At 48.3% G+C, this 143,636-nt stretch overlaps 5 protein-coding genes across 5 annotated transcripts in view; 2 read left to right on the top strand and 3 right to left on the bottom strand.

Moving 5' to 3' along the window:
- Positions 1-26,075, bottom strand: part of LOC144097779 (solute carrier family 22 member 3-like) — a 29,396-nt gene extending 3,321 nt beyond the window's left edge. The window contains exons 1-5 of the mRNA XM_077630412.1: positions 25,904-26,075; positions 23,260-23,428; positions 17,796-18,042; positions 17,455-17,549; positions 1,554-1,756 (exon numbers count right to left, since the gene is read on the bottom strand). Of these exons, the coding sequence (XP_077486538.1) occupies positions 1,554-1,756; positions 17,455-17,549; positions 17,796-18,042; positions 23,260-23,428; positions 25,904-26,075 (886 nt within the window). The remainder of the gene's footprint in view (positions 1-1,553; positions 1,757-17,454; positions 17,550-17,795; positions 18,043-23,259; positions 23,429-25,903) is intronic.
- A 4,006-nt stretch (positions 26,076-30,081) lies between these two features.
- On the bottom strand, positions 30,082-32,740 carry LOC144097201 (uncharacterized). The gene is made up of 2 exons (XM_077629952.1): positions 32,633-32,740; positions 30,082-30,688 (listed from the first exon to the last, which is right to left on the bottom strand). Exon 2 carries the CDS (start codon positions 30,626-30,628, stop codon positions 30,137-30,139), a length of 492 nt encoding a protein of 163 aa, XP_077486078.1. The 5' UTR covers positions 30,629-30,688; positions 32,633-32,740; the 3' UTR covers positions 30,082-30,136.
- Positions 32,741-54,230: 21,490 nt separating this feature from the next.
- Positions 54,231-88,420, top strand: LOC144097199 (putative phosphorylase b kinase regulatory subunit alpha). The gene is made up of 6 exons (XM_077629951.1): positions 54,231-54,304; positions 63,649-64,986; positions 71,938-73,305; positions 73,728-73,977; positions 78,063-78,283; positions 87,955-88,420. The coding sequence occupies exons 2-6, from the start codon at positions 63,670-63,672 to the stop codon at positions 88,309-88,311; spliced, it is 3,513 nt and encodes a 1,170-aa protein (XP_077486077.1). The 5' UTR covers positions 54,231-54,304; positions 63,649-63,669; the 3' UTR covers positions 88,312-88,420.
- Positions 88,421-91,368: 2,948 nt separating this feature from the next.
- On the top strand, positions 91,369-97,951 carry LOC144099298 (putative phosphorylase b kinase regulatory subunit alpha). The gene is given in 4 exon segments (XM_077632488.1): positions 91,369-91,510; positions 92,272-92,895; positions 92,897-95,227; positions 95,603-97,951. Coding segments are annotated over 3 exon segments (3,453 nt in total). The 5' UTR covers positions 91,369-91,510; positions 92,272-92,337; the 3' UTR covers positions 96,167-97,951.
- A 14,423-nt stretch (positions 97,952-112,374) lies between these two features.
- CtsL1 (cathepsin L) lies at positions 112,375-129,500 on the bottom strand. The gene is made up of 8 exons (XM_077632487.1): positions 129,364-129,500; positions 128,293-128,407; positions 127,142-127,284; positions 124,449-124,646; positions 121,052-121,243; positions 116,523-116,688; positions 113,896-114,001; positions 112,375-112,558 (listed from the first exon to the last, which is right to left on the bottom strand). The coding sequence occupies exons 2-8, from the start codon at positions 128,393-128,395 to the stop codon at positions 112,459-112,461; spliced, it is 1,008 nt and encodes a 335-aa protein (XP_077488613.1). The 5' UTR covers positions 128,396-128,407; positions 129,364-129,500; the 3' UTR covers positions 112,375-112,458.
- Between the last annotated feature and the right edge of the window lie 14,136 nt (positions 129,501-143,636).

The following is a 143,636-nucleotide window of genomic DNA, read 5'->3' as shown; positions in this document are numbered from 1 at the left end:
TTCTACACCTTCGATCCACTGCTTGCGAACAAACTAAGTTAACAAAGTGCAGTTGCTCCGAGAAAGCAATGCCCAAAATGAGACGACCTCACTACTCTCGCTTTCCACTTGTACAAACAATTAGGAATCTGTATTCGTATTTAATGCAACGGGTGGGTGATGAATATCATGGCCACGAATTCAAGGACAATGAATGACAAACTTTTCTAGCTTACTTGTTGCCTGCGCGAGCAGTGTGATAGTCGCCGGGTATTGCTTACCAGTAGCGCCAAATGCAGGCATTTGCAGTTCTGGTTTTCTCATTCGCCCGTTGCACAAGAGTCTTCATCGTCGACGTCACTGGCGGATTGCGATCTCCCTACAAAGCGCAAGTCGACTGTCTGCCGTTCCGCTTTCAAACCGCCTGTTTTCAAACGCCAGGCAGTGATTTCTTTCTTATGTTCCGCTTATTCTTTTGTGCCCGCGAGATACAAAAGGCTGTGGTTCACTTGCAAGCACTGAAAAATAGACGCTTGCGGTCTATTTTAAAAACAAGCGCGATACTAACTATTCTGATTCCAAGAGCAGTTCTCTATAACGCTGCCTATTGTCAATTAGGACACTCCTTTTATAGTCGGATACGACTCCAGTATGCAGCGGTGAATTCCCCTCAAAAGAGGCCTTCCAGCCAACGGCGTCGACCCCCTTTATGGTCGGATACGACTCCAGAATGCAGCGGTCAATACCCCTCAAAAGAGGCCTTCCAGCCAACGGCGTCGACCGGTTCTCATGACATCGCTGCTAATCCCCTACATGACATCGTATGAGACTGGTGAGCGCGTCCGTTAAATGAGATTACCATCGACGTCATGACAATTGGACTCCGTTGCGTTCCTGTGTGTATCCTACAGTATGGTCGTGAAAACTACCAATAGTTATTGATTTTGTCTTCAAGGAACAAAGGTGCCTGCATGGTACACTTAATAAAACCCGCCAGTATTTCTTCTCTTCGGGCTAATATTTTTTTTAAAGCGAAATTTATTGCCCCAGGGCATCAATGATGGGTGATGGTGTGATGAATGATGTAGTAAAGATTAAATGAATGGAAAAAGGTTAGCCGATTTGATGAAGTCCAGTAGAGAACGATGGTACGGTCCCTGCGTCCAGGCAATGTATGAAGCAGGGTTGCTTGGTGAAAGACCTGCTACCATCAGGTGCCGGATCCTTGTAGTCTTGAGACTGGGCAGTCCCACAGTAAGTGATGAATGTCGGCTTCAATGTCCTCGTGTTTACATATCGGACACCCTGGCCAAGGAAACAATTCTCGGTATTGAGGCCACTTCCGAGTGATGGCTGGTGTGGGCTAATATTTTTGTTTCGGTTCTCTTATTCGCGTTTCATTTGATACGGATGGTGCAGACACGCGGCCGCATAGACCATTAAAGGAGAGTTACGCGACCAATTGAAATATAGCTATCGTTCTCATTTGTCCGCATTGTACGAAGGCTAAAGGAATTTCGCGATTGGAGCGACTCAAAAACGTTGCACACACTGCCGGCAGCCTCGGACGTTACCGGTGAGCCGGGAGGCGTGAGCGAAACAAATGGCGCCACAGATGATCTGGGTGGCCGCCAGGGTGCGCACCCGACCCAGGTGCTCGATGCCAGCGTAGCCCACGATCGGGGCTGCCAGCACCACGACAGCCACCAGCGCGTTGGAGAGCGCGTTCGAACGGAAGCCCAGCGCCAGCCCGTAGAAGGTCATCGTGCCCACGAACCTGCAAGGCGGAAACGAGCGCCCCCATCCGCGGTGCGTGAAGTTATAGTCACTAGATAAATTATCCAATTACTATGCGTGAAGTCAGAGAACAGTGCCGCTTTCAACTGACAATCAGGCGCACTGTATTCCTTCAGTAAACATCAAGAGGCAGCGAGTGCGACATCTGCCTGCAACAGCAAAACGTTTGAGAAGGTGGGCGTCTCTAAATGCTGTGCGTCAGTATAGGACGTGAATTAAAATGATGTAAAGATGTTTTCGTACTTAACGACTTGAACCGAAACGTCGTGGTTCTCCGAAGGAGGGCCCATGCCCTTCTAACCAGGCTGTCGAACTGGAAGTGGAATTAAATAAATTGGTTTTGAAGGAAAGGAAACGGCGCAGTATCTGTATCACATCTCGGCTGACACCTGACCCGCGCCGTAAGGGACCCGCGCAGGGCTCCATAATAATTTCGACCACCTGGAGATCTTTAACATGCACTGACATCGCACAGCACACGGGCACCTTTGCGCTTCGCCTCCATCGAAACACGGCCGGCGTGGTGGGGTTCTAACCCGGGTACCCCGGACTAGTAGTCGAGCACCCGGGTTCATACCGAAATTGGAATCGAGCGCATATTTTTTTCCCCGTTTTGCCCAACCGCAACGATTACCAAACATCTTGAGCAGGTTCGGGACGTGGTCAAGCCCCTTCTTTTTTTTAGATATCGTAAGAGGTTTTATCGCGCATGTATAGCCACTGAGAGCTGCGCTAGACAGTGCGAAATAGCACTTGATTTACGAGATAATAAACAAATTAACTTCACATTTACGATATTTCGTAATGTTTTTTTTATAGGGCAGCTGCTGTGGGTGATTCCTCGGATTGAACTGAGGGGCTTTGTTTTTATTTATGTATTTGTAATGTAAAATTGAAGCACTAAAGCGGTTCTCACAGCTGGTTCTTCTCGGCACTGCGACTGCCATCTTATACCGAAATCGGGGAGACAGAAAATCATGGGTCTCCATAGTTTGGATATCCATTGGCGCGCACCCGCGGAGACTTCACTTTCACTCCAGCAGCTCGAGCAGCGGAAGCTTGCTTCCGCAGCCGCTTCACTCCAGCTTCGACACCTCGTACAGCTGTGTCTTGGCGGCGCGAGCGCTTAGCTGTCTGGGGAGACCTGTGTGCGGCTCCGTAGAACTGGGAAGAGTTAGCCGGATAGGCGGCAATCACAGTCTCACATACCCGTGGCACGGGCCGGGCCACCTTTAATTTTCATTCTTTTTCGCAGTGCAACTATAGTATTAGTCTCGTATAACTTTGACGATGACGTGACGAACTCCGAGACCTAATAAGAGGCGTCGGAGAGGTCACTTGAGTATGACGTCATGATTCTTAAAACAAATCATTAGGATTTCTCTCGCAGCCCCGGAGAATATGGTCATCATCTGCGTTAAGGTTTTTGTCACAAATTTCTCAAATAACATTAACTTCGCCTTTTTTAATCAAGGCGAATCGATATGAGCTCATAAGACTCTTTGTTTGAGCTCTATTAAGAGCCGTGGCTTGTGCCCCATGGTAAGCTCTGAGTGTGGGCGTGGGTACAGTCGTCTGTTTTCCGTATATCTGTTTGTGCTCCCATTGTATGTGGTGGGTGGCTCCGCCGGCGGCTCATTTGTGCAGACGGCCCGGTTGCTTAGCCCTCGGGCGTATTCGTCCGCCTTCTCGTTTCCTGAGCAGCCGGTGTGGGCCGGCACCCATATAAGGTTAATGGTGGATGGGGGTGCGTAATATTCGAGTTGAAACGTGTTTGTAGGCACCGGTGGGAAGCAGGGGCCCCGCAAGGGCACCAGGCGTAACCTGCATCTCTGTGAGCGCTATCATTACCCAACGCCACCCAGTGCTGATTTTCCACATTGCCAGCTGTGAATAGCCATTTAATATTTAATATTATAAAATTAAAAGCCCAATTAGGAAAAAATGTGTTGGTCATGAAAGTTTCCCATTGGCTGGACGGAAGTGAGGCCATCCGCAAGGAAGTGGCATTGTTTTGAATAAAACCATCACCTTCTAATACTATCACATTGCCAACACATCAGGTAATCAGGTGCTGGCAACAGAGATCACATCATGCACTTGGAAGCTGCGGGGCAGGCGCTTGCGCTGACACCGCTAGTCTGGCGTAATATAGTGTGCGCTCGCTTGCCACCACCTCTTCAGTGTCTGCGGTTCCTATCTCGGCCCTTGCTGGACACCCGTACTGCTTTGCCGGCCTCTACACAGTTTTTGTCGGAATTCCCAAGCTTGTGGTTCCTTCCGCTGCTTGAGAAACGTGCTGACTCGGTGCTTCCTGCCGAGCTCACCTGGTGGCCACGACCTCTGCGCTGACACCCCTGTGCAACTCAAGCAACGCGCAGTCAGTCTAACTCATAAACCATAAGGCCCACAGAGGTACGAGATGCAGAGCTGACACATTTATTGTAAAGCGAGCCCGGCCACGGAATAAGTGTGCGTTACAAGTCTCAGGGCGTAGAGTGATGTCTGACGTGCCAGCGAGGCGCCTGAGGCCTTCTGATGAACCACCTGGGGATCTTTGATCTACATTTCATTTCGCTTTCGGTTCGAGGCTAGGCTTTCAAGCTTTACGGGCATATGTTGGCGAAATCGGTGATTTGGTACCCTAGTCGCCTTCGCCCCTCGGCTGGCCGACGCTACGATTGCCTTGATCCAGGGCGGCGAAGGCGACTAGGGCCTCCCATCGCCGATTTCGCCAGCCTCTGACCTAAAAGCAAGAATACTTGCTAAGCGTCTCAGGCTCGTCCATAGCAGCTCCGCTACACACTTGCGACAGCCGTTCTATATATACCCACACGACCACGTGGCTTTGACGTGGTATCACATGGTGGGCGACTGTACCTCAGTGTGACCCCCATACAGGGGTGACCTCCAAGGCCCAGGTAACAAGCGCTTCTTGTGTTGTCTTCTCCAATTCCAGCAGCAGTTCATTCTAGCTCCCTTCAGAGGGAGGCTTGACCTCACATCCCCATAACAAATTATCTTAGTTTGTCAATTGCTGACATTTTAGGCAGGCGGGGTTATACTCCCCGTTCATAATAAATCATAACCTCTGGGGGCTTATAAATATAGAATGAATCGCGTCTGGGTCCTTCTTAGCATTGTCGCCTGTGCTTTGCTAAGGTCCGCATGCGGGGGCGGAAAAATCCACCTTCTATCCTTATAATGGTTATGTCATTGGTACTGTCGGGCCGGAATGAAGCGCGAACATCGGAACGCGTGGCAACTGGGTAATTTTGGTACAGTGCGTGCCATCTAGCAGCGTCCGCGATAAGCTGCTGACGTGTGCACTGGGTTTGTGGCTCTGTGATAGAGAAACATACTTCGTAAAGAGCGGACACTCAGGCCGTTTCGCGGCCGAGCAAACATGGGTCTGACCACCCGCCCCGCCAGGTGGCCTATGTTTACTTCCGCTCTACTTCAAAGGTCGACAGCTTATCACTCGTCCATCAGGTTGCATCCAAGCATTCCATTTCCATACAGAAGCTGGTGCTGCGCCGGTCTTGTGCCGCCGGTTACGCCCACCTCACCGCGCTTTTCAACGCGTCGCCTCGATTTTCCAGTAAGTTGTTCCCTTTTGCCCGTAGGATTAATTTTGATGTTTCTTCAGCTAAAGACATTGTAGCAAGTAGTTTGTTATGCTGCGTGAACGTATTTTGCACGCGTAGCATATAATATGAGCCGTGAGTCATGCGTTTGATGTCTTCCGGAAGAGCATGTAATTTTGCAAAGCGTAAGCGTAATTTTTCAAAAGTCACTCGCAGCACGTTCAGTTTAAAACACACAATTTATCGATAGCTCACCCGTATCGTAACAAAAACCTTTTATATGGCGTCGGTTGAACAGTGTAATGCACATTTGAAATCGACCACGTGAAAATACCTTTGTCACATGGGAAGCGGGCACTTGTGATCGTGATCGGTCAGATCCTAATCGGGCCTCAATATGCCCCGATCGCGTTTGAGCCGCGTTTAGGAATAGTTTACTGCCGTAGAAGCATCGCAATCGAGCTTCCCGATTGCATTCGAAACCTACTGTGTGCCTTTTAGGTGTCATAGAGTGCTAAGAAACGAACAGCAAAAGAGAGAAGGCTAAAATATAAACAAAAAATGTTGTTTTAGACTGCAGTACAACAAATGCTAATACGTTTGTCATATCTGTGTGAATACCGCCGACTTTATGTATTTCAGAGAATTTCAGGTGATTGGCATTGATAGGTACGTTTTTTAGCCATAATACCAAATTCAAGTATTTTTTTTTTGAACAATTAATATGCAAGGACTCTTTTCTGCCAACTTGGCAAATTTTGTTGGGTGCTTCGGGCCTACTTAGTGACATCTGTTGCACTAGAGCTGTTCTTACTCCCGATACTTGGACCGCTATATCAGCGATCGTTTTCCATCGCGATTGAAAGTCGGATCCCGGTCGAGGGCTCGATCACAATCGAAAGTGCCCACGGGAAGGGGTATAGAAAAATCGTTGCGGATACTGCCATCTACGCAATCATTATGACAGTGTGCGATCACTGTAAAATGAAAGTTTATCACTGGTCCGTACCGCATATATAGGAACTGTCTGGAAGAAAACCAGGGAGACAACGATTGACAACAGTTATTGCTTTACAGACAAAAAAAAAATCAGTTTATGTCAGCTCACTTCCGCAAGAGATTGAAACTAAATATAATTTTTCATGAACGATATGTTAACATGCTTTCCTGCAGACATATTATAAATAACTGTCATCGGCGAGTTGATTTTTCTTTTCTATCTGTTTTTGCTGCGATATATTTCTCTTTGCCGTTTGATGACTGCAACAAACTTTACAGTGTACACAAGCCCACACTAAAATGCCACGGCGCGGATTAAATTACGGGAGCTACTGTTGCGTTTCATGGTGTGGGACCAACGGGCGAAGACAAGGGAAGCCGGGTACGAAGCTCATATGCATTCCTCGTGACAGCAAATGATTGACGCCTGTTCTGTGTACTTTAAAGAAAATAGGAAACAGTGCTGCCAATCTCTTATTAGAACCAGCTACTATGCGCATGTTTTTTTTTAGTCAGCCCATGAAGCGAATAATTACAGGTTATACTGCGCCATAGTTGTTTCACGTCGAAGGATTGGATCGAGTGTGCCAAGAGGGGCGACCTGTTAGAAAAGTCGCCGACCCTGCTGTATACGCCACGTACCGCATCTGCGGGGACCATTTCACCGCAGATGACTTCATGGACCCCGGGTTGACTTCGCTGAAGAAGACTGCTGTTCCTACCAATGCCAATGAAGTTTTGAATTGTCTTTTTCTAGCTACGATTCATGATTACCACAGGACCCACTCGATGTAACCCCAGCGATTGAAACATACATTTTGCAATGAAATATATAGAATTCGCCTTTTCGGGCATGTACGTATCATCAATAGAAATTTAGATAGCATTCGCTTCAAGACATCAGTGTCTGGCAGACAGCTGGACAAATTTAAAGCCTGATGTCTGATTGTTTCTCATCGCTGCCAATAGAACACAGGGTTCGCTTATATGTATCCGTCGCTATGTTCATTATTGCGCTGATAATTCATTACATATTTCCTTCCTTTTGCTAGTTTCGATAATTAGTAAAGATATGGACTTAATTCTGTACATGTAGGACAATGCTTGTAGAAAGTTGTATTTTTTTATTGTTCTCGAAGGCAATTGCAGCCTTTTTCGAAGAGACGATTTACGTTGTTGTTGTTTGCCATTTTTCCATATTTGTCTTGTTTTAGAACAAGAGTGTGCAGCCCAAATGTGGATTTTTCCGCGTGGTGTCTACACCTTGACCAAAAAATCCCAATAATCGCCTTTTACGAAGTGTGCAACCTTACTATTGTGTTACTATGATGTATTGAATAAGCTGTGCTTGTATTTCTCAACAGCCTATGAACCTATGCCTATTGCTCAAAGCTGCTGATGTGCAGGAATCGAGCGCGCTATACATGCCTTTTTAACACGTTACTTGTGTCTTGCTGTTGACAATGCCTGTTCTGTTGTTCGCAGGGATGATGTTTTAATGACAAACCCGCGGAGCGTATGTGCATTTTGTTCATGACATGGTGCCACCCGCTTTACCATAACTTCTTTCCAGTTGCTTTTGTATTATGATGTATTATATAAAATGTTTGTGATCCAGCATTTTTTCTGTGCAGTTCAAATAGTAAACAAGAAAAAATAAACTCTTTGTGTGAAAACACTCCCTTGTATGTCTGGAACTGAAAGAGGCGGCTCAATAACGGCACAAAATTAAAGTAAGAACAGCTCTCATTGCATTATTCCAACCTGCATGAGCTAATTCAGCTTGCGTACTTCGAGAAGCTAGCTATGTGGTATTTCGAGTAAAGGTCTACGATCCTCTGCGATCCGAGAGTTTATTACGTCTATATGTATGCCATGCTTAGAAATGAAATATTAAAGCCCTTGTGGTTCACTTGGACGATGTAGTTGAATATTTTATTAGCCAAAGGTAAAGCAGAATCGAAAGAATTGCTATCGAAACCGAAACTGAAACAGAGCTGAAGCAAAGCCTAAAATCTCGGAGGATGCAATTACCGGTCTGACCACCCGCTCGGAGCGCTGGCGGCAGTGTAGTAGCTCTGCCGCACGGCCCTACGGGAATGTCCGCTCTTTACGAAGTATGTTTCTCTGTGGCTCTGTCCATAGCCGCCCTGTGAGGAGCCATCGCTCGATTTTCCGCCTGGCACCTGTGATGCACAAAATTAGTAACAGACATCACGCCCAAGCCGCCGTCACTTGCACGCCGATAGCCGAGTGCATTTGACAGTCGAAGCTTTGTCATCGGTATCAAAGCGATGCGGCTAGCGCCATGCAGGCGCTAGACGGGGATTTCCATATTGCGGAAAATCGAGCGATGGCTCCACACAGGGCGACTAGGGACAGAGGTACAGTGTACTAGAATAGGGGCAGTGTGTTCAGGCGGCGGAGCGCGCCACGCACCGTCGTGAAGCCGGCAGCGTAGACAGGTCCCGGATGTATGTGGTGGCGCTGCAGTCGCACCGGCTGTACGGACGCGTTCTCCGTGTGTTGCGGCGGGTTGCAGCGTGCTTCTTGAGCTCCACCTTGCTTGTGAAGAAACGGGGTGTTTCGGCCGCACGGGCAGTGCTAGCAGTGTGATGTTTTGCTGCGGTGTTCGCGAGTGAGAGCCAATGCCTAATCGCCGACGGCAACGTCATTGCTTTGCGCCGGGGTGCGACACCGGCTACAAGTGGGCCCAAGGCGAGCAGCCTTCCCTCTTCGCCGTGCCGAAAGATGAAGGAAAAAGAAAGGTTTGGGAACGAAACCTGCATCGAAAAGATAAGGTCCTTGATGAAAGTTGCTCGGTCTGCGAGCGTCATTTCGATCCTTCTTGTATCCTACGGGATTACGTCCACATTATAGAGGGGAAAGAGGTACGCATTCCGCGAGGAAAACCAGAGTTGCTGCCGGATGCCGTACCTACGCTCCTACCAAACACGCCGGGCTATTTATCGAAGAAGACGCCGACGCCTCGGGCGCCAAGAAAGCGGAAGAGCCCTACGGTGTGTTCTGCTGATCCCAAGAGGCCTTGTACTGAACAAAACAGTCACAATGACGCTGTAAAGGAACTCGCTTCACTTGACACGCCATATTTGCAAGGCGACGCACTTGAACCGCAGCTGTTTGAGGCAACCTCTGTGTTAGGCCTTCGCTCTCTCGATGTGCCTTCGGTGTACTGGAGTTCACACAACGTGCCGGGCCATAATGGATTTGTATACTGCAAGCTCATAATGTGCAAGTCCGAAGAAGTTGTCTGTGAAAGGGCGGTTATATTTACAGAGCACGACGGGCCTGAAGTCAAGTACACGGCGCATCTCTACGGCAGCATCGTCGAAAAGGGAACCATTCTGAGTCGTGAACAAGCAGCGGACGTTCTTTTTAGAACTGATTCGCATCGTGTCTGCCTTGGTGCCTTGCCAACGAGCCAGATGCCCAAGTCCAACTTAACAGAAGGCCTAGAGCAGCAGGTCACCATCCGTAATGGGGCATACTACAGCAAAAAATGCGCAGGAAAGGAACAATCTGAAGGTATGATTTTTTGTGTTCTGTGCGTAAAGAATATAAATGCACGCAAGCACATGATAATTTACAAAGTCATTTACTATGGTGTGTGCCATACTTTTTATAAAGTCAGACTAATTTCAATTCCCGGAATAAAGTTTTGTTTCACTTGCTCTTTGCAGGACAAGCATGCATCTCCTGCCGGTACACCAGAAAGGCACTTCAGTCACGAAAATCAAGGCTGAAGGGATTGATAAGAAAGCGCACCCGGACCACTGCTGCTAGACTCCGAGCAGCAGCACAAAAAAATAGGAGACTGTTTTCTCGCTGTGCGCGGTTAAAAGACCGGTTGAAGCAAATGCAGGAGGAGAACTCCCTAAAGCCTGAAGAAGTTTTACAGGAACAGATTGCATCCCTGCCTTTGAAACAGCAAGATTGTGTCCGACAGTGCTTTTCAGCTGCCAAGAAGAACTTCTGGTTACGTTGTAGCGTGGCTCAACAGATTTAACGGCTTTACCCCACTATTTCGGTGTCTCCAAACCCTTTGCTGTCAGGTTTGTTAATAAATCCGTCTAATGAGCGTTGTGATGCGCTAAAGTACACATATAATTAATCTCTTATGTGAACGTCAGTTCCAAGCATGCATCTCCACATCCTCCGAGCATTTGCACGTCTGTTCGAGGCGGAGGATGATTACAACACTTCTAAAAACGCGCAGCGCCAGCGCTGCGCCGTTGGTTCCGTACAGCCCATGCTCCTGTAGCGCCATCTCGTGCTTTCTGCATGAAGCGCCTCAGCGGCAAGCGCTCCTGAACACACTGCCCCTATTCTAGTACACTGTAACAGAGGCACAAACTCAGTGCACACGTCTGCAGTTTATTTCGGACGCTGCTAGACGGCGCGCACTGTACCAAAATTAACCAAAGGCCACACGTCCCTGTGTTCGCGTTACATTCCGGCCCGATAGTACGTGGTCAGTGCTCCACCACGGGAGTGCGAATCTGAGGGGCTCGTCTCCCGGGTCGTCAGACCTCGGGCTATGCAATTTGCCGCGTTCCCCGGATTTCCTGAATGAGCTGGGACCCATACCAAGTATTAAATGTTGTGGAGTGCAACCCCGCGAGGTGCGGACTGCCGTCTTGCCTACCGCGCCTTTACAGAAATTCGTAATGGCCCGCTTGAAGTCACATAAGACGGTGTACGTCGGTGGATCCGTGATAGCTAGCGTGACGGCAGCCTCTTCGGCTTCTACAACTGAGGCTGCTTTAACCACAGCCGTGTTATTAATAGTAATTGGTTTTCGTGAGAGGAAATGGCGCAGTACCTGTCTCATAAATCGTTGGACACCTGAACCGCGCCGTAAGGGAAGGGATAAAGGAGGGAGTGAAAGAAGAAAGGAAGAAAGAGGTGCCTAGTGGAGGGCTCCGGAATAATTTCGACCACCTGGGGATCTTTAACGTGCACTGACATCGCACAGCACACGGGCGCCTTAGTGTTTTGCCGTGTTATTCATTCTTCCTTTCTTGGTCACTGCATATACTGTAAATTTCTGGTATGTTCGCTTAGCTGCATCGACGCATACTGCATGGGGGTTGCAGTCGTACTCGACTTTCAACGCATCAGCTCTCGCTGTTCCTCATCGTGTCTGCCTCGAAGCATAATCTTAGGTGTTGGTTTGACGATTAATTGATTTCGGAAGACGTCCGGAAGCGGCCTTCGGCATTCCGACTCCATTACAGGATTAATGTTGGGTTTGATTAGAATGTCTCTCTCAGCCTCAGCACGAAAGAGCCTTTCAATCCGTGATGTCTTGTGGGCCTCAATTAGTTCATCTTAGGTATTATAGACTCCTAGCCCGAGAAACATTTCACTGCTGGCAAATTTTGGTAGTCCGAGAGAAGCTTTGTACGCCGTACGTATGACACTGTTCAGATTCCTGCTCGTTAAGACGAAGGTGTTGATATGGGAAGGAGTAAAAGATTTGATTAACAATAAAACCGTGCATAAATCAGTCTCTTCCATCCCACGGTGCCTTGTGGCCACTCTCTTAAGGAGTCCGACAATTTGGCGCGCGGTCGTCTGTATTGTCTTGATGGCTTCGTCATTGTACATGTTACGCTGTATTAACATACCTAGCACACTGATAACCGTGAATTCCGGCACCGGATTCCCAGCCACAGTGATGTTTACGCTCTCCATGCTGTACTTTTTTGTTCATTTTTTTGTTCTGACTGGAATAATCAGGAGCTCAGATTTCTTAGGCGAGCAGGTGAGGCAAGACATGGTTTTACGTCACCTCCATCTGATGTCATCACGTGGCTTCACATCACCCTAACGGATGTTCTTAAGGTCAAAGGTCAACCCAAAGGTCAAAAACCAGAGGTCAAGGGTCATTGGTCAAGGTCAGTGGTGAAGGGTTCGACACCATAACTGTACCACATATGGTCAGACACGGCTACCATAGTTGGGCTGAAGGTCGTTCAAGGTACGACTGCTTTGCCTAGCGTAGTGAAGCTTTTCGCTTCAAAAATTAGCTGCGGTTTAGCTTATGTTGAACCTGGTTAGAGAGTGAAAGTTGTGTATCGGGCAAGTAGGCGCGACTTGGCGTCTGTAACGTTGAGTGCGTTCCTCACACTGGATATACAGCGCGCCCACCCTGCCACCCTGGCAGGCGGCATTTAAATTAATGGTTGTTCGCGCGAGGTTGGCCACCCAATGAACGCCGCGGTCTATTGCTGCAGTGCAGCATCTCTGCCACAACGTTGTCAACGCTATTGCATGCAGCCCAAATCTCTCTCTCACCACCGCCGCCTACAGAAGGCAAAACGCTTGTCTAACTCGTTCTGGACGTGTTTCAGGTGAACACGCAATATCTAGCGATAACATTTGGTTTAAAATGGTATGGATTTCATCGTAATTTTTTGCTTTCCTGGTCGCAGCGGCTTTGGGTGTTGAGGAACACACAGTTCGGTCGTTCTAGACATGTGTTTTTGTAGCGAGAGCTACACTTGGCTACCAGTCGAGCATTTCGCCGTGATCCGGAGAGGAAAGTTGTGGGCATGCGCGGCGGCCAAAGAGGAGTAGCAGGTGCGGAGTGCGTGACGTCAGAGCTTCGCCGCGCGTGACGTCACGTGGAAGAACGGTTGTGCGCATGCGCGGAAACAAGAGAGGAGGAGCTGGCCGGCCTTCGCCACTGGGGCCGCGCATGACACACGTGGATACCACGTGCTAGCTATGCGCATAACAGCGCATGCATTGCTGCGTGTATAAAATGCGGAGGTGACACGGCGGCCGTATCACAGTCGTATCGCATGGGTGACGAGAAAGGGAGTCTGGCCGCTATTCAGCTGCCGTCTCGACAGGAGAAGATCAATTTCTCGCTAAGTATAACCTGACATAGCCGAGCTAAGCCACTGCCAATTTTTCCCCTCTTTACCTCAAAGCACGACTTCGGCGTCCACTGACCCAGGAAGTCAGTTATGTTCCCTTCCTTTCCTCAGATCATCGGAGTCAAGGATGTTGTCAACGCCAACGCCAATAAACACAATGAACGCCGACAGCTTTGGCTTTGTATATCCTGGATTAGCTGAGCAAACTCCGTCTATTTTTTTTTTGCAGTGAAGTGTCATATAGAAATAAAATAAAACAAAAAAGCCTTTGAGAGCCCGTAAAAGCCTTTATAGCCGGCGATCATCTCCACTTACGTGTACGTATACCATAATAGCTCCGTATTGAATGTCTTGAGAAGCGCATTTATTGTAAAATCTGTCTTCCAGAATCGCTTCACACCATCGTCATCAGCAGCAGCAGCAGCAGCCTGACTACACCCATTGCTGGGCAAAGGCCTCTCCCATGTCTATCATATTAACCGGTCGTTAGCCAGCTGCGCCAACCCTATGCCTGCGAACTTTTTAAAGTCATTTGCCCAACTAAATTTCTGCTGCCCCCTGCTATGCTTGCCTTCTCTTGTAATCCACTCCGTTACCCTTATGGAACAGTGGTTATCTTTCCTTCGCATTACACGCCCTGTCCAAGCCATTTTCTATCTCTTAATTTCGACTAGGATGTCATTATCCTGCGTTTGTTCTCTCACCCACTCTACCCGCTTCCAGTCTCTTAACGTTGCACCCATTACTTTTCTTTCCGGGGCTCGCTGCCTTGTCCTTAACTTAAGCTGAACCCTTTTCGTTAGCCTTCATGTTTCTGCCACGTAGGTGAGTACCGGTAAGATGCAGCTGTTTTGCACTTTTCTCTTGAGGGATATTGGTAAACTTCCATTCATGATCTGAGAGAACCTGCCATATGCGCTACACCCCATTCTTATCCTTCTAATTATGTCCCCCTCATGATCCGGGTCAGCTGTCACTGTCTGCCTTATGTAGACGGATTCCTTTACCACTTACAGCACCTCGCTTCCAATTGTGAACTGCTGTTCTCTTGCTACACTGTTGAACATCATTTTGGTTTTCTGCATGTTAATTTTGAGATCCACCGTGTTGCACTGCCTGTAACTCATCGATCATGATCTTCAGTTCACCTCATGAGTGACTCAGCAAGGCAATGTCATCAGCGAATCGCAGATTATTTAGGTATTGTCAATTAACTCTTATCCCCAACTGCTCCCAATTCAGGCCACGGAATACCTCCTGTAAACAGGCGGTGATTAGCATTGGCGAGATCGTGTCTCCTTGCCTGGCGGCCTTCCTTATCGGAATATTATAGCTGACTTTATGGAGGAGTATGGTAACTGTGCAGTTGCTACATGTATCTTCCAGTATTTTGACATAAGGCTCTTCTACACCGTGATTCCGCTATTCCTGTATGACTGCGGAAGTTTCCACTGAATGAATGAATGAATGAATGAATGAATGAATGAATGAATGAATGAATGAATGAATGAATGAATGAATGAATGAATGAATGAATGAATGAATGAATGAATGAATGAAAAACTTTGTTGTCAAGGGGGTCTCGCGGCGTAGGCGGTACCCTTCGTCCAGGGCCTCAGTGGCCTTTGCAGTCTTGCGAGCCCTGTCGATCAGCTTGAGCTGTTCTTCAGGCTTCGAGCAGGACAGCGCAGCCTACCACTGCTCCGGTGTTGGTGTGTTGTCTATTGGCGCTGCCTGTGTTTTCTGACAGGCTCATGTAACATGATGAAGTGTTGAGTGTTGCCCGCAGAGCGGGCATTTGCTGTCATATTTTGAAGGATTGATTTTGCTTAGTGAACTGAGATTGGGGGTATGTATTAGTCTGTAGTTGTCTCCAGGCAACCGACTGCTCTCTACTAAGGCTTTTGTGTGGAGGGGGGTAGGTCCACCTGAGGGCTCGTTGGTGTTAAGATGGCTCCATACCGTCTGGTGACTGCGTCTAGTTCCCCTTCGGTGTGCGCCTCCCGGTGGGCGTATGCTCGGGTGTTGGTGTCCGAACGTTAAATCTCTTTGGCAGCCTCAAGGCCTGGTTTCCCCGTGATTAAGTATCTCGTAAAGGTGATTGCTCTCGCCTTGAGTATGCAGGTGGCCGTAGTGAATATGCGTCCACTGCTGTACCTTCTGCACGCCTCCTGTCAGTCTGTAATTATGTGTGCATGGGGCTCCTCGCCCTGATTGGTGTTGGCGAGTGTGATTGCTGCTTCTTCAGCCTCGAGGATGATGTTGGTTGTGATCGAAGCGCAGTTGATTTCCCTAAGCTGGTCAGCCACCACGCTGGCTACCGAGCTGTATCGTTATTTGTATATGGTTGCGTCAACGTATAATACATCTTTTTTCCCGGCTAAGCTTCTTTCATGGGCTTTCTATCTTGCCTTTCTTCTCGTCTTGCGTATATCTGGATGCCTGCTTCTCGGAATCGGGCTGACCTCAATGATCCCCTTGATCTCATTCGGTACGCTCGCTATGCTGTTGATTTCTCTCAAAGCATCTCTTATGGCCCGTAAACGCAGCGTGTGTATGCCTGTTCGGGACAGCCTGAGTCTGGTTTTCTGCGCGAGAAAATGGACCTCCATGTGTTCTTGCACTGTGTTGTTTATGCCCATTTTTAAGGAATTTCTCCGTCGAAGTGTTGACCGGTAGTCCGAGAGCGCACTTATATGCTTTCCTAAGAATTTTTCCTTTTCTTGCTCGAGCGGTGTTTGGTAGGGGACGCTGTACAATATCCTACTGACCACGAGGGCCTTTACTAGTCTACATGTATCCTCCTCCTTCATACCTCTTCTGTTGGAAATTCATGCAATCATCCTTGTGATCTGTGCTGTGGTATTTGCTAGCATTCTGGTTGTGTGATCTATACGGCGGTTACTCTGTATCCACGTGCCAAGGATCTTAACTTTACATACTTCTGGAATCTTCGTTTCTCCTATGTAGACGTCAATGGAGTTTTGCAGATCATACCCTCTTCTGTAGACATTAAGCACCTCGGTTTTTTCAGGGGAGCATGCAAGTCCGTAGTGTTGGGCGCATGCACTGACCGTGTCTGCTGCTCGCTGAAGAAGGTCTTGCTTTTCTCCTAAGGATGACCTTGTTACACAGATTGTGATATCATCTGCGTAGATTGCATGCCCGATTCCTTCAATTCATTCATCACCCCCAAAAGAGGAACACCACAAAGCTCTGTTTCCACTGAGTCGAATGTTTTCTCGTAATCAATGAAGGCTATATGTAGGGGTTGGTTATATTCTGCGCAGTTTTCTATCACCTGGTCAATAGTGTGAATATCATCTATTGGAGAATATTCACTACGAAAGGCTGTCTGATCATTTGGTTGATTAAAGTTTAAGTTTGTGCTGACTTTATTAGCGATAACCTGAGTAAATTACCTTGTAGGCAACGGAAAGTAAGCTGATCGGTCTGTAATTTTTCAAGTCCTTGGCGTCTCTTTTCTTATGAATTAAGATAAAGTTTGCTTTACATACATGAACACAACAGTAACGGAGCTACGCGTAAGCAAGAGGTTGCGGTCGAGGCTTTAGCGGAGTGCGTGTTGAAAAAAGGCAATTGTTAGCCGCCACCGCGGCTCAGTGGTTAGAGCGCTCGGCTACTGATCCGAAGTATACCGGGTTTGAACCCGACCGCTACGGCCGCGTTTCGGGCGAGGTGAAACGCAAAAGGCGCCCGTGTGCTGTCCGATGTCAGTGCACGTTAAAGATCTCCAGGTGGCCGAAATTATTCCGGAGGCGACCACTACGGCCCCTCTTCCTTTCTTCTTTCAGACCATCCTTTCTCTGTTCCCTTACGGCACGGTTAGGGTGTCCATCGATATATGTGAGACAGTTACTACGTCATTTCGTTTCCTTAAAAACTAATTTTCAAACCTGCTATAACTTTCGTTTAGATGTATATCACTCCATTTGACCGTGGAATCTAGAGTGTCAGCTGGGAGACGTTATTAGTGCAATGATTTAATTGGCCTTAATTAATTGAAGTGAAATTACCGCATTGCAGTTCCATTTGTCTTGCCATTGTTCCGCTGCGATTTTCCAGGACGCGAAGAGCAAATAGCTGAGCATCTAATTTTCGAATCTGTACATCCGGATTTTGGGACTTTAACTAAACCAAAGTGAGCAAAGCAGCCCACTCACCATGCGACAATGATCCCTATATTCACAATGCGCAGTTCCTTCGACGTTAGAATGCGCAGTTGGTCTATGGCCCGCAGGTCACGGTGGCCGACGTCCTGCAATGCAAAAAGAACAAGACAAATAAGAGATGACATCATAGGTCTAAGCGCGAAAGCACTACTTTACTAGCAAAGCTGAAAAAACCCCGGTTACTGTGAAGCCTCAGCCTTTGACGGGGTGCCGCCGGCGGAGGCCTTGCGCAACTGCTGAGCAGCAGCTGCGCCTCAGCTGCTGAGGAGCAGTTACTCAGAAGCAGTAGACAGCCTTCTGAGCCGTCAATGGAGCTTTGCTGCGCCACTCACCGATCTCGACTGCTGATCTAGCTGAGCTTCGGAAAATGTGATGGTCTGCCGCTGAGCGGTTCCGCTATCTGGTCCCGCTATGCTGCCGCGCTTCTTAGCCCCACGCCGGGAGCCGCTGCGCCCTCTGCCGCCCACGCCCCTTGCGCTGCGGAACAGGCTGTTGGTGTGGTGGATCTCGGTGATGGCGTGGCGGGCGAGCTTCGCTTTCGAGGTGGCGTGAAGCCACCGTGGAGACTCAACCACCACCCTGCTCGACAGCCGCGGAAGGAGAGCACAGGACGAGAGAAATCGGTAGTGGTGAGAGCCAGCTCACAGAATAACTACTACTCTCCAATCTGGTTCAGTTTTGCACTCGGCAGCTTTGCGCACGTGTTGGCCATTGTCTGGCATTTAATTACCCTTGTGTGAGGAGGGAACGTTCTTTATTATTGTTCGCTTTTTTATTTTAATTTATTTTAATTCTAATGTAGGGTCTGTGGGTGCATTTCGCATTGTGACGGAAGGTGCAAATTGCGCACAAAATAAAGCGCTGCAAGAGAAATCTTAAAGGGGCTCTGGAATAGGCTCTCAATGAAGGTGCGGCATTCATATGATGTTAAAGGACGCCGCTTCATGAATTTCTTCCAGCAAGAAATTTTATTGAGTTTTGTATAAGCTGAGTTACCTCTAGTCAAGATTTGAATTGCAGCGTCTTCACGCCTTTCCCTCGCCACCTGTCACTCTTCGCATGCTCAAAGGTCGATGCTCCTCCACCGGTCTCACCGCCGACGCATGCGTGAATTCCCGGTGGGCGGAGCTTCCTGACCTGCCGAAGCAAAGCTGCTGACTGGCTGCAGCCGTGGTAGCTGCGTGACGCCTTAAAGAATTTAACCAATAGCCATCTCTGAACTGAATACCGCAGGTACGTGCATTGGAGGAGTCACCGGAAAGGACTCGCCAACTTTCGCGCGCGATTGCGAGTTCACTGCTGCGTGTAGATGAGTATCATTTGACTCAGGTGTTCATGAAGAGAGGATGTAGAGATTGTGCGAGTTTATGTACTCTCCTGAGAGTGCGTTTCAGAGTCGCTTCAAAACTTCTGCCTCTCTTAATAAGAGGCCGCAGTTTACGAAGATAATTTATTCGGCCGTCGTGGCCCGAAAACAGAGCATAAAAAAAACGCAGTTGTACTCATTCTGGTGAAACAGTCAATCCTTAGATGTTGCTATGCTTTGTTGAGGATTATTGGGAGACGAAGGAAACTTTTTAAACCCCGGTTCAAAAGCAGCATTTTTGGATTACAGGCGCGAAAACAGACAGACCACAAGGTAGATAAACGGGACGGAGCGCCACTCACAACTGATTTATTCGAAGGCACGACAAACATATATATACCAGCTGACACGCAAGGAATACTATCATGTTCCAATCTGATATGACAGCGAACACGTGAAAAAATCGTTCTCTGCCCTATACAACGATATGGACGTGTCGCTGACGCACATGCTTCTTTTCTTAGCAATAAAGAATGCTTCAATTAATTCCCTGGCTTTTGTGTCTACTTCTTGATAAAATTCGCACACCAGAAAAACATGGCTCACAAGAGCGTGACGGGCAAGACCTTATATGCTTAGGCAAATTTGGCCCTTCCTTATTTTGCTCCACATTTCTTTCATGTTCCCTAATTCGCTCATTAACTCAGCGTTCAGTTTGCCCTATATCAGTGCTTCAAAAGGGGCCCAAGTTTGGACTGGAACCACAAGTGCCGCCTCAAGAACTGATAGCCGTCAATCGTCGAATCGCCAGTAAGGCCAATCCAGAGGAGCATGAAAACTGTCTACTTGAGGGCGTGGACTGCCTGCTTAAATCCTGTAACCGGGTACCTGTTCGTCATAAGGGAACTTCACCCCGAGCTATTGTGTCTTTCTTTAAGAACAATAACCTAAAGCTTTTACAAGCAGGTAAAGAAGGTGGATTTGTAGTTTTATCGGAAATTAATTTCTCGGAAAGAGCAACCCGGGCAATTGATAAGAATTTTTCGCCTGTCAAAGTGAAAGCGACAAAAGTTAAGAACAGAGCTGTTGCAATGTGTGAGACACTCGGTTTAGTCCGGTTGAGCAAACAGATTGCCAAATGCAGGAATAATGCATTAAATGTGTTCTTTTCAGTAAAAACGCACAAGCAAGGTATGCCCTTTAGAACTATCGTTACTGAAAAGGGGCCATGGCAGAGGCTGCTTAGCCGGTTCTTGTTAGATAAGTTGGGTAAGCTTGATATAGAAGACCCCTTTCTTACCAAAAAGTCCGATCAAGTGTGTGAATTTTTTGAATCGCATCGTGATGTTGGACGCGCCTTTTCGGTAGATGTTGTGGATTTATTTTATTCTGTTCCTCACGCAGCCTTGTTTACTGCTGTCAGAGATTGCATTGAAAGTAAAGACCCTATTTCCTTTCAAAATACTGCGTGTGTATCCATCGATGACTTTTTAACCCTTTTACAGTTTTATTTACAGTCTACCTGCGTAACTTTTGACGAGCAGTGTTTTCTGCAAAAAGCTGGCATATGTATAGACTCCTGTGTTGCGCCGGTTTTGTGTAATATTTTTCTTTCCCAAATGGATCAAGTTTTGAACCAGGTTTTACCAGCTAGCAAAGTTTTTAAAGTGTTCAGATATGTGGACGACTTTTTAATCATTCTTACCAAGGACGGAAGTTTAAACTTCGAAGAAAGTGTGCGTGATGTGTTATCCTTATTTAGACAAAATGGAAATGGCTTAAGTTTTACTTGTGAAGTTCCTGAAGGTAATGTTTTACAGTTTTTAGATGTTAGTTTTGATTTTTGTGAGGAACAGGTTTGTTGGGCGTATGCTCCGCGCGCAAAAAAAGGGCTTCTGCCATATGATTCTGCTCACTCCAAGCTAATAAAAAGGGGGATTGCTACACTCTGCCTCGAATCCGCTATTAGAAAATCATGCTCTCATAAGATGCAACTAAGTTTCCAAAACCAATTGGCTAGGCTGTCTTCAGCCGGGTTCCCTGGTTCGCTCGTAACGGCGGTCGCAGAAAGCCTACTACAGAAAATAAAAAGAAGGGCTGTGAGAGCTGGCCAAGATATCCCTCGAGAAGAGGTGGTGCGACCTGTGGTGGTGCCCTATGTGCACAAGTTATCCCACAATTAGAAAAAGGTCGCGAGCAGGCATGGTGTGCCGCTTGTATTTTCAGCCCCAAAAAAGCTCGGAAGCCTTTGTTCTCGCATTGAAAGAGAACGAAATGATGAGAGAGGGTGTGGCACCAAACATGGGCGATCGTTCATGAAGTGCACCGAAGGTGTGGTCTATGAAATCCCCCTCTCGTGCGGCCGCTCCTATATAGGGCAAACTGGACGCTGCGTTAATGAGCGAATTAGGGAACATGAAAGAAATGTGGAGCAAAATAAGGAAGGGCCAAATTTGCCTTAGCATATAAGGTCTTGCCCGTCACGCTCTTGTGAGCCATGTTTTTCTGGTGTGCGAATTTTATCAAAAAGTAAAGACACAAAAGCCAGGGAATTAATTGAAGCATTCTTTATTGCTAAGAAAAGAAGCATGTGCGTCAGCGACACGTCCATATCGTTGTATAGGGCAGAGAACGATTTTTTCACGCGTTCGCTGTCATATCAGATTGGAACATGATAGTATTCCTTGCGTGTCAGCTGGTATATATATGTTTGTCATGCCTTCGAATAAATCAGTTGTGAGTGGCGCTCCGTCCCGTTTATCTACCTTGTGGTCTGTCTGTTTTCGCGCCTGTAATCCAAAGATGTACCAACTTGCCCAGCAAGACGTTCTTTCAAAAGCAGCATTCTTTGAATAACGGTATCTGGGGCTCCTTGGTTCAACCTTTACTGACCCCAATTCGCAGGAGTGCGTGAGCATGTCGGTGCTCTCAATTCAAGCATTTGGTTTGCTGATAAAATAATGCTAATCAAGTCTGGTATTTACGTTCGCAAAGCCAGATGTCTCAACTTGCCCTCACAGGCAAAATATAAAAGAAAATTGGAATTACTCCACAAAAGTGATGCATCAATATTGTAGAATACAGGCCTCGCTTCTAGCAAGATGACATTGCTCCGACAGTGCCGGAGCTGCCTAATGTTTGCGATACCTACTCAGCTGAAGAATTTGCTCAGCTGCGTAGATGACGCAACGTTCGGGTTACTACGTATTCCTCCTATTTCCTACCGAAAGTTCATGCAGACGTGCTCGGTCATTTCTACGCCATCCAGTGTGACCTCAATTAAGTCTTCCCATACGAAAACGGCATCTCATAAACCAGACTTGTTGCTCATGTCTCATAAGGCTTGGGTGTGCTTCTTCTGACACGTTTTGTTTTGTTTTGTTTTTCAACCCGATGAATGTGAGGACACAAGCTGGCCAGCATGCGCAGAGGCAGATAAAAGAAAAGCAGGGATGTTGCACATGTTGGCCAACCAGCTAGTGCGACAATACTTCTGAACCTGGGGGACAGCATGAGTTCAGAATTGTGCTTTTTTGCCAATAAGCCTGTGTGCTTCTTCGCATTCTACTCTTTTTTTTATTTCGCTGGAAACTCTCAGTGCTCGCTACGATTACAGAGTGGAGATAGCCGGCTGCGACAAGCCGCGATAAATATTAATCGACCGAACTCATTCCCTATTAACCTCCTACTGATCTGCCCGGTAGATGATCAGTTCACAACTTGGCCCAAAATGGCAACTTTTGCGACGGCTCCAAAGGTGTTAAGTGCACTTGCACTTCTAAGTCTACCAACGTGCAGTTGAGTCGCAATCGACTAAAATGGCCGCGTTTGCATATAATGTATAATACGTGGTGAAACATCCGACATCACTTCTGAAACGATGGCAGCGGACGGCTGTACAGTTATTACAGTTGTGACCGGACTTAACACTGCCGCTTTTCACAGTCGGTCACAAAACCAATCTGCACTGCCAAATTTGTAAAGTGAAATGCATCAGGAAATGCTGCTTAAATAAATCACCGGTATGATCTACTCCATCATGCTCAAAAGACGAACTAGAACGTCTGCAGTGCACACATGCCTAACATTCGAGCATCATTTCAGCTTTTCTCAAAAATCCGCTGCAAACTTGTCTCTGGTAAATTATATCCGACCACTGAGCAGTATCAGTGTTTCCAGAACGGACTGACGAAGGTTATTCTCGCCGGCGCACAAAGCACGTGTTCAACCTAAGCTCACACGTCACGCTATTAAAAGAAAAACGGGGGCGAGATACACCAACACGTAAATTACCAGCGCGCCGCGGCAGTAAGTCGTCGCAGCATTCCCAGATGTGCCCGTGTAGCGAGGGGTGTGGCGTACACTGTAAACAAAAAAGGAGCCAAAATGGAGTAAGCTGTCCCCCCTTATAAAAAAGCGGGTGCGCTAGAGGACAGCATACTCCCTTTTTACTCCCATACGGGCGTATTCGTGTTCAGAGTGTAGCTTACACGAAGCACGAGAGCAGCAGCGAGGTGGGCAGCATGACGCCCAGCTGCACGAAGCGCCAGGAAGGTCGGAACCGGCCGATGCCGAGCACGACGAGCATGCTGGCCGCGAAGCCGTACTCCACGAACATGCCGCAGAAGCCACGCATGCCCGTGTCCACCGTCTCGATCACTGGGGCGAGGGAAAGAGACGCTGGGGATCCACACAGCCCTGAATGGGATTGCCTTAACACTTTATATGCCCGCGCATTTAAAACGTTGAATAAAAGCTACAAACTTTCGATATTTGATCGCTAATGGCCCCTTTATTGCAGAGATGTCAAAAATTGGAAGGCTCATTTTAATATATATGATTAGAGCTTAATTGAGCTAATTTTGGTTATTTCTGAATGTCTAAGGACGACCAAAGTGCCCATAAATGCTAAGGCGCCTGCTGTAAATCAAGCTCCCTATTCAAAACTGTTCCATTACCGGGTGTATTCGGTATGACGACTAAATAAATGTAACTTTTTCTGCCGTTGCGGTTAGCTTTTGCCAGAATTTGTCTTTGAGTAGGCTTGCTGCACCTGTGGCAGCTGACAATCTGTTGTTGGTATGTGATATTCGTCTGATAAAACTGTCGCAAACCCCATTTCTAAAGCGTTAACAATTTATGTAGCTCTACCAGCAGAAATAGAGGTTCTTAGTCACACCGTTTATGAAAGGGCTAAACTGTACTTTACCTTCCGGTGTCCCGTCGCGCTACAGCGTTTTCTTCTTTTTCAACTACCGACAACTACTCAGTCTTCGGCCCCATTTCAGGCACATTTTCTCGTAATATAGCTGCATCTCGCTGTTTTCGTGACGGCCAGTACCTCAATATTTTTCTAAATGTTTAAACAAACGAACACGCAGCAGCCTCATACGGATCGTAGTCAGGCCTGCCACAAGTTGACTGGCTGCCTAATGAGCGACTTGAACTGCAGTATATCATTTGGCAATAGTTGGAAAATACACTCTAAATAGAAAGTAGTAAAAAAAGAGTAAGCTGTCCTCCAGCAAAATTTCTTTATATAAAAGAGATAACACTAGAGGACAGGTTATTCCCTCTTTAGTCCCATATAGGTGTATTCGTGTTTAGAGTCTAGGAGCGGTAACAAAAGAGGAGAGGAGTGGGGCTGACGTTCTTCTTCAAGCGCTGTGCCCTTATGACTGTACTCGTTCTGACGTTTCGCCATACTCAAGTACTAGGTTGTTGCCTCATTGCCCAAATGCAGCTGACGCGGCGCTGGTTATCTATACAGCCTTGCTGCGCCGCCACAAGTCGCCTTTGTTCTTTGTCATGGGCGGCGATGAATGCAACGTTGTTAATTAGGATCTAAAATTATCTACTTGCTTGCCCTCACTGGCACGTCTGCAATCAAACTGTGCCGACTTAAAGGCTTAGACGTACTTAGGATCCATTTCTCGATAGCAACGTTCACACTGATGCTGCGACAGCTTATGTGAGGGATCTATTAACCTGAAACATGCGCCAATGCGTCGAATGACAGAAGCGTAAGCGTTTATTCGCAGTCTTTTAAACGGAAGCTAAATGAGTCCAACAGAGAAATGTGCATCGTGTCAATAAGGTTCATTTTAGTGTAAAATTATAAGTGTTTTATGGCGTTGCTGGCGTGATTTCCAATATCCTCACCTCATAATTGCCCACTTTCCCAAATACTGAGCGGACGAGGACAGGGAAACTGAGCGGCTCTTTATAAGATACATATGAAGGAACCGAACAGTCACTCAAAACAGAGAAAGCATGGGGGAATATATGAGAAACTAATAGTGCTAGAATTTTTCACCTGGAAGACAGTTCATTAAGAAAGTCGAAGAAAAGATAACCGCAAGCCACCGATGGGATCCGAGCCCACGACCTCTGCATGTCGCGTACGGTGCTCTACCAACTGTGTTATACAGTGGCGGCTATCCAACCTTCTATTTTAGAATGAGTTTATGTTGCGTGTAGCATTAACTTCGGAATCTTCTCCAGCGACACCCTCAACCACAGCTGCAGACGCTATGGGGGATCTCTCACAGCTGGCGCCCTTGATCGCAACCACGGTGACCGAATTTAGATTGAGGCGTAATGTAAACAGGCACATGCGTTGAGATTTAGATGCGTGTTAGAGGACCCCAGTGTTGGTCTTTGACCGAGCCTCAAAAGCGACTTATTAGCTATTATTGCATTTTTATGAAAGGAAATTAGCATTGAATAACACGGAACACCTTGCACAATGATCGACTGAAGAAGGGTGGAAAGTTGGGCGAGTTGGTAACAGTTCATGGTGGGTGGAACAGCGCGAACAGATGAGAGACGAGAAGAGAAAGACACAGACAAGCGCTTGTCTGTGTCTTTCTCTTCTCGTCTCTCGTCTGTTCGCGCTGTTCCACCCACCATGAACAATGATCGACGGTGTGCTGTGTCTCATGTTTTAAATCTTTCAGTGCTGTCAAGAAAGCTGCAGGCGGCAGCAGCAGATCAAGGGTCGGATCACCAAAGATGCTGCAACGTGACATCGACCTTTGACTGGCCAACTGCGTATGCTGGGTAGCAGTGGTTGCCGAGGCAACGGTCGCACCAAAAGAGTCAAAGGCGAGGTACGAGTTCACCACAGCGTACCCAGCACGAAGGCCACGAAGAAGACGGCGGTGACGGAGCACGAGACGACGAAGCGCAGCGCCGTGAACCAGTAGAAGGAGCGCACGCTCTGTACGGCCAGGCCCGAGCCCTCCAGGATCACCGCGGCAACGAAGATCACGGGACGCCGGCCCACCCTGCGGCGAATGCGCATGCGCGTTGCTCGCCGCCGCTCTTTCCACACACCGACCGGATGTTAGAGACGATGCTTCGAACGGCTGGACCGTGCACGCTGTGCGTGGTTACCGCGACAATTTCCCCAGTGCAATACAAGGTACGTGGCCGCCACTTGGCGGGTACTCCAAAATTCACTATCATAAGCACGCTGCGTTCATTCTAGGACAAAGGCTACGAGGCTACACCACCGTTAACTTGGAAACGGTGATGACGGTTTCGTTCTCGGTGCAGATTTCACGAGTTTGAATCGGACCCGCCGCGGTGGCTCAGTGGCTAGGGCGCTCGACTACTGATCCGGAGTTCCCGGGTTTGAACCCGACCGCGGCGGCTGCGTTTTTATGCAGCCATAACGCTAAGGCACCCGTGTGCTGTGCGATGTCAGTGCACGTTGAAGATACCCAGGTGGTCGAAATTATTCCGGAGCCCTCCACTACGGCACCTCTTTCTTCCTTCTCTTAGTTCCTCCTTTATCCCTTCCCTTACGGCGCGGTTCAGGTGTCCAACGATATATGAGACAGATACTGCGCCATTTCCTTTTCCCCAACACCAATTATTATTATTATTAGTTTGAATCGAGCGGCGCGAAATTTTTTCGATGCAATTTTCTCAGCGATAAATAGGAGCTTTGCTGCCGGAGAAACAGTAACATTCCTAGAAAGAACCATAGAGTCAATTTCTAGTAAGAACGATAGTTTTATGGGGTTGCCCTCATTGTCCCTTTAAAGGAAACGGTCATGTGACCAGGTAGGTTGTTTGGGTGTCTCACTGGTGGGGTGTAGTCCAAAGATGCCTCTTTGTCCTTCGACTTAAGAGAAAAAAAAAGAAGGGAGTCAGAGTTTGATTTCTTTGATTTCAGTGCCGAATCAATTTGGCACTCGTTTTTCTTGTATACATTACTGTCATGATGCAGGCGCTCGATTCTACAAGCCGCAAAAGTGTCTGACGAGATCCGGAACCTATTGCGGCTCACATACGTTTTCTGAGCACAAGAATTTGAAGGAAAATTAATTCATTAGGAGAACTGCAGCGCTAACATTGCTTCTGAACATTTGGTGCTTGTAGTTAGGGGCGCATTAAGTAATGGATGTGCCTTTAAGAGGAATAGCTGATTTCCCTCTGTAAACCATGCTTTGTGCACAGACGTGTTCCTATGTCTTCTGGTCTTTCGTAAAAGCTTTCAAGACATCGTTGTATATTTTTAGGGTGAAAATTTAGAATAACAAACTTCCTTCCTGTCCCCTATCCTCAAATTATTCAACCGCATGTTTACATTGTCGAAAGAGGGAATAGAGCACAGTGTCGTTCAGCCTACCTAGAACACGATGCAATTATCTCGTAAGAGCAAACTATAACATGGAGACGTTGCAATAAATTTCCGTCTCAAAAGCTTCCGAATGTTCAATCAGGGCCCACAAAACTTTACCCTACTAGCTTCTACAAAGGGAGTTGACTTGGCGTTTTAGTTCTATGCGTCCTTTGAAGGGTAAATTCTCACCTGTCGGAAAAGAGGCCAGCTATCATGAGGCCGACAAATGAGCCGGACATGTAGGCCGCCAAAGAATAGGTCGTCATCCACCGGTTTTCACACACCAGGCTCCACTGAGATGAGAAACAACGAGAGAATTGTGATAATTTCAGCAGCGCACTCCGACCCGCGGCGCACAATGTCCAGGCTACTGAAAAACGTTGCTATTGGTATGTGGGATGTTTAACGTCTCCAATGATTCACATAGGTTACGACAGATGCTGTAGTGGAACAGCCGGGATTAATTTAGCCTATCTGGAATTCTTTAACGTGCGCCGACAAAGAACAACCTGAGGGCGGTTCCACATTTCGCCCGCCGCGGCAGGGATTAGATCCCGCCACCTTGAGCTCAATGGCCGAATGTCATAGCTAGTATGCCACCGTGGCGGATAAAACCGAGTGATGTGGTGCTATCATTTTTAATTTTTTTGGGAATCTTTACGCGTGTTCATCCCACTCGAAGCAGCCGTCATCTTCCCATACGCACACTTGCTACGCTTTTATCGACGCTAAACGACGATAAAAAATGCGCAGTCGTCCTTGTTTCGTTCCTAGAAAAACGGGGGGCGGCCGAGCACGCCACCTTGCAACAGTGGAATGTGCCTAAAAACAGAGCACGTGACTCATCACACAAGAAAACTCTCGAGACAAAAAGGCGCTCCGTAGCAAATTTTTTTTTAAAGTCAAGCACCTGTGTATATCAAAGAAGGACGCTTGAAACATAAGTCAGATAAAACAAATACGCGCAGTCTTTGCCAAAAGTAACCAGACTGCATGGTTTGCTTCTCCCTCATATAGTGGAGCCCCTACGGCATCCCTAAAAACCAAAAGGTATTGGAAGGTGACGGCGCGGTTCAGGTGTCCAACGATATATGAGACGGATATTGATTGCACCATTTCCTTTCCCTAAAAACCAATTATCATTATTATTATTGGAAGGTGAGGAGAAGGGTTCTCCTTACCTCACAGTCATCTCTAGCTTGATCGGGGAGGTAAGTGCTCCGCTGTACAACTCAGATGCAAATCAGGCAGCCTGGTCTTTTCTGGCAAAGACGGTCCATTCGTTATTTGAGCAAATTTGGAAGTTTGCATGACAGGACTGCAGTATTACATGCAAACGATTGTAGATGGCCGCTGCATTCGGCTTGTGAAATATTCTTATTTTTCATGCTATCGAAATTCATATACAAGCGCTGTTGGCTTGTCAAATAGAACAGTTTGGTAGTAAGCACATGTTTGTTTTCAGTTTCCTCTGCTATGTCAGGTTCCTTGGGGGCTTTTCGAAATATTCGTTACAAACTACCAACTAGCTAAAATGTATACACTGACCCTCGAGGTCGCAGCAAGCCAGGCAATTCTATGTTGCTGTAGGGAGTGAAAAATACGGAGACTACTAATTCTATTATGTGTGTGCAGTGCAACAGCAATCGAAGCTATCGATGCTTTTGCCGGAAGTGAGTGCTGGGGCTCGCCGGACGCGCGTTGCTCTTCCCGAGCTGTTCTGTTACACCAGCTGCCTCTCTCCGTGGTCAAGTGGGGAGACGAACCAGGCCTGCAGACGTCACTGATGATGTCACGACCTGCCAGCGAATCAATTTTTTTCTGAACGACTCTGGAAGGTCACCACCGGCTTTCCGCTTCAGTGATGCTTCATGCTATCGCCTAAAGCTCTGCTCGCGATGGAGCAGAGCACCTCGCAGTTTCATACTAAAGAGTGCAATAGAGACCGCTTGCTAGTCCCAGGGTGCATTAGTGGCAGAAATGTTGTACGTTCTTCCACGCACATGTCAAAAGCGAAGGCATTGCCCGCCGCGCTGCCTTAGCGCCATAAGTGCAGAGCGGGATCCGAGAGCCACATGCAGATCGGGAGAGCTAAGCGACTGCCATGGTAAGCGGAGACAAGATAAGCCGCTGATACAGCTCTGAATGCCAGTGAAGTGCCCTCACAGAAAAGAAATTACTGCCGAAAATGATGAACTGGTATGGTACTGCCAGTTGGGAATACAGCAGGTTCGAACACTGCTGCTGGTTCTTGTTAGCAGAAGACCTCGGCTACTCCTGGAATAAGGTACTGAAGAACTCTGGCTTTACTCTTGGCGCATGGGGTTGCTCCCATGACTGTTGCTCAGTTTAGTTTCTGTGTATACTCTTCCATTCCAGGATGCTGGCCTGTGTGTCGCTCATCGGATGCTATTCGCCTTGCATTCTACACAGTGTAAAATAAGTGTGAATTTGTGACGACATCTCTGTGCAAAAGCAGTGAACACGCTACGGTAAACGTTGCTTTCGGCATAGTTTTATTCGTGAGCCCCGGACGGATGTGAACCGCAAAAAGTACGCCACTGCGCTATCTGGTGCATCTTTCTACAAAGATGGAACAGCGCACAGCTTTTCTCGTCTCCTCTGTCGTGCACTGACTTAGCTTCTCCTCCCTAAACACTTGTAGAGGGCACCGATAGAAGGGGACGCTAAAATTAAAGGTATATTTCTTGTGACACATTTCGTGACACCATTCACAGTAACTCCAAATGCCTTCGAGGCTCCACCGGCGTCCGCCCCGCCTCCTTTCCACTCGCCTCCTCTAGTATGGTTCCCGCACTGGTGGTCTGGTTGAAATCCCAGGCACTGCAAGGGACCACGTTGCGGGCTGAAGTGGGAACCACAGTGGCCGCGCCAGCCCCGAAACTGGCATTGGCGGCTCGGCCGTCGTGCCCGTCCCTGGTGGATTCGTAGACGGTGCAGCGGTCGTACGTGCCGTTGGCGTCGCGCGGGATGTTGGCGCTCTTCCACTGCTCGTCGCTGAGCACGACGGAGGCGGGTCGCTGGCACCAGTAGTCGGCGTCGTTGGGCGCGATCACCACAAAGAGCAAGTTGTGGGCGCCCATGGCGAGCATGGCGAGGCAGTCGTAGGCGAACATGAGGCTCTGGAAGAGACCCCACGGTCCGATCAGCTGCGACAGCTGCTGGTCCAGCGACGAGCTGGACTCGCCCGCGGCCGTCGGCATGGGTGCGCTCGTGTGCTGGTGGGCCCGAGCGAACTGAGGGATGGCAGCTGACGTCACGCTCTGCAAGTGGGTGCATAGTCAGAGCACAGGCAAAGACCGTTCTATACATCGTTCTAGAAGACAGCCGCGCACATTTTCAGCAGGTTTGTATGTGGTTACTATACCCGTTTCTGAACGTAAGAGACTCCCCGTCATTTTCAATTACAGTAGTGGTCAACTTCAGGAATACATTGATGTGGTTAAGTGCATAATTCAGTTATTAAACAACATTTTAAAAACACTGAACGTCAAAAACACCTTCTTAATCCGTGGAGAAAGTGCATTTCGATAAGTGACGGCTTCGCGTTTGCCCCCGGATCAGTTTCCTTCATGAGACAACAGAATGTAGTTAGACGTGTTAAATGTATAGGAACAATTGCCGCTCTCGCACCACTGCTGTAGCTTAGGGTCATGAGAACAGATGGTAGATTATTGCATAGGAAGGCACTCCCAGCACCTTACAAGTATTGCGGGACCATGAGATAAGTGGTTTTCTTCAGTTTCAGGACCAGCAAGTATACGAGCTCTGCTTTTTCGAGGCGCTTTTTCGCAACCCAGCCATTCCCGGTGGAATGTGACGTTGAGATAAGAAGCAGCAGCCTACTGCTGTTGCTTTTGATGCGCACTGTTCGAAAAGAAATTTCGCATTTCGCAAACAGCATTGATTAGAGATCCCAACGAGGCAAGTTGTGGAAACCTTATGATAGTTGATAACTGATAGTGATTGTTTTGGGGAATTTTTTTCGAACCATTTCATTTCAAGAGGGGAGGGGGGGGGCGGAATCATGGAGTGTAGTGCTCGAGTACGTTGCACTGCACGTAATCATCGCCCCCTTCTTTGCCAACAGTGGCTGCGACCCGCTTCTAATGTTTTGTTTGTCTTTTCTACCATTACTCTTGTATTTGCACGCGGTAGCGATACTGGCACAGTTGGTGCCTGTAGGCCAGCCTAAGTGCTTAATAGTTTGCTGCCTGACCTCTAGGAACCGGTGAAGTTTTTGCATTCGGGCGTCCGACACGAAAGCCAGAAAGCATGTCATATACAAGGGCTGTAATTAAATACAGCGTGGAAACATCACGTCCTTTCGGTGTGTTTCGAAACGGTGGAAGTGGTGTATAGAGGCATCTCGTGGATGTTTCGATGTTAAAATGAAGCTGAAGGTTATTATACAAATAACGTTAGAAGCGTTTTGTAACTAACCGTTGAAGGAAGCACAACACCCGTTTTAAATTATATTTAGGAAAAGCATTTTATATCGTCGTGTGTGCTAGGAGATGCGGTCACTGGGTTAGAGGACGCGACTGTACACAGTTGCCGTGCGGCTAGATTCGCGTTTTCGAATCTTAGCGTCTTGTTCTAAACAGAGTGTCAACTGTAACAACGGACAGGACTAACATTCTAGTCATAGTATCCAAAACAGATTAAATCCAAAAAAACTACTGAGCGCTAAGTTTTTTGTTGTTAGATATAACAGGCATCGAAACACAGGCGATCAACCGCATCAGACAGAGCCGGCATGGTTTAATCACTAAAATCGCTGGTTGCACAATTACAGGCTATTTTGCAGGGCAGAGAAATATCCACCGAGAAAGCGAAGCCGCACTACATATAGCGTTTAGTGAAACCAGCTGAACATTAATTTCTATCTCCTTAAAGTCACATGGGAAGATTCGACACCTGTTCGGTTTGGTCCCTTCAGGTGAAACATTGTAATTCGAAATTCTATGACCGAAATGTCATTTTCGTGTTGCTAATATATCTCGCGCACTTCTCTGATATCCGCAGTCACGAAAAAACAGTCACCTCTGTCAACCGAGCAACACAAAGTTTCACAGCCTATTCTCTAACGTGCCTGGGTTTCCTACAAGGTCTTTTCCCCGTCGCCTTCGCCAGGGACACACGTGTCGCCTCTTCGACACGCATAGGTGTCCTGCGCAGAATGCAAGGCCCTGACGTCAACTCACCTCACCAAGTCAGCTGGGCTTCTCCCGAAAGGTGATATCGACGAGGGTAGCCAGTGTAGGACCAGCACAGCTGGAACCGAAGCGCGTGAGTTGAACACGGCACGAGAGCTTCTTCTTCTTCTTCTTCTTCTCCTCAAGTAATATGGCACATACCCACGTGGGGGGGATTGGCCAAGGTATAGGGTAGAATGCCAATGAAGCATTTGCGCGGGGAAGGAAACGTCAGAAGACTGAATCAAGATAAAAAAATTGGGAAAAATAAAATGAATTCAAGCGGTATGAGTCATCCGGAATAGAATCAATCTAGCCTTTTTTGGACATGCGAAAGAATTTTGTGTATAGCTAACAAGATAATCGATTAGTTGCAATTATGTAATCGTGAAGGTAGCCGCATACACTGCTTAACGGGAATCCCTTGGCACTCGCACCGAACGATAGAAGAACTGTAAGAGACAGAGGCAGTCCTAGTCTCGAAAGAGGAACCTCCAGATATTGCTTTCTCTGAACCGCGAACCGCCGGCAAGAGAGGAGAAAATGATCGATTGATTCAACTTGCCCACATGATACACAAAGGTTTGTCGCAGCGAACCCGCACCTGCATAAGTACAAGTTTAAGTGAGGGATTCTACATCGTAGGAGCGTCATGGACACTTCACAAAGCCTTGACTTACACCACCGGATATTCCATGGGTACTTTAGGTGTTGAAAGTCCACGGTATTCAGCAACGGATCACTCAAAGTGGCTGAAATATGTTGGAACCGCTGGAAACGTGAAGCTGCTAACAGAATGAGGTGAGGGACGGGATATATTACAGGTGCGCTGAGAGCTGACCTTGCCAATAAATCAGCCACCTCGTTAAAATAGACGCCTGAATGCCCTGGTACCCAGACCAAACGGATCTCGCGCACTGTGCTCGGAACAAAAAACCTAAGTGAACGAGTCAAGAAAGATTTTTCCGAATTTTGGAGAGAGACAATAACTGAAAGGCAGTCTGTGAGAATAAGAACCCGTGCGACATGTCTGGGAATTTTGAGAAGAGCCAAACCAATGGCCAAAAACTCTGCGAAGAATATAGGAGTATAATCAGGGATACGAACGGAGTAGCTCCAATCTAGATCCTGCGAATATATGCCAATCGCCGCCTTCTCACAGCTGCCGGAGGCATCAGTGGAGAGAACAGTATGATGTGGAAAATTCTGTAGGTGTTCAGAAAGAAGACCATTTAGGGTATGTGCGGGCATATGCTTCGCATGGGACGGGAAAATAAAGTCGTAATAGAAGACGGGATCAGCCTGCGTGTCAGCAACTCGTTGCAAGGAGATCAGATCAACCTGAAGCGGAGCTAACAGATTCTGCGTGAACCTAACTTGCGGAAGCTGATAACGTGGCCAGTGATTAGTCAAAAAAAGGTGTGGTTGGGATACAAAAATTGGAATACTAACGCCTGGGGCCGGGTCAAAAGACTTGAGGAAAGTACGCACTGTTAGAAGTTGGAAGCGGGAATAGAGGTTGGGGATACGCGCTTCCAGATAAAGGACAGCGTTGGAAGCTGATTTTGGGAGCCCGAGGCATAGCCGTAGGGCACGTCTTTCCAGTAAGGCTAATGGCTGCAGCTTGTAGTTCGCGCTACCAGAGAACAAGGGGCAACCAAATTCCAGAATCGGTCTCATATAAGCCTTATAGAGCAACAGTAGCGTGTCACGACGCATGCCAAACTTTTTATTGCCAACTCGGGTCAAACGGCCCAGTGCACGTTCCCCTTTAATAACATTATTCTTAATATGGTGTCGCCAGTCCAAATTTTGGTCATAAGTAACACCTAGGTATTTAACCGACTCCACCTGCGGAATTGGAGTGGAGCGGTAGGCTAGCGAGATGTACATAGGAGCGTCGGGTGGAAATACCAGCACGCCGCATTTGCTGACATTAAGTGATAAATTGATTTGGTCCAACCAGACTTCAAGAGCATTCATATATGCCTGCAAATACCCGTAGAGCACATGAATATCATTTGCTGATGCGAAAAAAGCTATATCATCTGCGTATACATAAACTGTAACGTTAGGATGAATGGGGATGTCCCGAACTAATATGTTGAAAAGCAGCGGAGAAAGAACAGAGCCTTGCGGCACACCTCTTGATTGACCATAGGTATTAGAACAAAAAGATCCGTCTGTACAGAAGAAAAATCTATCTTTTAGAAATTCACAAATCCAGGCGTAGAGGTAATGCGGTGGTTGTAGTTGAGCAAGCTTGTTAATGAGGACTGTGTGCTCCACGCTGTCATAGGCCTTCGCAACGTCAAGCGTCACCAAGGCCGAAACTTCTCTCTGGCGCATTGAGAGTCGTATTCGGCTCTCGAGATCCACATGCGCGGACCATATGGAACAACCGCGACGAAAGCCAATCTGTGCGGGGCTGAGGCCGTTAATATGATGAACATGCTTTGTGAGGCGACTGTGTACTACTCTTTCTATTAGCTTTACTAAATTTGAGGTTAAAGCAATCGGCCGAATATTGTCTAATTGAAATCCATTGTCTGCATTTTTTAAAAGTAAAATTATTTTCGCAATTTTCCAACTGTGAGGAATCCAAGAGGTTTCCAATGACGCATTTACAATATCTAGAAGGTGAGTTGGAAAGTCGTGCGCTAAAATCTTTAACATGCCCACAGTAATCCCGTCAGATCCCGGAGCAGCAGAGTGCATCGAGGAAACAATTTGCAGGACCTCCGACACGTCGACCTCAGGATAGTCCGAGCTGGGGGTGAGAGTGTGCAAAGGTTCTGCTTTCTGTACCTGGAAACGTAAGGCCAGCCCCTGCGCGATGCGTTCAAGGTTTTGCTTAGCCTCCTGCGGAGACATTACCATTGACCTTATGCGATTGGAGGCCGGAGAGCTGTTATTCTGCGCCATGAATCTATAGAGAGCCTTCTTATTCTGGGGTTTTGAGAGATACGTGTTTAAATTTTGATTATAATCCTCCTTTGCCTTTTTAACAGTTCTTTTGAAACATGCAGAGAAGAACTTATAATTTATTCAATTAGCTGGGCTCTGATTATAGGAAAGGCTTTTCCAGGCTGCTTTTCTACGACGATAAGCTTTCTCACACTCCTCCGTCCACCAAGGAGACGGCTGTCTGGCAGGAGCAGTAGTGCACACCGAGAATACAGAACTCTCAGCAGCATCTTGCAGAAAGGTAATTGTTCGCTGAGCTCTTTGTGCTCGACCTGAGCTAACTATGGAGGGTAGTGAGGCAGATATCAATTTTTTGTACATAATGTGGTTTAGAAATTTCATGGTTGCACCACCTTTTCTGATAGGCGAGGATATAATAGAAAAGGTTATTGGAAAGTGGTCACTAGATGTACCTGATTCTTCAGTTGACCATGCAGATACGCCAACCCCACGAGATGCTAATGTTAAATCTATGATGGAACGGGATCCTCCACGCATAAAGGTTACTGCTCCGGAATTACAGCAGCGCACTGCATTCATTGACATCCAGGACCACAGAAGCTGGCCGCAGGAGTCAGAGCGACTATCCCAGGCACTGTGGTGCGAATTAAAATCTCCTGCGATGACTGTGCTGTTTGCGCCGCTCAGTAAGGTGTCCAAACAGTCTGTCCTGTGAACACCGATTGGGAAGTAGACGTTAGCAATAGTGACTTTGGCGTACTGTGGAAGGGAGATTTCAACCGCCAACAACTCACAGTCAGGGCGCATAACTGTCTGCGAGATTGATGCCCGGTGACATATTTTCGTAGAGATCATAGTTATTAACCCACCACCCCTGCCATTAACGCGATCTACCCTGAAAACACGAAATTTTTTAAATGTGAATGATTTAAGTGGAGAGAGCCACGTTTCTTGTAAAATCACAATATCTGGATTATGTTTATGAAGAAGTAATTCAAGATCCGGTAAAGAAGAAAGTACGGAGCGACAATTCCACTGCATAACTTTTAGACCCGCCATGATTATCGACTGGTTAAAGAGGCATCAACAGCCTCCTTCAGCACATCAGTCTGGGGAATTAATTTGGGGGGTCCTTTCTTTGCTTTGACTTGCGGAACAGCTGACTTCGAGGGTGAGGAAGAAGCTCGACGCTTCTGGGAAGTGGTGAGCATTTCAACATCCATGCTACAAGGATCTACGTGAGCGACACTGTCAGGAGCGCTGTTGGCAGGCGGTACTTGGGGCACGGTAGGAGGCGACATGGAATGACTCTTACTAGCAGCACTCGGGAGTGATGCCGGCGTAGCCGCCGAAACATGTGATTCAGTAGGCAGAGATTGGCCAGCAACAAGTTGAGATAGAGCCTCGGTGAAACTGCCCAGCATTCGCTCGACCACCACAGAAAGAGCCTGTTCTACTGAGGACACTATTGAAGTAGTCAAACTTGACGGTATATCAGCAACAGAGCTTCGCGCACGGCTGGCATATGTATTATCCCTCCGGTCCAGAAGTGCATAAGCATCTGCTCTCGAACATCGTTTCGCTTGAATGATATTGAGCAGGCTTTGTTCGTCGGCTCGTTTCGAGCAGTTGACATCATCAGCTGAGTGGTTGCCCTTGCATAGGCAACACTGGGGCTGATCAGAGGCGCAGCTGTCATCTGAATGCCCTTCTCCACAAACCCGGCAGCGGGTCGCCGACTTACACGCTTTACCACTGTGACCGAAACGCCAACAGTTGTTGCACTGAAGAGGACGGGGCTGCAGAGGGTCCACACGATACACTATCGGCCAAACCTTGAGTTCAGAAGGACAGGAGGAACCAGCAAACGTAGTGATAACTGACTCTGTCGCAACACGCACACCATTGAATTCTCTACTGCACCGGTAGACAGAAAGAACCCCCACACCTGCATCCTGAAACTCCTTCAGTATATCCTGCGGGGAAGATGCTGGGTCCACGCCACGAACAATACCTTTGGAACATGCGAGCTGTTCCGGGATGAAGGCTTTAACCGCTAAGGACTGAAATATTTTGCACTGGAGCAGGTCTGTGACACAATCAATGTCAGCGGACCTGCAAACAATGCCTCTCCGGCCGAACGGTCGCACCTCAGAGATCTGGAGGTAGTGGGTAGTGAGAGATCTTAGCTCCTGCTGAAGGACCTTGGGGCTTTTCATCTTGATCGTTCCCTCACCGATCGGCACGAGAGCCACAGGGATGATGTCAATTCCATTTGTACGAAAATTTTCTAGCGGCAAGCTTTGGGTGGGCAAGCTGGCAAACCAGGTTGCCGTCCCTCCACCCGGGGAGGTCAGCGACATACCTGAGCCAAACGCACCCTCAAATGCACATTAACCTGGCCTACAGACCTAACCTGAGACCTGACCAAATCCCCCACACAGAACGGCCTCACCAGAGATGACCACGTAGGCACCACCAGGACACCACAGTTGAGCTCGAAGCCAAGCACCAGCCAGAGCACCAGAAGCAGAGCTTCTTCTTTTCTTCTTCTTCTTCTTCTTCTTCTTCTTCTTCTTCTTCTTCACCCCAAGTATAGCTTCTTCTCCTTCTTCTTCTTCACCCCGGGTATATGGCACATACCCACGCGGGGGGATTGGCCAAGGTATAGTTGAATAAACAAAGAAGTTTCCATGGAAGATGACGGCTTCTCTTTCTTCTTCTTCTTCTTCTTCTTCTTCTTCTTCTTCTTCTTCTTCTTCTTCTTCTTCTTCTTCTTCTTCTTCTTCTTCTTCTTCTTCTTCTTTTCCTTCTTTCTCTTTTTCTTTTCCCTTCTCTTTTCCTTTTTATTCTTCTTTTTCTTTTCTTTCTTTTTCTTTTCCTTTTTCATTTCCTTTTTCATTTCCTTCTTTTTCTTCTTCTTTTTCTTTTTCTTTTCCTTTCTCTTTTCCTTTTCCTTTTCTTTTATTTTTTTTCTTTCTCTTTTTCTTTCCCTTTTCCTTTTCTTTCTCTTTTTCTTTTTTTCCTTTTTCTTTTTCTTTTTCTTTTCCTCCTCCTTCTTCTTCTTCTTCTTCTTCTTCTTCTTCTTTTCCTTCTTTTTCTTCTTTTTCTTTTTTTTCCTTTTTCTTTTCCTTTTTATTCTTCTTTTCTTCCTCTTTTCCTTTTTCTTTTCCTTTTTCATTTTCTTCTTTTTTCTTCTTGTTCTTTTTCTTCCTCTTTTTCTTTTATTTTCCTTTTTCTTTTCCTTTTTCATTTTCTTCTTTTTCTTCTTCTTTCTCTTTTCCTTTCCTTCTCTTTTTCTTTTCCTTTTCCTTTTCTTTTTTTCTTTTTCTTTTTCTTTCCCTTTTTCCTTTCCTTTCTCTTTCTCTTTTTCTTTTCCTTTTTCTTTTTCTTTTTCATTTTCATTTCCTTCTTCTTCTTCTTCTTCTTTTTCTTCTGCATGGCACATACCCACTCAGGGGGATTGGCCAAGGTTCAGTGGATAATCCCAATGAGGTATTTGCGCGGGGCAAAATAGGCGTGAGAAGAATAAATCAATAGACGATTCTCTTTCTTCTTCAAGCAAGCTTTTCTTCCTTAACAACCAGTGAATAACGAGCCGCGTGGTCGTTTTCTTCCCTGTCTGATAGGTCCACTGATCATAGAATAATCAACCGCTGCTTCCCAGAGAGCTGTCACGATGCAGGTACTAATCATCGTTTGCAATGAAGCATGGGATTGCGTATACAATCAACGTCATTTAAAATGGACTGTTGATTGGACAGTGTGTCGTTTTGCCCAGCCATAGGTGCCTCATTTCGTCGAATTCTCGTTAGGGCACATCAGCGTGGCTTTAGTGTGTCCCTGTCGCCAAGCCTTCAGCCGGATCCCACCGTCACACCGACATTGAACTCAGCCCGCAATTCCGAATTCCGCCGCATCGGCGTCCAGTTCTTGCTGGTTGACGTCGTCGGGACAGCATCTTTCATCGCAGCAAGATGCGGCCACGGAAGTCTATTCGCTTGTGCGAGTCATGCAGAGATGGCAGTAATTTTTATTGCGATTCAATTATAATAAATAAATTACATTTCTCAGTAATTTCTAATGCAATTCATCACTTTTCTGGGCTCGTAATTTACTAATAAGTTGAATTACTTTAAAGCAGTGCTTTTAGGCAAAAGTAATTAATTAGTAGTGAAATTACTTTTGCTGAATAAAGCCGCCGCGGTGGCTCAGTGGTGTTGGCGCTCGGCTGCTCGCCTGAAAGACGCGGGTTCGATCCCGGCCGCGACGGTCGAGTTTCGATGGAGGCGACATTCTAGAGGCCGGTGTACTGTTCGATGTCAGTGCAGGTTAACCAACCCCAAGTGGAAGGAATTTCCAGAGCCCTTCACTACAGCGTCCCTCAACCTGAGTCGCTTTGAGACGTTAAACCTCCTTAAGGTAAACTAAACTAAGCGCTTGCGGAATAATGAGTCCGTGCTGCTCCTTGTATCGGCCATGCTTTGGCCTCGCCTTTCAAAGGGTTGAGCGTCTAGAAAGCGAAAAAAACGCGCGGCTAGCAACATCCAGCACTCCAGACTCCAGCGAAGCGGCGCACGCATATTTTTCTGTAAATAGTTTTGGTGTATATTACCTCTCCCTCATCCTCTCTTCCTCTCCCCTCACCATTTTCATTTCATTTCACTATTCTGCCTGCTATACTTTATTTCCGCTGCCGAAGCTCAGGTGCTTCAGTATCGATTGCAGATGCAGGAGCTAGCAAAATTCTTTTCTCTGGAGTTCCCGGGTTCGAACCCGACCGCGGCGGCTGCGTTTTTATGGAGGCAAAACGCTAAGGCGCCCGTGTGCTGTGCGATGTCAGTGCACGTTAAAGATCCCCAGGTCAGGTGGTCGAAATTATTCAGGAGCCCTCCACTACGTGCACCTCTTCCTTTGTTTTTCACTCCCTCATTTATCCCTTCCCTTAAGGCGCGGTTCAGGTGTCCAACTATATATCAGAGATACTGCGCCATTTATTTTCCCCAAAAGCCAATTGTTAGTATTCAATTTAATAATAATAAAATTGGTTTTTTGGGGAAAGGAATTGGCGCAGTATCTGTCTCATATATCGTTGGACACCTGGACCGCGCCGTAAGGGAAGGGATTAAGAAGGAAGTGAAAGAAGAGAGAAGAAAGAGGTGCCGTAGTGGAGGGCTCCGGAATAATTTCGACCAACTGGGGATCTTTAACGAGCACTGACATCGCACAGCACACGGGCGCCTTAGCGTTTTGCCTCCATAAAAACGCAACCGCCGTGGTCGGGTTGGAACCCGGGTAATATTCAATTTCAAACGCACCCGCCACGGTGGCTCAGAGGTTACGGCGCTCGGCTACTGATCCGGAGTTCCCTGGCTCGAACCCGACCGCCGTGGCAGCGTTTTGATGGAGGCGAAACGCATAGGCACCCGTGTGCTGTACGATGTCAGTGGATCCGCAGGTGGTATAAATTGTTGTTGTTGTTGTTGTTGTTGTTGTTGTTGTTGTTGTTGTTGTTGTTGTTGTTGTTGTTGTTGTTGTTGTTGTTGTTGTTGTTGTTGTTGTTGTTGTTGTTGTTGCTGGTGGTGGTGGTGGTGGTGGTGGTGGTGGTGGTGGTGGTGGTGGTGGTGGTGGTGTTGTTGTTCTTGAACAATGCTGGCACATACCCACTGCGGGGGAGTGGCCAAGACACAGGCGGTTAATTGCTGGATACAGGAACGTATTTACAGGAAAAAGGAGTAATAGTATGTAGGCTGATAGATAGGAAGACGCAAGGACAGGGGTCCTGTGAACTAGGAGATCGAAGACGGGACAATGGCTTAATGTGCATAATATTATACAATAGTACACATAAAAGTATGTTTCAATTTCGTACTGACTGAGAGCCGGAAAAAGAAATTAGAATGGGAGTCGTCGCGTTTCTTGAAGAAAATTTTGCACAGCAGAGCTCACACTCTTGTCGCTTCGTCCAAGGAAAGAAGCGCCAAGAACAACTGCAGAGGACACAGGCAAACCCAGTTGATGAAACGGAATTTGCAAAAGACGCTTCCTCAAATGAGAGATCCGGCGGCAGAACAGCAGGAAGTGATCTACTGTCTCAGGTTCAGCACAAAAAGGACACAATCGATGTGGAAACCGCCAGGCCAGATCTGTGAAGGTAGAAATTTAGAAAGGGAACCCGGCAACGGAAACGCGTGAAAGAGACCTAAGCGAGCGCCAGTCTTTGCTACTCCAAGGATGCAGAAGATGCTGATATTCAGGAGACGATGTAAAAGCCGAGGCAGCAAACTCCTGAAATATTCTGTAGCTGCGAAACGTCACCGCAGTTGTATATGCACAAGTTGGCAGGACAGCAATAATTGGGTCGCAGAGAGATGCACTTGCTAAGTAATCTGCAACCTCATTTAAGTGAAAGCCCATGTGCCCCGGTACCAAAAGCAACCTTACCGAATTTAGTTGGCGCGGGATCAGGAACTTAATCATGATTTGTATTATACTCCACCTTTGCGCGGGAGACACTGCACTTAAATGTTGCTGCAACATACTTCTAATCCAACAAATTTTTTGCGCATTGATTTATGAGAAGTTTCTTCAAGCTGCTTTCCGTCGTCTACACGCACGCGTGCACTCTACATTCCACCAATTGTTGGCGATTGCACCTTTGGTTCCCTTGACCAAAAATTCAGAATTTCGCCTTGCATGTTTTGCATGTTCCAGTACTGAACATAGATGTGTAGCCTTGCATTCGGCACTTGTCTCAGTGCATCTGTCTGAAGTTATTTTGAGAGCTGGTTTAAACGTGTCTTTAAAGCAACTGTAATTAACGTGCGCTGATGTCGCGCGGAAAGAGTTAATTGACACGCAAACTTGAAACTAATCGGTAGATGATCACTGTTTATTGCACCGTCAACAGGCGCCTAAACGTAACCGAGACTCCTAGGGAGGAAAAAGTTTAATCTAAGACAGAGCGGCATTAACTCCGAACAAACGTAGGCTATCCGGATATGTTGCAGATCAAGTTGTTTTCAGAAACCCAGTCAAATAATCTAGAACCAAAGCTATCTGTTTTAAATCCCCACATCACATGACGCGAACTGAAGTCACCAAATAATAAAACCTGAGAACGGCTACTAGACATTAATGAGTCAAGGGGCTGAGTATCATGCACACCTGACGGGAAATATGCATTAGCTACCGTAGAGGGATGCTGACCTGGGACACTGAGGTCAATCGCAAGGATTTCGCATTGTCCGCATATTGGAAAGAAATGCAGGCCCTGTGACAAAACTTCGTAAGATTAGCGCTGACAACCCTCCCCCTCGTGATGACCGGTCAAGCCGGAACGGACGGTAAATTTTGAGATGATAATTAAAATTTGTAGTTAGCCATGTTTCCTGTAATTCAATTAAATCTGATAGAAGCTGATTGCATAGGCATTTTAAATCTGTTGAAGCTGAGAATATAGAACGGCAATTCCACTGGAGCACACTTAACCCTATCTTGGCGGGAGTGCCATAGCCGCGACTGCCTTTTCTAGAATTCTGGTCTTAGGATTTTGACTAGCGTTATTTCTCCTTGTCTTCGACTGGGGGCAAGCTGGACCTGCAATATCCCAAGGAGGCCCACTACGTTTCTGGGCACGGATATCTGACTCCATATCCACACAATTCACATAGGATGCGTCCATAACGCTGTTCAGAAAAGAGAGCTCAGAAGTCTTTTGTCGCTCATATTGTTTTTGGCCCTGTGGAGCGCAACTGATGACCACAGAAGGAGGAGGAGGAGGAGCAGCTTCCGAAGCCAATGAAGGCAAGACCAGAGCGGTGGGCACCTGCAGCAGATTGGTCATCTTGGTAGCTATGACCTGAGAAATGCACGAGAATACGGTCTTCATAATGCGATCCATTCCATTTGCCACAGCTTTCTCAACTGCCACTGTGACAGCCTGGGACCAACTGGCGTCCATTACGGGTGGGCATTTTGACGTCCGCGCTAGAGTAGCCTGATGTTCTCTCCTTGACGGCGGCAAAAGCTTCTCTCCGTGTGCATCTGCGTTTATCCATAAGCTCGAGCACCTGAACTTCTTGTGTTCGTGCAGGACAGTCGGACAAATTAGCAGGATGATCACCACTACACAAACAACACTTTTCCAGCTGTTCGGGGCATTCCTCTCTTCCATGACCTTCCCCACATGCACAGCAGCGTTAGGTCGATTTGCAGACTTTGCTGTGGCCAATTCTCCAGCGGTTTTGACACTGAAGGGGCCGAGAGTTAAAGGCGTCTACTCGAAATAGCAATGGCCGCACCTTTATCTCTGACGGGCAGAATATTACTGCAAGTGTGGGAAAGAATAAAAGCGCAATGGAGACCCCACTCGACCTACGAAAGAGCACCTTTGAATGCATTTTGATGAAAATAAAGTTTTTACCACCACCACCACCACAGCAAACGTGGCAATGACGGACTCTAGGAATTTTTACTCCATCGACCATTCTGCTCCATCAATGGACAGCAATCACTCCTGCAGAGGAGAGGTTCTGAAGCGTTTCCATAGGGCTCAATCAAGAGCCGACCCCTCGGGCTAAGCGCTTGGAATACGCTAGATGAGGCGGGATGAATGCGCTCACCGGGTGGTTGGTGAAGGACGTACACTTCAGCAGATCTTCTATGCAGTCCTTATCCGGTGAGCTGCACAAAATACCACCCCTGCTGAACTCCCGGACATTAGTAATGCGCATGAAGTGTTTCGATGTGGATTGAAGAGCCGCCTGTACTGCCTACGGGTTGTTCAGTCTGATAGCGCCTCCATCGGAAGGCAGTAAAGCGACTGGAATGCTGGAAACGCCACTGCCGAAAAAGAGATCAATCGGGAGCTGGCATTGAGGAAGAGACACCGACCAAGGGGAAAACCCGTGGCCGGGAGAAGTAGTAGACTTTAAGCCTTCGTCCCGCGCCCAATCCCCTAAACAGGAGCAGGCACAGACAAGAAGGAAAAATTGAGAAAGCTAGCACAACACCGCCAGGTACTTAGCCGCTACCCCACAGAGACGTCTACTTGAACGCACCCGTAGACTTGAGCCCTCCACTACGGCACCTCTTTCTTCTTTTCTTCTCTCAGTCCCTCCTTTATCCTTACGGCGCGGTTCGGGTGTCGGCCGAGATGTGAGACATACGGCGCCATTTCCCATTCCCCAAAACCAATGTTCATTTTACGCATGCTACGGCATTTCTGGCTGAGGTTCAGTTGAGGTGGAAGGGGCCGTTGGCTACAGGGGAGGTTAAAAATGAAAATTTTGTTTTGATGAAAGGAAATGATCAACTCAGTAAATGTCTCTCATATCTCGGTGGACACTCGAACCGCGCCGTAAGGGAAGGGATAAAGAAAGGAGGGTTTAGTCTTGCGTTAAAAGAGCTGTGAAAGGGGGTCTCAACAAAGATGCGATGTGCCTATATCCTCCAACCCGCCGCGGTGGTTCAGTGGTTAGAACGCTCGGCTACTGATCCGGAGTTCCCGGGTTCGAACCCGACCGCGGCGGCTGCGTTTTTATGGAGGAAAAACGCTAAGGCGCCCGTGTGCTGTGCGATGTCAGGGCACGTTAAAGATCCCCAGGTGGTCGAACTTATTCCGGAGCCCTCCACTACGGCACTTCTTTATTCTTTTCTTCTTTCACTCCCTCCTTCATCCCTATCCTTACGACGCGATTTAGGTGTCCAACGATATATGAGACAGATGTTGCGCCATTTGCTTTCCCTAAAAACCAATTATTATTATTACTATATCCTCCAGCAATATCCTCCAAAACATTGCTGATGGCCTAGCTCTGTTAGGCCAGGATATACGTGGCGAAAGCGCGGAGACTTCCGCATCGGAAGGGTGCATTCACTAGATGCTCCTTTATGCATAATTAAAGCTTGGTCCGTCGTAGGGGAGTGGTAGCGTCTCCGCCTCAAACGCCAAAGGCCTTGGCTCGATTCCGAGCCTCGGCACAGGTTTTTTTTTTATTCAGTGAGTGTACGGGGGCTTCAGTGGCTCCCATAGATGCCGCCACCGAATACGTTGGTTAGTGGTTAAGCGCAGGCTCCTTTAAGGCGCGCTTATACTCCGGCGTAACGCGCGCGCGCGCGCTGCACGTCGACGTGACGTCGACCAAATTGACCACCGACGCGTTCGGCGGCTTCGGCGCACTGTGACCGCACTGGCGGAGGCTTGCAACCGCCGCCAGCCCAGCCAGAGCGGTTCGGCTCCGCGGCGAGGCGCGCGTTGCGACGTGATGTGCCTCCTCGGAGCACCGCCACGGCGAAATCGCAAGTTCGCGGCCAGTAAAGCTTTCGCTGTAATACCGTCCAGCAAGAATTTTTTAGATGCGCTTCGCTTTGTAGAAGCTGAGTTATCTGTAGTAATAATAATAATTGGTTTTGGGGGAAAGGAAATGGCGCAGTATCTGTCTCATATATCGTTGGACACCTGAACCGCGCCGTAGGGGAAGGGATAAAGGAAGGTGTGAAAGACGAAAGGAAGTAATAGGCGCCGTAGTGGAGGGCTCCGGAATAATTTCGACCACCTGGGGAATTTTAACGTGCACTGACATCGCACAGCACACGGGCGCCTTAGCGTTTTTCCTCCATAAAAACGCAGCCGCCGCGGTCGGGTTCGAACCCGGGAACTCCGGATCAGTAGTCGAGCGCCCTAACCACTGAGCCACCGCGGCGGGAAGTTATCTGTATTCAAAATTTGAATTTCCGCGTCTTCGCCCCTTTCCCTCTGTCGTCACTTTTTGCACGCTGAAATCTCGGCGCTCCTCCACCGGCCCCTCGCACTCGCCCCCTCCGCCGGCTGCCGACGCGCGCGAACCAATGCTAGCAGTCCGCTGCTGACGTAACGAGAACCACATGATGTAAAGTGCGCGGATTCTGACGTAACGAGCGCGGATGCTGCCGTAACGAGCGCGGATTCGGGCGAAAGCGCAGCACCGCAGGTCGCCGCCAGGCGGGGAAGCAGGCAGTTTTAAAAATTGTATTGTAAGTTATCGGCTCGCTTTTGAGGTTTTGCAAGCGGCATGAACGCTCGTTGGTCTGTACTCTACATAATGCGAGCATTTTATAGCCAACCTCAAACACCCTTTTCAGGGACCCTTTAAGTCTGATGGCCACCGCTCCGCCGTAGCAACGCATTAAAAAAATTACCAGTGGTTCAACCTGACTGAACATAGTTAGACGAGCGAAAGCGTTGTTAAGCATGGTTAGACATGTTTTAGCTTTGATTAAACTTAATTGCATGTCATTGATTTGGCTTGGACGGCGAAGATACGTTGTCGAAACACTAGTTCCGGCACGTTGCTCATCCGTGGCTTTGTGTGAAGGTAGTTCTTGTTGCGACTGAAGAAAGGATGAAAAATTAGCTGTGGTTTAACTACTGCTGAACCTGGTTAGAGAGCGAAAGCTGTGGTGTGTCGGGCAACTAGACGCGGCTTGGCGTCTGTAACATTGAGTGCGTTCCGCACACTGGATAGGCAGCGCACTCACCCTACCACATTGGCAGGTGGCCGTTAATATTAATTGGATTTTTTTGGGAAAGGAAATGGCGCAATATCTGTCTCATATACCGTTGGACTCCTGAACCGCGCCGTAAGGGAATGGATAAAGGAGGGAGTGAAAGAAGAAAGGAAGAAAGAGGTGCCGTAGTGGAGGGTTCCGGAATAATTTCGACCGCCTGGGGATCTTTAACGTGCACTGACATCGCGCAGCACACGGGCGCCTTAGCGTTTTGCCTCATAAAAACGCAGCCGCCGCGGTCGTGTTCGAACCCGGGAACTCAGGTGGCAGTTAAATGAATGGTTGACCGCGAGAGGTTGGTCATCTAATGAAAGCTATACGTGCGCTCCTCGCCTCATTCCTCCATGGCGTCTAAGTCAAGCACATGGCTCCGGCTTCCCCCCAGACTGACGTCACAACGGCAGTTTCCATCGCACGACATCACGCAATTGTCTCGTGACTATTCTACCGCCATCTATCGGCGAAACGAAAAGTCAAGGGTCATGACCATGAGGTGCGACACCACGATGGTCCACAAGGTTAGGCTGAAGAGCTTAGCTGTGGTGCGACTTTTAGCTATGCATGAGTTCTAACTCGGTGAAAGCCGAATTAGTGCCACACGAAGCGCGGCTCTGCCTAGCGTAGTGAAGCTTTCGCTGAAAAAGGGAATTGGCAAGGCTGCGTTTCTACGGAGGAAAAACGCTAAGGCGCCCGTGTGCTGTGCGATGTCAGTGCACGTTAAAGATCCCCAGGTGGGCGAAATTATTCCGGAGCCCTCCACTACGGCACCTCTTCTTCCTTTCTTCTTTCACTCCCTCCTTTATCCCTTCCCTTACGGCGCGGTTCAGGTGTCCAACGATATATGAGACAGATACTGCGCCATTTCTTTTCCCCTAAAACCAATTATTATTATTATTAAGGCGCGTCACGCGATTTCCGGCAGTTGCGAGAGTTCCGTTGGCTGCGCATACGCACCTTTGGCGAAGCGCAGCGAGTCAAGTGATTCCATAGTTTCGAGGCGAGCGAGCACCGTAGGCTCAACGCGCGCCGCTGTGAGGCGTGGCAAGTCACGTGGCATGACATCCATGCCGGGGGCGGGGAGGAGAGGCGTCTTTTTTCTAATGAAAATTCAAGCTGTTTCAATCAATCCATCCAGTGCTCCTGGTTTGAAGGTCCAATTTCATAGCCACATGACCTTAAGCTCTCTACGGGAGTACTAGAGCTTTCGCTTTAAAGAAGTTGAAATGTATTTCTCGCTCTTATTGGTACAGGTATCACTGGAGAGAGAGGACGCAGGGAAAAAAGCTGCTTGACTGCAGCTTGAGAGGCACCCTACGCCCGCGTAGGCACGTCGGAACAACTGAGGCAACGTATTGCGTCAGTTGTTCACAAGACAGCTGCAGGTGAGGCAGTGGAAAATAACTACAGTATCAACATTAATGAAATATTTACACTAGCATCTCAACACTTAGCATCACAATCGCGACAAAAAGCGATATAAATACTCATAACAAAAGCATCACATCATCCAAGTGTACAACATAATCAGAATTCACCCGCGTTAAAGTTTTATTCACAGTTCAGAGCAGTTCTAGATAAACGTCTTCAAAAAGGTACAAAATAGTTTTTAGACTCTTCAGTGGGATGTCTCTTAGCGATATGTTGTTATTTTCTATAATGTTCAGGTATTTTGGCAGAATAAAAGACTATGATTGCATACCGTATTTGGTATGACAAAGAGGCAATGACCAAGGAAAATGAGAGCGGGTATCACAGACGGCTGAATACCATGGTATTTTCCGAAGCGAGAGAGTGGTTTCATTGTTAGTAACAATCGCAGTTTTGTACATTGATAGCAATCTGAAAGGAAACAAAGAAGTGATGTTTAGAATGCCAAATTTAATGAAATATGGATGTGTATGAGTATGCCACGATACGTTTGTTATTAGTCTAACTGGTCGCTTTTGCGCTGTTATTAGTATAGATATATTGTGCTGGGTCGTCGCTCCCCAAACTTCGGGCAGTGTTCATATTTGTGACCGCAGTAAACGAGGATTTTTATTTGAGACGGGAGTGTTCTATGTTGGCAAATAAGACCATTGAAGTGATTCAGAAAATGTTCAGAAAGAAAAATGAATGTGTATTAGCTCAGCTAATCCAGGATGTACAAACACCTGAACTGTAGCATTCAACGCCTCAACTCAAGGATATACAAAGCGAAAGCTCTTAGCCTTCATTGGCATTGACAACGTTCTAGACGCCGACTGTCACTAGGGGGAAATGGTTTGGTTCTTGAGGAAAGGAAACAATGCAGTAACCGTAAAATATCTCGGTGGACACCCGAACCGCGCCGTAAGGAAACAGATAAAGGAGGTAGTGGAAGAAGAAAGGAAGAAAGAGGTGCCGTGGTGGAGGGCTCCGGTAATTTCGACCACCTGGGACCGATCTTTCACGTGCACCGATATCCTGTTGCGTGAACGCAGTAAGAGCCGGGGAAAGGGTAGGATTTTTGAGGAGAGGAAGCGACGCAGTACCTGTCTCATATATATATCGGTGAACACCCGAAGCGGACCGTACTGCAAGGGATAAAGGAGTGACTAAAAGAGGAAAGGAATAAAGATACCTCCGGAATAATTTCGACCACCTGGGGATCTTTCCCGTGTACTGACATCGTGTTGCGTCAACGCAGTATCAGGAGGGAAAAGAGTTTGGTTCTTGAAGAAAGGAAACGATGCAGTACCTGCCACATATGTGGGTGGACACACGAACCGCAACGTAAGAAAAGGGATAAAAAATTGGAGGACGCGTAATCTTCGCCTTTAAGACTGGAACGCGACAGCGTGTTGCAGCACTGCCAGGGAGTCCACGGGACGCCATCTCCCGTTCGGCGCGACGCCTTGCACGTTACACAAATCGCTCTGCTAGGTACGGTGAAACGGACGCGTGGAGCGGCAAACCACGTAGAAGCGCTGCCAAGCGCCTTGCCGAAATGCGCGGAACTCAAGTTGTAGTCGTAGTTCGTTCTCGACAAACCCGTTGCCACGAATGCCAGCATAGCTTCCGCGCCGAACGAACGTCTGTCTGTCTGTTGCTGCCAGGAAGAAAGAAAGGAAAGTGCACAGGCCTGCTCACTGGCTCAAGCCGAGCCACAATCGCTACCACGTGCAGATAGAAGGAGAGTTGAAAGAGGGGATAGAAAGACAGGATAGTAAAGACGCGCTAAAGACAAGGCCGATCCCGGAGGTAGTGCAATACCGGGCCGACAGGTGGCGGGAGTGAAGCATCCTTCAAACTCTCCGCCACATTTCCAAAAATAAGTCCAATTTGGACCCGTAACAGATACACCACGGGTCCGGACAATCGCTCACACCGTTGCTCAACGCTGATTGATACGAACGGGCAGGAAGCCGCAAGCTTCGTGGTGAACGAGCTTTGGATGTGCGCTGCGTTGTTCCCCGCTAACCGCGTGATTCCTGCGTGCCGGCACAGCCCCACTGCGCCCGAACGAGACGAGCGGGAGGTGCTGCCGTCGCGCGAGTTGTGATTCTTGTTGGGAGTGGAAAGGGGGACACAGTGCGTGCATTTATCGCTCTCTTCTGAGGGAATGGTCGCTGCGGTGTGGGGGGGGGGGGGGGGTGAAGTTGGAGATAAAGGAGGGGAAGTGCTCACCGTGCGCCGCGTCGCGGGTGAGAGGGGGTTAGAGTGAGCGAAGGAGCCACGCTATCTGTTGGAGGAGAAGGAGTGCGAGGAGGAGGATTTTTCGCTCACGTCCAACGCCGCCGACGCCGACACCGGCTTTTCTGCTACACGCGCTCCTTAACGCTGTCGCATTAAAATTGGCAGTGGCTTTGCTCCGCTATGCCAGGATATACGTAGCGGGAGGTACGTTTCCCTGGCTGAGCTTGTTGTTGGCGCAGTATGTTTAGCAATGAGAGACATGTCCGTTTGAAATGTCTGGGTCGCAGATGCGCTTTCGGAAACTCGAATGGTTTGATGAGCCACACGGCGGGCCTTCACATCCTCTTCGGTTGATTGCCGTTGACTGATGCCTTCCATAAGCTCCATCTCGGCGGCTATGCGGCGTCTATTACGCTCGGCAGTCTGGCGTCTCCGTTTGGCAAGGCGTTCCTCTCTCTGTTCGGGCGTCTCCGCTGCCCTCTTCGCCTTCTGACGCTCATTCTCTCTTTGGTGAGTAGCCAACTGCCAGCCGACCACCTCAGGATCGGAAGAGTTAGGGCGCGTTCACACTTGTCCTAAAATCCGGCGAGCGAAGTGGATTCGCTCGCCGGAAAAACTAGGACCTGTTCTCATCTGTTGACGCCCGGGCGAGGCGGAACCGCCGCGCCGCTGCTGTTTCTCGCTTTTCCACACACTTCCCGGCCACCACGTCACCGCTCGCGGCGTACACAGATATGGTTAGAAAAGTGCATAAATCGATGCTGTCTGTGTACCATAGCCGTATGCATGCTTGCGTACGTAAACGCAGGCACATTCCTATTTTTAGTTCAGCGTATGCAAACAGATTCGCAACGAAACGCCCAGCCTAGTGGCGCCATCTGCTTGTCAGGACGGGAACTAGTACTGTCAACAAAACCGGCGCTCCTCTTAGGCCTAGTAGTGGCAGAATCGTCACTCGAAATAAAAAATAAAGCAAATTTATCACTTATACTTTTGCTTATAGGTGAGGTGAGACGAAGCGATGTACCGGTGTCCGATTTATGGCCATTCAACGCACTGAACAAGGCCGCAACAATAATAATAATAATTGTTTTTTTGGGGGAAAGGAAATGGCGCAGTATCTGTCTCATATATCGTTGGACACCTGAACCGCGCCGTATGGGAAGGGATAAGGGAGGGAGTGAAAGAAGAAAGGAAGAAATAGGTGCCGTAGTGGAGGGCTCCGGATTAATTTCGACCACCTGGGGACCTTTAACGTGCACTGACATCGCACAGCACACGGGCGCCATAGCGTTTTTCCTCCATAAAAACGCAGCCGCCGCGGTCGGGTTCGAACCCGGGAACTCCGGCTCAGTAGTCGCAACAACGAGGAATTCATTCCGAAGCGAAGGGTCCTGCGTCGAAGGGCGCCGCCATTTTTTTGGCCATGGCGGCGGCGAACGCGAAAAATTGGGTCCAGGCCGATCGCCCTCGCCGCGCCGCTTTTCGCCTCGCTCGGCGTCAAAAGCGACCGAATCCGCTTCGCTCGCCGGATATTTAAACAAGTGTGAGCGGGCCCTTAATGTTCATTGTTTAGCAGCGGCTGGACTCTCCTTCTGTGCATCCATATCAAGCGTTCCGATACAGCCGCCGATTACATCTCCGCTTTTTATACGCAGTGCTGCGCATGCGACGAGGCGCGGTTCGGGTGATGAGCGCGCCGTGACGTCATACCAAACAGTGGCGGAGGTGAGCCGCTCGGTGTGACGTAATGCCAGATGGCGCCGCGAGCGCGCAAAGCACAGTAACCGTCTGAAATACCTCGGCGGACACCCGAACCGTTGCCCCGCCGCGGTGGCTCAGTGGTTAGGGCGCTCGACTACTGATCCGGAGTTCCCGGGTTCGAACCCGACCGCGGCGGCTGCGTTTTTATGGAGGCAAAACGCTAAGGCGCCCGTGTGCTGTGCGATGTCAGTGCACGTTAAAGATCCCCAGGTGGTCGAAATTATTCCGGAGCCCTCCACTACAGCACCTATTTCTTTTTTTCTTCTTTCACTCCCTCCTTTATCCCTACCCTTATGGCGCGGTTCACGTGTCCAACTATATATGAGAGATACTGCGTCATTTCCTTTCCCCAAAAACCAATTATTATTATTCACCCGAACCGCGCCGTAAAGGAAAGGATAAAGAAGGGAGGAAAACGACGAAGCGCGCGGCGCACCCACTCCTCCTCCTCGTTTGCCATGGTTACGGCGCATGTGCACAACTGGCCTCCCTCATCTAACATGGTAGTGCATGCGCACAACTAGTGTCTCGCCTGCACCGCGAAATGCTCGACTGGTAGACCAGTGTAGCTCCCGCTACAAAAGTCAGTGACAGAAAGAAATAAAGAAAGAAAGAGGTGCCGCATTGGAGGGCGGCGGAATAATTTCGACCACCTGGGGATCTTTTACTTACACTGATATCGTGTTGCGACAACGCAGTGTCAGCCGGGGAAAGGGTTTGGTGTTTGAGGAAAGGAAGCGACGCAGTAACTATCTCACATCTCTCGGTGGACACCCGAACCGCATCGTAAGGCGTAAGGGAAGGGATAACGGTGGAAGTGAAAGAATGGAAAACAGGTTGCAAAATTGGCTGTGGTTTAGCTCTGGTTAACCATAGTTGAATTGCGAAAGCTCTGTTTCCTCGGCACGTCGTCTACGCAGCGTCTCATTCCGACAATCTCGAGAACTCAAACCAGTCTCTTCCGCAGTTGAAGAGACTCCGGGACGTGGCACGATTTCTTCTAGCCGCATCTTCGTTACGACGCCTCTCGAGTCGTGCGGCGCGTTCTTCTGGCGTCTCTTGAGCGCGTTGTCTCTTCGCTTCGTTCTGTCGTTGCGTCTCTTTCGCGCTCTCCATAACGACTACAAAACACTGAGGCGAAGCGCATATATTTATACACGCCCCGCGAGGCGACACCTCCTCTCCCTCTACCCCAGCGGAGCACATCTGAGCGAGCGGCGACGGCATCGGCGTCGACGGCGACGCCATATGTTGGAGCACAGCTGCGGCGTTACTAGGAAACGGCGGCTCAAGGTCGTTCGTCGGCCGCGGCACATGACATGCGACATACGGCATATGGCATACGGCGCGACGAGCCCAAATGGCTCGCTGGCTGGCGTAGTAAAGCTCTCGCTTTAAAAGAAGTGCTGTAGTGGAGGTCTCCGGTATAATTTCGTCCACCTGGGAATCTTGGGCATGCACTGGCATGGCACAACACATGGGCGCCTTTTACGCTCCGCTTCCATCGAAACGCGGCCACCGCGGTCGGGGAAAGGGCGTTCGATGAAAGCAGCCTGCTCCATCGACTAAGCAGCAGTGCACGTAACACACGTGAGGCTCGTGGGGCTGACGTATGGTTCGAACCAAATAAGCACACGAGCAGAACGCAGCGCCCCCCGATCATCGTCATATTGAGCGCGAGGGCGCCCTTAGCTCGAGCTACCACTCCTCACGCCTCAGTTGGAGTGTTCGCCGCACCGTCGTTACTGCTGTTCGGAGTTTCAAACTTGTCATCTCGGCAAGGTGAGAAGGCTTTGTTCTTTTTCGTGTGCTACCTTTTAATGATACCGCGATGCTTTTCTGTCCATACAGTCTCGGGATGTTAGCGTTGTTTCAACTCCATGCGCTTGGCGATCAATAATGAAACGGTGCGCGCAAAAATTTGCATTTCATGAGTGAAGATCTAAGTCTTGGGCCTCATGAGACCTTAAGCTGCCTCATCTTCAGCTACGTACCCTTAAACCTTGCGGACAGCGTTCAATGCACTCCGACTGTAGGGATGGGATGTTCTCTGTCGCTGATGGGCTCTTGCGTTGCGAGGAAGCTGAAACATCTCGGAAGCCAACGCGGGCCTGAGTCATAATGCTCGTTGTCGAAGTCCACCCGCTTGCCACGTGCGGCGCCGCTTAGGCACCGACGCTGCTGCATCGTTGTATGCTGCCATGCAGCGTCCCAAGCAGCGTTGTGCGCTCCAGATCCGTTCGCAGCTTCGACTTGCGCTCGCGACGCATTGAGTTATGGCGCTGTCGAAATGTTAGTACGTAATGCTACATTGCGGGTCTGCCGATCCAAGTTAGGGTTAACGGAAAGCAGTGGTTGTTCGGTACCGCTCGTCATCGCTTATCTGGATGGGCGAGTGTGTGCACTCTGCTCACGGAGCGTGTTTCAGCATGGCTGTGCCGAGGTGCGAAAGGCTGTATGTGAATCAAGTGTGTGTCTCCTTAGCATCTAATCAAACATTTGAACGAAGGCTACAACCCGTTCATTCTGCGCGATGCGGGTCGCTTCAGGACCTGCACCGCTAACCAGTAAGTTGCGAAAGAACTGTGCTTTTGTTTTAATTCGTTTTTGGGGAGAGAAAATGGCGCAGTAATTGGCACATTCCGGTCGACTCTTGAACCGCGCCATAAGTAGTAAACTAGTTGTAATACACACGTCTTTAAGCACAGAAATAAAAATACAAAGATAAGATGTGGTTGGAGTCCTTAGTTCTGGGTTCCGCGGCCGTCCCAGCCGTCCGGGCCTGACAAACCATTTGGCGTTGCTCTTGCAGGTCGGAGCCACACAGATAGGCTTCCCATTGTTCCTTTGTTCTGTGTGTTTGGAGGTGAGGTGGCTTGTGCCCGATGCATCCCCATGTCACATGGTAGGCTGTGGGCTGACCCGCGCACCATGGGCAGGCGGATCAGTATTGTGCTGGGAATATAATGTTGCATTTGTCTATACTGAGGAAGCTGTTGGTCTGGAGTTTCCTCCAGTCCCTAGCTTCCTGCGAAGTCAGTTGTTTGTGAGGTGTTGGCAGGAATCGACGCATGATGCGTTGGTAGTGGAGTCTAGTGTTTACATTATGGACATGGGTTGGATTATCGAATGGTTGGGGAGATCGGGTTAAGGCCCACTCGGTTTGTGTAACCTCGAGCTAGGCAATCTGCGACATCCTTCCCTTCCAAACCTGACTGCGGGGGGTCCAAGTTTTCTGATTTTTGATGGATTTATTTGACTCAGGGAGGCCTGTTACTAGCGGGTGCAATCTTTTTATGTATTTTGCCCGCAAGGAAGAGCTGACAAGCCGCCTGTGAGTCGGTCAATATGTGGTAGAATCTGCTGGTAGCATTCCCGTGGTGTATGGTCAGGGCTATCGTAGCAACTTCTGGCTCCAGTATGGTGTTGTTCGGGATGGAAAGGCTGACGAGTAATTGGTAGCTGGGTCCTACTACGGTAGCTATCGCTGCGTTCTCGTGTGGAGAGGGATATAGGGATCCGTCTACGTAGACTGCCCTACCGCTCCTCCCTGTCGTTCGTCTTATGTAATTCACACTAGCGGTTCTTCGTCCTTCATGGAAGTGGGTGGACATGTTCTTGGGTATTGGAGCCACGTGTATGCGAGCTCTATTTGCTAAGGGAATGTTGGTTGTGGACTGGACTATATGTAAGTCAGCCGGGTATCAGACGCTTCGTATGATTTGTCCGCCCGTTTCTGTTGTGAGCAGGCGTTCTCTTCGGGGTAGGAGAACGGCCTCTTGAATTTCTTCAAAGGTGTTGTGGACGCTTAGCGCGTCGAGCTTGTCGTTGACGGTGTACAGTGGGAGGCCGAGCGCATTCTTAATTGCTGTACGGATGTTGCATCGATTCTGTTGCGTTTAGCTTTCAGAAGCGGTAAGTAGGGGAGGCAGTGTGCAACTGCTGATGAACAGCTCATGTGCGAGTCGCATAGTGTCCTCTTCCTCCATTCCCTTTCATGTTCTTGCTACGCGACGTATCGTTCTCAGTACTTGGGTGGTTGATGAGTTCAGAAGTTTGATGGCGTGGTCCGACGGAACCCAGATTCTGAGGATTCTGGCGATTGTCCCTTCTCTTATTTCTGCCCCTATATATAATTGGTTTTGGAGGGAAAGGAAATGGCGCAGTATCTGTCTCATATATCGTTGGACACCTGAACCGCGCCGCAAGGGTAGGGATAAAGGAAGGAGTAAAAGAAGGAAGGAAGGAAGAGGTGCCGTAGTGGAGGGCTCCGGAATAATTTCGACCCCCTGGGGATCTTTAACGTGCACTGACATCGCACAGCACACGGGCGCCTTAGCGTTTTTCCTCCATAAAAACGCAGCCGCCGCGGTCGGGTTCGAACCCGGGAACTCCGGATCAGTAGTCGAGCGCCCTAACCACTGAGCCACCACGGCGGGGCAAGATTGATTTCTGCCCCTTGGAGTAGAATTTGCATTGATTCTTGAGTGCGGTGGTTGCACCCTTTGATGCGGATCACTTCGGACTTATCCGGAGAACACTATAAGCCGCATTGCCTGGCGATATCTTCTGGGCAGATGGCGGCTTGTTGGATGGATTGTTTTTGTTCCGCTGAGAGCCTGTTCTTGTCCACATCGTAATGTCTGAGGCATACAGGCTCAATCCAATGTTTGGGATAGACTGTGCTGTCTTGAAGACCCTCGTCATGGCGATGTTAAATAGGACGGGTGAGATGATCGAGCCTTGAGGCGTGCCTCTGTTAAGCATGGCTTGTGGATCCGACCTTGTCTCTCCCATTCCTATGGTGGCCGTGTGGTTGGATAAGAACCTTTGGACATATTCGTACGTTCGTTTGCTGCAGTTGATGGTGGAGAGCTCTTCTAATACTGCTTGGGGCGATACATTATCAAAGGCTCCTCTGAGGTCGAGTGCCATAGTTAAGTGCTCCCCGCCTTTTGGGATGTTGGTTAAGACTTCTTGCTTGAGGAGAAGGAAGGCGTCTTCTGTGGACAAGCCCGCTCTGAAGCCAATCATAGATGGCCGGAAGAGGTCCTCCATGTAGCTTTGTAGTCTTGTCTGGATTAATCGTTCGCAGAGTTTCCCCAGACGTAATGTTAAAGAAATGGGGCGTAGTGCTTCAATCGTCGGTTTTTTTTTTTCCTGGTTTGGGTATGACAATGATCTCAGCATGTTTCCACTCTTGTGGCATCGTGTTTTTCAGCCATAGGGAGCCGTTAATCAATTCAGTGAACTGTTTCATTTTCTCGGTACTTAGGTTTCTAATCATGGCGTTGTTGATTTTTGTCAGCGCCGGCTGTCGTGGTCTTGCTACATGTGCGTGCTCCCGCATAGACGTCGGATTCGGTTATTTACCCGCCGCGCTGGTTTAGTGGTTAGGGCGCTCGTCTACTGATCCGGAGTTTCCGGGTTCGAACCCGACCGCGGCGGCTGCATCTTTATGAAGGGAAAACGCTTAGGCGCCCGTGTACTGTGCGCTGTCAGTGCACGTTAAAGATCCCCAGGTGATCGAAATTATTCCGGAGCCCTCCACTACGGCACCTCTTTCTTCCTTCTTTCCCTCTCTCCTTTATCCCTTCTCTTACGGCGCGGTTCAGGTGTCCAACGATATATGAGACAGATACTGCACCATTTCCTTCCCACAAAACCAATTATTATTATTATTATTATTATTATTATTATTATTATTATTATTATTATTATTATTATTATTATTATTGTTATTATGGGGGCGTTCAGTTCATGATTAGTAAAGGGAGGAAGGTCGGAGTGAAAGAAGAAAGAGAGAAAGAGGCGCCGTAGTGGAGGGCTCCGGAATAGTTTCGCCATCTGAGGATCTTTAACGTCCACAGACATCGCACAGCACACGGGCGCCTCCTGCGTTTCTCCTCCATCGAAACGCGGCCGTCGCGGCCGCATTTCGAACCCGGGGTCTTCGGCTCAGTTGTGGATTCGGTTTTTTTTTTCGGCAGTCATATGGGGGAGTATTCTTAAACTTTCACAAAGACCTGTAAACGTGGAGCGATCACGGCGAGCGCGACTTCCAAGGTGGCGTCCTTAACTCGCACCGACCCTGCTCAGTAATGGCGGTGTTCTCGCGATTCTGCAGCACACTTGACTTTGTAGATGCAAACGACAGTTTCGTGTGAAATGATTACGTCCATTCGTATGATCTCATTACGGGAGGTGACTGCATTGCTTAGCCCGGACTACCGACAGTTGCCCTTTTGTAGCCTTCGTTTTCGCCATTGCCGAGGAGTTGAGCTGCTTTCCGAGCCTCTCATAAAACATTGTGCATGTTCTGAATGATTATGTGCCTCTATAAGCGCAGCAGCTCCAGTTTCTTCCAAAATGGTACGGGGTCAACCTTGGTACTGCACTGTGGTGTAGCCAAATGAGCTTCGCGGGAACAATGCTTTCTTTTTACTAATCGAAGAGTTTATCATGAAGATTGGCTTGTTGGTTTATAGGGGTTTAACGTCCCAAAGCAACTCAGGCTGTGAGGGACACCATCGTGAAAGGCTCCGGAAATTTCGACCACCTGGCGTTCTTTAACGTGCACTGACATCGCACAGTACACCGGCCTGTAGATGAAGAGTCTGAAATTTGAACTCCATATTTTCTTGCATAGCAACGCACACAACGCATATTCTAGATTTTATGCGTTGCATATTGCAATCACTAAGTTCAGCCCTTGGGCGCGGCCGGGCAGCCACCAAACCACGTGACGTGACGTCACGACAGCCGGTGGAAAAGCTGGGCTCCAACTCGCGCGGTCGCGCGCGGCCGCAGCCACCACCTGACTCCCGCTCCTCCCGCTAGGGGCGCTGCGCCGGCGCGTGACGTCACGGAGGAAAAGCTGGGCCCCAACTCGCGCGGTCGCGCGCGGCCGCAGCCACCACCTGACTCCCGCTCCTCCCGCTAGGGGCGCTGCGCCGGCACGTGACGTCACGGAGGAAAAGCTGGGCCCCAACTGGCGCGGTCGCGCGCGGCCGCAGCCACCACCTGATTCCCGCTCCTCCCGCTAGGGGCGCTGCGCTATGATTGACGTCACGGCATATGTATAAAAGAGCTGCGCTCCTTCGCCGGGAGAGTCTTATACCCCTGTCACAAGGGCATTTCGAGGGCCCTCGAACCTATACTCTATCGACTCAAAGGCGATCGAGCGCTGCTACTCGGGCAGTTTCAATGGCGATCGAGTCAATAGCCTATCGAGTCAACGGAGCAGCACGGAACTCCATCGAGATATGCAACGCATTCTTGGCTTAACCAAGCTAAGCCTGGCCATTTTTTAATCTGTCTAGCTCAATATATTAATTTTGTATGAGTCCTCAAATTCTGTCAAAGATTTTTATTCCTTCGTCAGCAGTACACATCGTTTTCTTTCTTTTTATTGAAAATAGAGCAGTGTTAGCTATGCTGTGATGTGCTTCAAAAAAGCAGAATTTTCAGTTGTATGGTTGAATATATATTTTTGCGCTCATCACCCTGAAATTGCTTTTTCTGCGGTAAGGAAAAGGCGAGCTGCAGGAACTGTGGCGCCATCTGAGAGCCGTGATTCCACGACGTCACAAATAAAAAGAGGCCATGATGTCATAGGGACGTACATTTGGTGTCGGTTTTAAACATTTTGTTTTGCATATCAACGACAAGACCAACGACGACGACCAAGACAGAACGGTGCTAGGCCAAGTTTGCAAATAATTGATACCGTAACTCCTGAACCGACTTCAAATTTTAAGCAGTGGTGTTGAGCTCGTAATACATAGCCAACTTCTCTAAGCATCGTTTGGCTTTCGTCGTTTGCCTTCCCTTTCGACTCAATTTCTGCCGCGGCTTTTTTCTGTATGCACCTTCTTAAATAAACACAGGGGACCTTAACGTGAATGTAACACAGGATAACTGTGAATCACTCTGTATTAGTGGTTTCACCAAATAAAGAAGAGTGATAAACATGTAATGTGTGTTGTATCGATTCCCGCGTGCTTTGTAGGCTCCTATTTACGCACTCAGACGCGTCGCGACATAGACGAATTCTTGAAATGTATTAATCACCCATCACTCAGATGCCACGGGCTCTTCAAACGTAAGGGGCTACTAGCCGCCGCGGTGGCTCAGTGGTTATGGTGCTCAGCTGCTGACCCTGAAGACGCGGGTTTGATCCCGGCCGCGGTGGTCGACTTTCGATGGGGGCGAAATTCTACAGACCCTGTGCGATTTCAGTGCACGTTAAAAATTCCCAGGTGGTCGAAATTTCCGGAGCCGTTCACTACGGCGTCCATAGTCTGAGTCGCTTTGGGACGTTACACCCAATAAACAAACAAACATACAAGGAGCTACTGAGAATTTCGGCGTCCATCATCAGAGTTGACAGGATCAAAAAATAGGACACGAGAAAACAGCTCTGGTGCGGACCCCATGCCAGGAAGCCGGTGCGGTCTTGCGACGCCTACTGCGGGTGCATGTCTTCAAGTACGAGCGTCCACGCAAGCCATCCGCAGCGCCTGTCTGTGGGGCGGGGAGACGCGCACCAAGAAACGCTATCGATCCTGATACAAGTGGCCAGCGGCGGCAGCTTTCAAGAGAACAGTAAAGCACTAGCATCGTCATCTGAGCCGAGCAGACAGACCTATACAAGAAGTCTTCCCGAGGCGCCGCCATGTTCGTCGCTGGGCTGTTGCATGAGCGTACGGCAAAGCAGAGTACAGCGCGAGATCTTTGAGCGCGTGCCCCCAACGCTACAAAGATCGCTTACACACACGTCTTTCCTGTACAGTGTGCGAACAATGACAAGGTCATGGACCACGTCGGGCTCACCATCATAAGGAATGCAAAGGAGTGTGCAGGGTCTCTTTGATTATGCCTCGTTATCGCCAGCGCTCGCTTGATTGAGCGACCAGAATGTCGCGACACATTTTGTGGCTGCTATCCGCGCAATAATTGTAATTAAATTGTAATTGTAATTAAGTTGCGGCGCATATCGCCGCTGGACGATCCACCGAAGTAGCCGCGAGCGTAATGCCGCACAGTCTTGGCACAACCGCAGTTTTCGGACGTAATTGGTCGACCACAAAAGAAAGGCGGCGAGCGTCGTGAATCCCTGCGGCCTGTCAATGTCGCGACAATCGCTCGCTCAGACTGTTAAGTGTAGGCTTTAGATATAGCCTTCCCCCGTGTTGCACGTGTAGCAGGTTCGGCGTCCTGAACTTGACGGCATCGTGTTCAAACGGTGACGTCAGCCAATGTGTTTTGTGTCACGGTCCTGCGTGGCCCAATGTCAGACGGCCAAGGGCCCAGGATACTTGAGAGGCGGCTGTTCTCTTTGGACTTCAGTTCCAGAGACACTGTATAAGAACGTAAAATGACGAAACAATCAGAATCCCGCTCCTACCAGACATTTCCGCGGAGATATAGACATTGTTTTTTCGCAATTTCCTGCGTGGATTTTGGACGCTTAATGAGCGTGCGCTAGGCCGCACCCTGCTGGCCCAGGTCCTACGCGCTGGCGGACGTGACGTCACACCTACTAGTAGAACCACAGTAGAAAAGCGTGCAGTCTGTGCTTAGCAGACGCTTCGCCGTCTCGTGTTGTGCATTTCGAGCGCTGCAGCATGTAAAGTGTCATTCAGAGCGATGACGCGAGTGAGGGTTACAGACTGAGATGGTTCAGCGACCACCGAACCGAGTGCGCACGATAGAGGCTGCGCGTTTGATAAGCACCTCCTAGATTCAACCCGTAACGAGGCTGGATTGCCTCCCAGCAGCCGCGTCGGGACTCGGCCGGCGTCATGTCGCGTGACAACCAGGCTTGGTGTTCTAGATGTTGGTATGGTACGATCAGCTGCTGTCGACCAACGTTGTGCCCTGGCCATTCACGATCACAAATATGAAGAATGTTTGTTTCCGTCTTGGTGCGCGGCGACCCTAGCTCATAATTTGGTTTGGTTTATGGTTTATGGGAGTTTAACGTCCCAAAACGACTCAGGCTATGAGAGACGCCGTAGTGAAGGGCTCCGGAAATTTCGACCACTTGGGGTTCTTTAACGTGCACTGATATCGCACAGCACACGGGCCTCTAGAATTTCGCCTCCATCGAAATTCGATTACCACAGCCGGGATCGAACTCGCGTCTTTCGAGCCAGTAGCCGAGCGCCATAACCACTGATCCACCGCGGTGGTTAGCTCATAATTTAAACAGTGCTCTAGGTGCGATAACATACGCAGAATGGTTTCTTTCTTACAGCTAATACCGGGTGTTTCAGTGAGCACTTTCCAAAATTTCTCAAAATACGCGCTGGTTAGAGCGGAAACAAAATCTTGTCTGAAACCTACTGTCAGCTGCAGCGGACGCCAGTTACTCAGGAAGCCATAATAATTGAGCAGTTAAATTAACCAAGTCTAGTGGTTAGTGTCGATGATGAATTCGAAGCTGCCGTCAAGCCGATGCCATATCCATTTTTAAAATAAGAAACAAATATTTTCTAAACCTCAGCAGCGCAAGGAAATCCGGTGCATTTTCCCGGGCAAAACCGAGACTGGGAGCTCGAGGCGCGAGCAAAGTTCGGGACCAGCGCAGCGCCAGCTGGTCACGCGTTTGATAACTACGGCGCCAAATTAGAACCGCCTGCTGGTGGTGGTGGTGGTAAAAACATTTATTAATTATAGAGAGAGGTGTTGGGGTCCGTGACCTGAAGGGTCACGCCCTTACAACCACTCCCGCCGTACCACGGCATGCACTTTCTTTCATCACTCCAAAACATAACTACCACATAGTTGGCGATGACTATCCTTCTCCTTGCACCAAAAGGCTAAGCTAAACCATCAATGCTTCAAGCTTTTCTTCTGCAGTATCTTAATAAGGCTAATTACACTGCATTAGCCTATGGAAGTAGCACGCTAGCAAATATTCTCATTAGTTCTTAGGAAAAAAACAGGAGAAAGTTGTTTACTGCGTTCACAGTTGCTTACGGCTAGGACAGTCTGAACCAGGAGAGCAGCGCTTGTAACAAACTAGTCGACAGCTGTGATATCTGCTGTCGAGGCATGCGATGTCTGTCTAATCCATGGCGGTTAATTAATGTCTAACGAATAAACAATTGAAACTGCAGGCTCACTTCAACAGCAGCGCGATGGCGACGCGGTGCCACCCGCGGCTCAGCCACTACCATCACCTGCTGAGGAGGACAATCCTGGACAGACAGGACCCCGTGACAGGACTTATACCCTCGCAGAAGTACGAGAACCACGCCTGGGTGCGCGACAACGTCTACTGCGCGCTCTCCATCTGGGCCGTGTCGCTGGCCTACCGCAAGAACACCGAGCTGGACGAGGACCGAGCCCGCACCTACGAGCTGGAGCAATGCTGCGTCAAACTGATGAGGGGCCTGCTCATAGCCATGATGCAGCAGATGGACAAGATGGAGAGCTTCAAGGAGACGCGCAGTCCCAGCGACTGCTTGCACGCCAAGTACAACGCGGCCACCGGGGGCACCTGCGTCGGTGACGATGAGTGGGGCCACTTGCAGCTGGACGCCACGTCCCTGTACCTCCTCGTCCTGGCCCAGATCACGGCCTCTGGCGTCCAAGTCGTGTTCAACCTCGACGAAGTGGCCTTCTTGCAGAACCTCGTGTTCTACATCGAGGAAGCCTACTGCACCCCGGACTACGGCATGTGGGAGCGTGGGGACAAGACGAACCGCGGCATACGCGAGCTCAACTCGAGCTCCGTGGGCATGGCCAAGGCTGCTCTCGAAGCCATGAACGACCTGGACCTGTTCGGGGGCCGCGGCGGTCCGTCGTCGGTGATCCACGTCCTCTCGGACGAGGCCCAAGAGTGCGACGCCGTGTTGGAGTCCATGCTTCCGCGGGAGTCCAGCTCCAAGGAAGTGGACGCCTCACTCATCTCGATCATCGGATTCCCTGCCTTCGCTGTCACCAAACCGGAAACGATACAGAAAACGCGTGAAGCCATCGTGGCCAAGCTGCAGGGTCAGTACGGCTGCAAGCGCTTCCTGCGCGACGGGTACAAAACCGTTTGCGAGGAAAAAACTCGCCTCTACTACGAGCCCTGGGAGCTGCAAGGCTTCGAGAATATCGAGTGCGAGTGGCCGCTTTTCTTCTGCTACATGATGATCGAGGCCTGCTTCCGCGAAGACCGCAATACCATGGACGAGTACGGTGATCTCCTGGACCGGGTCTGCATCCGCACGGAGGAAGGGCTGCGCCTCGTGCCGCAGATGTACGTCGTGCAAGCTGAGAGGGCCAACAAGGAGCGGGACATGCCGCACACCCAGCCCCGCCTGCCGATCGGCCAGATCCCGTTCCTGTGGGCCCAGTCCCTGTATGTCGTGGCCCACCTCCTGCAGGACGAGTTCATCTCCCCGGGTGAACTGGACCCGCTCAACCGCCGGCTGGGCATGATCGAGCGTCCAAACGTTGTCGTCCAGGTACGCTCAGCAACCTCGTTCTTGGCGAGCATAACTACATAGCCCAGGCATGCGCGACCTGCTTTGCACGCTGAGTATTGGTTCCGCCTTACCAGTTGGTTGGTTTTTGAGGAAAAGAAATGACGCAGGAACTGTCTCACATATCTCGGTGGACACCCGAACCGCGCCGTAAGGGTAGGGATAGAGGGAGTGAAAGACGAAAGGAAGGAAGAAGTGCCGTAGTGGAGGGCTGGGGAATAATTTCGACCAACTGGGGATCCTTAACGTGCACTGACATCACACAGCACACAGGCGCCTTTAGTGTTTCGCCTCCATCGAAACGCGGCCACCGCGGTCGGGTTCGAGCCTGGGTACTCAGCATCAGTTGGCGAGCGTCTTAACCCTTGAGCCACCGCGGCGAGTTCGCCTTACCGGAACACAGCTTTTTTGTACAAGATGAGGCATCCTCTGGCAAGAACGCCAAAAGTCGTCTGCAACATGACAAAAGTTCGCTGTCAACAAATTCACAGGAATATGTAATTCCAATATGTGTTGGTAAGGCTATAGCATTTGAAGCTATTGTTGCGTTACTGGAAATGACGTCACTTCTTTCCAGCAAATCAGCGAATTTTGACTGGCAACACATTTTCCCCCCTATGAGGGTTCTAATGCTATCGTATTAAATTGGCTTAAACTCTAGCTTCACAGTCCGCCAACTGCGCACGCAGAGTGGCAGGTGCACGCTTGCAGCTGCCGCTAGCCCCTGTTTCCAAAATTCACTGCGCATGCGCGGAACAAGATGGTGGTTTTTGTTCGACCAGAGCCTCCTATATTCTTGTTCTACCAGCGGACAGCGGGAGAAAGCTAAAGCGCGCTTGCACAGGACGAACGTGCGAAAAAGCGGAGTGTTTCATCATTCTCAATAAGCTTCCGAGACAAGAACCTCTGTGATCTGTGATTTTTTTACCCCATGGTAAACTTGGATCGGGGGCTTATAAAATTACCACCAGGCGCTTTTTTGTATTCTGCATAGCCCGCGATGACCCATGAAATATGCAGCGCAGCGGGAAAAAGGAAATTGAATCGAAAACGACGGAAGCTCGTACGGTTGATAGTGTCGCGTTACCGTACAGTTGCCTCTGAGGCCATCAACTGATATTACAGCGATTTAAGGATCCCGATCAGCTCAAAAGGCGGCATTGGCGTCGTGGCCACAAACCCACTTCAAGCGAGTCGAAATACCCTCGAATATAAGCATCACGAATAAAAGCCCATTCAGGCACAGTTTCGTACAGAACGAAACAGTACTTGATAAGCTCCACAGGAAAAGCAGTACCATACTTTATAGAGGCACTAATATGCACCAGAACACAGTAAGCACCTCACCAGTTATATAGTAGCCGCGCTCTCGCTCCGGTTCGGTCGAGGCATAATTCGGTAAAGTGGTCACTGCAAAAGTCGGCTGTCTGGTGAAGGTCTAGGATAGGAAAACTTTTAATATCCAACAGAAAGAGGGTAGCCAGAGGGCTACCGGCCTAGACGACGGCCGAAAGGTCTTGACTCTCGGCGGCGGCTTCGGCCAGTCGGACGAGTTGTAACTGAGTCGCCGGGTCGGAGCTCAGTAGTAAGGTCTCCCATTGATCTTTTGTGTTAATACCTCGTCCCTCCCGGGGAGCATGAGGACATTCCCATAGTATGTGGTCCAAGGTGGCCCTAAGTTCGCAGTTCGCGCATTTTTCTGAAAATTGCCCTGGGTACATAAGACTCCAGAGGGCCGGGTTTGGAAATGTGTAAGTTTGTAACCGGCGCCAGTTGATGGCTTGGTATCTGGACAAGGATCTATCCGCTGGAGGAAGTCTAGCTCGTTGCAAACGATAGTGTTGTGTAATTTCTCAGTAGGTCACCATGCGATCCCTGTCTGTAAAGACCACCTCGCTCGGGTCCGCCCGGAAAGAAAAACCTCGGGCGAACTCGTGGGCCGTCTCATTACCAGGCGGGGATGCATGTGCTGGTGTCCAGACTAGCGTAATTTTCCGGTCTATTACATGACGGCTTAGAATTGTATTCGTTAGAGGGGAGACCCGGCCCCTGCTGAAATTTAGTATGGCAACTGGTGAAGGTTTCCACCTATTCTTTCTTAAATTTATCGCCCACTGATAGCATAACTTGGGCTTAGTCATTGGAACGTGCATCGCAACAAAGTGCATAGTTGGCGAAGCTAGCGCAACGGGACGACACAGAGCTGAGCAGACGAGGCTCCGTACGAGCGAAAAGACGAAATGCAAAGGAGAAAACAAAAACTGAAACTGAAAAACCTTGCTGAGGTTCGATTTGGTGCACTACCAAAGGCTGCCTTCTGGGCCGAGTCCGCTTACTTCCGGGGGGCTTCACTTTCGAGCGCCCGATGCGCCATCCAGCTCCCTAGCGGTGATCAGTTGTTCGAACGTGGCCCATACCTAGAAGAGACGAAGCTGTAAGTGTTGACTGCGCTTCCCTTCCATGCGGTTCACGGACAGCGCTGTACCAACCCCCATTTTCCAACAGGACCGCCAGACGCCGCGAGTAGACAAGCAGACGTCTTCAAAACAAGTCAGCCCTCCTGACTGGTTTAGAGGGTCTGCAGCTTCCGCAGCGTGGCGAGATTTACGAGACTGAGCATCAAAATTGGAGAGTGGCTATTCTGCCGGCAGCCGTGAGAATTGCGTTTCCAAAATTCTCACGGCACTCGCCTCTCATTGGCTGTGCATTGTCACGTGACGAGTGCCCACATCTTGCCTCGTCTGCTGTCGCTGTCGTCTGCTTCGCATGTGTTGTTGCCTGCAGCGTTTCGTGCTATCGTGCGCGGTTTAGCAGTGAACCATGGCGAACGTGCCCGATTTCGGGCAGCCGCAAACGCCCAGTGACGGCAACGAAGTCGTTTTCGCAGTCGGCGATCGTTTTTTTTCGTTCTCGGAACTCGAGGAGAAGGCGAAGAAGTTCAGTGTTGCGAACTGCGTGCAGCTGTGGAAGAGAGATACGAGGACAATCGAAGCAGCAAAAAAGCGCGTTGGTCTGATCGCCACCAAGATGCCGGAAGCACTGAAATATTATCAAGTCGGCTACTGCTGCATCCACAGTGGTATGAAATTTGTGAGCAGCACCAAAGGCACGCGGAAGTCATCGTAAGTCCCCTGCTTTTATCCACGTTGTTACTTAAAAGACACCTTGAGAATTTCTTTAAACAAGATTGTTATCGTCATCCGGTTTCTTCGATTTGCTAAGTCACTGTCAGTTCAGGATGTTCAAATGTAACTACAGCCGCAATCAAATAGGCCTATTGTTGTTATCAAGAGTACCATAGGTAGCTCTATTTGAAGACAGTATCTCTGCTGTTTTTACCCCTTCCTCCGTTGTAACAGACAAGTCCTGGTGGTGACTCCTTAGTTCTGATAGCTGAATGTAATCTGTGCCATTCAAGGCCCCTAGTGTTTACAAACATTCTTCTTTGTCAGCTCTCTGGGGTTACAAACAGTATCGTTAAATGGTTGTGGTGCACAGTTCAGGATGATTTTGGCGATTTGTTTCGCCTTCAGCCTCAATTATGCTTTGGCCTGTTTCTTAATTTTATAGCATTGTCACTTATTTTTTTGTTTTTCTTATTATTCCAGAACATTGAATAAGACTGCACATTCAGCATTTATATTGCTGCAAGCAAGGAAGACACTCATCTTGAAGCGCGCTCTCTGAATCTCCAACACAATCACGCCATCACTGAAGAACTGTTCAGGCACCTGCCCCAACAAAGGCTACTTGCGCCCGATTTCCAGGAGAAGGCGCGTAACCTTTTGCAGCTCAAGGCTAATAAGGGGATGGTAAAGGAAGAAATGCAAAATGAAAGTGGGAATTCTGTGCTGCTGAAATCCTTGTCAAATATAGCAGCTAAAGGAAGGGTGGCTAATACAAGGAACGACTTGCCAGAAGTTGTGCGTGTTTTGACTGAAAAATGCAAATCCACTGTACGCCTTCTTACAGATGAGAAGAATGACCTGCAGTGAGTGTTCTTTCAAGACAATCAAATGAAGAAGACCAGAATGGCTTGCTTTTTGGTTATGGTTGGAATTGTCAATGGGGAAAGCGAAATCGTAGCTGTTGTGCGGTTCACAACAGAAGATGGAAAAACCCTTCGATGGTTCTCTGAAACGTTCAAAAAGCCTCAATCCTAGATGGCAAGCAGTGCGAGTCGGCAAGCAGTGCGAGTCAATGTGGCTAAAAAAGATGTAAAAGAAAGAACCATTGTGAAAGAGGTATTCCCGTCACTTGCACTGCATATATGTGCATTTCACACATTACAGGCCTTTCGCAGCGAAGTGAGCGTGCAGAAATGAGGTATTACGAGAGTAGAGCAGAAAACAGCTCTAGATATCCTGCAACGCATGGTGTATGCAAAGAGTGAAGAGGATTATGAGGAGCTTTATGCCATGCTGTAGACATAAACAGCAGCTCCAGTAGTGGAGTACTTTGACTCCAACTGGCATTCCATTCATGCAGATTGGGTAATGGGTTTGTAATGGGAATGTGTCAACTTCTTCAATTCAACAAATAATCGAGCTGAAAGCATGAATGCAAAGCTGAAGCAACTTGTTGAACGTTTCAGCTCTCATGAGATGTTTGTTGAAAAGTTCTTTTCAATCATCTATCCTCAACGAAGTGAAAAAAACACATAAAGTGGCTGTTATGCTACAAAAGAGAAGAGTTGTGGCAAATGAAGATGATGCCAGTGAACTATATTCAAGGTTGTTGACGCCGTACGCCTATGATCGTGTTCAAGCGGAACTTGCTGCATCTATAGCCATAAAGAAGAGTACAGCTGACTGAGGCAAGCAAATTCTGTGCTACGATGGAACACTGCACATGCTTTTTCAGGAAAGCTATGTTGCTGCCTTGTCACCAAACTTTTGCCCTCCGGAAGTCTGCGGCCATTTTAAAATCTGACAGAAACCTATGGGCTGAGCGGTGGTGTTTAGATCACTAGGTGGAAGGTTGTGGTGTGACAGCCACTGATGATTATGGTGGGCAGGCAGTGCAGGTGAGCACTCGCAAAAATTCGAAAAATTATTTCTGTGCATAAGAAATTTAGAAAGGCAGCAGTCCTTGGATCAAATCTGGCAGACCGTGCATCAGAGGGCTCAACAGCAACAATCACAACAAGGCTAAAAGTTCTGGAAACCATTCTGGAATGTTGGAATGCGGGGAATGAAGTTACCATAAGTTAGGTGGTACGGCCGGAGCACTGTAATCAGCAGGACTTCTTTGATAATTGTGGCCAAAGTATGCAGTCTGAACAATTGCAGCAGAAAAATGTTGAGATGCCAATTGCATTGGGCACTAACACCGGACTAGATATAAGTAATGTGCGTCTGCCATATGAAAAGCGTTCAATAGGGAGCTCTGACATTACTTAAGTTGCCTGCCAAGGTCAGCAGGGAAGTGTTGGACAACCCATTTCGTTGTATGCAAGTGGTGAACCAGAAGCAAAGGACGCACGTATGTCACGTGAAGGAGTCCCACACGGCACTGCTGACACCGCTGCGTCTTCAAGGTACCAAAGACGAACCGTCCAAGACGCAGACACACTGAATGTTATTAAATTGCCAGCTCGAATGAGGAAGTGTGGTCGGCCAAAAGGCCAAGTTTTGACCGTCATTGGCCTGTCAAAGAAACGAAAAAGGAGTGACAGGCAACAGCCTTATGGAAAGCTTACTGTCAGGGAGAAAAAACTAAAAGTGTTCACGTGGCTGACTGGTGCAGGAAATGCCGCTGATGCAATGAAAGGGAAGCTTCTCGGCGAAGATTCAGTCGAGCAAAGACCTGAATGTGTCCACAATGGCATTCGGGACGACTGTGTGGACATCAACTTTGTGCGCCGTTATTTTACTGAAGATGGATGGCAAGCTGTGGAGATGGTTGTGAAAAAAAGGAGGAAGAGTGGAAGTGCAGTGAGTATAACAGAAATTTAGAAAATGAAGACTCAGTAAGCTGTGACTGGTGCCTGGCTTGGAGTCATCTGCCCTTTGCTGGACTAAGCAGCCAGCCAAAGACAAAGCTGTGGAAATGTAGAGTCTGCAGCAGTACAGCGGCAAATCAGTAAATATCCTTGTATTTATAATTGGAAATTTTGTGAATAAACAAACAACTGCCGTCATCCATCTAATGCTTCTTTGAAATGTCCATACTTTACTGAAACGCGTTCTTCAGATTCTTGGTTACATGAGAACTTCGCGCAACGGCTAAAAGTGCTAATAATAATAATAATATTTATTAGCGCTTACGTCGGAAGAATATAAATACGTGCGGCAACATGCGTGGCTAGACCGAGAGATGAAAAGTCCGAAGCACTCCTGTTACGGGAAACCATGCCGTGTTTTGCCGTCAGACGACTGCCGTGAGAATAACACAATCTTATTCTACCGGCAGTTAACACGTGATAATGCACAGCCAATGAGAGGCGAGTGCCGTGAGAATAGCCACTCCCTAAAAATTGGGCTAGACGTGGTGCGAGAAGACAACACAATACTGACATACAAGCAACCTTGTGCAACCCAGAGTCATCATGCGCACACGACTGAGTGATCCAATGTTACATTTGCTCGGCAACGTGACACGAGAACAAGCGAGACAAACTCGGCGACAAAACACAGTTCTTTGGGCTCTTTTTCGTGTGAAACCGACAAACCATCAAACATCGCTGTGTTTGTCGTCTTTCGCGCTGTTTTTCATTATGACAGTGTTCTCGTTCGTCAAAAGGCAAACATCGCAAGCTTTTCTGAATTCGACGTGAGACACCGTAGCCATTTATCCGAAATACCCATCGCAACAGTTCCTGCCGAATAACGCCCTCGAGCTAGGTCGGCATGTATGCAAACTTAACACCGCGCAGTAGCGTAAATTGTGGCCAGTTTACCGAGTAAGGATGTGCGTTTCCTTGCTATCCAGGTGGTTCTGCTCGCAGAGAACTCGTTAATGCGGGACAAGCTTTCCGGCATGTGTCCGGGCATCCAGAAGCTGACCGAAGTGCACCACCTTTTCGAAGTGCACCCTGCGAGGGTTCTGGGCAAACTCTACTCACACCTCGGCCAGAACCGAAAGATGGGCCTCACAGGACGTGCGTGCAGTGACGTTGGCCTCCTGGCCACCAGCAAAATCTACAGCCTCGGCGAAAGCATGTTTGTCTTCACGCCCCAAAACCTCGACAGCGAGGAGTTCCATCTCGTCAATGACGTTGACCTGTTCGTCAGCACGTTTCGCTCTGACCTCGCTGTGCTACGCTCACACTGGCAAATCCTGGGCCGGCCCGTAATGGTCGTGATATTGAGGGAGCGGCACCTGGTGTGCGGTGAGCTGCCTCCCTCACTGCGCCAGACCATAAAAAAGCTCAAGCACGGCTACATCAACGGTGCTCGGGTTTGCCTGGGCAGGCTCGACGACTTCCTCAGCACCTCGTGCATCGCCAGTCTCGATTTCCTGGGTAACTGCGAGGACGGCGAACCGGACGTCTTGCCGGCTCCCATCCAGGAGTACCTCGACCATCAGATCCGCCACCCCGCTCTGCTTCGGTCGGGTCTGATGCAGAAGCCGATCCTGTCCGGCGTGTCGAGCGCCGTGGGACGCCGTAAGTCCGTGGCCGCAGGAGTCATCAGGCGCAGCCGTTCCATCGTGGGCCAGGACGCGGGCGGAGCGCAAGAGGGCTCGTTCGCCATCGCTTCCTCTCTGAGCGTATTTTCGGCGGGCCCTTCGACATCCACGTCCCGCCGGACATCCATCGACGAAGAGTCTTACATCATGGCCCCTGAACAACACCTGGACCAGGTGGCCGAGCAAGAGCTGCTCGTCACGCTGCGAGAGACAGCATCGCTCGAGGAGCAAGGGGACATCCTCCACTTCCTGTCGATACGCAAGGGGCTCTCCTGGGACACCGGTCTGGGCCATCCTTACTCCGTGATCACTGTCAAGGACCTCTTCCAGGAGTTCTACGAGCGCGCGTGCGAGGAGCGCAAGTGGGCGCTGGTGCGCCACTTCGCCAGCTCGCTCGGAAAGCGTGTCGCCGATCTGGCCAAGTCCGTCACCGCCCTGCTGGTGCGCCAGAAGCAGGTCACGGTGGGCATGCCGTCGCTCAACGAAGAGATGATCACGCGGCCCCTGACCACCAGGGAGATGCGCACGATGATCGCACGCGTGCACAAGGGCGACCAGAGCACGGCCATGCTGACCCAAGAGCTGCTCACCTACCTGGCCATGTTGATCCGAGAGAATCCGCTCTTCTTTAGCGAGATGCAACGACTGCGCGTCGGACTCGTGATTCAGGTTTGCGGTCCCGTCCACCTGCATGTCCCTTTGGAAGCATGTCCTCCAATGCTCCAGTGCATGTGAGAGCAGCATTTAAAAGTGCCCTGTCAGGCAGTGAGCGCTCGCAGGTCCTTTCGTTGTGATGTAGGGTTTTAGGTATTGTCGGGCCACTTTTAATTCTGCATGCAACTAATATCGCTGTCGCGCGAGCACAACGACCTCGGAACTGGTACAGCGCTCGGCATGCCCTCAGGGCTGATGGTCCATGTGGTCATCGCCCGAGGATTTTACTCTCTGCCAGCGGGTCAGGATCGAGACTGTCTGGAGAATAGTACAGCTTGGCGTATGGCGACCGTAGATTCTTAAATGCTGATAAAGGTTAAACCCAATAAAACCGAATAATCATCTGCCGCCTCAGTAAGCGCCACGTTACCACGCAGGTGATGGTCGCGGAGGTTGCGCGCAGGTCCAGGTGCGGCGTGGACGACGCGGCCGAGCTGCTGCTTGCCCTGAGCCCCTACGACATGCAGTCGCTGCTGATAGATGTCATCAGCGGCAAGGAGCGGCAGGAGGAGCAGAGCATACACACGCTTCCTGGCCCCAGCCCGAGCCTGCCGCCGAACAAGAGGAGGGAGGCCGACGCCTTCGTGCACCAGAGCGAGTTCGAAGAGTCGACGCTCACGACCGATCGCCCGGTATGCCTGTCCTTCTCGTTGTACGACGACGGGACGCGAAGCGGAAGGTCGATGCCTGGTGTTCCGGACAGGCGAGCTATAGTTGGCAGTCTTGGTGGAGGGCGATAAGGCATAGGAGAGGGAGGAAGAGACGAATGCTTTATAAGCTCTATTTTCAGATGTAGATTGGGAGCTGCAGGGTCGCCTTGTAAGATTGTGTTCGATGCAGGTGCAAGTTTGCTGCGCTGTTCCATTAAAGGGGCTCTGAAACGCCTTACGAGGAGAGCACGTTAACTCAATCACTGCACTGTGTTGCCATGAAAACCGGAGCCAAATAATACTCTTCTACACGCAGCAGACGACCCACAATCGCGCGTCAAAGTTGGCGAGCCCTTCTCGGCGACTTTTTCATGCTCGCACGCTCCTCCGTCCCCCGCATCTGCGTAGAGAAGGTTGAGAGGTGGCCATTGGTTAGATTCTTTCAGAGGTCAGGCAGCTACCGTGGCCGCGGCCAATAAGCTGCTTAGCTCCGGCGGGTCGGGAAGCTCCGTTCCCAGAGGGAGGTCGGCGAAGGAGCGCCTACCTTCCAGCGTGCAAAAAGTGACGAGAGGAGAGGGAAAGGCGCGAAGACGCTGAAATTCGAATTTTAACTACAGATAACTCAGCTTCTACAAAACGCATTTAAAAAATCCTTACTGGACGCTATTCGTGAATCGGCGTGCTTCATATCCCAGGCATACCGCAACTTTATTAGAGCTCCCTTCACAGCCACTTTAATGCAGAAATGAGGAACGTACAGTTCAACCTCGTTATAACAAGTCGAATGGGCGCCGGTATGTCTGCATTGTAGTCATTGCTTTGCTGTGGCGTTCGGTCACCTTGGTCACATCTCCTTGGCCACATGGCCTAGCACGAGCTCCTGCCCGCGCCACTGCCCTCTTCGTCGTCTTGTAGTCCGTGACAATATACTTCCCCTCTTGAGAATAGAGAGAGAGAGCATACGCAGGGATATTACCCAGAAGGTGTTCCTGTTGGCTGCCCTGCACCGGGTAGAGGGATTGAGGGGATGTAAACTGGAAAAAGTTAAGTCGGCAGATTAAATTAAGAAGTTTGCGGGCATACGGTGGGCGCAGCTGCCAAAGGACAAGGCTAATTGGATAGACATGGGATAGGCCTTTGCCCTGCAATGGGCGTAATCAGGCTGATGATGATGATGATGATGATGATGATGATGATGATGATGATGATGAAACAGAGAAAAAGAAAACTAAAATTAGTGAACTCATCTCTAGACAGTCTGTGTCAAATATACTCCATCCCATTCTTTTTCTCCATATTATTTCACTCTCCTTGTCTGGATCTACGGTCACTTGCAACGCCTGGCTACTTCTCGTATACTCCGGTTCCCTTCCGAAACCGTTGAACATTGCTTTTTTTTCATGTATATTCATTTTTAGACTCACCGTTCTACCGTTCTACTTCGCATGTTTAGCTCCTTGATGATGCTTTGCTATTCTTTCCCTGGGCTAGTTAGCAAGAAGTTATCGACTAACAGTAGATTAGAAACGTACGTATTCGCCATGAACTTTCCCAGTTCTTGCCGATGATCAAGTTCTCTGTACGCCTCCCGATGTGGTGAATAACAGCGGAGAGATTGCGTCTCCTTGCCTGACACCCTTGCTAATCTGTACTTTATCACTTTCCCTGGAAAGCCATATGGTCAATGTGCAGCCGCTAAAGACAAAAATATTTTCCTGAACGTTTCCATACGCCTCTTCTCCACCTTGGCTACGCAGTGCTTTCCTGGCTGCTGAGGTTTCGACCGAGTCAAACGCTTTCTCGTGCTCTATGAAATCTATATATGGGGGTCATTTACATTCTGTGCACTTCACTGTCTTCTGATGGTGCGCATATAGTCCGTTGTCGAGTAGACTGGTCCTTTGGTTTACTGAAGTGGAAGGTTTATCTAACGCTATTAGCGATACATTAATAAATACCTCGTAAGCTGCGGACGTTAAGCTTATCGGTATGTTATATTTCAAGTTCTTGACGTCCCCTTAATTATGGGCTTAGATGATGTTAGCGTCCTTGCAAGACTCCGGTACGCCGAAACACTTCGTATACACGGTGCTTCATTATTAGCATCCTGTTTATTTCGGCTACTCTGGAGATCTGTGTACTACTCTTCAGCTATTTTAACTGTCATTCTTATCGGTAATGACCTCGCGCTCATTGTTTCTAAGGGTGTACATCTGATTTTTGCCAATGACTATTTTCCTCTTGACCGCTTTTAGGCTGTCTCCCTTCTTTAGAGCATAGTCGATCTTCTTCGTGGTGTACTTCATCATGTCGTTTACGTTACACTTATTGACTAGCTGGGACAGTTCTTCAAACTCTATCCTTAGAGTGGTCAGAGGATTTCATACGCAGGCATCTCTTTATGAATTATTTGGTCAGCTGAGATACCTTGCCAGTGTCCTGCCTAACAGCCATATACTTCTACTTCTATTTCGCACTCCATAATGATATGTGTGAAATTATAATTATTCTCCAGTACACCGCAAGATCATCGTCCTTCATTAAAGCGGAATATCTGTTCCGCACCGATATCTTGAATTCCCTTACTTTCTCTCTTACCACTAGCTCGTTGACGGACTTCTGTCTTGCTAGTTTCCTAAGTTCCGTGTTCAAATCTAAGCTGATTCGAGACCTCATCATTCTATGGTCACTACATCTCACCTTGCCGAACACTTCCAGATACTGCATTATGCCCAGGTGCGCGCAGAATATGAACGCAATTTCATTTCTAGTCTGGCCGCTCGGGCTCTTCCAAGCACACTTGCAGTTTTCCCGCTTACGGAAGAAACAATTTCGTTCTGCGAACTCTACTAATTAGTCATCTCTGCTATTCCTAGAACCTATGCCTAGTCCCACTCTGCCTGGTCGCCCGACTGCTTCTTGCCTACCTTAGCATTGAAGTCACCCATCAGGACAGTGCACTACGTTTTTACTTTGCTCATTGCCGATTTCATAGTTTCGTAGAATATTTCGACATTCTCGCCATGGCTGGATGTAGGAGCGTAGGGCTGTACAAGCTTCAACTTGTATCTCGTGTTTAGTTTTATTTCGACAATGATCGTTAATGCTATATCCTTATTCACCAAGAACCCGTCACCTAGCTCTCGCCAGCTGGCTAAACCTCGATAACGCAGTACGTGCCCGCCCTTCAACACTGTATGTGCTTAATCTGTTCTCCTAACCTCACTAAGCCCTTTGGCAGCCCATTTAAAAGCCGCTAGTTCCACAAACAGCACTGCTAGACTAGCCCCACTGGATAGGGTTCTAACGTCAGACGTTGCCAGGTTCAGTTAACGATGGCGACCTGTCCGCAGCACCCACCGCTGCGTCACAGGTATGACCGCCACCCTGGTCAATTGCTCCGCAGCCGCTCGGGACTGCGGGCCGGTGTTAATTGGTGTATCCATACAGGAGGTGGTGGACAAGTACACCAGGGTGGGCAAATCCTGTCCTGGTGAAAGGGTGCATAGTCGGCTATGGTCGCCGGGATCAGTTAAGCAGCACCCCAGATCATGTTATTCAATTCCATCGACGCTAGGTTTTTTTTATGCTGTGGAGAAATCGCACGCCACCGGGACTCCTGCCGCGGTCTTTTGCAATCGAGGCGGACTTTCTACCTCTAGCCATCGCTGCAACTTCTGTATATCAATGTACTCGGCACGAAATGGCCAGGGGCTCTTTTGTAGTTTGTTATATTCATTTTCAGTAAAATTTTATGGCGTGAAAGCAAGATATCGGATACACTGACTCCTAAGGGCGCTTCCAAGGAAAACAGCTATTGCTATGTTATATCCAATATTTCATTATCGTCCATTTAATTATGGCAAAGTTTCACTGCAGATAGAGATTTTTGTAGAGCTCTAACGTCTGGGCCATTTGATTGCCTTGTTTTTGCGTAGGCCGGCGCGCCGTTTTACGACGCGCCAGACTAAATACGCAACAGAGCGGATAGTGTTAAAGGTTTGGTCGGCGACGGAAGAGGTGTTGCTTTTGGCATGAAGCTTACGCGGCTCAAACTCTGAGCGCGCCTGTCATGTTCTCAGGTCGGACTGTGGTTGCGTCGTCGGAAGCTGGACGGCGCCCTGAACCGGGTGCCCCTGGACTTCTACACGTTTGTCTGGGCCATCCTGGAGCGCTGCCCCGGACTCTGGGTGCGCGGCTACTGCCTGCCTCAGGCGCTCACTAAGGAGATGACCCCCGGCGAGCTCAAGTTTGCGCTGCGCGTCGAGGAAATGCTCAACAGGGTCGGTATACTTGATATACTGCACGCCTGTCTTTCGGAGGTATTTATTTATTTATTTACCCACAGCGCCACATTTGGCATTACAGTTGGGCGAGTTTCATGACTTCCAGATCTTATGAGCAACTGCAAAGTGTCCCGCAACTCTTCCCATCTGACAGGAACGGCGCTAGGATATTCGCAGTCGGATAGTGCAGAAAGGGAGAGGGGGGGGGGGGCGTGTATTAAATTTTTTTTACCCACATAATGCCTCGGTTGCATTACTCATCATGAAGATCGACGCGAGCTTCGCAGATTGGCTTACCGCAGTTAAACGCAGGGGCGGATTTAAAAGAATAGGGGGGTGGGGGGGGGTGGGGGGGGGGGGGCTCCAAGTTGGAAATTTCACATAGACGGCCATGCTGAACCCCATGCATTTTTTTCAACCAGAAAAAGTCAAAGAACTAAGAACTGCATGGTTCAGATGGGACTGGCCCACCAACCCTAAGCGCCCCTATAAGAGCGGCACGTAATCCCAGGAGATTTTTGTTTGCACCTCCGGCTCCCTTTATAGCGGTCACTGCCTTTTCATCTTTTGACTGCGAAGCAAGTATTTATAAACAGTAACGTAAAGTCTTTTTTTTCTTTAGCTCTGTTGACATGCGTTATTTATTATCCTCTTCGATAAATTTCTAAAACGAGCGTGTTACGAACGTTGCATCGTCTTATCCGCTGACTACAGCGCCAGTTGTGCTTATCGGGGTCCTGGGCTGCCTGTTAGGGAACCAATCACCTTCCTTTGTCCTGATGCGTAAGCATGCAGCATCGTTTGTCGTCCGTACGACCATTAACTACAGTAGTTCCAGCGTCAGTTTGGGTGTTGCAGGAACAGCCGCTGAGCAGCGCGATGGGGCGTTCCTAATTGCTTTGTCGGTGACCTAAGCCCTCCTCAGAAACTGGCAAAGACTATCCACTGTTCGGCATCACGCAAAACAGAGAGCATTCTTCAAAAACGCCGCGCATTAGCCCGCACAGTAGTCCGCTGTTTCGTGGAAGGACCTATTGCAGTTTGTTCGATCCCCTGTTTACATTTTTCTTCAAATTTTTGTTGAACTATGTAGCCTCCGCCTGTGTCTGACCTGTGGCATGTCTTTGGGGAAGTGGACTGCCGTACTCAAGATGCTTGTTCTCCTCACCAATTGGCATGTAACTGAATTCAGCACACATTCCACGTGTCCACCGCTAATTTAAATGGGGATGACAGCAGAGAGCACCAATCGCAGGGGAGTCTTGGGGTGGCGAGGATTGCTGTTTCTGAGCAGTTTTTGAAGCTAGAGCAAGTAATTCCTCGGAGGCTAGATAACAATTTAAAGTAATATTGTAAAGCAACTTTTGATTACAGCAGCACGTTGTGGAACACGTTACGAGACAGTATACTAATCGTCATCTGTATGTCACAGGTTTTTTTTTTTTTAGTGAAAATTACTACCCTCAGTTTCGCAAAATCTCTCCGTCTGGTGTCGCTTGGTGCCGCCTCCAACCTCCAGGCGGCCTCCACGCACTACCAACCCGCATTCACTCTGCACCCATCTCCTCCCATTAGCAGGCTTATACCCGCCACCAATTCACTCTCTTCTACCCTCCATCCCACCAGCACTCGAACTTAAAAGCGACGGCGAAATATGATTCAAAGACACAACCGCAAGGCGATTATTGTAGAAGCGAAATATAGTAGACCCATTACTATATACTAACGCAGAGTTGTTGCATCATATTCTATAGGTTCGCCTGTCCCTTTTTCTGTGCATGTGTGTATGTGTCAGGGTGGCCTGCTGAAAGGAGCCCTGCAACAGACAAGAGAGCGCTGTAGTCTTGCACTGTGGAAAGCAACGCACCGCCCGCTTGCTCGTGACAATTAAGGCCTAGCAATTAGCCTATGTTTCAGCGCTGTTCTTTTTTTTTTTTTTTTGCCCCGACGCATACACTGCACTCGTAGCTGGTCATCTTTACTTGCTGCAGTTTTATGCCAGCTCTGTACACTGTATTTTTAGTCTCTTTAAATCTCTCATAAAGCACAACATTTGACTTTACTCCAACACATTTCACATTTCACCTAGACTGCCATGATCCACACCGTTTAATTGAAACGTCGTTTTTGCGCTATTTCATCCAACTAGCCATCGCTCCAAGTACTTTCGCTCTAACTAACCAGCGCGTGTCTTTTCGGTCGTGTAGACTTTAATGTGTTGGCCCAATTAAGCAGCGACCTGTGCCGTTCCCTAACTCAAAGCCACTTTGATTTCATTTCCCGCCAAATGAGGCGGCAGAGCAAACCGCCTTTCATTACCCTATTCACCTCTCTCTCACTCCCTAGCATTCCTACCTCCTCCGTAAGTGCTGGGAGCGCGAGCGAAAACAACCCGCAACTCGCGGCATACCACAGGAAATCGCTGAAAAAATTTAATGCGCTCATTTTCTTGGTTAGGCGGGGCTTTATATATGAAAGCACTCACAAGCCATACCAGCAACCCGGGCAATGACGTAAGCCACTGCTTCTAAAGCCAACATAACCGCTCCATAATCGAAGTGGGACCTGCGCCACACCGCGGCGTTTGAACGAATCGGGACGTCAAAAGCATTCCTTCTGCGAAGTGCGATATGACTGGCATTGAAGAGGGAGGCGGCCTTGGCTGAGCCGAACCGCGCTGATCGCTGCTGTTGCTGTAGAGCAATAGGCGCTGCCCCAAACGTACCCGTCCTCATTTTACAACGGTAGTTTGGGGCTGTCCTAGAGAGATACAAAAACAATAAGCCTTAGCGATAAAGGCAATAACGTTAGGCTTAACAACATTAACGACACCTGCTAATGTCCCGTTTGCGGGGCTTTCGTCGCTTGTCGCCCGGTGACCGCAGAAGTTCGAGGAGGAGAGAAGGGAAAGGGGCAGCGAGGAGAGAGCAGAAAAGTGGCGAGGGCTGCCGCAAGCGTGACCACGGTCGAACTGGACGAGAGCGCACGCCGCCGACCGACGCCGAGTATAGTTCTCGCTTAGTGACGTCGTTAGGCGGAGGCGGGTGCGTGTCGCCAGCATGCGCTGGGCCCCAAGAGTGATGCCCAAAGGGCCAACATACGTCGGGACCAGTATCCCCCCCCCCCCCTTCATAGCAACCACCACCACCACCATGCGTGCAAAAAGGGAAAGCGCGCACAAATGTTCGAACTCAACACAGCCGTATGGCTCGGGCACGGATGAATCTGCGAACGCGACTTGCGCGGTAGTCCGCTTTTCTTAAGGCATGCGTCCACTTGGCAAACCGCGCCTCAGATGGCCACGGTCGAATCTATATCATAACGCGCATTGCGTGACCAGCGGGAGCGCTTCGACCTTCAATTCGAGTCATTCATTCATGGCCTTCAGTTCATCCAGCTCGTGAGGTCACGGAGCGAGCACTAAAGTCTACTCGGTGTTGCGCCGCCGCGTCTGTAGACCTTCCGTGACGTGTGGAGAGAGGGGCAAACAGCTACATCGTTCGATCTGGTGACCGGGTAGACATTTCACGCGATAGTTGCCACACTGCACGTAACGTAACGCGAATTTCAGCGACAACTCAAGATCGGAACTCAAGCGGGCTGCGTGGTCCCGGCATATTCAGCAACTATACGGTATACCCGAACTCCATTCGCTGTCTCTGACACCCCTCAGTTCCATGTCCATTTGGGGTCAATTGCACGAGATATTCACAGCGACCATGTCATTCGGTGAACTTTCGATCTTCTGTCGCTGAAGTTCGCGTTGTAGACACCGTGCTCATCTAACTCCGGAGCGACACGCGCGCCACTAGCGACAGCGCAGTGAGAAGGCGGAGCGCGTTCAGAGAGACGGCGGTGCGAACTCGCCGGGCGAAGCAGAATTTTGCGGTACGCAGGTGAGGTTATTTCAGGTACCAATGAACTTTGTAAAGAGTACAAAAAATTGCTGTGCTGTCGGCTGCAGCAGCACTTACCGCAATTCACCTGGGATCCAGTTTTACGCGTATCTTCCCGACCGAAAACTGACACGGAAACGTTGTTTTATTCTAGAACACAAGTCGAGCTTTTACTTCCATTGCGGTTCCGTATCGCACAGCTGACCCTGTGAAATCTCTCTGAAAAATGAGGTCTTTCTCTGTCTTCTAAATTTTGGGGTCAGCAGGAAAGTGTGCCTGAAAAAAAAAATATAAGTTGTGTACTGAGCTCGGTAATGAATCATATTCATTGAAGCGCTTCTACCCAGCACAATATGTGCCCCTTGCCGTGCTGCTGCTGAAAAACAAATACTTTTCCTTTTTGCCTTTCTTTTCTAAGCAGCGCATACTTTCGTGAATGTACATTGCATTTTCGGCTTTTAGATAAAAGCGAAAGGGGGGCGCAGTATGCTTGTAGTTGTCGCGCGAAACCCTACTGGCCATTACGTCACGTCATACCACATTAATCTCTGCCTATTTTTTTAGTTTAAGACTGCCCACCTTAGTTATAGCTATGCGCGGAATCTTTTCTTATTTCCAATGAAGTCTGTTCTGGGCGCTTAGTGAGAGCTCTGTCAGGTTCTCTGGAGCTACTATGGCATGTTTCTGATAACGTCTGCTTCTGCATCGGACAGACTGAGACATATCCAGCAGCTACATTACACAACCTCAAACAAACTACACAAACCTTTCGTGAAAATCCCGTTTCTTCCGCATCAATGTTGAGCCGTTTGGCGCTGTCTGATAGCTGGGGCAATCGGGCAACGATCGCGTGGCCCGTTCAAACAGTTCTATTGTGCCTTGATTATTTTTGCTAGTAGGAAGGTCTTCGCACTCTCCGAATTATTCGGCTCGCAAGAGGTCATTAAGGCTGTACTTAACGCCTTCAGAAGGGTTGACCACATACTCCACCTTCATTTTAGAAGAGTTAGCTGCTGGGCTAGGTGGTGATCAGACATAATAACAAGATTTTTGCGCCAAGACAACACACACAAGAAAGAAGACACCACGGGTGCTCACTTCAACTGTTTAATTAGGGTGAAAACACTCGACTGGGGGCGAAAAAAATCTTTTTTATTATATGCACCTTCACTGGCTTTACAGTTCCCAAAAAGGACGAACATGCAACGTACCGCCACAGAAAAATATCAGAATCATGGCTGTTTGCCTTTTATCTTAGCAGGCAATGTAGGATGCCTTGAGATAAATTAACCTCACACATATGAAACGTGAAAACCTTCCAGTGTTCGCGAGAAGAGGATTTCATAAGGGCTTTTAATACTTTCTAATTTGTCTTATTTGGCCACATTTAATGTCTTGGGTACACTTTTCTGCAGCTCGGTATTCCCGTTGCTTGAGGGTCACTAGTTTTCGACAGTGTGTCGCTCCGCTCCAAAAAGCTGCCACAGCAGCGTCATGTTTGCCTTTTCCTGCAAACGATTTCACATGTAAAACCAACGTGCTCAAGAACTCTTTTTTTCCCAGGACAACACGTGACTGGAATGCACTGGATGCCCAAACTTTTGAATGCTCCACTCTTGATACGTTCACAGACGCACTCCTGAGTAAAAAACAAAAAGTATTGTAAGCTGCTCTGAGCCTGTTCTTGTGCCCCGTATTCACCTTTTACTCCCTTGACACATTTTTTTTCCCGGTCACAATTGAACTTTGTATAAAGAACCATGCCGATTTTGGCACTGGAGACCATCTGTTATCTTGAAGTGCGCTTTCTTGTCAGATGTATATATTCTGTATGATCATTGCCACCCACTCCTGCCCAAGACCTTGCATGAGGTCGGCAGTACATGTAAATAAATAACGCCTGCCCTGCAGCTGCAGGCTGCTTCGACCACCTGGCTGGTCGGTGACAGCTCTGTAAGAAATACGAACCGTTAAAACTTGCCTAAGCGAACAAACGAATATTCCTTCAAGTCGATTGATTTCGAGGGCGCAGAGAAGCATGTCTGCGCGATGGACCGGGGCTGACACTTCATGCCCGTCTTCAGCCAAAATTTCTTTCACAGGTGAACATGGCAGGATTAAAAAATCTTGATGCCTTTAGCCAAGCTCCCTCCTCGAAAAAAACTTGTCAGCCAAAAGGCAGACGGAACCCGGCTTCTATAAGGATCGGCGCGCAGGTGCCTGTTGCCACATAGTCACGGAAAATCGTCTGCTACTGCGCGGAGCCTTCTCACTCGTGACGCCAACCTAGCCGTTGGTGGCGCTGAACGCAGCGCCGCCTGTTCGGGAATGCGGTTCTGTGCTTAAAGGCGGAAGTTCAGTCGAGATTATAAGTAGATCAGAACGCTGTTGGAAGATTAGCAATAGGCGCCCACGCGAAAACCACTAACGAGGCAGTCCAGTGGGATATGGGCTGAGCATCGTTCGAAGCACGGGAAGCTCAGAGTAAAATACTATACGAAGAACGCCTGAGGAAATTGGACGATAATGGGTGGGCAGCTCAGGTAATAAATACCTATACAGAAAGAGCGTTAACTCACAATGGCGGAAAAGAGCTGGGAAGCTAACCATTAAGTATGCCAGGGACGAGGACGGAGAAAGAAAGAGCATTAAACGACAGGTTAAAAACGCGGAAGGTAAAAATTGGATGAATTCAATGGAAAAGAAGCATAGTGTAGAACTATATCGATAGTGGAAAAGGCAGATCAAGTAGGAAGCGTTTTATAATAACTCAAGAGGCAGTGCCCTACGCTTTGAAGCTAGGTCAGGGTGTCTTAGAATGCACAGCTACAAAAAAAATATTTAACGAAGATGACACATGTGCTGTGTGTGGTAAATCGGTAGAAACAATAGAACACCTCATACTTAAATGTAATGGCATCCATCCCCCGATGTCGATGCAGGCCTTGTCACTCTTCCTGAGACCCTTTGGTTTAGAGATAACAATGGTCATGTAAATAAATCTGCGGTGGAAATTAGCAGAAAGCGATTGGAAGATTGGTGGCTCAAAAGCAGAGGTGACATAAGATTAGAAGTGTAGGAAGACGTATTTAAAGAAAATGGCGGATTTAATAACATCTGACGACACAGTTAGATAAAAATAAAGAAAAAAAGCTGTACATGGTGGCAACTGCCATCACCCCGTTTCAAAGGGGACGCTTCAACGTTCCATCCATCCATCCGGTGGAGGTGCCTGGCAGGCGCACGGTGCCGTTTTTTTTATGATGACATTCACTAATGACATCAAAAACCGCGTCGAGAGCGTGGGAGATACTCCCTCATAAAGGTTGTTTTCTCACGAAGAAAAGTACGTCCAAACGCGCGTGTAAGGCTTCCTTCCAGAGACTTTTGTTACGGTTTCTACAAGCACGCTGTTCAACTTTCTCCAATGCGACAAAGGTGTTCAACTTTTAAAGCCCGCTTTCGTCACGAAGTCTGGATCTTTAAGCAAACATTTCCACTGCAAATGTTCAAATATGCTGAAGCTGTCGAATTTTCATGACTCAGATACTACCAAGCGGATATGTAAATCTGCACAAAGTAGTGGCTAGCGAGAATTCCTGGCCAACCAGAATGTCGAAGGCATACAGCGTGCGCTGTATATATGCCGACGGAATTGCCATCTGGTCTAATAACGGATCGGTAGCAGACATTGAAGCCAACCTGCAGCAAGCGGCGAAGATCGTGGACGCCTACGCCCGTCGCTGCAGCCTTTATTGCTCCTCGGCCAAATCGGAATTAGTGCACATTCGCTCCTCGCCGAAGTGCACTATACCAAAATCGAGCTGTCCCTAGCGAGCGGACCCATCGCAGAACACGATGAGATCAGAGTACTGGGCCTCTTTATTCATAAACACTGCCGATTCGACACAACACTGGCCAAACAGCTCAAGGTGGGGTACCAGGCGGGCCGCATTGTCCGCCGTGTTTCCAATAACCGCGGGGGGGTTACGGCGCAGACGCCTTGCGGCAGGCGCACGCATTCGTAACCAGTCGCATCTTGTATTCTACTCCTTACATGCACCTTCGCAGGTTTGATGAGAACGCCCTCGAGGTAATTCTTCGTAAAATTTACAAGCGTGCTCTCGACCTTCCGGTCACCACGTCCAACCAGCGCCTTCTGCAGGCCTGGAAATGGTCAACACCTTCGCAGAGCTTCTAGACGCACTCTTGACGAACCACCACACAAGACCCTCAAAGACGCCGTCGGGTCGCCGCCTTCTTCTCCGAACATATCCACCAGCCAACACTGACGGAAGAGCGCGTGCGCATCCCCGAAATCTGGAGATACGCCCTGCACGTACGCCCTCTTCCGGCCAACATGACCCGAGACGACCATAGTAACCAGCGCCTCGTGCGGGCGGAAGCCTCGGCACGCCACTATGGGAACGAACACAAAGTATTCTACGTGGACGCCTCCGACCCACACCATGGGGTTGGGTACACGGTCGCAGTCGTTCACCAAAACACCGCGGTGAACGGTCTCACGCTCAGGGCACAAGACAACACGTGTGGAAGAGGTGGCCATCGCGCTCGCCGCCACCGATCAGGACTCGCGGGTCATCATTTCCGACTCGCGAGGGGCCTACAGGAACATCGAAAGGGGCTTTATTCTCTATCTTGCGTACCGCATACTTCAAGATAGAAATTATCTCGGGGCTTTATTCTCTATCTTGCGTACCGCATACTTCAAGATAGAAATTATCTCGGGGCTCCCGCGCACACAGGTCTCGAGGGCAAGGAAGCGGCCGACGCCGCTGCCCGCGCGCTCACTCTTCGGGCATCGCCCTCGCCTCTCCCCGATGTGGACTCCGACCCCAATCCAGCTTTAACTTTTAAGGAAATCACCCAACATTACCAATTCGGTCATGCAATCTTTCCCAAGACCTGTAAGGGCCTAGCGGAGGTGGAGGAGTATGTGTCCCTTCGCCTCTATACTAAAACACCGATGTGCCATTCTAAAACATTTCGTCTCCGCGTGCACAGGGAAGTGCCCACACTGTGAGGGGAAGTCTGGACATTTGCCACATGGTGCGGGCATGCCAATCAACCCCGCACCGTCCCCCTATCCCCAACCCTGCCCGGGAGGACTGGGAGGCGGCACTGCTCGGCTGCTCTGACCTGGAGAGCCAGAAGGCCGTGGTCGGGCGCGTCCGAGCCGCAGCTACAGCGAATGGGCTTCTGTAATGAGGAACCCACCTATAGCGCTGCACACCCTCCCTGTAAATACTTCAGCCATTAAAGTTTTCAGTCAGTCACGAATCGATTGAGGTTGTTGCCTTGTGCAAAACCCTGTGGCACATTTCCAGCCATTCAAAGTGAGAAGTTTACTGTTAAAGCATTAAACGGTTCAGTTGTCACTGATCAGAACGCGCGAGGCGCATTCCTAGGCGCCCACTGACATCGTCTCTTCGTTCAATTAACCTTCAAGAAACAGTCGATCGCTGTCTGGCAGGGAGCTGAAGCATAGCTTTGGAAAGCCTTCGCTAACTCCAAGCGTGCATCTTCTACTAAGAAAACTGCACAGTACTAAATAAGGACTTTTGGTTCTCTATTTCTTGTGGGCGCCTCTGGTGTTTAAATCTGCAAGATGTATGTGGTACGTGATACTCACTGAAGGCGTATACAAGCCTTATAAGGGCGCCACGAGAGCTTGCCGTTTATTCTGTCGCACGTAACTCCCAGGAGGTTAAAATTCCTGTCCCAATCTCTGTCCCAATCTTACCGTCCCAGGTCCCTGAGCCCGAGTACCGGCAGCTGCTGGTCGAGGCCCTGATGGTGGTCAGCCTGGCGGTCGAGCACGACGTCGTGGCCGAATTCAAGATGCCCATCGACGTCGAGTCTCTGGTGCAGCGGGCCAACGCACTGTTCCTCGAGGACCAGCGCCAGTGCCGGGGTGACGCCACACTGTGCTGCGCCAGCTTGACCCTGCCCTGCCCCTCGCCTTGCCAGAACTCCGTGGGCGTCTGCGAGCACTTCTACGACACGGCGCCCAGCGGCCCGTACGGCACCATGACCTACCTGATGCGCTCGGTTGCGTACTGCTTGCCGGATGTCAACGTCTCCGTACTGGACTGCGTGCTGTCGTGAATTCGCGCTTTTGTTTTCCCTTTATCTTCTGTATGTGTTCATTTCGTTATCTTCTTTTTATCGCTCTTTAGCTTCGATATGGCAGGAGACGTGTTCAGCTCCTACCACGCTCCGTACGGGTGATTTCAAATAAACGTGTTATGCTGTTTCATAGTGTCCCTATATAAATCATCTATTATATACAAACTTCGCACGCTACAAATGCCTTCACCATTTGCTGCTCTTTTTGTGCGTCCGTCTCAGTCACAGCAACAGAGTGCCCATAATGACCGTCGTCCCCTTTCGTCGACCACTCCCTGCATTGTCGCGCTAGCAGGCTCATGAGAATCGGCCGATGCCATTGGCTGGAAGGGGGCTTTGCTGAGAAAAGCCGCTTTGTCCTTGAGTTGTATCCGACCGTAGCTAATTTAAGCTAGCTCAGTTAAAGCCTAGCTCACCTGTGGTGCATCTTCAGTACCTATTCACACATCTTTTGGGCTGTTGCCAAGTGTTACTAAGTACTTCTAATTCTTTCCTACATAAAGGACACGTGTGGTCCATCGTAAACAGTCTCATAACACAGCCAAAACAAACGCTATACTTTTGCAAGCCACGAACAAAAACGCTACAGTTCCTGGTGACGTCACACTGAACATAGCAAAAACTGAACTTGTGAGTTCCGCAAGAACCTTGGGCATCATTTTTGACCACGATATATCATGGAATAGCCATGCACTTGACAGTATATTTTCATGATCATCATTTATCGTCCCTTAAGGGCCCTGGGTTGGGCATTACTTAAGGGGGGGGGGGGGGGTTATTAAGTAAAGTACTCACGTGGTCATATAGTTATAAAGCGAAATAAAAAGCAGAGAGGCAAGGTAACGTTATACATTCTTATGGAACCGTGGTTAATGAAAGGGCAATACGAAAAAAAAAGACGAAAAGAACACCCATGCGATTGATTTCCGCATATGTTTACCATTCAGTATGCAAAGGTTTATATGCACAATTAATACAAAGACAGAGAAAAAACATACCAATACTAAGAACAACAATACAAAAAACAATACAAAAACATACTAATCTTCACCCTTAGACGTATCATGCGCGAAATATAAAGCCGCTTATATACATGTCTGTTTTTATCAGTCACCTGAATTACTGTTGCTTCGTCTGTGCTACTATATACGTCTGCCGCTAACATAAATCGGCTCTTTATGCTTGAGAAAAAGTTTGCCCGTGAGATGTGTGATGTGCCATAGGATACCCCAAGTAAACCTCTGTTTCAAGAGCTTAAAATATGTAACGTTCTCAATCTGTACAATTACAGATTGCCACATACATATAATATGTAGTGTAAATCGATTTATCTTTATATTCATTCAATGGCCAATCTAAAGCAAAATGTATTTCATTGCCAAACACGCTGTCCGGAATATTGCTGAGTTACGCACGCGCGCACTAATTATGGTAAGCAAATGATCGCTTAAACATTGCCTGTCCTGCTGAATACTCTAATATCTGAGAATGTTGTTGATATTTCCCTTTGCATATTATCTACCCTTTACGATTATTTTTGTAGATAACTATATGTTTCTATCATTTTAGTTATTTTAGAGGTCTGTCAACATATAGTTTTCCCGCATATCTGCTGTGAAAATTATTTATTATTAGTGTGAATCCCATGATTTATCTGCATGTCATATATATAACTCTCTTTAACTGCCATTTTGATCAGTTCATGTAACTTGCTTGTTTTTTTTTCCTGATTTAGTTTTGCTTTCTTTGTGCTGCTCTGCATTTGCTTGGTATTTCCTAAAGTCCTATTGTTCTCGCCCTGCTGCTGCCATGAACCGGTTTTAGGATGTCAATTGCTGCTCTCCGCAGTTTTTTTTTCTCAGAACCGCCCATAATTTACTGTACGTCGTTTACCGGAAATATATATTGCATTGTTTAATGTTTAATTCCTGCAGGCAGATAAAGAACGGTGTGTTTAAAAAGCTTGCAAGCGTAACTGCCATATGCAGTGGTAGTCGTAACTCAAAAACTTACACTATTTCATATTCCTACAGAGTAATGTTCGGAGAAATTGCCTCGGTGAAAAGTACATTATGGTTAAAGGGAACATGCGATCGCGTGTCGTTGGCTTTCCGCGAGGCGCTGCTGTGGAAAGCCGGAAACAATGCCGCGCTGATTATGGACCGGAGTTTTTTGCGGCATTCGGTCCCCTTGCATGGATCTCATTTTTCACACGCACAACGCATCGAGTACCTCTTCTCGCTGCTGAATTGGCTTCTTCCATTCTGTGGTCGCGTTTCGTGCGAAATAGCAACATTTTCTCCGGACTAGATTATCCCCGTGTGAGTGCCTTGCTTCATATGCCGCTCAACGATGTCACCCATTTAAGAAGCAGTAATTTACTCTGCGGCACCTGCTCCGTAAGATTCGTGACGCACCCTTCCCAGAAACGCTTCCGCCCTGCATGGAACAGTGTATGTTCATTTTAAACGTAGGATAATGCAGTGACCGCATTAGTTTCGTCGGAACCATATTAGTTCCACCGTGACTGCTTGAAAAGTTGGGCCTTGCGAGAACACAAAATGTAAAGTGCAGAAACGTTGTCCATACGGGACAAACCTTTAGTTTGCACCCAGGTTCATTAAGATCATATCGCAGCGGAGGGGTTCCGTAAATGAGGGTCTGACCTGTATTACGTGCACCTAACGCTGCAAATCTCACACTTCCGCGTGCAATTAAGTGCAAAGCGCAACGAGTGGTTCTTCCCGTTTTAGAGTGGGAAACCAGCCTTGCCGCAGCTAAAGTCATGTCAATGCGACAGGAGATAAGGATATCACGTACAAAAGCAAATTGGAAAGTTTTGGAGCCCATTTCACAGCCTCAACCACCGTGCCACACCTTGCAGCTCTAGTTTTCTAGAGTTAGTTCCCGAATCCGAGCACAGCCAAGCTAGTCAACACTAGCCGCCATGAAAGCCGGCCAAATGCCAAGCTAGCCAGGACAAGCCAAATTGCGCTAATCGGCTGTCCGTCCGTCAGGTCGTCCAGCCGTGCGGTTGTCTGTGAGGACCGGTCATGTTGACGTAACAATGAAGTTCGAGTTGTTTGTCTCTGACCCGCGTACCATTATGCGCGAGACCTACGCATGCTGCAGTTTGCACCTGTTGTCAGACCTGGAATGTCGTTGCAAGTAACCAAAGGTGAGCCGGTAACGGAGCGGACAGACGTGATAACGCATCCGCGTTCCACTAAGGGCCTCGTTATGAACCTCGAAAAAAAATCCGCGTGTAAACAGTAATCTTTTCACCATCTCTGTATTTGCGCTAGGCTATGGCTGAGGCATTTCTTTGAGTGTTGTCTTGTTGGGCATGACGACAAAAGCTGTCAAGCCGCTGTTAGACTACGCATCGGTCTCCAGCGATTGAGCAAGCCCGGTGGTTGTTTCCGCAGATAGCGCAGCGTGGAGTGTGTGTCGAAATTTGCCTCGTAAGTGTGGATTCGTTTGCTGTGCAAAGCACGAAACAGCTAAGTGCTGGATTATATGCCCGTGTGCCTGTGACCCAAAAGGCGTCTACAGCGCATAAGATGCTCTGTTCGCTAAGGTTTTTACAGCTGAACATTCACTTGAAGAGCTTCAGCCCATTAATGAATTTCTAGCGCCAGCCATGTCTTCATGGACAACTACGACGCCATTTCTGAGAAGCCGCATTGTGTCATATTGCGCTGTGGTTAATTGGCTTTGACATAGTCGCGGAGTGCGCTGTTATCTTGCCAAGTGTTACAAGTTGCTGCGCATGGCATGGTGGTTAACTAAGACCTGGCTGGTAGTTCCATGCCTACATAAGTGCCTTCGACGTAAGCTTGCACAAACTTGTATGCGTCCTGGTAATCAAAACGTGTGCCCTTGTGTGTTGTGCAAGCTTTCCGTTGCGAGCGTAACATGGGCTTCCTTTCTTTGCAGTCCGCTCACGCCAGCGGATCGCTACACAACATACCGCTTCAGAGATTTGCAAGTGAGCTGCCCAAAATGAGGAGCAGAAGCAATTCTGGTGTGCGGCTGGACTACTACCAGCGCCTGCTCTACCATACTGTCCTTAACTTCCAGGATCCCGTGACAGGACTGATTCCCTCGCAGAAATACGACAACCACGCCTGGGTGCGCGACAATGTCTACTGCGTGCTGTCCGTCTGGGGTCTCTCAATGGCCTACAAGAAGAACGCAGAACTTGACGAAGACCGCGCCAAAACATACGAGCTAGAGCAGAGCTGCGTCAAGCTGATGCGCGGTCTGCTCATGGCCATGATGAAGCAGAAGGACAAGCTCGAGCGCTTCAAGGAGAGTCAGAGCCCTGCTGATTGCCTCCATGCCAAGTACAGCTCAGTAACTGGGAGCACCTGCGTCAGTGACGGCGAGTGGGGTCATCTTCAGCTGGATGCTACCTCTCTCTACCTGTTGGTGCTCGCACAGATGACTGCATCAGGCCTTCAGATCGTGTTTAGCCTCGACGAAGTGGCGTTTGTGCAGAACCTCGTGTTTTACATTGAGAATGCCTACTGCATTCCAGACTATGGCATATGGGAACGGGGGTGACAAGACTAACCATGGGCTACCCGAGCTAAATGCTAGCTCTGTTGGTGCTGCCAAGGCTGCTCTCGAAGCCATGAATGAATTGGACCTTTTCGGGGGCAGAGGTGGGCCGCCTTCTGTCATCCATGTGCTTCCGGATGAAGCCCAAAAGTGCAATGCCGTGCTCAATTCGATGCTTCCACGAGAGTCAAACTCTAAGGAAGTCGGTGCAGCACTTCTGTCTGTGATCGGCTTCCCTGCCTTCTCAGTTACAGACCCCGAGCTGATTGAAACAACGCGTGCAACTGTCATCGAGAAGTTGCAGGGTCACTACGGCTGTAAACGGTTCCTTCGTGATGGTTACAAGACTGCCAAGGAGGATTCCCGAAGGCTGCACTATGAACCTTGGGAGCTCCAAGCTTTTGAAAACATTGAGTGCGAGTGGCCGCTCTTTTTTTGCTACATGATTATTGATGCTTTGTTTCGTGGTGACACAAATATGGCTGATGAGTATTCTGAAAGGCTAGAGCGTGTCATGGTAAAGACAGATGAAGGCCTCAGGCTTGTGCCTGAGATGTATGGTGTGCCTGCAGACAAAGTGCATCTCGAATACCAGACTCCTCACAGCCAGGTTAGGGTGCCAGTTGGACAGGTCCCCTTCATGTGGGCCCAGTCTCTGTTTATACTTGGCCGTCTTCTACAAGAAGGGTTTCTTGCACCTGGTGAGTTGGACCCTTTGAACCGTCGTCTGTGCTCCCTGAAGCGGCCTGAGGTAGTAGTTCAGGTAGTTCTGCTAGCCGAAGATTCATATCTACAGGAAAAGCTCGCACCTGTCTACCCTGACATCGAAACAGTCAGTGAGGTCTGTCCTTTTGAAGTGCAACCTGCTCGGGTATTGGGAGAGCTCTACTCTCACTTGGGCCAAAGCCGCAAGTTGGGTCTCAAGGGCCGTCCGTCCAAAGATGTCGGCTTGCTGGCAACAAGCAAGCTGTACCTCCTGCAGGACCGGCTCTTTGTGTTCTCACCACAAAATTTAGACAGCGAGGAATTCCACTTGGTTAATGATGTCGACCTTTTTGCAAACACCCTGTGCTCAGACATTTCTGTCCTTCGCTCACACTGGAACATTTTGGGACGGCCAATAATGGTCGTGACTCTTCAGCAGAGGCAGCTGGTAAACGAAAGGGTTCCTCTCAGCTTGCGCCAAACCATAAAAAAGCTGTCGAGTGGATACCTCAATGGCACACGGGTATGTTTAGGCAAACTAAGTGATTTTATCAGCACTTCCTGCATGGCTAGTCTGGACTTTCTCAGGGACTATGAGGATGGGGACCCGGAAAGCTTGCCAGTGCAGGTACGGGATTATCTGGACAGAGAGATGCGTCGCACATGGCTCAACCGCCCTGGGGCCATAATGCGCGACCCTCTGCGAATGGGTATGCCAGGTGCCCGTTCTCGAAAGTCGGGGGTTGCGGGTCTTGTGAAGCGGTCACGCTCCATTACCGGAAAAGATGGATTTGATGCTGAGTTCAGCACATTTATGTCATCGTATCCAGCTGTGTCTCGTCGGGCATCTCTCGAAGAAGACGTTCCTCTCAGAGCAATGTCGGAACTGCACCTCGATCATGTGGCCGAGTGGGAACTGCTGACCACTCTGCGTGAGACCGACTCTCTTGAGGAGCAGGGAGACATCCTGCACTACCTCTCTGTTCACAAAGGCCTCAACTGGGACACAGGACTTGGCCAGCCACACTCGGTTGTCACTGTAAAAGACCTCTTCCAGGATTTCTATGAGCGCACGTGCCGCGAGCACAAGTGGGGGTTGGTGCGGCACTTCGCCAGTTGCCTCGGGAAACGGGTTGAAGACCTAGCTAAGTCTGTGACGGACTTGCTCGTGCGCCAGAAGCAGGTGACGGTGGGCATGCCACCGCTCAATGAAGAGGTGATCACACGGCCACTCTCGACTAAGGAATTAAGGGTCATCATTGCGCGGGCTTACAAAGGAGACCAGAGCACGGCCATGCTGACCCAGGAGCTTCTTGCTTACCTGGCCATGTACATACGGACGGATCCGCACCTCTTCCGCGAGATGCTGCGGCTGCGGGTCGGCCTCATCATCCAGGTCATGGCAGCAGAGCTGGCACGTGCCACAAAGTGCTCAGTGCAGGACACAGCTGACCGGCTTCTCAATCTAAGCCCGTTTGAGATGAAGTCGCTACTACTGAACATTCTCAGTGGTAGGGAGCTGGCGGCTGTCAAGAGCATATCGGCAACTAGTCCAGGGAGCTTTGCTGCTAAGCGCAGCATTGTCGACACCTTTGTTCATGGTGATCGCCAAGATGACTCACAGGTAATCATTTATTTGCTTCGATATACTGACAACCCTAGCCGGGGTTCTTACAGTGGTGGGTGCACTTAAAACAGTTATAAAACGGTAAGCAGTTATACAGTGGAAAGGATGGGTCTGTTTGAACACAACAGTAATCTCAGCGGTAATTCATAATGTCTTTAGATTTCTCATAGCATCCATCATGTAACCATGTTCCTGCTAATATAAGGACATTTTATGTCCCTAAAAATCAAGTTTCCAAGACAAAACTAACATTATATTTGAGGAGAATTTTGTCAGCATGTGCCAAAAAACTGTACCTTTATTCCTTTGAATCTTATTAACTCTTGTCAACAGAGGTTTTGGTGTTATGCATATTTCTTTGGCCATTTGCAGGTGTCTGACCGCCAGGGCCAGTGGCTGCGCCGACGACGCCTCGACGGTGCCTTGAATCGGGTTCCTGTTGGTTTCTACTCCTGTGTCTGGCGCGTCCTCGAGCGCTGCCCCGGTGTCTGGGTGGGCGGCCAGTGCCTCCAGCATACTCTCACCAAGGAGATGACGCCTGGGGAGCTCAAGTTTGCGCTGCGCGTTGAGGAGATGCTCAACAAGGTTCCCGAGCCTGAACACCGGCAGCTGGTTGTGGAGGCCCTCATGGTGCTGAGCCTGGTTGTTGAGAACGAAGCTGTGGCACATTTCAGCATGCCCATCGATGTTGAGACCATCATCCAGAGGGCACATGCCCTCTTCCTCGAGGACCAGCGCTTGTGCAGAGGAAACTCGACGCTCTGTTGCCTTGCGAATTCACCTGTTGTTTCGGGCTGTCGAACGGCAGGCTTCTGCCAGCATTTCCTCGACAGTGCACCCAGTGGTTGCTTTGGTACCATGACCTACTTGGTTCGCTCAGTTGCATACACGCTTCATGACCTTCCACAGTCTGTTCTGGAGTGCCCACTTTCTTGATGTCCAGAAGGTCAAGCACATTTGTATTTGCAAGCAGCTTTGTCTTTTCTGTTGGTTGGCCCTTCTAACCTTTTTTATCTGTGATTCTTTGTTACAGTTTTGTAGGCTCTGCACATAGGGCGTTTTGTTGAAGACTGTACATTCCTATGAAAGTCATTGCATGATGGAGGATGATGGAAAGTCATTGCATGAGTCATTGCCTCCCTTTATTTTTTTACTGTGCAGCAGCACTGACAAAGCACTTCCTGGAGATTGTATGGCTAGCATTTTCAATGTGCTCTATTGTACTTCCTCATCAGATGCATGTGAATAGAATGTGTCACAATAAGGTTGCCCAATCTGTGATTGGGCTTGTCATGCATATGTGTGCTGAGCACACTGTTGGTACTGTGCAGTCACTGGCAATCATTGCAGTGCAGTTAGGCAGCACATAGGTTCAGGTATAATTCAAGAATACCATTGTCTTATTATCAAAATGAATCCCAAGGCATGGATATCGTTTTGATAGTACATAGATAGCGGATAAAAGATCGCCAAAGTCGCTCTAGGTCATGAACAGGTGCTCTAATTTATTGTAGGTTAAGTCTTACAGTGAAGAAATTTTGCACTTTTGTGCTCTAGCAGCACTCAACGTTGAGGTGTACTGCTAACTAATGCAACTGAAGCTTGCGCGTGGCCACTGTAATGGTCGTCTTTCAGTTACTTTAACTGAAGCAGAAACGTGTTGAAGATGGCAGTTTGTTCCTGCATGGATTGTGACAAGGTCACAACTCCTTCAACTTTATACTACAAGTCTCGCACATTAGCAAAGCGTATGTGCATCTCAGGAGTCCATGGTTGGGATGTAACTGCGCGAAGCTCTGCCCTTTTGTAAGAGGGCGATTTTCTTCCTCACCAAGTGCTTTAGCAAGGGCAAAGCGATCGCAAATGGATCCAGCACTGACTGTGGCTGAAATTTCTTTCCTTGCTTTGTTCAGCATGCTGTTGTAGGCATGGGAGATGCAGCAAATGGTTTGTTTGTAGTAGTAGGTCAAAGTATTAGAATACCTAGCACCATCACCTACGAGAAAAAAAAAAGGGGAATACTCTTAAAATGGTGGGTCTACGGTCACCAGTTCCTAAAACTGCAGCCAGGGGTGGAGTAATGGGCTGTTTTTGCAGGGGCCGGTTGGGTGAGGGGGGTCATTATTTTGCAATGCATTTCCGAATGGTTTTCATCAAAAATCTGGGTGCCTATGTCATTTTCTCATGCAAAGTTTTTGCTTCAGACCAGATGTGCATCCGCACCACCCCTTTTTAAATGTGCCTCTGACTGCAGCCAGTGTGTTTGACTAGTCTAGTGTATTGCAGAAGCATTTCGTTTTCGTTTCAATTTTTCTTTACTTGCACTGTGTTCTTCCTTTTCAAAGCATTCCGTCGTCTATGAGTCAAAGAAAAGTGAGAATGTTTCTGCTAGGTAAGTAACGAAGAGTCGTCTATGCAGGGAGTTCTGTCCAGCAACACAAGAAAAGCAGGTTCAAGTGCTGTACTACACCGGTAAACTTGGAACTTTTGCTTCTTCAATTAATCATTTCTTTTCTTCTCGTTAGTATGGAACATTGGCCACTGGTTTGTTCTACTCTTTGTTGTACTGGAATACACCCGTATAGTTTGTACTGCAGCTTTTACACATCCAGCTATGCTCTGTGATTGTAGGGTGGCAAGTGATTTCTTCAGGTATAGCTTGCTTGCTGAACTTGTATTAGATAAAATATGCAGGAATAAAAATATTGATTTTTCATGAAAGCAGTTCCGACATCTTTATTATTGGCGATTCTTTCACCATGCCCATGTGTTGTAAAAAAACCAGAAAAGAGGACGTAGTTAACTTCTGCTCAGTTAACAGTGGTGCTCTTGGCAGAGTTTATGGTCAGTTGAAAGTCCCTGTGATTACAACCACTACATGATGCAATGTACCCAGGGGTATGTAAACAGGTATAGTTAGTTCGTCAAGTGCCACTGCTATGGCTCAGTGGTGGTGCTTTGCTGCTAATTGGAAAGGCATAGGTTTGATCCGGGCCGCGGCAGTCTCATTTCGATCGTGGTGAAATGCTAGAAGCCAGTGTACTGTGCGATCTAAGTGCATGTTAAAGAACCCCAGGTGGTCGGAATTATCCGGAGCCCTCCACTACAGCGTCCGAATAGCATGAGCCGCTTTGGAGTGTTAAACCCCATAAACCAAACGAGTTCTTGAAGAAAAATCAATATAAATTGTATGCGTACTTCCCATGTGCATTTCTGATAGTACTCTTAACCGTACATGGCAAAATTACTTTTAAAAAGCAATTTATTTACATTACTAATTACTGTTCTATAAATCTCTCAAAGGTAACTAAATTACATTACAAATTACTGCTCTCAAAAAGTAATGATATTACATCACAATTACTTCCCAAAAAGTAATGAAAATTACTTTTAAATTGCTTTTTAGTTTCAGCACACAAAAAGTATCGCATTGGTGATAGTTCCTACTAAATTTTCTTATTTCTTTGTACCACTACTGAGCTTCAAAGTGAGCACCGGAAATTTTGCCCCTCTTTCAATAAAGCCAGTCCTAGTCCATTGAACAGCCGCTTTACAGATGTAGATGAGGTAAACTTAATTGCAAAATTTAATTGCTCTCATCACTCTTGAATCAGAAGTCAACCGTTCAATGCGCAGTATGGTCCCGCCCTCTTGATTTTGAAGAATTTGTCGTTCACGTAAACAGCGGGAGTGCATCGACTGCCTGTTGACACTCATCTCGGAAACGCACCAGGGTGCAGACAAGCTGCCATTTGTGCTGTTAAGTTGACTCATTGTGAAGGCAGGTTGGCGGAAAAAAACAGCATGTCGTGGTGGTGCTGTCGTCCATATTGCCCTTGAGTTAAGAATATGGCTGCATATCCAGCCACAAAAACTAGTTTTCCCTAGAACTCAGAATTAAGTTTGTTAGATGTCATTTGAGACTTGTCAGTGCGGCGACGTGACAATATATATGCAGCAGTCTAGACGGAACTACTAGCTCAAGCACTCGCGGTGCATCTGTGGGAAGGTACAATACAGCATGTCATGGCCATGGAACTCTCCCAGTGGCCCTGCGGTGTGTCTGTGTGTGCGACCGCATACAGTGCTGGAAGATGCGTAGCAGTCCTATTAAGTAGATTCGTCGCCAAGGCGGTGCCGAGGCATGCACGCACGTCATGTGCTTTTCTTGCTTTGTAGACACTCAACCCCACAAACGCGAGTCCAGAACATGGCTGATACAAGAAAGAGCATGGACTCATTACTCACCAAAATTAAATTTGCTAGTAATTAATTACTTCTGCATGAAATTTCTGGTTCAAAATAATTACATTACTGAATTACCTGCCCAGAAACTAATTAATTACATTGCAAATTAATAAGTAAAGTAATTTAATTCCCTCAATTACTGCCATGCCTGCTCTTAACAATCAACAAGTTATTTCTACACGGCATTCAAACACTTTTCCTTAATGACGGCACTTGTTAAAGTACTTCACGCTGTGTGGTTGAAGACCTCATGTATGGGAAGCCGTTCTTTAAACGGACACTGAGGAGAAACTGAAGTTGGTCTGCGTCGATAAGGTGCCGTATTTTAATTGCAAAGAGATCGCTGGCCCAAAACGGATCCCTCATAAGTTAGAAAAGACCATGAAACGAAATGCAGATGTCGTAATCACTGGCCGATTTTGCAAAATGAACTCGTTGACACCGATTTTGTGGTGATAATCTCAAAAGCTGGGTTACACCACCTTTCACTTCAAAACAGTGGCAACCAGAAGTTTTCAGTGGGGACTTCAACGAGCGTGAGGGAAGATTTTTAGTGCGCTAGCACTTATATTGGCCAGCCGCTGCAATGGCTCAGTGGTTATGGCGCTCGGCTGCTGACCCGAAAGACGCAGGCTCGATCCCGGCCACGGCGGTCGAATTTCAATGGAGGCGAAATTCTAGAGGCTCGTGTCCTGTGCGATGTCAGTGCACGTTGAAGAACCCCAGGTGGTCAAAATTTCTGGAGCCCTTCACTACGGCGTTCCTTATAGCTTGAGTCACTTTGGGACGTTAAACCTTCATAAACCAAAAACTTGCAGTGGCCATTCCCCGCATTTAGCCATTGTGTGTTTGTTTGCTTGTTTGTCTGAAGCCAGTTTTGTATCAGACTGCTCACCTGCCCACCTTGTCAGGCAGCAGGTCATTTAATCTTAAGAGGTTCGTCGGCAAGAGCAACCTAGGTTGCACCGTAACCCAAGCAACCCAAGTCCCACCGACGGCAGCAACACCTACCACAGAAGAGCAGTGGCGCATCTTGACTAGACCACTGCACCAGGAATCTATGAATGGAGAGAATGACCAATTGCGGATATATATGGACATTAACTCATTATTGCTATGCGAACAACCGCCATCCTGGAACACTGGATCTGAACACCAGAACCGAAGGGAAACCCGAACTGCTAGTGCACCTAATTCGCATTTGGGCTGAGTGCACAAACCGACCATCATTTTTTTTTTATTCAGTTTTCATGGCCATGAATGCGTCTTTTGCTACCCAATAGACATCAGCATACCCAGGAAGAGCCAAAGAATCAGTTGGATGGAGTTGTCTTTGCTGCCCCTAACTTCAGATTAGGTAATAATCAACTCGTGTCATAGACTGCCAGCAGTACAGCACTGGTTCACAATTGCAGAAATGGGACAAGTTGAGGAGCAAGACTATTTCAGTTCTTGTTATCATAGCAACACACTCATCTAAATTTGTGCAGTCAAATTTCCACTTCAGTTCACAACCAGAAGTGCCTGTCATTATTGGTTGGTTTTGCAGATGTGCTGGAAAGCAGCAGTGCGGAGACTTTGCTTTTGTCTTCATCGGCGCCAACACAAGCATCCGAACTGACATCATCAGCCTGACTACGCCCACTGCAGGGCAAAGGCCTCTCCCATGTCTCTGCAATTAACCCTGTCCTTCGCCAACTGCGCCTTCCGTATGCTCGCAAACTTCTTATTCTCATCCGCCCACCTAACTTTCTGCCGCCCCCTGCTACACTTGCCTTCTCTTGAAATCCACCCTTAAGCACCAGCAGTTATCTTGCCTTCGCATTACATGCCCTGTCCAAGCCCATTTCTTTCTCTTGATTTTGACTAGGATGAATGCCGGATTGGCATACTGCATTGATATTCCGCACTTGCTTCATGCTGGTTGCATAATATTGTGAAATGGGCTAAGTAGACTCTGACACTTGTTCAGTTGAGTGTTAAAGGTTTAAGAATTATGGCACCAAAGTACTGAACTCCCACCAAACATTTAGGATGCTTGAATGCTGTAGACTGCACAAGCTTAACTAGATTGGTTTGTTGACAATCCAATTTTTTAATGGTAGCGATGGCTCCTAAAGCCGGAATCATAACTGCATTGCTCAAAGTACAGCAATGCTTCTTGGCATAAGAAAAATGTTTGAATTCTGTATAATTATTACCTATACCTACATATTTACAAATATTTATGCCATCACTTAAAATTCATAAGCTCAATTAAATATTATTTTTCAGCATTTTATTTACTCAAGACAGTAACAAAGCACAGCACTAGAAACTTTGCCTTGAAATATTGGTGCGAATATTGGCAGAACTGTTCAGAGTAAGGTTTAATTTTAAAGCACAACATGCTTTCTATGGCTACCTTTCCATATTTCATGTGGGCGACTTCAATGCAAATCTTCCTAATGCATTCTTCCAGTGCTTGAAATGGCCTCTCACACAGTTGCAAGCAATAGTACTGCAAAACATAAATTCTACATCCAATTCAAACTCCTGCTACGGTTGTGCTTGTGCTTGGAACGCTCGTGCTTGGTGCGCTCGCGCTTGGAACGCGAAGAGGACGAAGTGCGTTTCTGCGGCTGGGCTTCGCGTGCCCGGTTGTTCGGCTGCGTGGCTGTAAGCTGTTTCCCTGTAAATATATTTTTCCCTTTTGGTGTGCACATCTTCACGTTACATTATTGGTGGAGGTGCTGGGTACAGCCACAGCAAGCACGGAACTCCGCAGCGGTCGTCAGCTCGCCGGCTCTTCAACCATGACCAGCGAAGGGGCCGCTCCGTCGGCGTCCGCCAACCCGGCGTTCATCATTGCCCATCCGAGAGATCCTGGGACCTTCAACGGAACGGACGGCGTCGACGTGGAGGACTGGCTCGCAATGTACGAGCGCGTGAGCACACACACCAGGTGGGACCCGACCCTAAAGTTGGCCAACGTCATCTTCTACCTGACGGGCACTGCCAGGGTATGGTTCGAGACCCACGAGGATGAACTCACCAGCTGGGATCTCTGCAAGCGCAAGCTTTGTGACCTGTTTGGTAAGCCATTCGGGCGTCAGCTCGCTGCGAAGAAGGAGCTCGCATGCCGTGCACAAACGTCCACAGAGTCCTATGTATCATACATTCAGGACATATTAGCTCTCTGCATGAAAGTCGACACCACTATGTCAGAGTGCGACAAAGTAGGTCACGTGCTCAAAGGCATCGCAGATGACGCCTTTAACCTTCTTGTATACAAGGACTGCGGAACGGTTGACGCAATCATCAAGGAATGCCGCCGGTTCGAACAAGCGAAGAGCCGCCGAATTTCTCCGCAGTTCACGCGGTTGCCGAATACGACTGCGACGTCGTCCTGTGTAGACTCGACTCCACCGAGCCGTCTGCCGACATCTGAGAGCCTGACACGACTTGTGCGCCAAGAAGTAGAGGCAATGTCCCCCGTTGCGTTTCATCCACCCGCAACAGACAGTACTCCAGCAGTATCCCTTATACAGGCTGTCGTTCGCAAAGAATTTGCCAATCTTGGGATTCAACCTGTTTGCTCAGTTAGTGCCCCATATGCTCGCCGCATGTCCCCGGAGCTCGGTTCTGAACGTGCATACTACCCTCGACGCAGCCGCAATCCAGATGAATGGAGAACACCTGATGACAGGCCCATCTGCTTTAACTGCTCCCGAGTTGGCCACATATCTCGACACTGCCGAAGCCGTCCGTCCTCGACCTACAGCCGCTACCCGCCGGGTTCTGCATATTCCCGCCGCTCTCCCTCGCCCTCGGAAACGACCTCTTCTGGCCACCACGCTCAGACCCCGCTTACCAACCGTTCGTCGTCACCTCAGCGCCGTCGATCTCCATCGCCCCGACCTCGCCGCCCTTCGTCGCCGGCCCCATATGCCCGCTCCCGGTCGGAAAACTGATGGCTGCAGCGTCTGGGGGTGATGCTGCTCTGACGACCCGACCAGAAAACCCTCCTTTAACTCTTCATGCTCATCGGAACATCCTTAACGTCGACGTGGACGGGGTCCCTGTTACCGCTCTGATCGACACTGGAGCGCACGTCTCAGTCATGAATGCTCGTCTTCGCCGTCGCCTAAGGAAAGTGCTCACTCCTGCCCCCTCAACTGTGGTCCGTGTTGCAGATGGCGGTATGTCTATTGTCGTCGGAATGTGTACTGCTCGTGTTTCAATAGCCGGCCGCCATACTTCTGTGCTCTTCACTGTCCTCGAACACTGCCCTCATGACATCATTCTCGGCCTTGACTTTCTCACCGACCATTCCGCCCTTATAGATTGCGCCACAAGCATCGTTCAACTCGCTCTACCTGTTCCTTCAGAGCCACCGGATCCAATTGTTCACCGACTGTGCACCGCCGACTTTGTCCGCCTGGACCCCGATGCTGCCACTTATGTCCGTTTCTCCTCTGTCCCGCCAGTTCCCGATGGTGACTACATCATTACTCCGGTTCCTGATGTGCCCTTTACACGCAGTGTTGCCCTTGCGCATACAGTTGTCACCATGTCGGCAAATCAAGCGTCCCTTCCGGTTCTCAACTTTGCCTCTTACGTTCAGCCGCTCCCACAAGGTATGTCGCTCGCCACGCTGTGCCCTGCTGCCGAATGCGTCGTATCGGCGGTGAGAAGCGTCCCACCCTCGTCGAACTGCCGCGACTCTCACGTCCCACCACCTGATGAATATGCAAAAATGATTGCTGCTGACCTCTTACCAGGGCAAGCTCACGACCTTCGGTATCTTCTGTCGTCTTTTCGCGACATCTTTGACTTCGATGACCGCCCTTTGGCTCGAACATCTGTGGTCACGCATCGCATCAACACCGGTGACGCAGCTCCTATTCACAGACGACCCTACAGAGTGTCCAGTACAGAACGCACCATCATACAGCAAGAGGTGGACAAGATGCTCAGTAAAGACATCATAGAGCCCTCGTCGAGCCCTTGGGCCTCACCAGTTGTGCTGGTTAAAAAGAAGGACGGCAGCTGGCGCTTTTGCGTTGATTACCGGCACCTAAACAACATAACAAAAAAGACGTCTATCCACTCCCAAGAATAGACGATGCTTTGGACTGCCTTCACGGAGCCAAATTTTTCTCTTCAATTGACCTTCGGTCCGGGTATTGGCAAATCTCTGTTGATGACAATGACCGCGAAAAGACGGCATTCGTCACACCGGACGGCTTATATCAGTTTAAAGTTATGCCATTCGGTCTCTGTAATGCGCCAGCTACCTTCGAAAGAATGATGGACTCCTTGCTTCGCGGCTTTAAATGGTCCACATGTCTATGTTACCTCGACGATGTTGTGGTTTTTTCGCCCACGTTTACCACGCACCTCGAAAGACTGGCGAGCATTCTTTCTGTCTTCCGTAAAGCCGGGCTACAGCTCAATTCGTCGAAATGTCAATTCGGTCGCCGCCAACTCACCATTCTCGGACATCTAGTCGACGCTTCTGGTGTCCGCCCAGATCCTGTTAAAGTTAAAGCCGTCAAGGACTTCCCTATTCCCCAGTCGTCTACGGATGTGCGCAGCTTCGTCGGCCTCTGCTCGTACTTCCGCCGTTTCATCAAAAATTTTGCCGGCACCGCTCGCCCCCTGACCGACCTTCTAAAGAAAGACACCCCTTTTACCTGGGGCCCTGCCCAAGAGGAGGCCTTTTCTTCGCTAGTCGACTTACTCACCTCCCCACCTATTCTGGCCCATTTTGATCCGTCGGCTCCGACTGAAGTTCGCACAGACGCCTGCGGTTATGGGATTGGTGCCGTGCTAGCCCAACGTCACCAAGGGCAAGAACGCGTTATTGCATATGCCAGCCGCCTCCTTTCTACAGCTGAGCGAAATTACTCAGTTACAGAGCGCGAGTGTCTAGCTCTTGTTTGGGCTGTAGCTAAGTTCCGACCGTACCTGTTTGGCCGTCCATTCTCCGTAGTGACCGATCACCACGCCCTTTGTTGGCTGTCTTCACTGAAAGACCCCACAGGCCGGCTCGGACGTTGGACGTTGCGCCTCCAAGAGTATTCTTACACTGTTCATTACAAGTCAGGGCGTCTCCATCAAGACGCCGACTGCCAGTCTCGGCACCCTGTAGAGCCGCCTGATCCTGGAGACAACGACCTCGGCCCGTGCCTCTTCGCTATCTCCGATCTGGTTAACATCGCGGACGAGCAGCGACAAGACTCTTCCTTGCGTATTCTCATTGATCGCCTCAACTGTGCCAGCCGAGATCCTTCATTGCAACTGTTCGTCATTCAGGATGGCGTCCTATACCGCCGCAACCTTCGTCCTGACGGACCTCCGCTCCTGCTAGTCGTTCCCCACCGTCTCCGTTCATCTGTCCTAGCGGAACTACACGACCTACCGACCGCAGGCCACCTCGGCGTCTCCCGCACATACGATCGGGTCCGATGCCGCTTCTTTTGGCCTGGTCTGTACCGCTCTGTTCGGCGTTACGTTGCCTCCTGCGACCTCTGTCAACGCAGGAAGAGACCATCAACGTTGCCTGCTGGCCTTCTACAGCCTATTGACGTACCTCTCGAACCATTCTACCGTGTTGGACTCGACCTTCTCGGACCTTTTCCGACGTCCTGCTCCGGCAACCGTTGGATTGCTGTCGCGACCGACTATGCGACCCGGTACGCTATCACGCGTGCGTTACCAACAAGTTGTGCAACCGATGTCGCCGACTTCCTATTGCAGAACGTAATCCTTCACCACGGCGCTCCACACCAATTGCTGACGGACCGCGGCCGCTACTTTTTGTCCCGAGTAGTTGACGATATCCTCCGGTCCTGTGGCACGCAGCATAAGCTCACTACAGCTTACCATCCCCAGACGAACGGGCTTACCGAGCGCCTCAACAGGACTCTGACCGATATGCTATCCATGTATGTCTCGCCCAACCACCGCGATTGGGACGTTGCCTTGCCTTATGTAACATTTGCTTATAATTCGTCGCGGCATGATACCACCGGCTATTCTCCTTTCTACCTTCTGTTTGGTCGGCATCCTGCGCTGCCATTGGATACATTACTACCGAGTTCTACTGCCTCGACCACAGAGTATGCACGTGACGCCATCTCCCGAACAACTATGGCCCGTGAAATCGCCCGAGACCGGCTCACCGCATCTCAGACCTACCAGAAGTCAGTTTACGACCGCCGGCATCGCCCAGTATACTATCCGCCGGGCTCACTCGTCCTCCTTTGGTCTCCTTCTCGCCGTGTAGGTCTCTCTGAGAAACTTCTACGTCAGTACAGTGGCCCTTATCGAGTTCTCCGTCAGGTGACCGACGTGACCTACGAGATTACACCTCTTCATGCTCCGACGTCGTCCACTAGCCCTTTGACTGACGTCGTTCATGTAGTCCGTCTCAAACCGTACCACACGCCTGCTACATCATCCACTTAGCACCGGGATGGTGCTTTTGCCGCCGGGAGTTATGCTACGGTTGTGCTTGTGCTTGGAACGCTCGTGCTTGGTGCGCTCGCGCTTGGAACGCGAAGAGGACGAAGTGCGTTTCTGCGGCTGGGCTTCGCGTGCCCGGTTGTTCGGCTGCGTGGCTGTAAGCTGTTTCCCTGTAAATATATTTTTCCCTTTTGGTGTGCACATCTTCACGTTACACTCCTTTCAGGTTAAGCATGAGTGACGCATTTTGCGTGAAAGAGGAATGTCGCTGCCCAAGAAGTAAAAGCCCACAAAAATACGATGGACATGGGTGGCATGCGCAGCTGATGTCGCCGAGGAGCGAGTGTGCCAAAAATGCAGAGGGCCACTCTGTGTGAAAGTGAGCGTAGTGCGTGCAATTCCTAGCAAAACATGCAACAACTCAACAATCCCATGAACATAACTAAGGAATTAATGAATCACTAGCAAGAATGCAGAGCCACACATACTATACTCACGCACGCAATTTGATATGAATACCTGCTTCGTCAACCATGAAGCGTTTCATGGTTTTGCTTGCTTAATCACTGAGAAAGGATGAATTTCTGCATGTTCGTTGCTGGATGCAGCAGGAAATATGTCCTCCACACTTGGAGCTTAGTATAAATTGCAGCTACAAGCACTGTATGTGGCCCTTGAATGAAGAACTCTCCCATTCCCTGCATTAGAATACTGTATGCATTATATTTTGAAATTGCACACATCAGACAGTACAACTAGGGCTGTCTTCTTGAATAAAATGGCATGTTGTCATAGGCGTGTCATGACTCATAACTCTTCTTTCTTGCTACATATATGTAGAAATGTTATTTCTCAATGTGCTTTTCTATATTTCCCTCCTAAGAAAGAATACTGTGCCTACAAGAACTGTCATGAAAATGTCACTGTGTATGCCCTCAGTTTGTTAATTGCGTAAACTAAGAAAAGGTGCATGTCCTGATCAGCTGCCAAGGGTGGGCCCTAGGCCACAATGCAATCACTGGCTTTAAGCCCAAAGTACAACCACTTTCATTGTCTCAACTATGCTTAGCCCCTTAATGGCCAGTTGTTCTGACCACGGCTTACTGGCCATACTACAAACACCACAAGAACTTGGCGGAAAGTCTCAAAATAATGGGAATATACGCGACCAGGTAGGTTCTTCAAAAGCCAAAAAAGCTTATGGCCAAAAACAAACGGGCCTCATGAAAGGCGGGTTAATGCATTTTTTCACTTGACTTCACTTTATCTCCCATAAAGACCTCCATCTGCTAGAGGTATATTTAAGGGGTGGGGTTACAGATATTTGGAAGAGAAAAAATAAGAAGTACAGGTCATTGCCTTTGAAAACGGCTTGACACGGCTTCAGGAAATGTAGATGGGCATGTGATGGCGGCGACTTCGTTGGGAAGGGCTTTCCAGTCCACAATTGCTCGTGGAAAAAAAGATGCTGAAAACGTTGCTGTGCGAGCAACAGGCCGAGTTATCTGAAACGGATGCGTAGCACGATGAGATATGTGGGTGTGATGCACAATATAAGGTGCTTGATTGAGTGAACTAACTGTGAAGAATCTTGTGCAGCAAACAAAGGCTGGCAGTGCGCCAACGAAGTAAGAGGCTTTCAAGGCTGAAATTTTCCTTCAGAGATGAAACGCTGATGAAATACGAGTATGTATGATGCACGAAACGGATGGCATGGCTCTGAATTGATTCGATCACGTTTGTTAAGTATATCTGAGGGGGGTTCCAAATGGGACTGGCTTACTCAAGTTTGGATCTGATAAGTTTTTCATAAGCTAGAAGTTTCACTTGTTGTGGTGCATGATGTAGGTGACGTTTCATGAAACCTGAAGACCTGTTGGCAGATGATATGATGTTATGTGTGTGCGCCAAGAAAGATCGCTGCAGAGGGCGATTCCAAGGTACTTATATGACTGGAGACTTCCTATGGAAGAGTTATCAATTTGATATGAAAAAACAAGGGGGCTACGCTGCCGAGTAAAAGAAACGAGTTTACATTTTTTGGCGTTTAAAACCATTAGCCCAACGATTACACCATGCTTGGAATTGGTTGAGATCATATTGTAGAGCTATTTGATCAGAGATATTAGTAATTTTCCACTAGATTACGCAGTCATCGGCGGAAATTCTTATCTGACAGTGTACATGAAGAGGTAGGTCATTTAGTATGTATATTGGAAACAGGATAGGGGCAAGTACAGATCCCTGCAGGACACCAGATGTAACAGGGATTTTGTTTGAGCTTTTGTTATTAACATAAAGGAATTGAGAGCGGTTAGTAAGGAATTCCTCAATCCAGTTTAGAATATTAGGATGCAAATTTAGAGCGGCGAGTTTCAGTAGCAAGCGTTGGTGAGGTACCTTGTCGAAAGCCTTTGCAAAATCTAAGAATATTGTATCAGTTTGCAGGGTGGGATCAAGGTTAGTGTGCAGGTCAAAAGTAAAGAATGCTAATTGTGTCTCACATGAGAGGCCCTTTCGGGAGCCAAGTTGCGCAGGATGAAAGAAGTCGTTTGAATCAAGGAAGTTTATGATATGGGTGTGGATGACATGTCCCATGATTTTGCACGGCACGCTGGTTAGGGAGATGGGGCGGTAGTTTAATGGGGATTCTTTGGTACCCGATTTGTGGACCGGAATAACCTTCCCCATCTTCCAGTAGCGTTCCTGTTGAGACTGTAAGAATAATAGGGGCAGATGTACGGAGCATAAGTCCTTAGTATTTTTTAAGATTTTCGAATTTATGTCATCAACCCCAGCAGGTGATCAAAGCTTAATTTTGTCAATGAAGATCGAGATACCATGCGCATTGATGTTAACAGGGGACATTTCAGGAAACATTGTCGGAGATAGGCTGGCATTGATTGGTCAGTTTCTGTCATGAAAACCATAGCAAAAGAGCAATTGAAATGGTCAGCACAGTCAGCATCACTGATCTCTCTTCATCCGCATGATTAGTGAGGATAATGGCACTTGTTGCTTGTGGGTTTAGCATTTCCCAAAACTTTCTAGGGTTGTGTATTAAGATTTTTGGGAGGTCAGTTTTAAAGAAAGTTTTTTTGGCGCTTCGGAGTGCTGTGCGGTATGCATCCACGGCTGCATATCATTGCCATACTTCTGTATTTGACTGCACTTTTGCTGACCTATAAAGATGTTTTTTCTTTCTTTCGAATCTTTCGAGAGTCTTCATGAACCAAGGCTTCTGGAGATTGGCACAAAAACTAATAGAAAGTATGAACTTGCATGTTAGTTCGTTTATCTTGTTTTTGAAAGTTGACCAATTGTCGGCAATAGATTGGTGATGAAAAGTAGATTGGAAAGACGGCAGAAAAGCATGTAGTTCATTATTAACAGTATCATAGTTTCCTTTGCCGTAAACGCGGATAGCTTTGCTGAAGGTTTGGCAGGGTGTGGGAGAGAACTTAAAAGTAGCGTGAATAACTTTGTGATCACTAACTTCGCGCAGGTAGGTAAGCGAAGTTAGATTCTCAGGGTAGTTTGTTTTCGTTTCTATAAATCGCATTCAAGAGCCCAAACTGAAGTGCATCAAAGAAACTGCCAACAATTAAATTAGAAGCATCACTGTCCTCGTCAAAGGCGCCAACAGAAAAAAACTTGATTCATTTTTGGAGCCTGCGCTAACCAATGCAGTATCTTTTAACTGGGCGTGCTCCAAGCATACAAAGATATCTGGAAGATGATATGTGGGAGTTGCAACTTAAGGGGAAACTACCCTCAGATTCACAATATGTTTCTTGGCATCCAGAAACGTTTTTCACCAGATTTCACAGTGCACTTCTACAATGTTGCTTCTACAGTGCACAGTGTTGCTTCTTCAAAGCAGGTACATCACTGCCACAAAATTCTTAATAGGTCCGTTCGATTCGCCTGCACTACGTGAACTGGTTCTCGCGGTGCTGCACTTCGCCATTCGTTTCAGCAGTGCAAGATGGCGCCGTCTGCACAACACCATTCGTTGCAAAAAAGTGCAGACGTTGTGCAGGTCAAGTTCTGGAAAGTGCAGGAAAACTGTGCACCTCCTTAATGGTCGGTGCCGAAATGGTGCAGCTGCAGCCGCCATGGAAGCAGACGACGGCTTGCGCAACGATGGTTTGCGCTTGGCGATAAACGGCGGAATACTCAAATTATTCCACTCGTCAATGATAACAGTGCCTCACACGGGCCTGCTGACTCTCATGGAACGTGAGCGGCCACCCGAGAAGGCGGCGACAGAGGTTGGGACGGCGGCCCTTGCCGGCACCTTGCATCTCTTGACCACCAAGCTCTCAACGGACCCGCAACCGGCGTGTTTCCTTTCTACTAATAAAGTTATATTAGTACTCGAAGCCGGTTATGTTAACTAAAAAGTAAACACGTGCATGCAGCGCATGATGCACGCTGTTGCAATAACCACTTAGCATGCATGTCGGCGCGCGCACACCTCAGTCGGGTTCAATAAAAGAATACACGTGCGTTTCGCTTAGCTGCAGCGAGGTTGCATCGAGGCTGATTCATGGCAACACTTCGCTGCGATGTGCTGTTTGAAAATTCTTCACGCGGTTCGGGATGTTGGCGGCCGTTGATTTGGGCGCCACGCTGCTGGCTGCAATTTTGTGGCGACGCCAAGGCTAGCAGACGACCAGTCCTACACTCAACCATTCATTTTGGAAATAGGCAGCACTTGAACTGCTGGAACTGGCGCTGCACGCTCGCGGCACTGCCACAGCACCGCTGCGGAACTTTACAGAACTGGTGCAGGGAATGCAGGCTAATCGAACGGACCTAATATATGCGTGTAGATGTTACTGTACTCAAAGCTTGCACACATCCAGGACTGGTCACTCAGTTCCACAAGATGTGCAGGGTTTCCATGTTTTTCTTTTTTACTTTCATCTTATCTCATTTACTATGCCTACAGCACAACTGCGGTGTCTATACCAAGAGAGGTAGTAACTGCACCTTTACTCAGTCCATAACCTTTTCTTGCTCCTTGGTAGCTCTAAATTCATACGAACACAAAGCTGAAATACTGAAGAACACCCTTTCTTCATTTGAAATTTTTGTGTTCTGAATCTGGCTAATATTTCAGTTTCGTTGATCTATGTATCCTTAGGATGCAACTAGTATACAGATACATTATGATGCATTAGGCAATTAAATCAGTCGGCTATGGTCCACATTTCCGCACCAAAACAGCCCTATGAATGGGACATGGTGCACGCAGCTTCATTAATTTGGAGATGCTAAACACAACTGCATAATTTTGGCCAATTTGCTTGTTGCAGTGGAATCGGGAAATATGTAAAACTGGATTTTTATATATTTAGCAACAGTAACACAGGTGACACACTAATGTATTGAGATTTCATACCAACTTGCACATGATCACACACGCAAGACAAGAACACTGTACAAAACGAGAGTTTACTGGCACTGAGTGAGAAGAAATGCAATGACAAAAAAATGCACGCAACGAGACGCAGTGGTCACTAGACAAGCGGATAGCTGGCACTGCTGGCAATGCCACACTGGTTGTCCTTGTTCCTGGTCATGTAGATGTAGCCTTCGTCTCCCCAGGTAGTGCCCCAGCTGAAAGCACACACGAAATAAATGGAATTAGGCTCTTTTCTAACTTCTTGGTCCCCAGCCCCACTGCAATAGCCAAGACCTAGCCTTAGCACATGTTTCCGGGTGTCTATTTACAGTGCACACTTCTCATGACAGGTAGCTTGACAGCCACAAACATGAGCACAACCAAAATAGTTTTTCTTCATCACAGCTGCGACCTCTTGTTGCTCTTTGTTATACCTCTACAGCTGCAATTGCGAGTTTTAACTTCCAGAAGTCTGTTGGTGTACTCTTGGCAAAATATAACAACACGGCTCACGAAATGAAAAAAAAAAAAAAACAGCTTGGGTTATACTGCAAATGGGACTATCTACTCCACACTCCCTCACAACACGTGATGAGTCATGACTAATACTACAACCCTATAAGACTGACATCATGGGCCACGAAGTACAACACACAGCTGCATGGGCTGCCCCTAGGCTTTTATTTCCTTCGCCTGCATTTTTTCATTTCCCCTGTGGCCTGGAATGAAATATAGTTCCCTCAATCTAATAGATGAAAATTATGCGAGATGAAAGCAAACCCTGGCCAAACAACCACAGAAGTACACACGTTCGATAGCTTTGCCCATTCTGTCACGTTCAATAAGCCACACCTCCGTGCACGTTGTGTCTCTCACTGTAGTAACCAAAACGAAAAGAGCAGCTCTGGCATGCGTTCACTTTCTTTGCCAGCACATTCATAGCCAGTTATCAACTGCAAGCCGTTTTCAGATCTGCAAGCACACAGTAGTTCTCGATGGACATCAACATACTGCTTTTGTACAGGGCCTTGCATTACCATAAGTGCACTTTTTTAACTAGCTTGCCGTCGATTCTATGACGAAAAAGGAAGTTAACTGACATGACAAATGCAAGATTATTTAACTGAGCATTTGGAAATGCCACAACGTTTGAACACAAGTTCAGAAGAATAGGAAATGTAATTTCTGTATGTTCTGACGAACTGGTTCAAGTACTTCAAACAGTAGGAGTGTGGTGCAAATCGAATAGAATAAACACCTTTCACAGTCTGTGCAAAATTTCTGATTTTTTGCACACCCCCTGTTAAATGCAATCCAACATTAAAAAGTACCCCAATCACGGCAAAACACAAGAAAGCTGCTAGAGATGAGCACCGCTCTAGGACCCTCAACATTATTGCTACATTCAAAGGGCTCAGAGTAGCACTTTTCTCGGTGCTCTCGTGGTTTTTGGCAGTCATCAATCGGCCAGACGTACAGCAAACTGTGTTCAAGCATGAATGCATGACACACATGACATGACTGACTCTCAAGAGCAATGAATGACACCTACCTGTTCTTGACAAGCCAGTAGTCCTGACCATCCTTGGTGCCATAGCCAACCACAAGGACACCGTGGTCGAGGTTCTCGCTGCTGCACTCGGGCTCGTCATAAACGCCTGCACAAGGCAAAGAGGACAAAGAACCCTATCACACCTGACACTTGTAATGGAAAGTGGAATCGCCCACATAACATCACCACATCTTTCATCCACCACCATCAACGGCACTTTGGAAAAGAGTCGATGAAAGTAGCTCAGCTCGCGCAAGCAGGCACTTCTGAAGTAAGCGAAAAACAAGCAGAATACTATGTCTGCATTAACCTTCAAAGTGTGATCAAAAAAGAAGAAAACTAGAAAGGAGGACAACTGAAGCCTGAAGATAAAGGAAGGCTTTGCAACTTAGGCTGAAAATATTGATGTCAAAGAACCTTGCAGTTTTAGGTAGCTACCTTGAGCAGGAAGCAGAGGTTCTAGCTATGCCGATCAGTATCCATGGTTTCCATCCACAGCTTCAAGAAAAAGCACGGAGTTTTTTGAAAAAGAAAGCTTGCACGAAAGCAAAACCGTAGCTCAGTGTGATGTCACAGGTTACCGGCCAGGCAAAACTGAAACTGATGTGCGATGCAAGAGTGCTGGCATTTTAAATTGTGGCGAAACGGGCCAGTCTATTAAAATGCTCCCACATCTTTACGTTTAACTTTGCACTAAATCCTGCACTTGAAGGAAGCACAACAGAGTGCGTAGATAGAGCAAATAAAGTGGGCTTCTCTGCAGCAGCAGGACAAACATTTCTGTTGCCTTTCCATTCCAAGAGTTTGCTTTCACTGCCAACAGTGCCGCTATATTAGCTGAGCTGAAGAACGACAAAGTGCACCAAGTGATTGTGTAGCCAGACAGCAAGTACGGTTCATATAATAATAAAAATGGTCATTGCCACAGCCAGCAACGGAAGAAATTATTGATACTTTGATAGCGCTGTCAAGTATCCACAATGAGAGCATGGCATTAACTTAAGCAAACATCATCACAGCAACTGGCACATGAGCCAAGGCTTCATTCAAAAATTTTTCAAGCCAGCCTTCATTTTTTTTAGGCCTCACTTCTGTTATTCACTAATTTCGCGGGCGGCTCTCTGTCAGACTGCTTCTCCGCGGTCACTCCAGGCCTAGTCAGGCATCAAAATCTATAGCACCCATGGTCTAAGCATGTCCTGCTATTGCACCATGTTTACCCAGTGAACAAATCCTGTAATAAGGCTCTCCATCCACCCAATGGGCTCCCCACATCATGGATGAGAGGCAGCAGCCCATATAATCATATTGAACATTTCTTACTAGCATAAACAGGCATGCCATGAATACCATGACATTTAAATGTCTGGTTCATTGACGTTGCTCTTGAAGATACAGCAAGAATGAAATTCAGAAAATTGTCAAAACTCGCTCCTATTTCAAAGGTGTTAAAGCTGAAATTTGTATTCTATCCCTTGGCACCACCATCTCTTCATTACACAACTTGCAAGGATAAACCCGGATCCTCACACTGCAAAGCTTCCCCTGTGCTGCTGATGTTTGCCCTTTTCTTTCCTTCCCTACTGCTCCCTGTATTTTTACTGGCTTTCTTTTCTCAGCAACCTGTGCCACCTTTCTACGTTCAGAGCCAGAACTTTTTTTATCATGCACACTGCACGCTTTGCCTCCCGACCCCAAAGCCTTCGAAAAATTGGAAAAAATGGCTTCTCCCCATAGCTCTCCAGCTTGGTGGTGAAGCCATTTGAAAAGTGGTGTTTTATCGTTTTCAGTATTCATTTGCCTCCAAGTGTTGGCCTCACGATCTATGAGTTCGTGCATGCCGCAATGTCATCATTCCGCAGGAAGTCTGTTGCCATGGCCAGGCCCTCTTTACTAGCCGTTCCTTAAAAAAAAAAATTGGCGGTGGTTTAGCTCTGGTTAAACCTGGAGTGACGTGATAGCTACAGCTGGCCGAGTAGAACTTGGTGATCAACCAACCACGTGATCAGCCACGGCGCCGCGCCGCCGGCAGCTGCTCCGCACCACATGACGAACCACGTGACAGCGTGGCGGTGCCACGACGCTGAAGGCTCGAAATGCTACCGCAGTGTAGCTATCACTACAAACATGCAGTCTTCTGTGGAAGGCAAAATGGGACAGCAGTTTGAGAACAAAATAATCTGAGTTTCTACTATACTACTGTAGCACAACCTCACATGCCAGCGTGTAGAAGACGATGAAGCGGAAGCACTTCCAGAGAACGTACATGGCTGCCTCGCAGAGCTGACACGACCGTCAGCTGGCCGCCATTTTCTCCAGCACGCGTCATGGGCCTACATCAATAAATGTGGACTATTCTTCCATACTACCAGAGTTTCCTATAGCAGAGTTCTACTGTAGAACTGATGTTCACAGGAACAGACTGTCAGTTTTAACAAACTGCAGTTCAAATCACACAGGCTCAAATTAGTGATACTCTACCGTACAACAACCACGGGCCTGTCATCACAAGCACAATTTTCGATCACAAGGCACGCACAGTGGCTGCAGCTGCACAACGAATGCTGTCAAAAGCAGCCGCATAGTACAAATCATGGAGAGTCCTTATCAGATTGGGAATACCTCACCTTCTGAGTAGAACTGGAAGGACTGATGGCTGGCATCAATGGCAACCGAGACGGGCCCAACGGTGGCCACGGCCTTCTTCAGCAAGTTTTCGTCACCTTCGGGGATGTCGACGAAGCCAGTGTCAGTGGCACCTACATCACTCTTCTTGAAGTGGCAAATGCCATCCTGCATGATTGTTGAAAGGAGGGGGCACACACAGTTCAGCACTATAATGTATGAGCATAGTAGTCAGAAGACACCTTTTAGGACCAATTCGATACCATACGCATCCAAAATCTACATTTCATCATCACAATTACTAGCACCTTTCATTTCAAGAGCTATGCAAGCCCGATCTGCACCGGCACCTGTCACACATTTCCAATGGTTCAAACGACAATTCCCTACATTGCTCACAGCTTGTGAACATGCAATGCAAGTAACAACGCTAGTTGACACTGTTACCCTCATTCTTCCTTCGTGTTCATCTTTATTCTTCTACCATCACTAAGCACATTCAAGTTGGCATGCCGAACGTGCACGTTCGTTAAGGGCAGGGCACTGTGAACCCCACTAAATGGGGCCATCCCAGAATCAAATTGTAAATTGTGGGGATTAACCTCTGGAAGCAACACATGGGCTCTGAAGAGTGCCGCAGTGAAAGGCCTCCGATTTATTTATACCAACTGAGGTTCTCAATGTCCACCAAAATGACGCCGCACATGGGCAGTTTTGTATTTCGCCTCCATCGAGATGCAGCCACCACGGCCAGGATCGAACCCACGATGTTGGGAGCAGGAGCAGAACGCCAAAGCCACACAGCCACAGCTGCAGGTGGCCACCCCAGAATCAATATTACATGAAGCTGCGCCTCCCCTACATGTCAGAGATACTGTATAAATGCCTGTAAGGGCCGCACTTTTTTTTCCAGATTTGAGGGCCAATTTTCGGAAGGCGACCCATACACGCGATTTGCAAAAAAAAAAAATTTTTTTAAGTAGAAACACACCAATCAGGAAGTCGGCGGCATTTATTCTATGTTCAATCGCCACTTGCGGTGTATTCCGACTCAGAGATGGTGCTGTGCTCCAGTGCACACTCATCCCATAAAAAGTCACGCAGCACGTCCACTGTCAGCGCATAGCCATAGTTCCGCGCTTCCATCACTTAGCAGAGCAGCTCTTCTTCCAGTTCGGGAAACTTGCACAGCTTGCCTCGGAAAGCGCGCTTTTTGCAGCTTCTGTTCCTCAATGCATCCTTTTGGTAGCACCATAGTTGGACGCACTTCTCGGCCACGTCGAATTGCCTGCCTGCCACGCGCTTGCCGTGTTCGACAGCGAACTCCCAGCCGTGTAGCAATTAAGGTGCTTGCCCATCGTGCTAAAACTACTAAAACTGCAACGCTCGGCGGCAGCCTGCGAAAGCCGCAACTACGATGAACCACAACTCTCGTGCCTTTGACAGCCACAAAATGCTGGAGCTGGTGATAGCGGGAGCTGGCGGCGGAGGAAAAAGTTGACGATGATGATCATGAGCCGCGGTCTCTGGCACCATCCATGGGCGGCAACTGGAAACTCCTGTGCACATGCGTAGCCTCCGCAATCAAGCGCACAGTTGCTCGCAGCCGGAGCTAATCGCAGAGGCCACGGCACTCGCATTTCGAAGGCTATTCCCGTGTGGGTCGTGTGGAAAGTCCGGGTGCAGCCCTTACAGGGATATTATTTTTTGCTAATATTTCCTTCTGGAAAACAGGGTGCGGCCCATACAAGGGTGTGGCCCTTACGTGCCTTTATACCCTACCTGCCAGCCCTGAGATGGACCTCCTCGCCAACTAAAATGCATCTAGGCTCACCATAATGTCCCTGTGGGATCCCTAAATGGATGTTTTGCAGCACCTTTTCAGCTATCACAACAAGAGAAAGTGGCTTCTAGACTGTAGCCCAACTATGTCATAAGTACTCTCATCAAGCATGGCTCTTTTTCCCGAATCGATGAAAGCGCAGGTCGTAGACAGTAGCAAATTTTTTTTGCTACATTTTTGTGAGGAAGCTGAATATTTATGCAATAGAGCCAAAGTACAACCCATAATATGTGCTTGCGCTGATGATCGGGGCACATGAAGAAACATAGAGTTCTGTGTTGCTGCCAAGTAAGCATCAGCAAGAGGCCCTTTGCAGCGAGTTGCAATTAGTGGTTTTGCATTTCATGTCATGGATATTTAAGATACAGTAGAACCTCGTTAATTCCATACTGTAAAATAACAAATTTATCTGAGAGTTCGAATTATGGAGGTTTCACAGTAACTTTCACAGGTTTCACAGTTTTTTGCATATGCTCCGAGTTCCCGCAGCTGCCCTAATTCGCATATCAACTGCCACACTGAAACCAATTCAGTGCCACAGTTTTAATCCTCCATGGCGCTACATTTACTGCATTAGCGGTATACTAGCCTCCACCCACCAAACACCCTCCAAGAAGTCCACCCACCTCAACCCACCAGCATGTCCAAGAAGCAGCGGAACATAAAAGCAACGGCAAAACCAAATTAAAAGGCGCAATAAGAAGGCAACCACCATGATATCAAAAATGTAAAACAAAACCAATACTTTAAAAGCAGATTTGTTGCATCACATCGTATGATGGCCCATCGATTTTTTTCGGCAGAGTTTTCTCAGTTTCGCCAAATTCAACCTTCCAGACCTGTGGAATGCTGCTAATGAGCATTTCGAGCACTGCGCCAGCACACTGTTGCAAGTACTGTATGCAAACTAGCTCTCGCTATGTACACTATGACTCAAAAACAACAAAAGCCCTTTGTCCTTAAAAAAAAAAAACACTGAGGATTGCAGGCCAGTTCTGACTGCTCAACCAAAACCAACACAACCATGTCTTTTTTTGTGAGTTCTTTTATAATAAGGGTCACAAGGGGATGAAAGGTGAAGTAATCATCCAATTAAGTGTGGTCACCTGAGGTGTGCCATGAAGGGAAGGGTGAAAGTAGCGAAAGAGAGAGAAACATCTGCTGTAGTGCATTGTTCCCAGTTAACATATATTGCCACATATAAGCTGACCTCGAATATAAGTCGACGCTCCAACTGACACCCCTCACTGGCCAAAAAAGAAAGTAAAGTGCAGGTATAAGCAGACACTTCCATCACCCTGGTTAGCCAGATGTGGAAGACGAATGTCTATAGGGCATCCTCTCTTATGTACAGTGTAACCCACTTATAACGATACCAGATATAACAATATATCGCTCACAACAATAAAATTCTTCAGATTTATCACTTCTCCCATGGTCCCTATGTAAGAATAAACCAGCAATACTGCAATACGGTTCTGGCCGCTTGGAAGGTGTTTATGACCAAAATTTGTCTGAAAGTTTGATAAAAATAAAATACTTTGAAGCGAAGGACGTAAAAAACTCTGCAAATGGACCACCATGGTTAAATCCGCGGGAGAGCATTGCCTACGGTCTTGGGCAACCAAGATCAATTGTCGTCACAATCACTAGAAGGAGCTTGCTTGGCGACCGCTGCATAACGTTGTATCACACAAACGTAGTTTCCGCCTGTTTGTGCATTTGTTAACTGGGTACAAATGACACCGACTAAGTGCAAGGCTGAACCCCCTCCCCCTACTTTTATCAGAGATAGCTGAAAATTTACTTCTTTTTTTGTAAGCGCTAGCTTTTCTTGGCGCGTTCCCCTATTTTGTACTGTCCGCAGTGTAGACCTTGGCAGCACACAAAGATGCTGTGCACGGATAACATCAGGACATATTTATCTTTTGATGGGAGCTCTGGAGGGGGTAGGGTTGGCTTGCTTGGCGAACTTGGCAGAGCGCCAAGACGCTGTGCGCCCTTGACAGGAGCGCTGGTGGCAGCGACTACATGCATGTGGTAATGCCTAAATGCATGGGAGGATACATGGTTGTGTTCTTTATTTTCTTTTGCCGGTCCTGATTTAACAACAATTGGTTATAACGATCGGATTTTCCGGTTTTCTCAATATCGTTATAAGCGGAATGCACTGTAGTTTCCCGTGGTATGGTATCGCTGTGCCCGCATAGCTTAAAACACGTGCGAAACGAGGCAATCGCAAGGCCAGCGGAGATCAAAGGCAAGAGATATAATACATGCCCATAACTCATATAAACAACGCACCTTCCTGCCTTCCACATGAGTGGACAACTTGGCTGACTAGCCTGACAAGCAACAAACTGAACTGCCGACGGCGCTGTAGTTTTGGATTCAGAAGCGACGTGCACTTTGGAGATTATCAAGAGTTTGCCCTCGTGCTATCAAATGCTCAACCTGGAAGCAATCCCCCTGTGTTTGTAAACACGGTGTTAATCTATGGGTCAACCACCAGTTTCGGATGGTCATTTTTGTAAAACAAGCTAGACTATTATGCAGCAATATAAGGTAATTCTGACCACCTCATGCACCAACATCGAAGAGCACATGGATGGACATCTTTTGCACTTCGCCTTCATCAGAATGCAGCCACCGATGCCAGAATTCAATCCGCAACCTCCATGCACTCACCGTGCCATTGTATGGGTAACTGTCCTCGGTGTCAATGCCCCCGTTGGCCTTGATGTACTTGAACGCATTGTCCATGAGACCTCCCTCACAGCCGTTGTTGCCAAAGGCTGTCGAGCAGTCAACCAGGTTCTGCTCACTGAGCGACACCATCTTGCGGGACTTGCGGAAGTGCTGGCCTTCCAGAGATCCAGTCTGGTTTCAGACAAACAGACAGAAAACTACTTGAATTCACCGTCACAAAAACGCATCACACAGGTTACACAAAGTAACCAGGTCACAAGGGCTAGCTGTGCTCGTGGCATCAGCATAAAGTGTAACGCCACAAATTCCTAGTGAACTCACAATTTTAGAAGCCCAAGAACTACAGTTGCCGACAGATTTTTCGTACTCCATGAGACCCAGACAATGGTCCGAATAATCGAGCAGTCCGAAAAATCGAACAACTTGATAAAAAAATTTTCCGTGAAAAACCGGGTTTAAAAATCACGAACTTTGCCACTCCTTGCATTCCGCTTGCAAACAATAACATTACTGTATCTGACTGAGCCACAGTTATGCTTTCGCCACGCCCACACCACCTCGGGTCGCATCACCAGACAGTGCAATGCAGCCGCAGCAATGCACGCGCCATGCGAAGCAAGAACAGCCAGTTTCCATGGGCGATGACACTTGCAGAGACCGAGAGATGTAACCCTTTGGAAGGTGCAAGCGAAAGCATGCACCTCTGAATGCACGCCTCCCGCCATACACCCCCACTGCACAGCACCAGACAGTGCAGGGCAGGTGCGGGGCAACAGTTGCAGTGGCGGCACCCAAACCACAGTGGGTGCTGCAGCTGTGCCATATTCAGTGCGATCGCACACTCTTTGTAGGCTATCTCGATGGCAAGGAAAAGTGTGCCATTACATCAAATGGCAGTGATGAAGAAAAACAGCCAAGCCTATCCAAGCTAGTCTGTCTGTCCAATTGACTCTGTTTAAATCCAAGATGGCGCCTTTCACAGTGGCAGAGAACTGGTTGGTTGTGACAGCATGCCTGCTTGCATATACATCATGTCGGAAAAAAAAACTTTCAGTTGAAATACGATCTCCACAGTATTGCTGCCATCTATTTTAGTCTTAAGAATAGAACTTTTGAACCCTACAGAGTCGAAATATCAGTCATGAAAATGTACATGTTCTTATGAGATCTGTGACGGTTCCTCAATTAAGTCCGAAACATCCCGCAAGTCTGTAGTCAGAAAAATCGATTGGCTACTGTATCTACACGCTCCAAAGCTAAATACCGTATTTACTCGTGTAATGAACCGCATAATGAACCCACCCACCCCCTTTTGTTGTTGAGAATTCACTTCTTTTTAACCTCGCATAAAAACCTCATACCTGACGTTCAGGGCTAGTGTTCAGCACTTTCGCTTCATCACGCTGTGATTGGCCAGCGCCATCGACTATCACAAAATCGTTGAATCGTGCTATGATGCAGCAAACACCTTTTGAAGTGAACGATGCCAAACACTGGTGTCATGAAAGCAGGCGACAAGAGGGCACAACTTGTTTTCTGCATGCTTTTGACAACAAACGAATGGATAGATGACCAGGCGGGTGGGCGGATGGATGAATATGAAATTTTTACTCTTGCATCAAAAAAATCTGTCAACGTTTCTTTTCCCACGTATTAAGCCTCCTCCCCTAAAAATTAATATGAACTGTTCTGGAAAAAGTGGGTTCATTATGTGAGTAAGTTTGGTACTAAACATGTCATTTGTGATTAAGAACACTCCAATGTGATCAAGTTGGTACTTCTGTCACACACAGATGAAGAAATTAAAACGAGAAATGCACAGTCCAGAGGCAGCACTGAGCAGCTGTCCACCCACGACAATGTAGCAATGTACAAAATATCAGCTGCTGACGGCAAAAATGCACACAAGTGGCCACGTTTACTTCTCCCTTTTTTTTGGTGAATGATTATTTCTGCTTCAAGTGTTTAAAATGAAGCCAAGATGCAATTACTTTCGTATGCACCACAAGAATGATACAGATGAGCTCTGATATATCGAACCCAGATATTCGGATTATTGGCTCCATTGAGCACACAGATTACCCCCTAGAAAATAGTGTGTAAATGTATAAGAAAGTCGCACTGAATATTGAACTTCAATTTTTCCAGTCGTTCTGTACATCAAACTGCGCCGTACCCCTGCAAGTGCTACTTTTCTTAACATCGTTTTCCGTATGCGAAGACTGGTCAGCTGCACTACCTTGGGTACCTGCTGGCAATGCCAGTGCTATGAAGCCGTGTGACGAGGTGAATGTGGGGTGTGCTTGAGAATGGCCTTCGATTTCTTATACTCATTTTTCACATGACAGCTCAATCATGTGGTAAAGCTAGCCTAACTAGCTAAATCCTAGCAGCGGCCCTTGCCTGGTATGTTTTGCTGCCAAAGCCACTGTGGAAAGCAACTGTGCCTTAATTTTAATAACTAATTATTCTATTTTAGTATATGGTAGCATAATTACACATCTTACGATCGGCAGTGCCTAATGCCAAAGCACCTTCTGCAGTGGGTTCGATGCAAAGCAGGTAACGCATAGCAACAGCTTTCGAGCGGAGCGCTGCCAGCAAGCCGATGGGCAGCACGTCACTGCAATAAGCGCATCACTAGTGTGGGTGCAGTTTATTCTCTCTAGGTTGCCGATAAGCTTAGGTATCTCTTGCTACATTTTTGATAATCAAACTATTTCGCGTTCCCCTTCGAGCTCGATATAAATCTGGGTTCGACTGTACAATGGATTGAACAGCAACACTAGCCAACTGTGCATGAAGCTTCTGTGCAATTATATCATTTATCATTCTACCTTTCTTTCACTGATTCGTTCAGTGGCAACAGTGGTTCTTCATGTCATTAGAAAATCTCAACTGCTAATCATGAAACTTTGGTTTGGGTAGTGAGATTTAATGTCCCAAAAGAACTCAGACTACAAGGGACACCGTAGTGGAGGGATCAGAGTAAATTCAGCCACCTGGGGGTTCTTTAACGTGCACTACACAGGCCTCCAGCACTTCGCCTCAATCGAAATGCGACCGCCGCGGCCGCAATCGAACCCGCGTCTTTCAGGTCAGAAGCAGAACACCACAACCACTGAGACACCGTGGTTATTTTCATGAAACTTCAGCTACTCAACCAACACATCTTCTATAGCAATCAAAAGTGCTTAATCTAGCCAGAGACAAGGCACTGCCAACCTGGACACAGCCTTGGCCCACTGCTGCTACTGATTATTTACTGCAGCATTTGCTGTGCTACTCCTTTCATGTTGCTTTTTAGTTTGTTTGTTTTTTTACGAAGTTCTCACTAAAACAGTTCAGCCCCAAGAGTAAATAAGTGCCAACTCACTGTGCTGAATGCCCAGCAGGAACCACACTGTCCCTGGTTCTTCACGGGGGTCACGGCACCCTTCTGGCGCCAGTCGATCGTCTTGGGCAGGTGCTTGTCCTCGATGCCCTCGGGCTCAATGTAGAAGCTGCCCTCCCGTGGCGTCGACTTATAGTTGCGCTTGAAGCCGTTCCGTGTGCTCACAAATTCATGATGCAGCTACGGGGGCAAAGTGGGAATATCAAGATGTGCGAAATGTCAATGGTTGACGAGTGTTTGCGTGCTAAAGCAGCTGCAGCAAAGGCTACAGCACATGCTGTAGTAGACAGCCAAGAGTTAATTCACTTCAGCTAGGGTTCGTCTAATAAAAAGTTCTTTCAACGTGCACCAGTATCTCCATGCATGCATGTGAGTCAAGTTAAAGGGAAGATATTCCCAACAAACACTCTTCTTTTAAGTTTGACAGACTGGTATAAATGTGCCAGGACCTAGTAAACCTGAAAAAAACCAGTCACAAAAGACAAGGGACAAGAGAAGGAGTGTTCACGCCACAACGACTGGACTATCAACTGAGATTTATTAGACAAAACAGTCCCAGCAAGGCCAGCAGAGCATGTGCAACAGCCGCATCAAAACTCACAGCTCCTTCTCTTGTCCCTTGTCTTTTGTGACTGGTTTTTTTCAAGTTACTATGAACCAACTGGCCCGCATTTCAGCCCTTCTGCCTAGTAAACCTGTTCAGTTTATCAGAAGTGAAATATCAGCTTAAGAGCATTTGGGCACTATTAGGAAACTTCACCCATGCATAAAAGAAGCACTCATTAAATACTTGAAAAAATAAGTTTGCAAGATCCCACCACAGGCACACAGCTGTGGATTTTAGCTCATTCAGCGGTTGTTCTCTTCTATCACGCTGTAGGATATCTTTGAAATGTTTACTAAAGACTGCTAAATAAACTTTCTGTACTTAAAGAGAAACTGAAGGTAAAGTGAAGCAGGCCTGCATCCATAGACTACAGCATTCCAACGAAATACAGGTGCCATCACCAGCTGATTTTTCAAGTAATCGGCTTGCACTGACGCTGAATTCTAGGTGTAGATCCCAGAGGCTATGTTACAGTGCCATTCACATCAAAACAGTGGCAACCAGCCCTTTCGGGGCAAATGTCAAGAGTTTGAATTGAGTGGGCCGAAAATATTCATACTCAATTTTCTCAGCCATGAATGCATCCTTTCCTGCTGGACAAACATTAACATACCGAGTAAGAGCCAGAGAACTAATTTCTACTTAGAACAATAATAGGATGCAACAGTCCTTGGTATCCCTTTAACTACAGGATTGTGCCTAACTACATGATATGTGTGACATGTCAATACATGTCACTGATAGAAGTGAACCACACAGCAGCATTCTTGCTGGTTTTATTCTTTAAGCAACAGGGGACTTTCACTAGAAATACCGAAGGACGAAGATATCACTTTCCACATGTTAGGTTAACTACCAGGCACACCTCTCCTTTTATCATTAAAATGTCTCTCTCTCTCTTCGCACATATCAGTTCTTACTTCTGCTCTGGGATCAGTCATTTGCATAATTTTCTCCATTGTTTTACGCATTAAGAGCAAAATGTTGTTTGCATAGGCATTAGGAACAGCTCTGTAAAAGAGAGTACAGTTACACTGCTTATATTGCACCTTAATAGACACAGTGTGCAATTAGGCACAGATTTGAGCTGAGCTGGTCATTCTGTTAACAATTTTAAATGTATAGACCTAAAACTTCTGCTATCTACAACAACACTCAAGTCGAACGGATTGAAAATAAAAATCTCAAAGGTTCAGCTTTGTACTCTTCTATAGAGACAACCGATTCAGAAGTCAAAGGGTTTAAAATCATCCTTTGCACTGTAAAAGTGCCATTATGAACATTTTCCTAATATTGCAGAGTTTGCAGTGCGCATCTCTTGTAGCTAGCCCTCTTGATACAGAACGTGTCTTTCTTATAAAATATTCAAGGGACCTGGGCACCCAGTTTCTTATCTTTAACCTTTTGTGCAGTCAGGTCTACAACTACCATTACATAGAATATTTGAAATGTAGAATGTCTTGCATCTGGACCAAATTAAGGCATGCTTTGTTATTTTTATCTTCTAGACATATTTTCAGTCCTATGCACAACGTACAGTAAACATAAAACACAGCAAGCATGACAACAAAATGTGCCTCGCAAGTTTGCTTTTCGCGGCTTATCAGCGAGCGTGAGTGTTTGTGCCAAGTGCAGCATTACGCCATACATTTCATGCATAGCAGTCAACGCTGACAAAGCTAGTGCACCTGTTCACGCAAGGCAAGTCCATGCCGAAAAAGTAGTTCACTATACAACTAAAGTGAACACACGCACAGTTCGCAGCTGGTAGGGTGAATCGCTCCAACTCCATCCGAGCCTAAAAAGTAGTTCATACTGAGTGAAAATTGCAGCCAGAGGCCCGAACACTGAGCACCTCACAGCTTCAACCATGATTCCCAATGCTAGTACTTCATTTTATGCCGCTATTTGTTTTCATCCAAACAATCATCGAAGATATGAGCAGAATGACTGATACGTGGCGGAGTAATATGATTTTGTGGGTGCACTACTTCCACAGCCTCTGCAGAGTTGACTGCTATGTATAAATCAGTGTATAGGTACAACTTCGACTTTTGTGCAAACTCACCAAGTCTCCATATTCATTCATCGCAAGCTTGTACGAGACTTTGTTGTTGGCATACTTCTCGTTGTGCCGCGCAATCTTCAATCTGTTTTCCATGTAGATCTTCAGCCTGTAGTATTCTTCAGTTTCTGAGTGGTATTCCTTGCCTGCAGACAGAGAAGAAGCAAAATAATGTTGCAGCACACGGCCAACAGCAACTGCTCCTAATTCAATGATGGAAATGTACAGCGCAAATAAAGACGAGGACACAAGGAAGACACATGTGTCTTTCTTCTGTCCTCGTCTTTATTTGCGCTGTACATTTCCATCATGAATCACCAACATGCCCAGACTGCCACCTTAGTGACCTAATTCAATGTTTCCTAACCAAAAGACTGATAGGCATTGAGGAACACAAAAAAGAGATGGGCACAGTAAACAGTCTGAAGTAATTGTGATGTGATTGGATATACCCAGTATTCTGGCTGAAAATCAAAAGTGGGGAAAAACGTGGCAGCTGGCATAGGAAGCAAGATTGGCAAGATTTTATGACCAGGTGCATAATTTTTGTTTGTAACCAATGTAGTCAAAAATGCCTGCTGCGAAAAGCACGCAAATAAAGAGGCACAGAAAACAGCCCATCGCAACGGAAGCAAAAGCTTCAAAAAAGTCTTTTTCTGCATGCCACAACGTAATACTACGCACAGCGTAAGTGGGCAGAGATATCTAAGAAACTCTACACCAAGTGCTACCAGGCCAGAATATAAGATAAAATATAACTTGCCTTGTGCCACAGATTTACGTCTTATGTTACAGTGATTCCGAGCATCCCCGAGTCAAAGCTTCAAGGCACTACTTCGTAGCAAACACTTCATTTCCACTTAGAGTAAAGACCACGTACATAACATGAAACATTATAAACAAAGCTGAGGATGCTTGCAAAGCATTAAAGCACATTTCTTGCATACAACCTTGTTAACTCGACAGTATCAGTAACCTCTTTTCCACAAGGACGTATTAACGTGTTGATAGTAGCACCCCCAGTAACAGCTGTTGCAAACAAAACTACCGGCAAAGACAATGGTTTTAGTACACTGCATGAGAAAAGCAAGCACAACAGCCTAGCTTATGCTGGAATGATGTACAGAAAGGCATCAAATATCGCATATAGTTACCGTGAAGTGCCTTGAATGCTGACCATTCTGCACCAACCAGTTCTTGATGAGTAATAGCTGCTGCAGTCACGAACAAGCAGCACAAAACGACGAACCCCCTCATTTTTGTGGTGACCTGAAAATATAGCATGCATTTGTGAAACAAAGTGAGAGAGGAAAAAAGCTGTTTCTATCCTAGGGAGCTGTTGCTAGTCAAAATGTTCGAATTATGGACTTCCACAGGGTGACCTAGAGTTAGATGATTAACAACAGGCAGTGAAGAATGCGGTGCTATCGCAGTTCATAACAAAAGCGCCCTCGGAGCCAATAACACTAACACGAGGAAGCTTATGCATATCGGCGCACATAGTGATGGCGTTCATTCGCGTGCGCCGCGTTGTCTCGCGAGAATCAGTATTGACTGCCTCCAGCGAACGTTGCAATCGCCCCATGCAACATACCTGACTACCTGGCATTGCTGGAGACCATGACACCATAGGGAAGGGCTGAATAATAAATATTTCGCTGTTTCTCGTTCTTCTACTCGAGCGCAGTTTCAGAAAACCCGCCGCGACGCCATGAGCGTAAAACAAAGACAAAACTTGTGCGACAAACAGCTGTGTAGACGGCTGACGTAACGCGCGCAAGCAGCACAGCGCCATGCTTTGAAGGCAGTACACTTCGGAAAAGTTTCTGTACGCAATATAGCTAGTAGTGCGAGCACGCTTTCTTTTGCGAATTTCGACATCCACTTCAAGGCCCGAAACAGCGCGTGTTCAAGGGCAGGAACGAATATTACAGCAAGGTCGACGCAATGGCCTTTCGTAGTTAATTAAATTAAGCATGCTTCAGCAGCTCTTTCCACAGCGGTCAGCGCTGCGCTGAGAAAACCCTAACTTGTCACTCCGATTGCTAGCACCCGGCAGTGCTCGCAAATTCAGCCTTTTCGCTTCAGCAAATTCAGCACAACGCGCTGTCCGCAACAAAGGAGCGGCGGTACCACTGACACCAAACAGCCAGTACAGTAGATGTTTGCGCTTGCGTTCTCAGCCGTTGAGCTGAAGAGGAAAGACAGCCAAGATGTGCACTCACTCTGTGGAAGCCAGGGAACAAATGACGCGCTCCAACAACACCCCAGACGGAGACCGCCGGTCCTGGGCCGTTCTTATCGCTGGCAAGAACAACTCTTTTTCAGTGGCGCCTCAGGGCCACGTGATGCCGTCCCCTCCCACTCCGCGCGTCACGTGAAGCGTGGAGTGAGTCAAGGAGGATGGAGAGTGGACTTCTCTGCCCTCTCCACTACTCTCCCCACCACCAACGATCTGTCGTTTCTCGTCACCCTTTCTTTTTCTTTCTTGGCTACCGCTCTGCTGCTTGTTTTCGCCGGTTTCCTGCGAGCGGGCAAAAGCGCTGGCTTGCGGAAGGCCGACGGCCTTCTCCGCTTTCTCTCTAAATGCCTACCACGCGCTTATGAGTGGGCCTCTCCGTATCTGCAGTGGCAGCGACGTACTGCTGCGCGTACATATCGCACATATAGCCTGTGCCGAGCCGTCGAAGGCAGTGGGTGTCCTTCGACAGCATTTCCATTGCAGAGCCTTTACTGCCTTTAAAACATAGCTTGAACATGGCATGATTATATCTAAATCGGCGAACAGTTTTTATTTTCTCTAGATTCGTCATTTCAGCTGTGCATCGTCGCTATCAAGGTTCTATAATAGCCGCATGAGTTAATTATGCTGGCCCCCAGATTGTGATAAATGTAGTCGAGGTTATTAAAAACCCTAATTATTAGTGCAGAAATAAGGGGAACCGTCATTCCTCCGTTATATAATTATTATGTTATAAACAGTTTAGTTATAACAAGGTTCAACTGTAATAGCCTCTGTTTTTGTTTTGTTTTTTTGTTAGTCGAAAACTATAGCTAAATAACTTTCGCTTTGTTGCAGTGCGCTGCATGCAACCGAGCGCGCTTCCTCAAAGCCTAGCTCTGACCCCCAGATTTGTTTTTAAGCTTTTATTAGGCAAGTGTGTCACAAAACATACGTTCACTCCTGATGCACTGCACCGATGTGAACAACAGCACAACCACTGCACATTTTTTATGCAGTGATCCTTCCCGCAATTTCCTTTGTCCTTCGTGTGGCGATGTGCCATCCAAACGGCGACCAAACTGTGCGCAATAGGAACATGGTGAAGGAAGGATCTTGCTGAAAAGGTTTAGATGGCCCATAACCATTTTTGGCGCTCTGTCAAACAGGTTCTGAGCTTTTCTGGTGAGAAATATTTGAACTGGTCGATTACATATAATTCCGTTTCTTGTTTTATTATCCCTGGGCCTACGTCATGTTGTCTACTAATATTTACCTTGTTTTATCGATTCTGTTCCGTTCGCGTTATTTTTCATCATGAACTTGCACCAACTGCTTAATTCTTTTCGTGCGTACGTCTGTGTCTGCACATTTCGTGAAAACCTAAGATGCCTCGCCGTGGTGCAGCTGGTCCCGAATGCACGTTCCAAATTATTGATTACTATTCAGTAAAAAAAAAAAAGACTTTTTTGCTGGCAGGAACGGACAGTCCCCGTTTATTCTACCCTTATATATACGAGTCCCGGTCTGCACTATCTGTGTTTTGCTGCTGGCTCTGCACTGCGTTATCTCCTTTGGTTTCCTTGCGACACACGGAGTGCACGCCTCCACTTCCCCTGCGCGCCGAGACTTTTGCACTTTTGTACGTGGGGATGCACATTACAGACGAGCACCGGAGAGCTAGCGGACTCACTTGGCCTATTTATTTTCGGCTGACCGATGGCTGGCGTCTTATTATCCGCTCTCCACGAAAGCTTTGCTTTTTACAAGAAAGCTCACTCATCATTCATCATTATCACCGAAAACCGGAGCAGCCCGGCCATCTGCGTCCACTGAAGGACAATTAAAGGCCACTCCCCTGTATCTCCTGTAAACCCAGCCCTGCGCCAGCTGCCGCCATATCTCTGTAAACTTCCTAATCTCATCTCCCCAACTGCTGCCACTGTTCTGGCGCTTTAGTGTCTCGCTTTCCATTTCATTTATCGATTCCTTTAGTTTCTGTTCTCCGCGGGGCCGGAGAATTGATACTTAAGTGGCGTACTCTAGAAGCGTGGTAGGGGGAGAAAAAAAAAAAGCACGGGACGAAGAATTGGGAATGGTCGCTTAAGTTCTTGCAGATGTACGCAACAGGCAGTAGCTTTCCGTGCCTTTACTGCGTCGGGTGCGACGGAGCCATCGATACAGAATAAAGAGAAACACAAATCAGCGACAGTACTGACGTCAAGACTATCCCAACGGCCAACAGTCCTGTCGGATGCACTGTCTTGAGTGGTCATACAGGCTGGTCTGCAACCGGAGGGCTCCTCTGCCACCCAGTCTATACGCACGGCTCGATCAGTTTGTTCCAGTGACACGCGTAGCAACCTGAGTTTCAAAACACTGAGCTCTTGCAGTTCGATCTTTCTGATACACGGCCGCAGAAGCGGTCTGCACGAGTGCTGCGCTTTCAGACGGTGTGGTGACAAGCTCGCACTACGTGTGTGGCGTGCACGTCATCAACTCTGCCATTCTCCTTCCTCAAAAGGGAGAAGTTGAGGGTGGGATACAGATGGGGTTGAGAGGCAATGGCACATCGTGTACAACATGCACACAGTGCCGCAAGGCAGTCTCTAATCGGAGCGTCTTGAAGGAGATGAAGATTCTCGGGCAGGGGCCTCGGCGATCGCCGGCGGTGAAGGGCTTCCAGATACTGCTTCGTTTCTTGAGGGCGTCGGCTGTCGGCTCTGCACATTGCGGAACGCCAATTGCTTACTGACTTCCTCTTAGCTCCCCTGTGTTTCCCCTCATCTCTAGATTCCGCGTTTGCATAAATACGACAGCGACGCATCGTATTGCTTAGGGTATCTCGCGGAGGCGACACGCCACGGTACCACATCAAGTCAAGAGGAACGGTGGCCTCTCGCCCAGTGCACAAGGAAGAGGGGCTAACCGCTCCCATCTTTAGCGTGGTCTGCTTTGTTATTCGTCTAAAGGGATATTGTGTAGCCACCCCACTGAAGAGGAGGAGCGCCCGCAAACCTGTTTTCACTCATCGAGGAAGACTTGCCCTCCTCGATCTACCCCTGCCTGGCGACACGCTCTCCCTGTTTACATGAGTGCGATACACCAGAAAGTTGATATGATGCGCTGCTGTCGCATTCATGTGAACGCGGCTTCTTCCCCCCCCCCCCCCCCCCCCCCCCCTAGTGCAGGGTTGAAAGCCGGTTTTTTTTTCTCCCGGTTAACTTCCCTGCTTTTCCTCCTCGTCCACATCGCCTTCCTCAATACGCATGACTAACTTGAACTCCTTGTCCAATTAGACAGAACTCTGTCGGATGTTTTCTTTTTAATGACGGTGCAAATATGCCCCTTCCTAGGGCCCCAGGCAAGGTGCGCCACCTTCTTCTATCACGTGCACACGTGTCCGCACTGTGAACAGAACCACATGATCGCGCTACGCAGGTGCACGAACACGTGGTCACGATATGAGACGGGCTCGAAATCTGACCGGCATGCGAGTCACCGGGCGCAGGTGGCGGTGCCTGAGTCGTCGCCGGAGCTGCACCGGTGCGGAGCTCAGCTTTCAGCTTCTTGGTTTTAGCCTTCCTGGATCGTCTGTCTCAAACCAGTGCTGTCGCAGTTCGAATGCCGTCTGACATGGTTGATCGCAGAATTCCCCCGGGGGAAAAAATAAGAGTGTACAACTCGGTCACGAGTTGTGCTATAGTTACGCTTGATACAGTGTGGCACACATTCGCCCTGGTACAAAATAAAAGTAAAAATGAAAAGGTAAACAGGTCACTCGATGTTATTACCTTCGCCTGTAGTCAATCAGCGAAAGACAGAGTGCTTTTAACCTGACATTACTTTTGTTTTTGTTCGCTCTTTCTTTGTCTCCGCGCCAGCCAAGCACGTGCCGAAGGCATCATTAGCGGGGAGTCCGCCGTCACGCGGTCGGTTCCCCGCAATGGCCGAGCGTGGCGCGGCGCCAAGGGCGCAAGCGAGAAGACCTCCTTCGCGGGAGTTATGTCACAACAAGGAACACGCCGCTAGCCACCTCCCCGCAGTGTACCTGCTTGGGAAACAGGACTGCGCGACGCGCACACATACTCATTCGAGGAAGTGTCGAACAGCAGCGGCTGCTCTGCGCCGTGTTAGCCAACCATACCATTTGTTGGGCGAGTTGGTGCTCACGATAATCCATAACAGCGCGACGGACGGGACAGAGAAGAGAGGACACAACACAGAGCGCTGACTCACAACTAAAACGTTTATTGGCCGCCAGCCAGTATAAATACTGCCCTGGTGGCCGGGAAGGAAACAAGCACGCTTGACTTGCGTGAAATTCAAAAACGCCAGTACATCAGGCACGGGTCAACAGGTAAGAGTCATACGTGGGAGATATCACCGCTACAGCAGGCACAAGTTTGCATTCACAAGTTAGCATAGTAAAGATAGCAAAGAACCGTGACTCGCTGGCTAGAGAAATAATAGAAGCCCACCTGATAGCTAGGACCTCAGACCAATGTATCAGTGCTCCCTCTGTAGCACTGTCAGATAAGGAAAACCGTTACCTTGATTGTGAATGCTAACAACTTGTGAATGCAAACTTGTGCCTGCTGTAGCGGTGATATCTCCCACGTATGACTCTTACCTGTTGACACGTGCCTGATGTACTGGCGTTTTTGAATGTCACGCAAGTGAAGCGTGCTTGTTTCCTTCCCGGCCAGCAGGGCAGTATTTATACTGGCTGGCGGCCAATAAACGTTTTAGTTGTGAGTGAGCACTCTGTGTTGTGTCCTCTCTTCTCTGTCCCGTCCGTCGCGCTGTCATCCGATTTTTACTATACGCATCCCGTCCCACTATAAGCATGCAGGTCTGCAAAACCTGGAGATATCAGCCAGTTAGAGGCTAGACTGATAGAAGTGTTAGTTACTGATTAGTCAAGTGGGGCAAACATGAGATATATGTTAGTCACAGTGGCCAAGGCGCGGCACTGACGCGCGAACAACATTGTGAGTTCGTCCGGTGATTAGATAATGATCACGAGGTGAAGACAAGACGAAAACGCCCAAACAGAAAACGGCCTTGCTAGAAATTGGGAAGGATAACGTCCGCAGTTTTCACGGATTCGGCCCCGAACAAAGTCAACAAGCTGAAAGAGAGATGATCATTCGCATGGATACTTTAGTTTTGTATGTGCAGTGGAAGAGAACCCATGGCCGTCTAGTCCTTTCAATGCAAAAATTCCAAGAAATGTATGGTTGGTATATTAACTCTATGGTTCAAATGGGACCGCCTCTCTCAAACTGCCCCTTCCAAGAAAGACCATTCAGGACGTCCGTTTTTGGCTTCTCTGAGCTGCACGTCGAGTTTTGCTTCAATTTCTATTGCTTCTCAGCCCCCTTCCGCCAAGGGCTGCCAAAACGAAAAAAAAATAATAAATTCAGTAATTTCCGATTTATGTTCCTCAGCCCTTGGTGGACTGTTTTTTTGTTTTGTTTACTGTATTGCCCGGAACCGGTAAGCGACAGGATTAGCCCGTCGCGAGGTTGAGCCCTTTGACGCATCGCGAGCAGTTTCATCCAGCCGCTGCTGAGAAATAGGCGCGTGGGAAAGCCGTCAGCGGGGCGGTATACGATATCGCATCCTGGAGGGCGTTTAACAGGACACCGGCATGCATCACCGCCAGCGCATTGCTGTGACGCGGGCGGTTTGGAGGGCGGCATTCGCATGGGAAGGACGTCTCACATCCTTCCTGCTGTTACTCGATCCTTTGCACTAGTCAATTTCTCTCTCTTTTACTGCGAGCATACAGCTTTTTTTTTTTTTTGTGCGCAAAACATTCGACGAACCACAACACGGGAGAAACACAAGGACTGGCGCAACGCTAAAAACTATTTTATTCTTCTCACACCAACGATTCGAAGAGACGGCGATTCTGGGCAGGAGCAGAAACGAACACGCGCGGCTGGCTCTCGAAGCATTCCATATTGAGAAAAAGGCTGAAGGATGTGCTAGCGATACTTCCTTATCACTTTACTCAGCCGAATTGGAAGTTTTTGTGCTCGCATCGTCGCCAGTAATCTCGCATGACTGGAATTTTTTGTTAGCTTGCGCAAGTGTGAAAAAATGTATATCTATGCGTTGGTGTGAGAAGAATAAAAGAGTTGTTAGTGTTGCGCAACTCCTTGTGTTTCTCCCGTGTATGTGGTTTGTCGAATGTTTTGCGCACATTGTTCATCTGTATCACCATGCATCAACTAGGCCCAACAGAAGTGTTATTGAAGCTTTTTTTTTGTTTCCGTTTTAATAACTTGGGTCGGCCTGCCGAGCACCATCGGTTTATTTTGCTAATTCGCATGTTTTGCCCTGTGTACTATGCAACGGTGGTTTTTGTGCGACATTTGCGTTATTGACGCAGTTAACGCTTTACTTCATTTATTTACGTCATTCACGACAGCCGACTAAAATTGTCGTGCAAAATATAGGTGAAAACACAGTCGCAACCAACCGTTTGCTGCTTCGCTTGAATAATCGGAAATCAGAATGCAAGGTCATGGAACAGTTCGTATATCTTTATCGCGGAAACGTTAATTATTTTTATTTACTTTTCTAGTGTATTAAAATTGCATTTGCATTACCCGCCGATGTGACTCAGCCGAAGAACCGGGTTCGAGCCCGACCGCGGCGGCCGCGTTTCGATGGAGGCGAAACGCAAAAGGCGCCTGAGTGCTGTACGATGTCAGCGCACGTTAGGTATTCTCGGGTGGTCGAAATTATTCCCTAGGGTAAGGGTGCGTGCTAGTTGGTAATCCATAATTAGAATAATATAGAGCGCAACTTAAAACAGGCAAACACAAAGACGAGAGCAGACACACGAGCGCTGGTGTGTCCGCTCTCGTCTTTGTGTTTGTCTGTTTTAAGTTGCGCTCTACATATTTTTAATCACAAATTATTCCGGAGCCCTCCACTATACGGCACCTCTTTCTCTTTCTTCTTTCACTCCCACCTTCCTCTTTTCTCTTAAGGCGTGGTTCAAGTGTCCACCGAGATGTGATACCACGCCTTTCATTTCCAGGCAACCAATCATTTTTTTATGCATTTGATCTTTGCATAATATTAATGCGGCTTCTGACAAAGTACCTCACTGCAAAAACCTCTTTATTTTTATTTTCTTTTATTAACGACGGACAGCACTACGTCACGTGTGAACGTGGTCTATTGAAACGGCGATTATCAATTGCCGGCCGTTTGGTAAGGCAACTGCGTTGTCGGGTTTTCCATGCGTTCGGCGCTATTCCTTGTGCAGCTGCAAGTCTCGCATGCGGCACAACATGCAGTATCGCAGCCATACCAAAGATCGCGTCGTGCGGCAGTTCACAGCTAAGCAATGTTCGGGGGGCAGACGGGGTGAATGCCAACGCGCACGTCAATCACCGGGTTTTCCTCAACTCCACACCTCGTAAGCAACTCGTGATTCCTGATCAGCTGACTCTGTGGAATGCGCATTGCTCACTCACATTGTAACTTACCGACTTCCTTTGCAACTCTGGTTTTTCCCGACACACTAGGCGAATTCAAAATTGTTTTTTTTTCTGCCTTATCAGCGACCACAATGAAAGAGAACAACTTCTGAAATGCGGTAACGACCACCAGCCATGGGGTCAATAACAATAATAATAATAATTGGTTTTGGGGGGAAAGGAAATGGCGCAGTATCTGTCTCATATATCTTTGGACACCTGAACCGCGCCGCAAGGGAAGGGATAAAGGAGGGAGTGAAAGAAGAAAGGAAGAATAGGTGCCGTAGTGGAGGGCTCCGGAATAATTTCGACCACCTGGGGATCTTTAACGTGCACTGACATCGCACAGCACACGGGCGCCTTAGCGTTTTTCCTCCATAAAAACGCAGCCGCCGCGGTCGGGTTCGAACCCGGGAACTCCGGATCAGTAGTCGAGCGCCCTAACCACTGAGCCACCGCGGCGGGGATGGGGTCAAACCCAAAAAATGCCTGTGCCACCATTGACAGAGCCCGTCAAACAATCCAAGGTGCACGTCTAAATCTGGAGCCCTCCATAACCGCGTTTCTCATAGCCCGTGAGCAAACTTAAGACGTTTAACTCTCCCATATATACCAAGCACTCCTGCATTATCTCCAGCCTCAGAGAGCAATGTATTCGCAGAAGTTCACACCTGGGGCGCGATGCTCTAAAATCCATCAGTGCAGCGCGTGGTTGATTGGCAGCCGCTTGTTGGCATTTACACTTCGACGAAGACTGCGGTAATCTAAAACCCAGCTCAATTTCTACTGCAGGCGTATTCTTTTCTCTACGCTTTTATGATCAGCATTCCGGAAGTTCGGCTTTGGTTTTGCCTTATTGGGCCGGTTTTGGGCATAATAACATAATATATATCACATCAAAATAAAGGAATCATCGCAATATTAATGTATACATTTATATTTGTCGCAGATAATTTTGTCTGCATCCTTGTGTCTTGGACTCATGCTCTACTATATGCCGCCTATTTTGTAGTTGATGCAGGGCGCACTGGAATTTAAAAGCGGCACGGCTCGTCCGATGCCCTCGGGGTGTGTGACCGGTGAAAACCGGTACTGGCGAAGAAGCGTGGGGCTCGATTCGAATCCTAAACTATGCTCGTTGCTCCCAAGGCTAAAGAATATCCCCTGACAAGGACGGTGAGGGTAACAGCGGGCTGGTCGCCGGATATGCGCGTACTTGTTGTGTCTGGTCGCAACCGCGCTTGAGTGCGCCCTCGCCTCCGTCCACACGACGGGCTTCGTGCGGCTTGCCTGCGCGTCACTTCAGCCCGCCGGCCTCTTATCTACACAGAAGCCGCGCGCCCCGCCGCCGTCATGACCAGCTCGGCCGACTGCAAGCGTGGGTCTTAGTGCGTTTGAAAGCACGTTTTGCTTCAGCGCTTCGCCGAGCATAGTGGCGAATTCTGCCGACCTCCCAATATACACACACTATTTACACAATAAGATATGTGTACAGGTTGAACTGATCACGCGCACAATCTGTACACTTTTCTTATTGTGTAAATAGTTTGTGTATATTCCTGTACACATTTCTTATTGTGTAAATAGTTTGTATATATTACTTCTCCCCCTATCCTCTCTTCCTGTCCCCTCACCTTTTCCATTTCATCTCTCCATTCTTCCTACTATCCTTTATTTCCGCTACACCAGCTCAGGTGCTTCAGTATCGATGGCAGATGCCGGGCTAGCAAAAATCTTTTCCTTCCTTTTTATTATTATTTTAATAAAACCCCTTACTATTACTACCCTCCGTCGTACCTCGTAGGGGAGAGAGAAAGTAATTTCACGCGCCCAGCTTAAAATCCAGCCATGTTTCTACAATGTCATGACTTACTGAATCGTGAGCGGCAGTAGGAATTAATAGGTACAGAGGCGTGCGGGCATAGTAATTATGAAAATGAGCTCAGAACACCAGTGCACAGCGCTAATAATTATTTACGAATGATTTTGTACACCGATTGGTTCGATCTCGGCCAGCGCCAACGCTTGACGTCATGGTCGACCGGCCAACCTCCGGCAAGACGGGCGCTCGATCCCGGAGCGAATAAGCTTTCTTTATATGATTATATGATGTTTTCTTTATATGATTTTTTTTTCTTAGCCAAGCCCCGGGCTTGAGGTTGTGCCCAACGTTTAGGGACTGTGGCTACCTTCATTGGTTATCGAAGTTTAGGGCGGCCCTCGAACTATGACCGCCTTAACTTCTTTGCAAAACCACGGCGCTCCCCTCGAGACCGGCCGTGCTAAAACTTACAAAAATGCAAACAAAGGCATTAGACGCCAGTTTGGGTGAGGACTCCCTGCTCGGCACGTGCTTTTACAAGTACCTAGGCTTTAACCCGTGGGTCGATAAGTAAGGTCTTGTATTGTTTCTGTTTGTGAGAATTACACTTTAAGTTACAGTTCGTTGATCGTCTGTGTGACTCAGCTTCTGTAGCTCACAGTTTGCCCTATGTACATCTATGTAAATGTAATCCTATTTTGACCTTCTTCATTTGCTTATCTCCCTTCATCACCGCCGAACAAGAACGTTTGGAAGGGTCTGATCCCTTCCGAAGAACGCAACGAACCATCAAGAAATAACTTATGTGGTGGTATAAAAATTGAGGGACTTGCTCATAGAGAATCCCTCGATTTCTAAAGCAAGACGGAAAGACTGTCTGAAAGTACAATAACCTGAGAGATACTGCAGGGGATCCTTATTAAGCCATCTCAATGGTCAGCAACTCGGCGACAAAAATAGGAGTACAGTAAGGGGCCCGCTTCTGTGCATTGCACGTCGTCATCTTCATCAGCTTCTATCGGCGGCGCGAACCGATGAGACCAGCTTAACTTCGACCAGAGCTTAACCTGAGTCTCATACCGTCGCCAGACGTGCCGACGACCCAGCAAAGCAAAAATAAGCGTGAGCCAACCGGGTTAAACATGTTTTCGCAGGTCTACTCGGTTTAATATGCGTTAAAACCCTACCACTTTTTTTTCGGTAAACCTTAGCTACTATGTAGTTGCCGAAGTGTCGATGAAATAATGCTGGCAATATTAGCTTCTCACGAACGGCGCAGTACTCGCCGCAACGCCCTGATTGACATAATTCGCCCTTCAGCACACGGCCAAGCGTTTCTATCTTTCCTCGGCTTCTATGACCGCTTGGAGCAGGCGATATCATGAAGCGTGTCCGCCCGGAATTTTCTCCGAAATCTGCCTTGCGATAAATGGGAACACGTACACGTTCTGAGGCCTACAGGCCCGGGGCGCTTCTGTACATAGAGATATCAGTGTGTGCTCAGTTAGCGCCCGAAAGCGCTGACTTCGGTTGAGAACTGTCCGAGTGCTGTTTTGCAGTTTTAGTCGCACACTGAGTCCATGGGAGACTATTGTTGTCGTTTATTAATTAGTGTTTATTGGGGATTGTTGTCTATTATAAACGGGAGGGAAGAAGAGGCTGCATTCTTCTTTTATTTTAATTTTTTGCAGTGTCATCTGGTCGTCGTCGTCTGCATGAAAAGGCCCCATCGAGTATATGAAGAGTGCTTTTTTTTTTCTTATAAACGAGCCAAATCCATACATCGAAAATAAGTGTATTTCAGCTTTAATCCAGAGTTCGCCCATAATTATTTCCTGTGGGAAAGTATCAAAATTAAATAGGAAATAACTAGAGTTTTAAAGCATGTCACGTAAAGCCAATTCGTTGCTGCGGATGAACAATTTCCGCGTTTTATTTTTGTTTCTGTAATATGGATTTGACTCATTTCGAAAAAAAACTCCCATTGCGTTGAAATATGTATTGAAAGCCAATTTCGGGCCTTAAGGCTGCCATCGTTGGAGTTAAAAGAGTTCACAACACAACACTCGAACGTTATCTTCTGTCACATATTTTTTTATTGCGAAGCAATACTACTTTAGGTCGCACTTCAGCCCGTTCCGTGGCGAGGCGGTGGTAGGCACCATTGACCTTTAGCGTGACCTCGCTGCGTGACGTCACACCACGTGACCTAGAGTGACGTCACACCAGCTGTGTAAAAACGGGGTCCCATCTCACGCCGTCGCGAGGCGAGGCGGTGGCCACCAACGGCGGCCTAACTCCCGCTCCTCTCACCAGGGGCGCTACTGTCAGAGTGACGTCACACCAGCTGTATAAAACAGCTCCGCTCCTCTCGCCAAGGCAGTCATACAGCCAGATGTTACGATGGTGCCTACGAACAAGGCAGTTCGGCAGAATGCAAAGAGGAAGCATCAGCGAGCTACGGAGACGGAAGAAGAACGACTTTCTAAGCGGCGGGCCCAGTATGCAGCTCGGCGACAACGTGCAACCTCCTCTGTGGAAACAGCAGAAGCAAAGGAAGAAATTATGCCCGACAGTGAGTCTCCCTCTACTAGTTCAGAACGCGACTAAACGGCAGAGGCGTGTCCAAGAAACCCCGGAACAGCGACTCGAGAAGGAACGTGCGTTTCGAGAGAAGGAAAACGAAAAGCGAAGAAAACAGCGTGCAGAAGAAACACCCCAGCAGAGACAAGAGCGTTCGAAGAAAAGACAGGAGAAATCTCTCACCAAGGCTGACCCTGCTTCGCAATCACCAGGCTTAACCAAGCTAAGCCACGGCCGTTTTTTTCACGTCCACCTTACAGATAAAGCTGGCGCTGTAATTAGCGTAAAATTACATGACTGTCCCTTTAACTCATTTGGGGAACAGATATGAAAACCAAAGAAAAAATAGAGAGAAAGGAATTTTAATGAGAGGAGAGGTCGGCCGGTAAAAAGGGAAATTACAGAACAATGTGGTCAGGGTTCTACTCGAAGCCTTACTCCGGCTGACAAGTTCAAGAAATCTGAAAACTGCACCTGTGACATGAAACTTCATCTGTTCATTATTTCTACACGAGTAATTTGCGCAAAACGAGCTCGTGTGCAGCAGGAAAGGGCCTTCGTATCTGACATTTAGATTGGAGTTTTTTGCAACTTCTTTGTGCGTTTGCGTGAGGTTTTTTTTTTTGTAATTGTCGCCCATGCGGACTGCTAGCTGCAGTCGCAGGCATCTGCTATGGCAGTGACGGCGCCGAAATTTTTGTATATAATATTTTTTTTTCTGGTTTTTGCAGACTGCGATGGCGTCAAAAGGTCACGTGACCTCTCTCATCGCCAATCATTAATTTCATTGCCACCTGTCTCAGTGGGGCAGGCTGCTCATATTCCAGCGGCCAGGTCGCCGCCTGCCGCGGTGGGCAGGTGGTGAAGTAGTCACAAGGTCACGTGACCGCTCTCGACAAATCAGGGTCCATAAGGGCGGGTTGCGATGACGTCACAAGGTCGGTCATGTGATCTCTCTCTACTGATCACCGAATTTCGTGACACCGTACATCGCCGGCGTTTTCATATGACGACAATGAACTCTAATACTGTCGCATTAATAATACTGACAATTGCGTTAGTCAGCCTTCTTTAGCCCTGTAGGCGGAAGTTGAAGCTTCCGAACGTTATCGACCATCTTTTGTTCTCTTGGCTTGCTGTGTATTTTCGCTCTGGGAATTTCACGGCACAGATGAAACCAAAGAGAGCGAGGACGAGAAGTAAAGGCTACATTACAGAACCATTCATTGTATAATTGGTTTTTGGGGAAAAGGAAATGGCGCAGTATCTGTCTCATATATCGTTGGACACCTGAACCGCGCCGTAAGGGAAGGGATAAAGGAGGGAGTGAAAGAAGAAAGGAAGAATAGGTGCCGTAGTGGAGGGCTCCGGAATAATTTCGACCACCTGGGTATCTTTAACGTGCACTGACATCGCACAGCACACGGGTGCCTTAGCGTTTTTCCTCCATAAAAACGCAGCCGCCGCGGTTGTGTTCGAACCCGGGAACTCCGGATCAGTAGTCGAGCGCCCTAACCACTGAGCCACCGCGGCGGGTGAACCATTCATTGCAGAATCCACATTCCAGAATGTGGCTCCTGCACGTTCACTCGTCAGCTGCACTGTACTTAGTGCGGAAAAAAAAGAAGGGGGGGGGGGGGGGGCTTCCTGATACAGCGCCAGCTGTATCAGGGAGGCCTTCCAGAGCTTACGGCGTATCTCTATAGGCGAGCAGTGCAAACACTGCGTACAATAGAGATAAGACATGCGCAGGGACCACTGTATGTCTGTCGCCTCCCAGCTGTCCTGTGTGCCCGCGCTGTTTCGGTCAAGATGAAGAACCAACAAGGCAGACTGAGTACACATTTACGGCTTACTTATCATCGTGCGCTGCTGTATCGATACGTTTGTCGCACCCAGAAAACCAGTGACGTTGCCACTGAGTAGCGAATGTGACCGCGAGAAGCCGTGTTCTGCAACGATTCATTTCGGCATCCATTTTCTCGCGCCTTTTCGCGCCTTTGCATTTTTTCTTGCCTTTGACAGCAGAGCCGGTGAGTGGCATTGCTTCTGCAGCTCATAAAGGGTCAAAAGAACGGTGGGGACAATAAATCGTTACAACATACGGCTTCCCCCTCTGTTCTTTGTCCAGTGGGAACACTTTACAGTCCGAATACTACATGCCTGTAATGGGCACAAGACCTATGAAAAAAATTTTAAAAAAAAACGAATGGGGGTTAGAACCAACCGTACAGGTTGCAATACATCCAGTGATCCGATGGGGAAGAACCTTGCGGAAGGCATCTTTATTGGAGGTCAGTACATGGGACTCGTCAAAACAAACGCTCATGATCCGTCAGAGTCAGAATGAAGCCAATAGTGGGGAAC

The sequence above is a fragment of the Amblyomma americanum genome, chromosome 7 (assembly GCF_052857255.1).
Source record: "Amblyomma americanum isolate KBUSLIRL-KWMA chromosome 7, ASM5285725v1, whole genome shotgun sequence".
Lineage (NCBI taxonomy): Eukaryota > Metazoa > Arthropoda > Arachnida > Ixodida > Ixodidae > Amblyomma > Amblyomma americanum.
Note: the sequence above shows the minus strand (reverse complement) of the source record. Positions and strands in the feature narration are given on the sequence as shown.

Coding starts and splice junctions, on each gene's coding strand:
- LOC144097201 (XM_077629952.1), bottom strand. CDS start 30,628: ATGCCGACGGCCGCGGGCGAGTCCAGCTCGTCGCTGGACCAGCAGCTG.
- LOC144097199 (XM_077629951.1), top strand. CDS start 63,670: ATGGCGACGCGGTGCCACCCGCGGCTCAGCCACTACCATCACCTGCTG. Junction 64,987..71,937: donor GTCCAAACGTTGTCGTCCAG/GTACGCTCAGCA, acceptor CTTGCTATCCAG/GTGGTTCTGCTCGCAGAGAA. Junction 73,306..73,727: donor GCGTCGGACTCGTGATTCAG/GTTTGCGGTCCC, acceptor GTTACCACGCAG/GTGATGGTCGCGGAGGTTGC.
- CtsL1 (XM_077632487.1), bottom strand. CDS start 128,395: ATGAGGGGGTTCGTCGTTTTGTGCTGCTTGTTCGTGACTGCAGCAGCT. Junction 124,647..127,141: donor TGAATGAATATGGAGACTTG/GTGAGTTTGCAC, acceptor TTGCCCCCGTAG/CTGCATCATGAATTTGTGAG. Junction 114,002..116,522: donor CTTCCAGTTCTACTCAGAAG/GTGAGGTATTCC, acceptor TGCCTTGTGCAG/GCGTTTATGACGAGCCCGAG.